Here is a 144,179-nt window from a genome sequence, read left to right as displayed (position 1 = left end):
GGACCATTGCCCCCAACCCAACTAAATGCCAAGTACACAACATTGCTCCTGATTTTTTTTTTGTTTGATTTGGGTTTTTTTTTTCACCTCTTCCTTCTTCTCGATATTATTGCAATCACAAAATGAAAAATAATCAAAGTCTGGAAACCATTCAGGAATTCGCTGGCTGAGGGGAAAAAAAAAAAAAAAAAAAAAAAGAGATTTGGATTTCCGCCCTTTTCAGTGTCTCTCTCTCTCTCTCTCTCTCTCTCACTTCTCTCCCCCAGCAGTAAGAGTAAAATTATAAATCATCTCCCCGCAGACAAAATTTCATGCTTGATGGGTGAACAACTCCAGCATCTGGTGGGGTCCTGTGATGAGGTACGATCCAAGTTTCTCCCTCTCCCAGCTTCCCCTGGGCTGGTCCAGAGCATTGCCAGCATCCTGCCAAATGTTACACGCGTGCAGCTGAAATGATAAGACAAAAAAAAAAAAAAGAGGGGAAAAAAAAAAAGAAGAAAGATTAATATTTAGCAGGGGCCCTTTTTGCTCTCAACTTGTTCAGCAGGTCTGATGGCAGCGCATGTGAAATCTCCGTGATGGATTCATGCCACAACACAAGGTGTGTGCACACCTGAAGGAGATTCTCCTTGGTGAGGGAAAATGGGACCCTGGAGTGTGTCCAAACATACCTTGTATCTCTTAACAACAAGGTGGGAGCCAGTGGTTGGCCCCCTGGGCTGAAACGCATGATGTCAGTGATTTTGAAACAACTTTGGAGAGTAAGCATTTTAACTAGCTTTTTTTTCCCTAAGCAATAGTAACAGCATGACTAATTCTGAAGAGTCCAAGCAGCCCAACGAGAATTTAAACATCACTTTAATACATCAGAACTACTGCACAGAACACTATCTTAACATGTCAAATGAAACTTTATTATGATATACTGTTAGAATATTTTACAGTAGATGACTAATGTTTTCACTGTTAGTTACACCCTAGTACTAACAGTAAAGGTCACATGCACACATCAGTGAATACAACGATTTGTGTGAATTATTTTGTAGTCTGAGTTTTTTAAAATAACAATTACTCAATTGCTTGTACTAAATTTATCTAAATTTGAGTATATAAGCAAATAAGAAAATATAAATGTTTAAATAAAGCCTAGGAAATATTGTACTTTTAACTCCACTGCCATAATTATATATATATAACTAACAATATGGAGATTAACAGAAACCTTTAGACCATCAATTAAGGAAATCAGATATACACATAATGGAATTTCATAGTCAAATTTGTCAAGAGAAATTTAAAATACAAAACACATATTTAAAAAACTGGCTCGAATAGGTCTTAACAGATGGTAGGTGTGTTTGAATTCATGATTACAGCGTTTCTAAAATCCTCCATGAAATTGAACCAGTTGTGCTTTTGGCAAATTTTCTAAATTTGCACAGACTGATTGGAGTGTCTTTCAGAGCCAAGTAACAATAGACTTTTGATTTGTAATCCCATATTCTTGGCTTTTCCTTTGTACGTCTTTGTTGAGTTATTTTATTAAAAAGTACCTCTATTAGTTTTTAATGTGTTTTTTTGGACCATGTGTTTTTCAATGCATGTAAAATAACTGCAGGATATTATGCTAATGATTCATTATGGTAATATGGAATTAAAAACATGACATGAACAGAAGGGGGAAACTCCCACAGGCTACGACATGCGAATCCCGTAGCAACAATACCTGAATTTAAAACACCTGAAAATGTGACAAAGAATATTTATGGATGAGAAACGGTTGAGATCCGAGCATTCCAGTTTCACCTTCGTAGTATTCGTCACTCTGGAGAAAACTCCGTATTTAAACACAACAAATGACTCGCTATCAAAAAAGCGACTTTTGCCCACGCTGAGACAAAACAGCAATCCTGACCTCACTTGTTGGAGCAGAGGGTGTGATAGCAGACATCATTAAGCTCTTGTTTTTTTCTTGTCATGCTATTTAAAGGAGCTTGTTAAAGGGCCATCACTCACTGGAGAAAGTGCTGCAATGCAGGAGGAATAATTTGGCTGTGACTATAATTCCCAGACTGCAAGACCAACATTTTGGATAAATTAGCTGCCTAGGCTTCACTGCTTTTTGTATGTTGGTAATGTAGGAACAGATGGCATATTTAAGCAATAAGCCGCAAGAGGCCGTGGTTCACAGTGATTTTAGAACAGCTAAGGGGTGTTGTTAGGCAAGAAGTGGAGCAGGGTGCCGAAAAACCCCCCCATAGCTGTTCTAAACTCACTTTGAACCGCAGCCTCGCATGGTTAATTTCTTTTTTTAAACGGTCGCTACCTGTTAAAGTTTCATAAAATCAACACACAGCAACAAAGAATAATTTATTGATAAGGAATAATCATGCTTCCGCCAAGCCATGTAGTTCTTCAGCGACATGTACTGTAGCAGAATGGTTGCCAAGCGACACGCAGACACAATGGAAAGCATGTTAATCAGTTTAGTCAAGCGTGCTTAAAGATTGTGGATTTTTAATATTTATGTGGATATCATCATTAATTGTGCAATTGTTGAAGTTGTGTGCAGTTATGTTATAGTGCTGGTCTTTGCTGGAATAGGGGTGTTTGATTTTGGACGGGTACGTTTTAAGCAGGTGGTGTCAGATGCAAGAATATTGTGCACATTCATTTCTTTATCTTCTTCCTCTGTCCTATCCATCTCTCTTTCTACTAGTCATCAAAAACGTAGCCAACCCCCCCCCCCCCCGTACATTAAAATTCTGACATTTTGAAACATGAACTCTCCATTTTATAATTTACTTACTTACTTTAAAAGCTTTTTGCCAATGAAAGCTCCACTGACTGAAAAAAGTCTGGATGTATTTCCACTTTATTTTGTAACTTTACCAATCCCACATTAATAAAGATGGCAAAAACTTTGTTCTGTCCTTTAATTTTGCACAGTCACCGTACCATATGCTCGTGGATGAAGAGAGCAAACGCTGACAACAACAAAGTAAACAAGTCCGTCGATGTACCAGCAACTTTTTGGCACAGACATATGCTTGCCTAACAGGGAAAACAGCTTTTCACAGAAGCCGAGGCATATGGCCGGCTCCTGTTTCAACAACAAGACGCCGTGTCACCTTGCTAGCCACCTGTAGCCGGTGACCAGCCGAGAGAGCTGGGATTTAAGGTGATGCGTGCCTACAAGGGTCGACATACGTATTTGCTTCTGTTTTTATTATCCTAGAGGCCATATGCTTATCTTGTTGACCTGTGCGGTGTCCAACGGCATGTCACACACTCTGTCACCACGACCAGGCAAGCGTGAAGAGCAACCGGTGGGGGTCAAGAACATAAAAGCTTTTGAAAAACATGCTCGCCGCCTCTTAAGTTCCATGCCTTTGCTCTGTCTCTCCCCCTGCCTTTTTTTTTTTTCACCCTCTCCTGCTCGCTTCCGTCCCCTCTTTTCATTTCTTTTCTGATGCAGCGCACGTCCCAACGAGCGACAGCGATTTGCATGATGTGATCGGCCTCTGCCTTCCTGCAGCTCTTTAGAAGTGTGTGTGTGCAGGCGGCTGTAATGTCTGTGTTTGAGTGTGTTTGCGAGTGTTAATGTGTGCGGGCTGACTGCCAGCCAGCTTAAGCTGCAAGGGAAGGGTAAAAAAAAAAAAATGCTTTGAGCCTATAGATATCTCACATAGCAATCAGGGAAATGTGCTCAAATACATGACAGGCGGTTCGGTGTGTTGTAGCATTGCTGAGTTAAGTTGGGGGCGTTTGTTGGGATAAAACTAGGCCAGGTAGAGGTTTTTTTTTAGGGTTAGCGCACACACTTTCACACTTGACTCATCAAGTGAGGAGAGAGATCTAATCAGCAGCACGGCTGGCTTCCACTGACAAGTGTTCAAGGACATTTTGCAGATATCAAAAAGCTAAATATTCAAAGGGGGAAACATCCACAGAAGTTTAAATTGGGCAGAAGTATTCCCTTAAATTCAATCACATGTGTTCAGAGCATGTCTACCTCCATGTTTTTTTTTTTATTTTAAAGGAAAGAAGTGAGGTGAAACAGTCTTTCCTGTTACACTCCAGTCATGATATATGTAGACACAAGCCAGGGCTCAATGTGTTTTCTCCATATCTATAAATTATCAGGGCCACAAAAGCGAGCCAAATGACTCCTTCTACACAGTGAATGCAGCATGTTAATTGTGCTTCATGTACACCATTACCGGTGAATGTGACAGAGATCAGTTTGGAGATAGGTAATGAGAGCGAACCCTGAAAATAATCCGTCCAGGTTTTTCTCCAGCGTTAATTAAAGTAAAGAAAACCCAGTGTGTGAGTCAGCGTGTAGAGCAGAAAGCAACATTAAGGGCTAATTTGCATCACTCATTCATATGCGCTTCCCCCCCCCCCCCTCCCATGTTCCTATCTCCCAAGTGTGTGTTTTCTATGAGGGAAATACTATAGATAGACAGTAAGGGAAACCACAGATAAATCAATTCTGAAGCTACAACAAGTTGCACCATGAAGCGCCGAGGAGGGGGATGGAGGAGCGGGGACGACTTTGTTGATTTGTCACTTTCTGCAGCGTAATGAGGGATTCCAGTCACAGGCAGCCGGCTTCTCACTGCCGGTGAAAGCAGGATGCACTCAGACTGAGAGGGGGGGGGGGGGGGGGGTTTAAGAAGAAGACGACGAGGAAGGAGAGAAAGAAAGAGGCGGGGAGGAATAAGCGGGACAGTTTAGCAGGACGGCGGTGGGATGGAGAAGGGATATTTTGGAATGAGAGAGTTTAAAAGGAGGAGGAGGAGGAGAAATTAGATGGATGACAGAGAGGAGGAAAAGGGAGCGCTGGGGGCGGGGAGGAGGGGTTGCCTCGAGGGAAAGGGGGGGGGGGGGGGGGGGGGTGCTGCGAGGTCAAGGCTCCAGTGTGTGGTGTGAGGTGCCCGACTGCACGTGGCCGCAGCACGTTGCAGCACTCTGTGAGGCAGAGTTAACACACTGGAAAAGGAGACTCGGCAGGGAGGAAACAGAAAGACAGGCAGGAAGAGAGAGAGAGAGAGGGGAGGAAGAGTGGAGCTACTGTAAAAAAAAAAAGAGGAGTGCAGGGGGTTCACAGCCAATAGCTGGGGTTAGACCACTGGCATCGATACCCCTCACTTCCTATTGTGACGGCCAGAGTCAAAACCAGACAAAAACAGTCAGGGGGACCACATGGTGTGAGGACATACAACGCTAGCAAGTAATTAAGAAGACATCACATACATACATAGCATTCATTCTGCTAATTGATTCACAGACTTAATTGACTCCCAATGAATTTATAATGACAGCAGCTGTCATATTTTCAGTTTAAATGAACTCGTGGAGCGGCTTTATCTGAAAGTCAGTACGGATGGCATTATTAAAACACTTTATTACATCATACACAAGAGTGTTGTCGCAGCTAAACGTAAAGCTAATCATGTTTGCTGATGCCATGCTCGCCGCGGCTGTTGCACCGAGATAGACCAGGACTACTGACCACTCCTCAGTTTGTTTGTCAGTTTTGTCTCAGCAGCAAATGCTAGTGTGTGTTTGGCACAGCTGAAATGCTTTTTCACTGATTTATACTGTGTTCGTCCCTCTAATTCTTCCATGCTGACCACAGTTGTTATTTGTATCCAAGAAAGCTTTTTTTTTTTTTTCCAGCTACGAGTTGCGGTAGACTCATTTTGTCTCCACTGATTTAATTAGCTTTTTGGGTGATCATGGCAGACAAGGCCCTTTTAAGCAGATTAGACATGACAAAAAAAACTTTAAATGATAAACACACACACACACACACACACACACACACACACACACACACACACACACACACACACACACACACACACACACACACACACACACACACACACACACACACACACACACACATATCTCTACACTTCCGCCTGTGGGGCAGCAGCACAAGCCTCAACAACCCTTCACAGTCGGTTGTGAGCCTCCCTAACCCCCCCTCGGAAAAAATGGACCAAAGGTTGTGTCAAGTGAGATTATTCCTGGCTCAAAAAGGGAAAAGAGAGCAAAAATGTGAATGTCATTTCAAAAGTAGGTTGAGCGAGTCAAAAATAGCTTCAAAGGGCTCAGATTTGAGAACAAAATCCCAAGAGTAAGTCTTCTGAGGTAAGAAAGGGAAAATATAAAATATCAAAATTCTATGAAGTTTTATTTTTTGAACATGTTAAACATACCTGATAGCAGCATCCTATTCATGTACTGTATACTGTAAACAAAAACAGTGACTGGCTATTTCCTAAGAGCATTTTTCTACAAAGACTTTCCACTGCTCTATCTGTATAATGACACTATCAGAATGCAGATTGGAGATTCATCAAAAAGCCTTTCTTCTAATTCAATGTCAAATAAGCATATATTGAAGTGACAGTGATGAAAACAAAATAATAAACCTTTTGGGCAATACAGTATATAAAAAATTAAATGGCAGTGAAATCTATTTTTAATTTATTTATGCCTCCAGGCGGTACAATATGTGTTTAAGAAAGGAATCATTGTGTAACACTAATCTGATGGACTCAAATTTTAGCCATTATTTCTTTATTCTAGTGAGTGTGTACTGTAGCATCCTCAGAAATGACTGAGTACACCTTTATTGCAATATGAAGTCCTCAACACAGGATGTTACAGTATGATGGTGTCCGTGGGTAGCTTATATGTCACATTCCATATCCATCAACTCTCAACATCACGAGGCATTTATCACAGACTGTGCTTCTCCTACCCCTGCTGCTGCATGTTAGGCCAGCACTGTATATATCTATAGCTCAGAGATTACAATAACGTGCCAACCAGCTGCCCTCCTTCTAAAACCTGCCTAACGCCAGAGCAAGGGAAAGGGCAAAGTAGAGTGCTGCTATCCCTGCCCATCCGCTCAACCACCTGTTTGACATTCTGCCCTCTGGATAAGGGCTCCGGTGCCTCAGATGCTCCCCTGAGCAGGGAGAAGAAAGAATGCTGAGGGAACTCTGGATTCTGCTCTACTTTCTACTCATGACATTTGAAAAAAAAGAAAAAGAAAAATGGATTCATACATGAACAAAAAGTGATTAAAAAAAAAACCAAACCCTTAAGTAATATAACAAACTGTTGCATAATGTTTGTCCTCTTACTAGCATTTCTATAATTATACTAGACATAATATTACTGTTTTTCTATCCTTTTGGATAATATACATGACTGTAACCTGTCATCATCAAATTCACCTTGCCAGCATTATGCAGTCTGCAGCAGACATAGTCAAGCAAAATACTTTGAAAATCAAGCGCTCAAGGTCAACTTTACAAAGTTGTTTGCATCATGTTTTCTTCCCTTGGACACAGAAATATTTTGTATCAAACAGGTGGAAGCACAGTAGTCGTTTCAGCTACAGCTTGCATGCTCATTCTCCTGGATTTACTTGGGGTTGGCACAATTTTCAAGGGTCATTTAATAGAAAATCTCCTGCCTCTAAAGAGAAAGTACAGAAATCACAAAGTGTAAGGTATAAAGTAAAGTCTGTGGCTGTGTAAAATACATTTTAATTCACCTGTACAGTACTCCACATTTATCTCAATGTCAGCAGGTGAGGAATGAGCACACCATCCAAAAGCCACAATATTTTTTTGCTGAGAAAAAAAAATGCTAAACTCTGATCAGAGTATCTGAACCAGGAACAGAGAGTTGTGGTTTCATGCTCATTAGAGTTAAAACCTGAACTTGAAGTTCACTGAGCTGGTAATGCACTCTTTTGATCAGACATTTACAGAGTGCATTTGGCTCCGATTACCCTATACGATTTGAAGGAGTCAGCAGTATAGGAGCTATCTGCATTCCCCACCTGTTCCAGTCTGAGTGTCTGTTGGACCACTTTTTCCCACTTGGGTCAGCCTCCTCTTTTGCAGTAGTCTGCACTAACCACGTGTTTAAAGCTTTATATACCTATTTTTTCAATTACTTAATTGGCTGCTGACTGAAATGGGATCATTGTAAGTATATAAATCTGACCCCCAGTGTTTAAAGTTCTTTTTAGACACTGTAATAGGTACATTATCTGTGTTGGTTTGAAGCAGTTCTGTTTACAATGATCTCTTCAGTTTTAGAGCCCAAAGCCTGCTAAACATGTACCGTTACAGGAGTGTGTATCCTGATTTGCTTTTATTAGTGGATTACTTGAAGCCCCCAAGCATACACGCACAGTACACACACCTTCCTACATTGATAGGCACACACATCTAAAAAAACAACAAACAAGAGATTGCTTCCTCCCCTGGATGTTCCTTCTTGAATTAGTTCCCTATTTGCCTGCAGGTACTTAACAGGTTCTTTAACAAAAGACCTTGCAGCTTTTAATGGTTTATAATGGTTTCCGGTGGAAGATCACTGCAGCTTAATGAATGTTAATGGGAATCAAGGGCCCTCTGTGTGTAGTCAGTCCCTTGATTCGCACCTTCAGGAAGTGATGACAACCTGTTATGCTACCGGGTTTCTTTCTGACAGTGTTGCCTCTTGATTACACCAAAGATTTTTTGAAAAGCCTTAGAGAGAAGAGGAGAATCAACTTTGATGAACTGTGTTAGTTAGTTTTTCTTCTTTTGCCTTTTTATTCAGAAAAGGGTCAGTTTGACTTTTTTGTGAAACTTCAGAATGAATACTGTGGAGACAATTAGGCAGCAATTAGTTAGTCTGCTGCTTTTAACACTAGAACCACCATGGGTTTCTATGTACTTCAGACTGACAGTGGTGACATTTACCTGTGTGCCTGGCTAATTAAAAACATATACTCTGTCATTGTATTAGAGCTTTCATCACAAAGGAATGGCTAAAGTCATGAAGTTAGTTTAATCATCAGCTGGGTTTTGGTCCTCATATTTCATCATTAAGTATATTTAAGTACACTAATGGCTTTGCATGGCCATCAGTATGAATCAGTCTAACATGACACTGAAAATGGGTGGTACATATTTTGGTGGTGTGATTTTACAGTTGTTACATAATGAGTATATGAGCCCATGATATTTAAATGACCAAAGTAGCCTAAATACACCAAGCAGACAATAACCAGACATAATAAAAGCAATAAACAACCACAGCACTTATGGTAATTTGATGTTGGAATGCAATCAATAACAGTCAAGCACACAATTTCACCTATTCAATTATTAATTCATGCTTTTAAACAATGTTTGAATAAGACAACATCACCAATAAACTTCAGGTAACCATTCAACCTTTTTATTTATTAATAACATCATAACACAAATAAAAAATACATTTCTCTTTTGATTCCATTCATGAATAAGTAAGACAACGGGCAAATTAAGCTAAATAACCTATAAACTATCAAGTCTAACTAAACAAAAAAGAATGAATAATTTATTAACTAAAAATAAGTTTTACATGTAATAAACATTCATGAAGGGGCTCAATCATCTTCATTTACATGATTATATTACACCTTGACTACATTTTCCACTGACAGCTTTCCTTCAATTTAAGCACTTTTTTGCAGGTCATTCTCCTCTGATCTTTTTATAATTTGATTATGATTTGATGAACTGCCTTGAGATAAATGCATTTACCCAGTGGAGATTATAGGTAAAATGCCTGTGTTTTTAATTTGGATTCATCTTCACTCTTTTTTAAAAAATAGAGGATGCTTCACAACATAAAAATAGGAAAAGTTAAAGACTGGGGGACATGAATATTTTATTAAAACACAGTAACGTACAATTAAAAAGCCATTGTGGTGTTAAGAAAGATCAAAACCTTTGATTAATCAGACTAACTATTGTTAACTATAGCTACGATTGTTGGACCCAGGCACAGTGACTGTACATGATAATTATCATTTAAACCTCTTCAGATCATATCATTAAGCTATTTATATAACAAGGGCCCCTCAGATTGTATTATGTGTGGATGAAAAAGAAGCTGCTAAATAAGACACTAGCTCTTTCTTCTAAGGTGTAATCATCATCCTTTGTGAATATGATCACTCAAATGCTTTGTAACATTTTTTTTTATATAATAATCCACCATGCAGCATGTACAAATTTGTGAAATTTGTTTTTAACTGTTCTCATCCTCCACCATGTTAATTATGAGTGTATCTGTGTAATTACAGTGCTAAGTACAATATGTCAGTTTCTCTTCAAATATAACTTGCATGCAGAGATAGATTATCTATTGTCATCTGCAGTAGGCTATGAGCTCAAACTAAAAAAAAAAGCACAGTACATTCAAAATCCAAACCAGACAAACATTTTAGATTTATTCAGAGGAAGATTAGTTAAAAGATGTCGTCAACCAGGAATTGTGCACTTCTTAAAACTAATTTAATTTGCCCTCATAGAACAAAACTGACACCAGAATTTAATTTAGGCACGTAAAGCAAATCTATTTCCACATCTTTCCATGTCTCCACATCTCTCAGGATCCCTAATTTGTTAGTTGTATTACCTAAGAAAGTACATTCCAGTATTAAATAGTGAACAATTTATGCACAAAAACTTTTTTTGTCATTTTAGCTGTTAAAAATTACTCTTAGCCTCTCATTTCTTCACTCATATCGCTTTCTACCATTAAAAACTATCCTTGTAGAAACCCGCATTTTGTGATGTATTAAAGGTCTCCTCAGTTCTGTCTTTATGAAGGCATAGGAAAGTATTTTACCAAAACCTTCCTCCATCAAAACTACATTTCATATCCTCCAAACTTATGGAGGGATTAAATGTCCTCATTTCTTTTTCTACTCTTGCAGTCATTGAAAGTTGATCTGGATAAAAGTGTCAGCCAAATGCCTAAATGTAATATTAATATCTTCTTTTTCTCCTTTTCAAAAAAAAAAGAAAAAAACACAGATGAGCAGTGCGTGTCTAGTCCATCATCATTATTATTTTAGAAGTATTATCTTATTGGTAAATGAAGTTGGTCAAAATGACAGCCAAGTAAATGATGATTGGACTTTGATTATTCTCATCAATCAAGTGAGTCAATCATTTAATTCAGCGTTACCTCGGCTCTTCTGGGAGATTAATGCAGAAGGATGGGCGAGGGGCATTGGGATTCAGTGCATGGGTCTCACATAGCCTTGCTGGAAGTCGGGGCATGGTTCAGCAGACAAACACATATGTCATGTCATAGGTCTATTTGCTGTGCAGTGGTGGAAAGGCCATAAAAATAACCTTCAAAGAAAGAAATTTTAGAGCTATCATTCTCAAAGTCGAAAAATAGAGAAACATCTTTTTTTTTCTCAGTTCTATCACGAGCTTCGTGAAAAAGATCATTCAGTGTCATTCACAGTGACGACAGCTTTTCATCCTACAAGTGATAAATAACAGAATTCTGAAACTCAAGTTGGCGCATTTAAAAAAGAAAAAAAGGCACCCTGCTGTTGACCAGATTTAGTGCCATCTAGTGGTGAGGTTGCAGATTGAAACTAACTTCATGGCTCTTTATCGTCTCTTCCAAGCGTGGAGAAGAACCTATGATCGCTGTGAAAAAGAGGACTTCTATACAGCCAGCATTTGGTTTGTCTGTTCTGGGCTACTGTAGAAACATGGTGGTGCAACATGGCAGCCTTTGTGGAAGAGGATTTACTCATTGTGTAGATATGAATGTCTCATTTTAAGGCAACGAAAACAACAGTTTTGTGTTCAGGTGATTATACACTGATTAAAAAGCATATGTCAATATTATATTATATTTCTACCAAGTTTCTTCTGCTTAGATGCCACTAAATTCTACACACCGCCTTTAACACATAATCTTAAACACAGTCATATCCTATGAAGTAATTGTGTTTTAGTGTGCAGAAGGAAGAGTTTGGGTTGGATGGTTGGGTGAAAACATAACATAATATCGTAAGGAAAAAAAAAACATCCAATAATAACTGATTTGGTGTGATTTATATTTGTGTCACTGAAACACATTTTTCAAAATTGGCATGCAAGGATAAAAGAAAGCACACCTGCCACACATCTGTGTTCAGTGTTCAACACTGCTTTACCTCAGGTGACAGATTGTATCTAACAGCATGATGCCAATGTTAATCAGAATGAGCTGAGTCATTTTAACAAGGCGGTTATAAAAAAAAAAACTGAAAACACTCTTCAAGTGTAAGTATTTTCAGCATGTGTATATAATTGTTACACTTAAAAACAATTATAACCTTAACTTAAAAAGAACTAAAGAAAGAAGCAAATATCTTCACACAGAGGAATTTCAAAGGCAGCACACCATGACACACGGGCCAAAGGTTTAGCAGTTTGTTATCCTTGGTGGATAATAGAAACGAGACTGTGAACTTGCCACCGGTGCTTGTACCAGATGGCTGAATTCAAAGCCTCACAGCTCTAAGTGTGTGGCGACAGGCTGCCACCGTGGGAGGTTGTGATTTCTGTTTTCTGCTTTAAGAACGTGATGATAATCAACGGGGTCCAGTTTAAAGCCACGGACGTAGAGGAGGAGGCATCCCCGTTGCTATGGCATCATGAAACAAGGTGGGCGAGGAAAAAAAAAAAAAAAAAAGAAGAAAAGAGTGATTTACCTGCTTGTCATTCTGCCTCATTACATCTAAGAAAAGTGCTTACAGATCTGGAAATTCCTCAGTCTGCCACAAAGGAGCCATTTTCAAAATGTAGTCATCCTCACTTTGTGGAGGAGTAGGAACAAACAATTGCCCTATTACCGCCTCTTTAAATGGAGCCCTGTTGCACGACAAGAAACTTGGTGTTGAAATCAATAACAAGATTAAAATCATTGGGGATTTTTTTTTTCTCTTTTTTTGTCACCCACACTTGTGCTTAAGCATGACTCATTGAGTGTACGTGTGTGCATGTGTGTGACTGAATTAACCATGAATCACACTTGTAGAAGCAGACTTTCTGTTCTTTCACACAGTAGGTTGTCAGTTTGACCATTTCTTTCATTTCCATGGACCATTATGGGCATGTGTATGAGGCGGACTAGTAGTTAACAATACAATCAATAAAGTTTATCTAGAACTATGAAAAGTAATCCATAATTCATGGCCAGTTATGTCTCAGTCTCATGCAACCTTCATTACAGTATTTCAAATATACTGTGTGTACTGAAGTGGCACAATGAAAGCAACACATCAGTAGTGAATGCAGTCCTCCATCAGTGTTTACAAAGGATGTGTTCATGTCCAATACTCAGTGTAGGTCACCTGTGATTTTAGAAGCACAACACATTATGATTAAAGTTATGTGTGAAAATGGAGTTGTGTCTATGTATGATGAAGAGATGGAAGAAAAAAACATGTCTGAAATGCCTCTTATAGTTAATCCTACACTGTAAGGTTTGCATTTATAGCTCATTTTCAGACAGGAATAACTTCATTAAAGTTTATAGTCATCAGCAACAGTACCTCATAAAGTTACCCTGCCCCTGTAAGAAACCCAAGCACATCCTTTGTGTAAGTTTCTGTTCCAAACTTCTAAAACCATCAATCAATTCAAAAGCATGATTAAAAGCAATTTAATGCAAATTAGAAAAATTAATTGACTATCACGTTGATAAAACAATATTAAGTACGCTTTTTGGGCTGTTAAAGTGGACTGAAGGTCACCAGGAACACCAAACAGAACAAAAGGGTTTAGATGTTAGCAGTTCAGTTAGCTGTAAGTACTCATTGCTTTCAGTGTACAGCAGATGTAGTACAGCAGTTCAAGGATAAATTAAAAAAAAACATAGTGTGTGAGCAGAATCCATTATTTAAAGTATTTCTAAGTATAGTATAGGTATATGAAGTTGTTGAAGCTGTTATTCTGTGTTTTTTTTATAATGCTACAGTACACTCAAACCACAGTTATAATTAGCAGTGGTTACTGAATCAGTACGCATTTGTGAAGATGAGATAATGATGGAGTGAAAGACCCCTGTAGAACATAGGCAGGTTTAGAGGGTTTTTTCTATTTTTAAACTAGCCTGGCAGGAAACTGTAACATGGGAAGATCAAAAGGGCAAGTCATGGTGCAGTTGTGTTAAATCGGTAAATGGAAGTGTTCTACCCCACACACATGAATGTATTCTGATCACAAAGAGATGATCGCACATTTCAATATATGCACTTAACAGCACAAGCAACAGGCAATAATCTCTTTTCTCTATTTGTTAACAATGTCACATCCACTCAGTTTGCTAATAGCAAAATGATGAGGGGTCAATGACCTCTAGGAAAAATCTAGTTTCCCTAAATTGCTGAGTTTCTTTTTTCTCCATCTTTAAAACCATCTCTGAGCTAAACTAAATGATTAAAAACCTGCAGCATGCAGACTTGAATGACAAAAACCACTAAAGACAGTCTTTTTTCCCCCTCTTATTTGCCTTCAGCGGGAATCCTTAAAAGGATTATTTTATCTAAGAGTTGGTGTCTTACTTCATGTCTTGTTTTTTTTTTTAAATGATGCCATGATCTTGATCTTTATTTTAGTGGCGAATAAATTGGGAATGTGGATTAGCAATGGAATCAGTTAGCTGGGGGCTAAAATAGATTAATTCAAATTAGTGAATACGCATTCCCAAGATGGGCCTCATCCATTCAAATTCTTAGTGGGCACATATACCAAAAACATTTTTGAAGGTTTCATTTGGGGCCCAGAGAGCCAACTGACTTCCTGCTGAGTCAGTGCACATATGAATAACAAAAGAACACTTCATTAAATATGCACTGTGAAACTTTTCAGTTTTCATCTGCCCAGATGCTTGAAGTCTGATCGTAATTGGGCTCTAAATACAATTCTTTTTTGTCATCATTTTTATTATTATTCACTATTGATTCGTCTGTTGAGTATTTTCTTTATTTATCTAATAAGTATTTGGTCTAAAAACAGTAAATGGTAGTAACAGTAAATGTTTCCCAAAGCCCACGATGTTATAAAATGTCTTGTTATGTCCTGACTAATAACCCGAAGATAATTATTCTGCCATCAATATATCAAAAATTATTTACATATAAGAATTGGAAATCACTTTTTTTACTTAAAAAAATATTTTAATTGCAGACAAGGGGGTGTCATATGACCTGCAATTCCAACTGTGACCACTATGCTAAAATTGTCCCAGTACCAGCCTGATCTCTCAGAAATACGTGATGCGGGCACGACTTCTCAATGTCACGGATTCCCCGGTTCAACAACGTCACGTAGTGGGCGGGGGATAATATTTCTAATCTATAAATCCCATTGACTTAACATTGGTGTTGTTTCCATGATTGGGACACGTAAATTTGACACATTACGTGTCCCCACCACGGAATTCAGTGTTAACAGGTCATGCCCATGTCACATATTTCTGTGAGATCAGGTTGCCCAGTACCTAAGCACCAAATCAGTTCATTATTGTCAATGCAGAAGAAAGACTCAATTTGACAATTATAGAGCACAACCTGGAGGTTTTTTTGTATGATTTCTATCAGGATTTATTAAAATAAATAAACGCTCAATTGATAGCACTGATTACAGTAGTGTATTTATGATGTCTGGGCGTTCTAGTTTGACTGATTATGATTGACAGGAAGTGCATTTTGTGACAGACACTGAATCAATAATCTTCAGAAGGAGAAGGTTCATCAGAAGAAGGAGAAAATTACATTAGCCGACAATGGATACATAAATGACTTTGACGCGTCTCAGTCTCCAGTGGTCATGCTCAATACGTCTTCAAACACTCGCAGGGATTATTTTAATATAACATTAAGAACATGAGCTTCCAACTTTGGAGATGTTAAACTCTAATAGGAAATAATAGATCACACCTAAGTAGTTCAAACACTGGAAATCACAGTCAAACAAACTTTACCCCCCTGGTCTTATCCATCCACTCACAACCATTGAGTCAATTTTCCATCACTGCACTGTCTTGCCACAAAGAGCACTGCCAATCGATCCAGTCCAGGCCTTTTTTTTTTCCCTGCAGTGATCCAATATGTTTTCTGTAATAATACCAGGTATGCTTGCATCCTAAGTGGGCTGATATTGTTTCGACCGTTAGGCCATCTTCAATTATTCACCGGTAGATATTGCTTATGCATGTCTTCAGAGATCGGAAAGACTGCTGCATTACTCAGCATTTAGAAATAGGTTAGAATTAAAATATATGAAGATGACTTAATGTACTCTCTCTCTTTTTTTTTCGCAATTAAACTGTCATAGCACCCTCCTTTATAATATAGATTCATTTTTAAATTATAGTCTGGAAACGAGTGGAATGACTCTACATCCAGATGCTGAATAAAACACAGCGGTTAGATGCAGAGTCTCACTGTCACATCACATTACGGTATCAGCATGTTAAACGGGGGCTGAACGAAACGGTTAAGGGTTAAGGTTATGAAGAATAAACCATTGGAACAATTCAATGCAAATGTGTTTTAGCTCTGAGAATGGGGAGCTGTCACAGTTAGTCACCGTCATAATTTGGTGGAAATCAGTCATATTTTATTTCTTACTCACCCAGAAGTGTCTGAATATACATAGCACATTCATAGGCTTTACTTATAAGTGTAATTAAGACAGGGAGTTCTATATTTTGAAAAGTTGATTTTCTTTCATTCATGCCCTTCATCTGCTTTTTGCAATCAGCTGCTATGTGAATGCACTCCATTGCTTTTATATGCAACGATTGCATTTGACTGTTATTTTGTCCACCGTGCAATGCCTCTGATGTTCTCCTTTGAGTATTCACTTGACAACATTTTTTAAATTCAGCTTCCGCCAAGGGCAAACTTTTAATTAGACGCAAGCCCATCGCCGCCGCCATCAGCGACGACAACAAACACGGCCTTCTTTTATACCCCCCCCCACCCCCCACCATCCCCTCTACACACCCCACCCCATCCCAACGACCCTTTTTTCATCCTTATCAGAAATCTCCCCTCAATCATTCTATCCACAGAGCCCATCCACTTTCCCCTCCAACACCGCCTCTTCAGTCAAGCATGATCTTTCCTTTATGGCAGAGAGAGCAGGAGAGCAACGGAGAGGGGCGGAGGGATGGAAAGAGAGTGACAGAGGTGGGGGGGGGGGGGGGGGGAAGAGAGAGAGAGAGATCCAAGCAGCCCAAGCAGCTTTTCATTTCCGCTGCTTGGCTATGCAGCTTTGCCCCGCTTCCACGGTTCTGGCAAACTCTGCTCCTTCCCCTTGAGAGGCCCATCCAGTCCACAATCTAAGGCCTTGTAATGCAGTCCCTGGCCCACAATGATAGATCGCACTACATGTGGGATGGTATTGTCTGCCTCTGTGATAAACCAGTTGAGTCGGAGAGTGTATGTGCAAGCGAGCGTGTGCACCTGTCTGCGGGCACGATTGCAGGCCGGTGTCATTACATTAGCATGCCAGCATGTGTGTTTTTTAGCATGCCGGACAGAATGCTAGTGTGTGTCTCTCTTTGTCCTCCGCCCACCTACTGAAGCCTGAAGCCGGGGCTCTTTTTTTTTGTATTGTGTTGTATGCTTCTCTCAGAGGGCTTGATGATACTAAGAGAGGTGAGTCACTCCACGTGGAGGCCTGGACCTGCATCACTAAACATAAAGAAAAGAAAAAAAAAGTTGAATGTTTCCTTAAGAGGACCATGAATCACGACAAATCCACAGTATACAATCCTTTATTCCTCCTGCTCATTTGCCTGCATGCATACATTACATGCATGACAAATCGAGACCAAGCAAGAAAAAAAAACATCAATTTTCTGGATTTTATATATTTACTTGTTGTTGTTCTGACCTCTTTTAACCTTATGTACCTTGTCCATCTGCCACTTAACAGATGCACCCTGTGTGGCCTCGGAATCATGCGTCTCTATGGAAATTTGGTATTTGTCACATGCTTTTGGCTTGAAAAGCTATACAAATTTTTAATGCACCTTTTTAAAGAGGTGTCATGCAAAAAATATAAAACAGTTTCAGTCATTAAGAATTTAGTTAGAAAGCAGTTGTAGCTGATTTAAACATGCATGTAATAATCACAATGCAATTCAGCTTTTGAACCAACAGGGGCAGTATCACACAGTTTACATAATTATCCTTTATGGCATTAGATTTATAATGATGATCCAGAATGTTTCTCTACAAGTCCAAATCTTCTAAAACAGATGTGAAAACTGCAAAACTGCAGGGTTGAAATATGTTTCCAAGTGAAAACATGTACATGCACTGTCTATGAGTTAATTACTATAATATGGTATCATCTGTTAAATCAGGGGTAACAGACTGGTATTAACATATGTGCATTATTCCCCTGAGGATTTTTTCTTCTTCTCTTTTTCTATTTAAGGATGTCTTGCCCTGGTGTTCATATATTTCAGTTTCTTTCTCGAACACCCACAGAACATTTCTTTATCTGACAAGGTTAACTTTGGTTTTTGACTTTTTGGAAGCTGAGAAAAGATACACTGATGTGAAAGCATGAGCTGCTGTCTTTATGCACCTACACAACACACACACTGTAACAGTCTGGCAGAGGGAAATGAATGCCTCCTTTATTAGTACAGTGTGTGTCTGTGAATGTGTGCTAATGTGCAGATGTGTGGCGGGTTCCTGCATGATGGCTGGATGAGTCTTTATAGGCGCTCGCTCTAATACAAATCTGATTTGTGTGGCTCGGGCCTGTGCATTTGTATTTGTGGTGTCGGGTGTGTATGTGTGTGATGCGCGTTTACGACAGCTTCCTTCCTGCCTCCTCTGGGTGCCTGAGAGTCTGGTTGGTCTGAAGGAATCCTGACAGCCTATATTGCGTTGAGGAGCCAGAAACAGATGTTAATTAGCTTTAATTTGCCTTTTGTTGTTTCACTGCCAAGGAAGCACCAAACACACTTCTCTGTATTTTACGACCCTTGCTGTAATGTTGCATTGTAATCTAGAGCTCCTCTTTTTTCTTACAAATTTCCCCCCAAAATAAACTTTGAAAGGGGGGGGGGGTAGTAGTAGTCTTACAGATTGTTAGCTAATTCCCATGAACCATAATTTCTTGCATTATACATCATTTGGTGAAACAAAAATGACATCATACAATATCAGTTTGCGGATTTTGCAGTCAGTTTTTTCGAAAGTTGAAATTTATTGTTGAAGCAAGTAAAATAGTTATGGCCTAAATACAAGTTGAGAAACTCTTTCAGACCAGTCATGGTGGGAAAGTTAGTCCAAGGAGAGCAGATTATCCTTGAAGCGTTTTCTCTTTATAAAAGTTTAAACATGAAATACTTGCATTGAAGCACAAAGTAAATCCCTTCATTGGTATAATTTGTTTATCAGACATCAAATCACAAACTCCCCTGTCAGCCTCTTGGAGCAGTAACAATATTTTTTTTTTGCCGATTCATTAATATTTTTTCAGTCTCTTTTTGAACTCCTCATCATAACATTCAGTAATAGCAGTTATTCATGGCTTATTGATGGATGATTCTGTCCTTGGTATGTTTCTTCTCTGAGATGCTTTTAACTTGTTTTCATTCACTTGAAATCTATTTGTTTTGTGGCAGTAAAAGATGTTAGACAAGCAATCAGAAGCTCTCACCAGGTTTAACTGGGCTTCTAAACACTTTAAAGCAGGGGGGTGCACTGGGAAAGAAATGGATTTATCCACTGGGACCTGCTGGGGGTGGTAGCCGTGGTGATGGTAGGATGTTAGATTGTGATTGGTAACGCCACATGCATGCATCAGCACACTTACACTCGCACACTGAATGACAGGCACACAGAGAGGGCCCGCTAAACAGACAGACAGGGCCAGTTAAAGCAGATTTTTTTGAGAGTCACACCGGGCCAAAAAAATGGATGGAAATCGATGCAGCTGTCCAGCGGGATTTGTCCCAGTATTCCCGATTGTCGGCACACCACTGCTTTAAGTGATGAGTAACTCTGACAGACACACTGGAAAATGAACTTGAAGAAATTCGATAGCAGAGCAACACTGAGGTCTAACGTCTTATTTTTTAGGCCAATACAGGAACAGCCCAGCTTCAGCTAAGTTTTTGATACATTGAAAGTTGTAAAGATTTAAATGTGTCAAATACTTGCACGTCAATGGCTATATTTCAACATGTACCAAGTTTCAGTTTATTTATCTCTACCTCAATTAATTGATATCACCAGCATTAGTCTTTAATGTACAATTACAACCTGAGGAACGTGAATTACTGCAGTTATTGAGCTATGGCTGTGTGATGTCCATGTCTCATGTTACTCCTGTCTTTTAATCCTTTCTATTAATCATCAACTTCAAAGACAGATTTGGTGTATTAGTATGCCCAACAAGGGCATGCACTGCATTACGGTTAGGCGGGCATCTCTTAACTGGATGAAAGAACTTTACAAGGGCACAGAACAGTCAAACAACGCTTGCGATTACCGTGAACGTTTACAAGGACCCCATTGTGTGTTTTTCGGTATTTGCAAGCAACCTCAGTACCCATTAGCAATTAGCCACGAATGAGTCTGCATATCTGAATCATCTCCCGATCGATATTTAAAGTAGACCACATACATGCTGCTCATTTCCCAGCGTCGCACATGCAATTACACGACTAACCAGGCTTTACTTTTAAGCTGTGTCCGTGATATTTAAAGCATTCCTGTACTAATTTGTCGGAAGGTTACCGTAGTGACCTTGTTGCTAATTCAATCTCAGATGACTATCATATTTCAATCAACGTGTATTGGTAGACAAGGATAATGAGCAATGGTAACTGGATTAGTGTTGATACACTGATGTGGGAGATTGGACATGTGGCAGGCCAGCAGATGCATTCATATTGTTTATGAGAGTGGAATATGCAGCAACATGATCTATGACACGCTTCCTCTGAGCAACACAGCTGAAGGTCCTCCTCACACATTTAACATATTTGTTGTTATCTACTCTGACTGCCAAGATGATTGTTTCTTTGTTTTTACAGCATACAAATTAAGTCATAGTCAATTTCAATTGTATTTTACATTATTCTATTGTACATATAAAAGGCTCCTTATAAAGAATCACTGGAAGGATTATGTTAATTTGTTACAGCTGTGTGTGTCGCCTGTGCTTTGTGTCTATTGCTCCACCCAGGTCATCTACACCTAATCAGTCTACAATGAGGTGCACCTGGCCCAGGAAGAGGAAAAGGTTAAATCAGGCGGGGAGTTCCTGTCCTCTGAAAAGAAGCCAATGCGGAAGTAACTTAGAGCTGCATTCTATCAAAAGGCCACCAGGGGGCGATCGTTTTGTGTTCAAAAAGACTTCCGGCTCTATACAAGTCAATGGAGAATTCACCAACTTCTCACTTGATTTCTAACCTCAGTAAACGTTTTCAAAATGTGTTCATGGTCTCAATCACTAGTTAAAAGCCTTCTTCAATGCAGTATGATGTTCATTTGTGAAATTTTGGCCTCCCTGATTTTATATTTGACGATAAAGCAGGCTACGTGGCTACGTTGTGATTGACAGGTTGATTGACCAATGTCCTTGAGATCCAGCCCTCGCAACCAATCGCAGCCTCAACGCTCCGCCGTTGGTCCCGGCCATACGTCCGTTCATGACTCCGCCTCATGCCCATATAAGTAGAATCTGTGTTCATTTTTTCCCAGAATGCACCTGAAATTTTCAAGATGGCGCTTCCTAGATTCGATACTATTGGCTTCCGAGCAGCAGTCCACAAACCAATGGGTGACGTCACGGATGTTACATCCATTTCTTATATACAGTCTATGGGTTAAATGCTCCAGGGTTCCTGTGGCAGAATAGAGGTACCTTGTTTGTGTAGTGGTGGGCTTGCATCTCAGCTTGGGATTGTAGGTCATTTAGTGTGTAAAGCCTTCTTTTCTCCAATATACATCAATAACAGTAGTATTTTCAAACTCTTAAAAAAACAAAACAAGAAGTCTATTGCAATTTTTCCCACTATTATTACCATTATAAGTGATAATATTATCAGTAGAAGTACTTTGGAGATTAATTTGTACACTATTGGGCTCTGTTTTTCTTGCCTGGTATTTTTGGCTCCCTTCACTTTTGTTGTTGCCTTCTAAATAAAAAAAAATAATGAACCACGAAAGCGAAGGGACAAAAAAAATTATATAAATACAAACGACTGCATGTCTCAAAAGACGCTGCGAGGCAAGAATTAACGAGATCTATATCTCACGTTGTGGTCAGAAACAAAATGCCCGCTTTTAAAGGAGTGAGAGAGATATATAAAGTGTGAGAATGGAAAAAGGAACAAAATCTGAAAGGGGGGGGGGGGGGGGGGGGGACACAACAAAAGCAAATCAGGAGCTTCTTGTGTAATAACTTTCCTTTCCCGAGATGTCACAGTAATTAACTGCCATCAACATCAAAGCTGAAGGAGGGAAGGGAGGGAAAAAAAATGTCCTGTCACGTCAAACTAGCTGTATAATTTAGCCACACTGTTACTGAGGAGTTCAGAGAGATGAACATCTTTTGAACATATCAGAATATCATAATTACTTACATACTATGTTTTTACTCTGTTCTTCATATCAGAGGAACATGTTACTTTAGATACACCCCTTCCTTTAAATGAAAACCTACACAGCACTAATACGGCTGCTTTTACAGTATAGGTGTGCATGCAAGTATTCCATGTGGTGTCTGATGAGCAGGGTGCATGTTTGTGACTGAAAGTAGGAGCTTGTCCTTGCACATTGCAGAATTTTTAAAGGCAGCAATCTAGCATGCATGAGTTACAATACAACATGCAATGTACATTAGCGCTTCACGACTAAATTATGGACACATTAAAAACAAGAGAATCATGAACTTTTTTTTTGTTTTCTCTACTTCCCTATTCGTGCCATTCTCCACGAAGCAGGTCACACACAAACGTATTGCTCCCTTGATCCTTCTGTGGAAGTCTGGGATGGAGAGAGCGGGTCTCACAGATACAGCCATGCTAATAACGATGCGGTTAAGTGCTAAGGAAAAGCAGGGCTCAGAGTGCTTTGTACACTTAGAAGGCCCTCTCCATGGCTAGCTGCTCTTTGAAGGCTTATGGGCTAAAGTGGAAGTGAAGGGCTGGTGATGCCAAGGCAATCATCTCTCTGAGTTGTAGTTCTGCATTGAAGGAAGGGGAGGCAGGAACGACAGGAGGTCACTGACTGGCACACTGCTTCACAGCACACACATACTGACTTGTGAATATACTAGAGAATGAGATATCAGTCAAACAAACATATTCTCTGGAGGTGCTGAAAGCCTGTTCATATGGAGCCTTTTATTCCAGATCAGTCTAAATGATCATTGTGTTCTGATATTCAGGTGAAATGTTGTTAAATACCTTTCCTGAGTGCAAATAATAAAATCACTATGCTCCAAATGAATGGCCTTCTAGCTATTATAAATGGTGGACTCACATACACTGAGCAAATTCCTGAAAACAAATCATTTCAATTCAAAATCCACTTTTTCAACAACGTCTCACGCAAGATTTGAAACATAAAGCAAACACAGCAAAGAAAAAAAAAATGACTTGGGCCTAGTAGTGTTTTGAGCTCCTGATGCAAGGCAGGTGTAATGTTTACCAAGAACATCATCCTAGTAGTGCTGCACGGCAATCCATCCAATTGTTGTCAAGATGTTTCACGAAGAGGCATTAATGGCAACCTGCTGATGCCGCTTGAGGAAAAGTCAAGGGACCGCCAACGACAGTAGGATACATCAACATCGCCATCCCTACAGTCATGCCGCTAGCAGAGCTAAATACTATCCTAGTATGCTCATCATCCATGCAGTCATTTTTGGTGGATTCATTGTAGCTCTCCCAGTGGTGCAGTTTTGAGTTCATTTTTGTTCCAGTTGTGCTTCCTTTTTTTCAGGACAATTTCTTCAACAATTAAGAAGCTATTGGTCCTATGTGTGGAGAGCTATTTTTACCCAGTACCTTATTTTTGCTTGCCATTAAGAATATTTTAACAAATATTAGTCCAATTTCTTCTGTGGAATTACACACACGTACCACACAACTCAAGGGAACTCATAGTGGTATTTATCATAGAAATGTATGACATTTATATATAATAAACTAGTGTTATACACTTAATGCAATATGCATGATGTCAATGTAACTGCTTTCTTTTAACCTTGGATGCAAGAAGGACTTTCCTTTTCCCCCTCCCCTGGGAGAATTCCCTCCATATCTGTGAAATGGTGGGTAGGTGGTGTAACTTTAACATGTTTTCCCATTTACTATCTGAAATGTCAATATGAATCCTGGATATTGTCAATTAACGGTCTTCCCAGTTAATGCTGATGTCATCTGTTTCCGGTCCTTCTTCAGCCTCTTGTCTAGGGTCGATACAGCATTTGACTGACAGTTGAATAGTTGTGGTAAGTGCTGACTTTGACTTGACTTGACTTCCACTGGGAGGCTCCTGGTGCTCCCCCTCCCCCACCTTGCGTGATGCATTTGCGGATGAAGACTGTGGAGTTCAGAAAGTTCAGGAAAAGGGTATTTAGTGAACCGTGAGTTGAGACTCCAAGGTCAACAATGAAGTTTTATGCTCCAGAGGTTATTCCTCAGTCATGCAATACATCAGTTGGAACTGTTATGCAGTCTGATTTACTTGGAGTGGGATATAAAAACAGGTAAAACATAGCTCATGCAACCACAGCCTCTGTTTATGCCCCCCTTTACAACTCTGAGCTCTGAATGTGAATGTCGCAACGCTCTGATGTTTTACACAATTTTCTTCAGTGATCTAATGGATCAAAGCCATTCATAGGCTCTGGTAATGTGTCACCTACGTCAACCTCGAAAGCTGAACCTGGATTGACTCTTACATTAGATCTGATTCAGGCTTGACATTACTTCCATGATTTCAGACTTTCGAGAGCTGACTACAGGCTCGTTGACTCTTATATTCAAAAATGTCAGTGATGTGGCAGAAACAGAGTAGAACACAATGGCTGCGAGAATAAGGAAATAGTGATGAAAATTGGCTTCAGGCTGTGCTTTAGGAAAAGTTAATTTGTTACAGATCAAATGTCTGCCATAGAGCTACAGTGAGTAGTTTTTTAATGTATTTTTATTTTAATTTGCAGTTGTGGTTATGGGTAAATGAGGTGCAATAATAAATAGTATTACTGCCACAAAGGAGGGGGGGGGTCAGTTTAGTTTGAGATTGTGTTTGGGTGTAAGATGTTTTAATAGTTTATGATTGGGAAATATGTCTGCATTGGGGGAGGCAGCTGTTTCGCCAGTGCTCTATGTTGTTTAATTGATGTCTGTTTGGGGTCCTGATCCTTATTATTGATTCCGACTGAGAGTGTGTGTGGGGGGGGGTTTGTTGTTTTCTCTCAGATTTTGAGAAAGTTGTAGATGATGGCCCCAGGGTAACTGTCCAGCTGGATTTGTGGGTTTATGTTGGAGTCTCCCAAAAACAGGAGTGGTCTCCTTAATTCATATATAAATACCAACTGTCATCCATGTCTATTGGTGGGGTGAAGGGTTGATCCAGTTGTGGACCAGCTGTGTGTGCTTCTACTGTTGTGATTATGGTAAGGATAGGTTTAGGTTTTAGGTTTAATGTTAGGCTTAAAGTTGGGTATAGTAGGGTTAGGTTTATAAGTAGGCTTGAGGTTAGGTTCAGTACTAGAATTAGAGTAAAGTTAGGGTTAGGGATTGGGATTGGGACAAGGTTAGGTTTAGGGTAAAGTTAGGTCTGGGTTTAGGGATTAGGATTAGGGATAAAAAAAACCCATTTCTTTTCATATTCAACCCAAATGTTCTATTAAAAACAAAATCATTGCAGGTCAAATTAACCTCCAGCATCTCAACAGCTCCTCATCTGGCCTCTTCGGGTCTTGGCACTTTTCGAAAGTCTTCCTAACACTATCAGTGCCAGCTTCAATGGGGATATTGGTGTACAAATTGTCCACATCCATAGAAAAGAAATACATCTGGACATAAGCAGGGTGTTTAATCGATAGTGGATTAAAAAAATAGTCCATGTATTCGGCTGTAAAGTAGGTCTCGCTCCCACAATCCGAGATGATTGGTCTCCCTGGGTTAGGATCATCTATACAGTAGGCTTATCATATTCAGACAGAAGAGATGTTGGTGTGTTTCTAGGTGAAATAATAGGTGCTTTAAAATAATGCTTTTATGTGCATGCATTAACACATGTTTAGCAATATTAAGGAAAGATTGTATAGTAACATCATTATATCACAGATGTTATGAGACTATTTGTACAATGAGAGAACACAAAGAGAGAAACACACATTTTCAGTGCCATGTTTTCAGTGTGAGATTAGATATTTACGTTTTATAAAAATGTGTGAAACCTTGGGTACATACACTTCAATGGATTCCTGTGCAGTAATACACTTCTTGTGTCTAGTCTGCTGGAAATTAAAAGAAGTAGTTTGCAAAGACCTTGTGCGGTCAGGCAGAATCAAAAAGTCTTCATCCCAAATGAAATCCGACCACGTGTTTCATATCTACTCCCTCCACCAGAATGCATTTTGTCTGTTGCTGTGGTTTCTTTGATGCTGAAAGAATGTGGTCATATGTAGCCCAGACCACCTCCGCAAGTGGTCTCAGCGATTTGATCTCAATGAATCCTTTTTTTTTTAATACCAGGTGTGAACAAAGCAAATGGTAATGTAATTGTGTGTTTAAAAGAGTTTCAGAGTGTATGTGTAAATATATAAATAACATGCCCACCACCACCACATGCTTATTATTAAATGCTTGTGAAAAAGTCTGCATTTTTATCCTCCTGTCATACCACTAAAAACCTCTCTCTTGAGGAGGCTTAACTATCCTTAACAAAGGAACAGCGCCATGAAGCTCATCAGTTGTGAAACAGCCACGGGGGGAGGGGGGGGTTGGTAAAAATGTGTTTTTAACTTCTGCTTAAATCAAGTGCCGAGGCTCCAAAAGTCAGTCGAGAGAAGCCGTAAAGCTCCAACACTAAGAACTCCTTGAATACACCAAATACTGACAGCGTTTTGCGTCTCTGTCAGAGATCCAGACTGATATTACGTGCTTGAAGATTTGATTGAAAGCGTATGCAAATGCTGTTCCTTATTTGCATCATTCTCTTTCGCAGCCATGATGCAGACATTGTTAATCAGTTCAAGCTGATGTATACGAGCTCACAAAGCAAGCAGGGCTGTGAGGCATTTTGGATCGATTTGCAGAGTGGTAAATGTAAATCCTCAGATTTCCGTTGTTTGTTTTACGGTGGCAGGTTTTCAGATGTAATTTTTAAAATCTTGCATGACTCGGAAATAAACAGATGAAACCCTAAAGTTTAAATCTCACAGGATGATTGATAGTCATGCTGAATTATATCATATGGTGAGGAGGAACCAGGCACTGATCTCAGACCAATACTCCCACTCACAATATGCTTCACAAATGTTCAGTAGGCCTGGGCCTCTTAAAATAGCCATACTCTGTGCATGAATGGACATGGTTTGCAAAGCACAGCCACAGAAAACATAAATATACTACAATTGAAACGTAAATATTACAAGGATCATTTTGTCATTTCACAAATATAAAAACAGCAGCAAACACACATATATACTATTTTTTTTTCTATGTCTTGAACTGATTTACTGTTTAAACAAAGTCCTAAAATTGACTTTTTGAGAAAGAAATATCTTGGTCAGTGCTAATAAATACACTGAGTTCACTGGACTTCATAATCCTTCCCACATGAACGCTTTTAATATGAAGCAGCAGCAGTAGGAAACATTGAGTTTGCATTTGTTGTAAATGAATGCTCCTCTCATATGACATTAGGGGAGTGAACTGTAAACAGTGAGGCTAATATCAATGAAATAACAACTGAATTACATACATGCATCATTTCAAGACTGCTCTCCCGAGAAAAACGAAGGCAGCAAATGCCCCAAAATGATATTGGCGTCAATGAGTGGGTCACAGGAGATTACAGTTAGTCTCCTGTTTTCAGCCGACAGTCAACATAGGTGTCCTTCTTTACCGTTAAGTAATAGTATAAGTACAGAAGTGGAGCAACCATGGGGGCAGAAGGGGCCACTGCCCCAGGGCCCATGCACAGCACACAACCCAACCAGGCAGCACTGTGGGAATAGTAGAGCTTAACTCTTAACTTTTTCACTTCATTCTCTTTTTCAGTTCTTATCACGATGGATTTAATCCCCCTACCCACCACAATGTGGGTTGTAATGGCAGAGTGATTCTGTCTGTATTTCTGCTCATTGACTCTGCAGGAAGTGATTACTGGAGAAGCAGCAATTCAAAGTTTATGACTAACTTCACTGAAAAGCGTAGTCAGAATATAGAGATACATCTTGTCTTTTTATGTTTGTGATGAATGAAACCTTTAGGAAGTTTGTTCCTGACATTTATTCAGCTGTTTCTCCACTGTGGTACTAGATAAAAGTTAAAATACAATGTTGTTTTTACCTGTGAATTGTTGCTTTGTACCTCCACCTGAGCAGTCATATTGTTTCAGTTTGAGAATCTATTTTCTGACTTCAAAAGAAATGGCCAAACTGTTCACGGTACTCACCTTCAAGTGCTTTGAGCGCCCTGACACTGAAGAGAAAAATGCCGGAGCTCATACATTTCTACTCTGAAGTAATCTCCAAGCCAGAATAAGTTGTGGATGAGTTCCACTCTTTTTGTGCAGTGTATTTTGAGTTAGCCATGTATCTTAACTCCGGCGCAGTCCTATCATTCCTCATTGCCAATGACATGAATCAAGCATATTCTCCACAGAATTTACACAACCCCTTCCCATCAGCAGCACCGGAGGCTCACTAAGAGCTATTTGCATTCGTGCATGGATGAGTCCAGACTATCCAACCTCACTTTGCTGTGTGGTGAGCGGGATATAAACATTGACAAAGACAAAGTGATTGGCAGGTTTGTCACCATGAAGGAGAGGAGGATACTGCGATATGCATAAAGTTCATTAACCTGTCCAGATGGTTGTGTTTTATGGAGGATAATGTAACTTAAAATTTTGGGTATGAAAAAATCAGAATATTAGATGAATCTATTATTTAACCCCATGCTTACCAAATCTCAGCACCTGTGTCATCTACTTTGGCCCTGTATAGTGTTATAGACCACTGTATCTATTTTATGTTTGAATAGGCATTGTAGTGTTGTAGACCGCCATGTGTATTTTGTGTTAAGGATATTCCTGGTTAAGAAAAACATGGTGCTAAGACAGTGCACCTGGCCTACCGCTGTTTATCTGTCTATCGGCAGTGGTGCTGAACCGTTTGTCAATCGATGCACATAGAGTATTAAGGGGTCCTTTGGGTTTGGCATAGGAAGGCGTGTCATTCAATAGACCGAGACAGCTTGCAGTATGCCACCTCTAAGCTAATTTGCTTGTGTTTCTGTATTTCCAGGTGAACAAAAGTGGTAAAAAAATAGATATGTAGCTGTAAAAGTAGCCACACAGATGTAAGAGTCTGTAATTCAAATGGGCGATTTATATCAGATTGCTTCCTTACAGTGGCTCGGACAATATTTCAATCCACAGAATTTTTTTTAACAAAGCTTTTTTTTTAAAATTTTATTAAAAGTAAACTCCAAATTACCTCCATTAAAAACCACAATAACTTGTAATTATTCATCCTAACCACACATAGCATGTTTTCTCTTTCCTGGTTGTGCTATACAGGTTCATTTGCAGGTCAGACATACGCCTGCAGCCAACAAAACTTACAACAGACACTCGCTCACAGCATGTGCTCATCACAACTCCTCAGTTACAAAACGGTATGCCCTCTCAGCAATTCCTCCTCAAAAATGAAGCTGTGTTCTATCAGAGTGAGCTGATCTGGGGAATACATATTCAGAGAAATTGCATATTCCACAGGCAATGCCTTCTTGATTTCCTTTGGGTCTTGAAAAAAAACAAGAGTAAGATGGAACCAAGGGAGATGGGAGGGGGGGTTATGGGTAAAATTAAATTATGCCTAATTACCAGAGCAATCGATACCAAATTGAGTTGATATGCATCTTTCATGACTTAACTAGATATCAGATAGTGCTGCTAGGCAATGCATTGTAACATGAGTTGATGGGTTAAGGTGATATGGAGACACTTTTGATGGCAGGAGTAAAGGCAGTGACTCCTGAATTATCTAGTCTGTCAGGGTTGCGGTTGTTTTAGGTTGGCAGCGTTCCCAAATCTGGAATTGAGGAGACACATGGGGAAGGTTGTTGTTATTGTCAGGGGTACCGTACCTTGTTGAAACTGTCACAAAGCCAAAATAAATCAAAGTACAAGTGGGGACGTCACTCTGAATGTCATTTTTAATTGAAAAATAAATAAGAAGTGGCATTGCCCACGGCTACAATTGAAGCATATCATTGACGTAGTATCATCTACAGTAATGTTGTCGAAATTATTATTCATCAAATCGTCCGGGAAAAGTCCCTGAATGGTTTTGGGTGATGCGTACTGCCAATTTCACGCCGCCACAATCAGTCCCTCAAGTGAATCCTGTCCTGCCCTTAAAAGGAGACAGTAAAGTTATCTAACCTTAATGCTTACATAGTGATAACTGATGATGGACAGCTAAAGTGATACCGCAGGTCACAGTGGTGTTTCAGCTGAGCAGTATGCTTTGGTAATTAGAGAGAGCGCAGGTTGCAGGTTTGATGTCTCTAATGACCAAAGACCCCCCTGTCCCCCCCACCCCACAAACTGACACGCTGCTTGTGGATGACCCTGCGCCCAGTGCCTGTGGGTGCGCTGCCATGTTTGCACGTCCCCAACTGATGGAGCGAGGGTAATAAAGTTTTGTAATTGCTGTAACTGCAGTAAGCCATGCACTGATATGTTTGAGATAACTCAGCTTACGGTTGTATCAAGGGTGTTGTTCAATTTTCGAGCACTTAGACATTTACCAGAGAGGCATTTTAAAATTTCAAAAGCGAATTACATCGAGTGCTTTTTGACGCACACAAACCTAAAGAAGCATAATAAACACGATTAGAACAGTCTGTCCATGCCTGCAGTGATGTAATATAGTGTTGGCATCTATTTCCTTATCCTTTCTCTGAATTGAATTCTTCTCTTGCTTCCTCTTGTCTGTCTGCTCCTTTTTCTTAAATGAGCAAATTATTTTACATCTTTGGAAGCTAATATTATCCCACGCTACATCATAACTGCAGTAACAAAAATCAATATACCGTGGGGAAACTTAATGTATTTTGAATGGCTGGGTTGAGGGGGTTGTGGGGGGTGGGGGGGAGCAGTTATATGCACTAGTAAAATATAGACAATCACAAATTAAGTTCTTCTCTTCTTCAACACACATTAAAAAAAGGAAGCTGCGAGGATAAGTGGTTTATTATTTTTATGAAGTGATTGTTAAGTCTTCTCAGGTTCACCCTATTTATTTGGGATTGTTTCAATATTCAATTGAGTAAGTAGCTGGCAGATGTATCTTGTGTTTACAGTGAACAAACTCGGGCGAATGCACTGTTCTCTGTTGGAAATGAAGCATTTGAAATTCAGTTCTGCATAAAGAAACAATGGATACTTTAACTGTAGCTGGTAGAAATGTTGTATGAGTCAAGTGTCATAGCTAAAAAGTACACCAGTACACTGCGGCCTCATCTTTTATCGTCCCATTATGTATAATAGTAGCAAATGTTAATACCACATTCATCTACTTTTGCTCATATTCCGGGAAAAGAAAACCCATGTGTGCTAACACTGTGTTTTCTGGCTCTACACCAGCTGTCCTCTGACCCAGAACCAGCACTGACCAATTAGTTGTACTCCAACTACCCTACATCACAGAGATTGGCAGGAACTCTCCACCAAACACACCATGCGTGGACAGGTAGTTCAATTTGTACCCCTGCCTGTACCTTAATTCACCCAAAGCCGGATTATAACGCTGGCTCAAGTGAAATAGCTAGGCTGCCCTGACCACTAAATCAAACGTAACCCACACTTGTGCCCAGTGCAAATGCATCATAGTTCATAGTGGAGGAGAGATGGTGAAATTGTGATCTATGTAAAAATTGGTATTTATTATAACTTGGAAAAAAAAGTGTTCATGGCTAATCTTAAAATATTCAGGGTATGCTGTAGCTATAGAGAGAGTTTGACATTGAGAGGATGCTGGCTGAATTCCATCCAGCAAATATGTTGGAGCTCTGTGGTAATGCATTATGGCAACACATTCACTCCCAGGTGTAAATTTGTTTGAGTGTGTGTGTGTGTGTGTGTGTGTGTATACAGATATGGCATTTTCACTTTTTACTGCTTGTTTGCTGAACCACTGCAGCATCTTGGCTCCAATCCCTGGAGCAGAATCAAAATATTGCTCAGCTGTTAGAAGTTACAAAGGAAAGTTGTATAACTAGTTTGCTCAGACAGTTTTTGTTACAATCTGCTAGAACTGTCTGCAGTGGTAATGCATGGTAGATGCAACGGGGGGTGGATACACTGAGAGGGCCACGGACTACCCTGGCAAATGCTTTGGCAATGCATTTTAGTGCACACTGTGTTGTCAGATCACATTTAGCAGAAAGTCTGTTGCTTTATGAGAAAGCACAGCCAGCATATTGCAGTAATGCTCTCCTAACGGGATGTATATTAGCAATTATTAACTTTTTGGTCTAGTTGTTAGAAAGGATTTTATATATATCTTAATTTGAAATAGTGCCACATAAATCTATGTTGTTTTACTAAAAAAAAAAAGCTTAACTGTGAGTGAGAGATCTGTTAATTATAGGTTCTAGCTTCAGACATTCACTTCAGTATTTAGGGTGGCACAGATACCACCTTAAATATTGACATGAATAAATGATTAACTGTAATTAAATTCTACTTTAAATTATTAACATTATGCCATGCTAGTCTGGGATGAGAAGCAAGCTTGGATGCATGATGGGAACATTAACAAGACTCCCTCACACACACACACACACACACACACACACACACACACACACTCACACTCACACTCACACACAGACACTTACAATTTCTCAGCTTCTCCATTGGAGCTGGTCGATGGCCAAAGGTTGCAGGTGTACTCTGTAGCTCCCAGACTGCAAATATATCCAACCCTCCCACCTTGCTGTGAATAAAATATGCAGCTATTTAAAGACAAATAATAATAGTTCTGTCACCCTGTGCAGTGTTAGAAAATATTAATATTGTATGCACAATTAAAAGCCTTTGCTAATTACACTAAGCTCTTTATGTTTGAATGTTAAAATTGAGATTCTTTTTTCGGCCATTTCTCAGCACTCACCTGCTGTTACAGGAGTTGATCTAGAGGGGGGGATGAGGGAGTAGCATGGAGCTCCTTAAACTGTAAGTGTAAAGTAAATATATTTTGGGTTCATAAGATATCCAAAGAACTGAAATGAGGAAGAAATAGAGAGCTATAGCATCTGGAAGTTAAGTCCGGTCAGAGGTTCTTCATGGGAAGTTTAACCAGCAAAAGCAATTTAACTCAAAGAAAGTAAGTAATGAATGTAATCACAGCATGCAAACTTTATTTAATAATGAGAGCATGTCTGTAATTATAACATTAGCCAAAGGACATAAAACTTGATCTCAGAGCCTTTCTCATTGTGAGCATCAATTTTAGATCAGATATGAAGAGCTGCAGGTACTGTACACAGTTGCAATGTTAAACAAACACTCACTGTGTATGTCTGAATCCATCATGTTTAAGGAGTGGGTTGTTGGGACTGTAGCCTAATGACTGCACATCAGTACTAAGGGATCTATAATTTTTGTTTGATGAGCAAATGCATAACTGTCATTATAACATAGCAAGTTACAGCACAGTGTCCACACACAAACAACCTGCTGCCTCCTTGACTGTCACACTGAATATATTAGTCATAAGGGAATCAGTTAGTCTAAATATCACTGTGTAATGTAATGCATGGCTTTTAACCAAAAAGATCATTTCATATCTTGACGTCTGTAGGTCAGATTAGTTGGACAGGTGTGCAGTGCAATGAAAAAGAAGGGAACATTTAATGATGTTTCCAGCTTTCCAACTTTTTCATCAAGAATATTCAGTGTTGATTGTAGATATGGTTTAAAAACTGTGGTTGAACATGACGTAAGAGTGAGTGCAAAGCCACTTATCGTATTAAATATAAAATAGAGTATTTGTGTGGATCTTTAACCCATGTACCTGCTGTTGTATTGAATTTGAGGATCCCCCACATACCACAGCCTTCCATACCACCCTGCCAAAACCTCTTGTCACCCCCTTTTCCAACCCATGTAAAACATTCTAGATCTGCCACTGTGTTGTTTTCTATCAAATCCTGTAATCTGTAATTTTTTGCTTTTGTTCCTTTTGTTTAATTTTCACCAGGTGCTGTAGAGTGTAAATTACAAAGTCACAAACAGCAATAATTATCCATGGAGCTGCAAACACACACACAACACACTTAAAATCTGTAGTGGCATCTAGCCGTGAGGTTGCAATCGACTGAATACCCCTCCCCCTCCACTATTGAGCACGTAGGAGAACATACAATAGCAGCCAAACTTGTAAAAAAAAAAAAAGAAAAGTGAAAGGCCCTCTTTAGAACCAGGCGGGGAGTTCCTGTCCTCTGAAAAGAAGCCAATGCGGAAGTAACTTAGAGCTGCATTCTATCAAAAGGCCACCAGGGGGCGATCGTTTTGTGTTCAAAAAGACTTCCGGCTCTATACAAGTCAATGGAGAATTCACCAACTTCTCACTTGATTTCTAACCTCAGTAAACGTTTTCAAAATGTATTTATGGTCTCAATCGCTAGTTAAAAGCCTTCTTCAATGCAGTATGATGTTCATTTGTGAAATTTTGGCCTCCCTGATTTTATATTTGACGATAAAGCAGGCTACGTGGCTACGTTGTGATTGACAGGTTGATTGACCAATGTCCTTGAGATCCAGCCCTCGCAACCAATCGCAGCCTCCCCGCTCCGCCGTTGGTCCCGCCCATACGTCCGTTCATGACTCCGCCTCATGCCCATATAAGTAGAATCCGTGTTCATTTTTTCCCAGAATGCACCTGAAATTTTCAAGATGGCGCTGCCTAGATTCGATACTATTGGCTTCCGAGCAGCAGTCCACAAACCAATGTGTGACGTCACGGATGTTACGTCCATTTCTTATATACAGTCTATGTTTAGAACCAGTGTTTGGTTTGTTCACTCTGGGCTACTGTAGAAACATGGTAGTACAACATGGCGGGCTCCGTATAAAAGACCCCACTCCCTTTATGGATATAAAGGGTTCATTCTAAAGTAATGAAAACACAATGATTCTTTGTTCCATGTAATTATACACTAATTAAAACATAGTTATGAATATTATATTAAATTCTTGCCAAATTGCTTCCCCTAGATGCAACTCAATTCTACACACTGCACCTTTAAGTCTTCCACAAGGTACTTTTGTCTCTGTCCAAATGCTTAATCTTGCAGGTGGGCACGAGCACAGATAACAAACAGGCAACTTATCAAAACAAGGCTTTGCCCCAGCGGTTAGTGTTTTCTGCACAGGCTTTTTCTTTGAGGCGTTTAAAAGCCAGTGGGTATTATTTTTAATGATTGTTTATTGAGACTAATCTGCCACCATAATCAAAGGGACCTTTGCAATCTGTGTGTCTGGCACTTTTTTTTTCTGTTTATGCTGCTGGCTGTTTATGTCGTGACTGAGATAATGGGACACAATCAACCAGATAAAGCAAAGACTACATCCATAGATACTAAATGATTCACAGCGGTGAGAAAAGGTGTGACAGAGCAGGTTTTTCACTTGGATAGATTTGAAAAGAAATCACAAAATTGTAAGTTACTTTTGCTTTGAACAAAACAAGAGAATCGGGAGGAGATCTATCATTTATTTGTGAGCCTTAGGGTGACTCAAATACATTGCTGCAGTGTAGTAAGACACATTGTGAAGCTTTTGTAAAGCAATTGGTATGCAATGAAGGTCCTGCAGTGTCATTGTGCATGTTGTTTGTTTTTTATTCATCTAATCTTCAATAAAACGTCAAAAATACACAATATCTTTGGAATCTGCCACTGGGACAAACTGCAGAAGCTCAATAAATTCAATAGATGCCACCATAATCGAAAACTATGTCATTATGTGTCACCCTGTTTTAAATGCTGTGGTGTCGATATTCAGGGTCCATAATGTTGACAAAACCATTTTAGATTGGGATGAAAAGTTTCTGTGTGGAAGCTCCTTGGCTGTCCTTGGTCAAGTCAGCCTGTGATGAATCATGCATCGGATCAAAGTGGAACTGCCATCCTCGTGGGGGCACAACATTGTCTGCCGGCGTCCTTATTCCACCTGCTGCCCTGCGTCAGAGTCCACAGGTTGGCTTCCCTCAAAGGATGTCACCACTGCTGCTGTCCCCCTGCAAGACCAAACCCTACACAAGTGGGTTTTATTTAGTCCTCTCCCAACGACAAGTCCCTTCCTCACTCCACTGCCTCTGCAGCTGGTACTTGTTGGCGCCCATCTGTTAAGGGTATTGTTTATGTGGTTGGTGATCCAGAACTCATTACCATCCCACCTTCCCCTATACACTATTGTTCTTCCTGCTAATATGGATGCTCTGATGCAATCTGTCTTGACGTGCAGTATGGTTTTTGAGCTGAAAACTGACAGAGAGGAGGATGAAAGAAGAGAAAGTTCCAGATGTTGAGATTTGTTAGAGGATGGGACAATTAAAAACTCTGACAGAGAAGTTGGGAGTTTCATTTCAAAGTTTTTCTAAGTCCTTGCAAAAAAATATGTGCCAGTTACATGGATTCATAGATTTAACTCTGTGATGTTCCAGTTGATGTCACCTCTATTAAAATAGTCACCATCTTCAACTTCCAACTGCACTGAGAACATAGAGAATGTAACTTTATATTCAAGAAACAAGGCCCTTATCTCAATTGAAGACAGAGACCAAAAAAAAAAAAGAAAAAAAAGTTGGTAGCTTCCAACTCCTCACTAGTTTTAGACGACAGATGTACTTCACAGCACATGAATGCCACTGCCACTCCACTGCATTATCTGGATTCTGTAAATCTTACATCCAACATTGTTTTACACGAGAACATCTTCAGGCCATGTGTAACCACCCATAGACAAATTCTACGATGCTCTTTGATTTAGAGGAGTGCTCTTCAGCAGATTCCAGCATACCGTATCTCTCTTCATATTTATTCATGTGAACATTGTCAGAGTACAGCCTGGGCTCTCAGCTCTGCCTGCTCCTATCTGTGCCCAGGGTTGGCATAGAGCATTCATGTTGGCAGCTCCATCTGCTTCAAAAATAACCCCAACAAAAACACTTCTATATATATATAATAATAATAACTTCATATGTCTGTTTTCAAGGAAAAAACTAATCAGAAAAGTCAGTGAAATGATGCAGGAAGTGGGCTGTGGCACCTTTCTGGTCTGGATGACATAACATATATATATATATATATATATATATATATATATATATATATATATATATATATATATATATGTTATGTAATATCTCATAGAATACACTTTTTTGTAACAATTTCAATCTTAAAGTGTATTATTGTGTTCTGATTCAAGTATGGCAAGATAATAAAGTGATACTTCATATGTCCTCATGTAATAGCATCATAAACATATTTCAGGTGTCATAGGACCACAGAGGTAACTTTTTATTTGGAGGTCAATAGAATGAGTGAGAATGGTGCTCTTTGAAATTACAACTGGGGTTATTTCACTTTGTTGTTTATCATTCCAAATCTAAGTAATCAATGAAGTCATATTTATAACATAACTTATAACTTCACTGAGGGTTGAGCTTGAAGATTCACTCAGAAGAATGCTTCTTCTAGTGTTTGTGTTTTTGGGTATGACACTTTCGGGGACACAAACCACACTCAAGACCAGTTGGGACCAAAATGGAATGTAAATTCTATGTATGCCAATCTACATTCCCACCGTGGCTTAAGCTTATTGATGACCAACCACAGTATGTGTTTGTTGACACACAAGCCAACTGCATATGGATGCAGGAACTCTAGTTTGCTTAATTAGTGCTGATGACAGTAATCAACCCTAACTGATGGGCTTATCGGAAAGTAAACTGCGCTTAATTGATTAGCCATCTATGCTGCATTTGATACAGCATACCAGTTCATTCATTGGCAAGGTGCCATTCTTACTCAAGGGGTGTGTTTTGTTGTCATTACAGAGCACAATAAGTGTTCTTTTCGTGGGCTCAGCTCTTTTTCCCCCTTCATCAAACATACTTAAGACTGTTCAGAAATCAACCAATTATTTGGCCATCAAGTTGTTGTCTAGAGGCCTATGTCCCAGGTGTATATGTACAGTATATACTGTTGTGACCACTCCACAAAACGCTCTCGTAGCAAACTGTCTCAGTAAATACCCAGTGTATATCTTAACGGTTAATATTTAAAATTCTGCAACAGCAAGTCACCCAAGCCTTGATAGATGTGTCTGCCTGCTAGGTTGATGAATAATGCAAATGAAACTAATTCCTCCCGACCTAGTGCCAAGCCTAATACACATTTATATGCTTCACTAGTGAAAGATGTGTAAGATTCCTATTATGGGAGGGAAGCAATCTGTATTTTAATAATGGGCCTGATAGACCTCGGCCTTCCTTTCTTTGAGAGTCTGGCTGCACCTTATGTGACTTCATGTAGAATTTAATGGTAACCATTGCTTCCAGTAAAGACTACTAGGGGTTCGCATTCATTTAAGTTAGACCTTTTGGATATTTGTATTGTGTCCTTTTTTATCATGCAGACACATCCACATTACAATGAAATATCTATTAGGCTCATATATTACAGTATAATGTAGTCAGATGATTCTTTAGCTTGAGTGATACTGTATATACCCTGGATGTCATAATAGCAATGGCAATGGATCAACTCCTGCTAGCTGGTAGAAAAGCCAAGTTAAAATTTAGCCACTCCTTAATAAATGAAGCCAATTTCTGATTAGTAATACATTGCAATCGCTCTTGTTCTGTATTATTCGGTACTATGTAAAACTTAAAAAATATCTTTACATCCTACTTACTCCAAGCAACAGATCTTTTTACTGCCTGTGCTCATGTGTATGACAAATTGAAAGTCTTATTCAGCCAAAATTTGACGCAGATGTTTCTACTCCTCCTAGATTAAAAAGAGCCCAACCATAAATATCTATTAGATTTTTACATTTACAAGAGATGTGAAGAGATAAATCTTCATCGGGCACGGATGTCCCACCTTCGCAGAGGAAGGGGGGGCATATAATGAAAGTCATGTTAACTTTAGATTGGCACAGAGCGGCTGCCTAATATGCAGAACACTTGCTCCTAATCCCCACCCAGTGCTCAATCCGAGACCCACCAATTTACCTTAACAATTAAAGATTATGCTTTCAAGCGAATTTGCCTAGTGGCTTCTGTAAGTAGGTAGAAGAATAGGTTTATGATCTGGAAAAGGTTCACTTTTTCTCTCCATTGCCTGCTGTGTGATTAGTACTTGTGAAATAATCCTGTGAATTTAAGAGTTCCTCAGGTTTAAGCATTTACCATGACAACAAGTGCCAACAATATCACTAATGCTAGCCGCAAGAATGTATTCTCCGAGTTTTCAAAGAGAAGGAAGAGGAGTGGAGAAATATCCATTTATTCTACCGTAGCCCAGGACTATTACTTGAGCACTCATACACAGCTGCTTGAACAATGAACACCTGGAATCAGTGCCTCTTAATCTTACAATGATACCTTTTGTAACCAAGTTCAAAGCCCCCAGTTACAGGCAAACTGCACCATTTCTCCACTTGTAAGTGAAGCTGCTATGCCGTCTTGTTGAACATGTGTAGTTTTGGTTCAGTTGTATAATGGGCTGTAGAGTGTATGAAGGTTTTTTTTTTTTTTTTTTTGTGAAGAACTTAGACCTCTGATCTCATGTAAAATTCATGGACTATGAATAAAAGTGTCTGTTATTAAAACACTTCACTTGAAAGGCTCTGTGTGTTAGAATTACAATGATAGCTATTTAAAGTCACAATAGCTTGTGCCGCTATACAACATATTTCATGGTTATAGATAATGTACCAGAGTCTTCGGGAGGAATAATGAAGAAAATAATGGTATTATATTAGTTACATCTCAGTTCGGCAGAGAGTAATGGCCAGTTTTTAGCTTTGAGTATGACTTTGCAAACTGGCAAACTTGAATGCCAAAAAAGGGATTGCCTAAATTTAATTGAACCAGTCTAATTTTTGATTTGATTCACTGGTCCACTCACCATTTAACCATTGATATTTCTGCTTATGGAGTAGCACTTTCACCAAGACAGATTGTGTTTAAGTCCAAGCTTGTAATCTATTGGGTATACAGACTAAAAATCGGTTTATACTGGTGCGGTCCCGCTGACATGACTAGGGAGTACAAAGCAGTATGCAAAGTTAATCAATGTCAGCCTAGGCGCTACCTGTCAAGAATGGTTTAAGTCCACTCACCAAGCTATCCGCTAATAGTGTATGACAATCTCAATGAGTTTTCCAACTTAAGATTCCAAACCAAATATCAGCACCTCCCCGCTTGCTAATTCGAAAAGCCTGAAATCAATTTAGAACACAGAGTCGATGCCTTTAGACGCTCCCAGCATCTCTCCCCACTCGTTCAGATGGGGCCTCTTGGTGGAGAAAGCGTAATTCAACTACCACTCTATAAATTCTATTACATGGTGCTGGGTATGGCTGTGAAAGTGCTGTGTCTAATGAAGAGTTCGTAGTACCTGACAGCCTGCTTGGAGTTTCTTCGGCAGCACACCAATCAGAGCGGAGAGTGGTCTTCTGTGGTGAAAAAGCAAGAGACAGGGTGCATGAGTGTGTTAGAGACAGATATAGACAAAGTGTATGTGTTTGGACACTCTGCACATGCACTGTGGCTTTTAGTGTCCAATAGCAGCCTTCAATTCCGGGCAAAGTCACATTCATCTACTCTCAGAACAGATGAATATGACATAGCCGTACTAGACTCTGAACTTAAGTACAGCTGCTGCTTCAGTGTACTTTTTAAAGATCACTGCAATAACTTGTTTTATGTAAGAGGTTTGCATTTATTCTGTATGCTTTTAATGTTGAATTGTATTAATGTATTATTAATGTCACATGTCTATGTGTGTTTGACTCCACAAGAGTTTTCTCCTTCAGAGAGGACAGATGACCATATGTTAACAAGGCTAAGCCACGCTAGTCCCTCCGAGGCTGGAATGCAAAAATGCACAGTGACATTGCTAATGGCAGGTATTATGTTAACCAGGTTTAACGTCTGAGTTTAGCATTTTATTATGCTGACATTTCCTAATTAGCACTAACCAAAAATTACATCTTAAGCTGATAGGGAAGGCATAAGTTTAAAAAGGTATTAAAGGTATTAAAGTCCATTTCACTCAGTGTCAGCCTCATGGTGGGGGGATAGAATATCATGGCAATCCACCCAGTGTTAGGGTTAGGGTTAAGGATGTCAGTCAGTTGGCATCTTCAACATCTTGGTTTGTCTTGGCTCAGTATTTGCACAAACAAGACTTTCAACTCTGCATCAAATTTGTGTTGCAGATAATCTAGTGGTGGAAGAAGCATTTAGTGCTCAATTGTTTGAAAATGATTGTGCCCTCCTATCCTGAAACACTCTTTATTTACAGCTCCCCATTTGATTCTCAGAGCATTTTTAAGGGAGAGGAAAAAAAGAGTAACTGTAATGGTGATTTGTGGCTGTAGGTACCTACTCTTCTTCCTCTTATGCATAAAAGACTAGAACAATGCATGGGAAACTGCTGTCCCTAAAAGTAGACATTTCTTTGCCAATTTAGTTCACGGATATGAAGGTCTACTGTGAAAAATTACTCTTTAGTATGTTTAATTTACTGAAAATTCCCATTTCAACTAGACTTTAAACTTACAGATGAAAATTCAGCTATATTTTCATTGTATTTTGTATATTTGCATATTACTACTACTACTACTACCACCCAAAGACTGCAATCAATTTCAATGAATCCCCACAGTAGTTAGGGATGTTAGGGAAAGTGACTAACACTCCCTTGCTTTCCATCAACAACTGCAATTGAGATGCCCTTGGGCAAAGCTCTTAGTCCTCAATTACTCCACTGGAGCTACTCAGTGGTCAACAGTAGAGGACTGTGGTTGTATCAAGCAGCTCTGAGTGTAAGTGAATTTGAATCTTTGTATTACTGACGGAGCAATCTCCATTAGCAACATGTTTTTGCCTCATGGAGGTTAAAAAGTAGTATTTCTCTTTCTCTATTCTAGTGTTTATGCGAGTAGAAAAGAGAATAAGAGGAAAGCTATAATGAAATAACATTGAATCAAAGATCAGAGTACTGGCCTCAATTTATCCCAAGTTGCACTTCTGTTATATTGTAAGTTGTCAAAGGAAAAATACCTGCTGTATTAGGGTGGTAGCCAGCAGTGAAACATGCTGGAGGGTTTCGACCCAACAAAGAGCAGAGTGGAACTGTAATTCAGTTCCAATTTCTTCTTTATAAAAATCAGATTTCACTGGTGGTGCATGTGCATGAAGAGATGGGATAAACTCTAAGCTTGCTAGGTTGCTAAATGGCCCAGCATAAGTGATTTTAAAGGGTGGATTTAAATGCATGGATGATTTTGCACCTTCAAGTTGAAAATATCAAAAGGACAAATCGAGTGTCTGTTGTCCTTTATCTACTTAGTGTTGCTTTCTGTCACATCGCCATTTCATGCTTATTTCAGGTGACAATTGTATCAATCGAAGTAAAATTGAAAAACCTGATAGTTGAGGAGATGAAGCCATCATTTGATTCAATGCCAAAGCATAGCGTGGGGGAAAAAAAGAGATGGTAATTGAGGAGAGGGGTATGGTTGTCTGAAATGATATAAAGTGACACATGGAGGGAACGCGAACAACAAAAAGACTTGAAGAAATCAATATAGTTTATTGTCAGGACATTTTCCGAAACTGTGGACAGCTTAAATTAAAATGGACATTTAAATTCAGCCGGTAATGCCGACAGCGTGCAATGCTCAGTGTTTAAGCCTCTGGTGACTGAGAGCGCATGCAAATATTACATGCTCTCTCCTCTTCAACAAGGAAGAGAGCATGCACATACACAATGCTGCTTTCAACTTGAGGTCATTTTGTGCAGCAGTCTTTTATAGAATATTTTACATTTTGTGCATTTTGTTTAATGTTCATATTCATGTGTAAGACAAAATGAATCAGAAGGATCTCTGGCAGAAATAGCATTTATTTTTGCATCTTATTCAATCTGTTGTCAACTGCTAAAGCAAGAAAAAGACTAAAACTAGGTCTGACTTTTACCAAAATTGTAATGAAACACTGTTGTCATAAAAACAAACAACTAACAATCTCTGTCTAAAATGCATTCTTTCTGCTTTGCTGAATGAGGTGTCTGGAACATCCCTAGTACGTGCACACCCATACACATTCAGGAAAATGAATTAATACACATGCAAAAAAAAAAAAAATGCAAAATTGACAAATGGAGTGTTGCACATATACACAGCCTGATTCAGCTACTTTTGACTGTGCTGATGGTACGCATAACCCATCAGCACATTAGTTTAGATGAGGTCACAGCGGGGTCGTGTCATTAACCTGCCCATGTGTTTCCAGACAAGTTGCTTTCGAAATCTCCATGGGGAATATCAATCATGAGCAGTGTGTCCACCGTAAGTTGTGTGCATGTGCGTGTGGAAGACAGTTAAAGACTGTTTGCTTGGATGGTTGCTAAGGGATCAGTGCTTCTTGACAACAAACCAGCTGAGCATGGGTTTTATGTTTGTGTGACCAGACATTTGTTAGTCTTATTCATATTCACAGAGGTGCAAATATTGCTGAACTAGCACCATATTATTTTAAGTATAAAGATACACTCATACACACACACTCTTTCACACACACACACACACACACACACACACACACACACACACACACACACACACTTATATATTTGTTTTAAGGTGGCAGTGCTGAGATACTTAGTTTTTCTCTGTGGGATATTGATATTTTATATTGGTGAGAGGGGAGGGGCTCTCTTCTGTGACTGTGTGGATCACTACCTCAATTCAACTCTCAGTTTGGCACCTATGAACTGAGAATAAAATAAAGCATAAATTGAGAAGTTACATTAGAAGATATAATATGTATTTAGCCTACTCACAAACAAGGCGTACATTGCTCAGGATCTAATCAGCACGGCTTTGTAAATATTAAACATTTCACAGCTGTCATTTGATGCTCCCGTGCAATGCCTTCTTTTCATAAACCACACAGGCAGATACATAAGGTGATGAAAGCTCATTTGAGTGTGACCAACACATTTTAGGTCATTTTATTACCACAGGCACTGGGCCAAGTAGGGGGGGATGCACCAGTGGCACAGTTGTGAAAGGCTTTGAATTAGGTAGAAAACATTATCAGTAGATGTCACAAAGCATGGTATTGATCAAAGTCAATCAGATCAGAAAGTTTTGTGTAAGAAACAAGAGGTCTGACTTTTTCTTTTTTTTTCTGCCTTTACCAACCATTCTGCTTTAGTGTGAACTCCATTGTTTTGTGCACAACATCAGAACACACCATATCTTGGCAATCCCCTTGAAATAGAAATGATAATAAGAGCAGGATACACTATCATCCCACTGGCCTTTACCATACGCCAGGCAGTGCACAGAATGGCCAAGGCAGTGCAGCAGGTGAAATCTGCTCTGAGGCATGGAGGTATTATGGGGCCAAGTGCAGCATGGAGGAAGTAGCTTTGGGCTAGACACAAGTACACCCACATGACACAGAGCAACAGCTGCCCAGAAGAGAGGGCAAGTGGTAAAAGAGATGGCAGTAGGGGGAGACAGACCAATGAGTAAAGGCAGACTCACAAGTAAAGTAGGGCCAATGGACAAGATGGGAAAACCTTGAACACTGGATGCTTGCCTGGAAGCATCAGTGGGGAATGGAAGGAGGCAGACTTAGCTTCATCAGAGGTGTTTATGATGCATTTTTTAGTCCCGAGAATCTGAACCAGTGGCTTTGGTAAGCAAGGACGCTACATCTGAAGACCCACACAGGTCTTTTAGCAATTGGTACTAGTGCAAGGAAGAATGGAGGACTAACAATAATGCCCTCTCTCCCTCTACCTCAAACCCTAGCTTCTCAAAGATCATCTGTCTAGACCCGGGAGCTCACCTTACAACTAGAGATCATTAACCTATCTCAAGTGGGATCTGATGCCGTGGTTAGTCTCATAAAAGACCCTGTTCATCATAAATCCCCACTGGTGGTAATGATTTACAGTTCCACATAAATAGAACTGAATCATTGACAGAAGAAAACTGGACTCGACTGATCCTCTTGAATTTCTACTGCTGAGTGGGAAGTCCACAATTCTTTAACTTGGGAAGAAAATTGCATTAACAAGTGAGAATGGAAAGTGAAGGGTTAGGATTAGGGTAAGGGTTGTTTAGCAGTTATTTTTATACACTCAAATTTAGCACTACTGCCAACATGTATGATCCGAGGGTGAACACATGAAGAACGTTGCCCAAGCACTGTTTCTAAAGAGTCTCCCAGTATAAATCAACATGCTATTATCCAAAATGTTTCATTCTTCTTCCACCATCATTAAATTATTTGCATTATGTTAATAGCTTTTGTTGTTTGTTTGTGGTAGCCTGCAGTTTATTGATGAATTTTAAAATGTATTTGACCTTTTTCCATCTGCAATACAATACAAATACAATAGAATGAAATAAATAGTGAGTGCTTTGTTTCTTCATCCCCAGTAGCATAACTAAAACACTGTAGTCTATTGCAATTTATTGATGAATTTTAAAATGTATTTGACCTTTTGATCTATAATAAAATAGCCTAAAGCCACTGTAAAATGAATAAACACTGAAATCCAAATTAATAAGAAGTGAATTTTAAATTTTGTTAAGTTTTTACTTATTAAAGAAAATGGATGAAAATGAACAAGAAATTACATTTGGGGAATGCAATCAATTAGAAATTCAGAAAGGTGGATGGCATGTTATGATTATTAAAAAGAATGAAAACTTACATTGTTACCTTGAAATGGGATTATATAAGAATATGGTTGAATATAGGCAGTATACAATGCATTTATGTGATTTCATGGGTCCAAAATATAGCCTTGAACATATGTGTCATATGTTTGCACGAAAATTGCACTACACCTCCAACTTAATACCGTGACTACATTCTAGTGTGCTCCACTGTGATTTTGACGCCAGTGATGTCATGGCAAGCTGTGAAAGGTGGGAAAGAATCCACTTGCGCTCAATGAAATTACCACTTCACCAGCACGAGGTCACTGCGCTTGATCTCCACCAGCATGAAAACAGAGCCTTTAGTCTTTTCAAAGTAACAAGTGCATTAGATGACGCTGGGCTGTTGTGCATTGTGGCATCAATCCCGGGGGGCTGACACTTATTCAAATGAGCGATTGTTGTCAAAGGACAATTTGTACCTGTATGATGCTTCAAGCTTTGGTGCTAATCTAGTCAGAGGACGAGGTCATGATCCCATAAAAATCCTTGAAAGGAGAAAGCAGTGATGTAGCAGTTGTCCTACTCTACGTAGCTTCATTAAATTGACTGACTGACCTTAACACAAAGAAACTGAACTGTATTAATGGAAATATATAATCAATCAAAATGAGCAAGATGTAAATGACAGTAGTGCCCTTGCTCGCATTTAAGCTCTTTTAAAAGAGCCAGCAAGTTAAAGGACATCTGAGGGCTGCAGGCTCATGCCCTGTATTCATTTTTAATTTGGGTCCTAAAACTATGGAAGCCCATAGGGGACTTTATTAAAATTATAATGTAGGCTTGAAAATTAAAATTAAAATCCTCAATAGTATTATAATTTGTTAATTGAGTAAAGATGGAAATGCAATAATCCAATTTGCATTCTTATTTTTGCATAATTGTATGGCAGTTCAATGTCTGTATAAAAATGAAAGTGTTAATGCAAACATTTTATATCTCACTGTACAGTGGACAATATTCAAATTTTAATTCAAATGTGAAAATGATAAATGTAACTATGTTTTCCATTCATGCAAGTAACATTTAGTCAAAATGCAAAAATATTTTAAAATTTTCCACTCTATGAACAACTATGAAAAATGAAAATGCAATATTCCAATTTCCATTTTCATTAGAATTTTATTAAAATAACAAATATATGGAAAATTATAATTCTACTGCAGAATTACATTTTCATTTTCAAGTGTACATTATCATTTTAATAAAGCCCTCTATGGACTTCCATACAAAACTGACTCTGTGTTCTCCTGTTACCCTCTTTTGCATGCCCTTCAGACACAATGTAATGATTCAACACATCTTAAAAAAATAAGTATGAGGCTTGTTATATAACTACATAAAACAAATATTCCCATTTTGTAGCGTAGATAGAAAACAAGCAAATACTAAAGTATATACTTGACTTTGATATCATTCACTCATAACCCATTTCCCAATACACAACACTATTGAGTACTGAAAAGACTCAGCTTTGTTCCCATCCAAAGAAAAAACAAACCTGATCTTTTTGCTCTCATCAAAAATGGATCATTGGCAAATAGAAACAATGTACCTCTCCTGTCCACAGTGGTTTTACTTGACAGAAATGAATGTGTTTGCTGATTTCCCCTAACATCGAAGTCCAATACTTTGTCTTGAAGATGGATGTAGCTTTTACGAATTGTCAAACGTCTTCAGGCACACCGGACTGGCGCTTTTTGTTGTTTTTTTTTTTTTTTTTTGTTTCCTGTTTTTTATATCCCTGATGAAATGAACAAACTAAAAATAAATCAGCATACTCCCAGACATCCGGCTGTCTTTGAATTACTGAGCTTGAAGGGTTGAAGGCAGAAATGAGCGCAATCGCTGTTTTCACAAAGTCGACACATTGAAGACGTTCAGATATGAAACATTGTCATGCACTCTGCAGGAAGCTTCCCCTCTCCATCTCTGATTTAATGCTTTTCTTTTCTGTAACTCAGAATCAGTTCTTTTTGAAAACAGAAGTGCATTTTACGAGCATGCACTTTCAATTGATTGCTGCATAAGAAAGCACAAGCGATGATATTGTTTTAAGGAGGTTAGTTGATAAAAAATGCATCATTAAATTATGTTAGCAATGATTTATTAGTGTTCAAAAATGCTCTTGTTCATAAATTTTGCACTATCCACTTAGTGCCACAAAGACCTTTTGTAGTGCATACTATATGGGTGGAGCCTCAGACATGTATGTCATGGTTTGACATTAATAGACACTATGCACAGTTCATTCATTCATTTACTGAGTGAAGAAGAGTAGAGCTGATTCACTGGATTGCATTTTTCCATGTGTTTTATTAGTCTGCACAAAAAAAGGTGGAGGAAGGTGGCAGGTAAGCTAATGCTGCAATCATTTACCGATCGTCCCAGTCCACCTTGGTGTAAGTGCACTGCCTAATTTCTATTGCCCGTCTGAGGCCATTATGGCTGCTAACCCAATAACGTAATTGACTCTGCACACTGGGCTTCAGGGAGTGCAGCTAGCCGCTAGCAATTTCCTTGGAGGTGGAGATGGTGGTGGGGGTTGGGGGGGAGGGGGTGGCTGCTTATGGTTGTGTGTGTGTGTGTTTGTGTGTGTGTATGCAGCTGACTGGATGATATACCAACACTGTCAAATCCAATTGAACCAGGCCCCCTTGAACATTTGGTCCTCATAGCATAGCTGTTTTGCAGAGCCTCATAATGTAGCTGACGGCATTTTTGGCAGGTTGTTGTTACATTCTTTCAGAGGTTGTTTTCATTTGCCTCAAATTCATCGCGCTCGTCTGAGTTTTTGCATATTGGCTTTTTGTGGACTGACTCACTTGTGCTGTTTCTCATTACAACTGAGGATAATGACCTCGGAATTGTAGGCTTTTAGCAAGCTTTCTGCAGTAGTGTGCATGTCTCCAAATGCCTCTTTTATTTCCATGTCTTTGCTTCTTTAGCCTGATAGAAATTGGACATGAAAAGTGTGGGATGATAAAAAAAAAAAAAAAAGAAAAGTCAAGCAAGCCATGCATTTAATAAGTGCAGCTAAAAAACAACAAATGATGAGACATACCATGGGGCATCACTATCCCTCGGGAGCAAATGTCACTTAATTGGAAAGTATTGATTTTCTAACAGCCATTTGCTACTCATCAGCCACCAATCAGAGGACAGTTCCTGTGTCCTGGTGAGGATTCCTCTTCATAGATCTTGATTAGCTGTTTCCAATTAATTGCTGTGACAACAGGGAAACAGTTTTTTTCTGTGTGGGTGGATTGATTGACTGGGGCAAATCAGTAAGATGTAGTCAATATGACGCATTTGATCCCTGTTGTGTGCTTTTTTTTTTTTTTTTTTTTTTTTTTTGTTAAGTCCCACCATTTCCTTGCAACAGCATTATGATTATAAATACATACAATACATAAAAAAGCCCCCACAAAATAACTTCCAACATGTCCTTTAGATAGCTGTGTGATTCTGGATGTTGGTTAGGTCAAACAGACATGCTGCATTCCCTCCTTCAGTTGGCACATGATTAGTCACTATCACATATTTACATCATGAAAATAACTAATCATAACCATAACTATGCAGCCCAAAAGCAGAACATCAAGCATGCTTTATTTATATCTCATTTCATGCTAGCAAGAGAAAATAAATGATTATTTCTTATTTGATTATCTTTTTTAAAGTTTACTTTTGTAGTTAGTATCTCTAAGATGCACAAAAGACAATGATATGATAAAACACTAGGGCATATAAACAAGAAAAAGCCTATTTTAGTAGAAATAAAGGGTAGAATAAAGACTAAAAGAAAGGAAGGATAAATATATGAAAAGGGCTTTCATTTTAATGATTTTAGAGAAGATATTCAAGAGTCTTTGAATTAGATTAACACATCTAAAATACAAATGTTATAAGATGTATTGAAAATAGTTTAAGAAATAACTATTTGAAAGAAATCAAACAAGGGGATCAACAGGTGTAAATTATAGACTCAGCATACCTGATACCTGATACACCTGATAATAATTCATTTTAAAAATCCACTTTATAAGTAAATGAGAACCTCTTTTATTGTTTTCACCTGTGCTGGTTGGATTGGAGATCTACTTAACAGCTATATAAGGAGGGCTTAATGCAGCACACTGATTTCGATCCAACCAGTATCAGTTTACATTGCCACCATGCTGGGACACTGGCTCTTTTCTTCTGAGTGTCTCTCTTTAAAGTGACATTGTCTCAGCCAAACTAAATCAACAAATTTGAGTGGCAGTTAGCTCTTCTCATTTTTCTGTTGTCTTTACATGTTTACGCATGTCGGGGGGAAAAAAATGTGGCTTGTCAAGTAAACAGCGAAAGTCTGGGTTTGCTTCCTTGTGATCTTTATACTGTCAAACAGAATATCTCTGAGTGAAAGCCTGGTGTTCTTGGGAATCAATCTGCAGTACACAAAAAAATCAAGATGAAAATCCACCAGCTTATTTAGCTTTTAAAATTAAGCATTTATATGAGATGGACTGAATCCTTGAGTTGACCTATATTAGATCATAAAGTTTGCAAGCTTTCCACCTGATGCCACTTATTTCATCAAGTATGCTTTGTTAATGCTTTTCATCCAGACTTGTTTGTGTTTGTCTTGCACAGGCTGGAGCCACTTGTGTACCATCAGGGCTATGGTCGCTTGAAACAAACAGCACACATTACTCCCGGCAACCACTTAAGTTAGCCACTTTCACAAAACATGAACCCATTCGACAGTAAAAGACCAGATATTTGACAGAGCGTCCAAAACTGATGAAATCGTCTCGCTGCAGTACAGTATGTTGGATAAGAGACATTTCAGCTCTGTTTATTGTTATATTGCTTTTTGGACTGTTTATGCAGTCAAGTAGGGTTATATGAGTGTAGATGTGGGAGGGTTATGTTATAGAACTGTGTGTGCAAGGTCAGAAAACATGAACATGAGGTGATGATACCTTGTTGTTGCAGTGATTGAGTTGCCACCAACACATTAATCTCGGATGAGTGTATTCCCCAAGTGTTCATATATCAGGTATACTATTATAATCTTTTGGGGAATTAAGAAATTTGCTCCTGACCCTCACTCGTGGTCCTGCTTTTTTTTTTGGCAGGCTGCCCAGGTGTGACTATATGAAGCAGTGTATGTGTATGATCCCTAAATATTGGATGTTTCAGGGAAAATGGGACATTATTCACACATGGAGGCCTTTGACTGACCTCTGGAAAAAAAAAAAAAGAAAAAAAGAAAGTTGGACAGCTGTCAGCTATAATCATCAGCTATCAAATCTGCCTCAACCCACTGAGGTGAAAGGTGAGCAATGCCTCTCAGCCTGGCAGCCGCAGTCGCACATTTAGCTTGACATACACAGACCACTTTTACACCCTGAACCTGTCCGGCCCCTGTAGTGTGATATTGTGATCCATTAGACCACCTGGGGGACAAACGACTCTTGCGGTGGAAAAAAAAAATGGGTCCAAAAGAAAAATTCTCTGAACCAGAAATGACGAAAGGTTTGGCAACCCTGTCACATAAAACATAACTAGATTTCAAAACTGAAGTGATATTTTAAAATAGAGAAACTGAGAGAACAAGGAGCCAGCTCACTTGGCAGGTGATGGATGGTGACCAGACTCCATTGAAGAAGTCTCCAGCATGATACTAAGATGAGCTGGAAAAAAAAAAGACTACTGAGGAAAATATTCTCAATATCCTTTTTTCTCCCCTCAATTTTGAATCATTTTTATAGTAGTTGTGAAGCAATTTCGATGCGTAGGAGTAGGATTTCAATGTCGGTGACATCAGTGAAGTAACTGAGGGTAATCTGCAAGCCAAAAAAAAAACCCCAGCTGCAGTCAAAAGGCAGCAGCGCTCTCTTGTGATGCCTCACGTGTGTAATAGCACACCGATACAGTCAGCTGTGAAATAACCTGTGGTACAAATGTCTTCCCACTTTCAATTTGGTGAGATGTCATGACTGCAGGGAATTAAAAGCCTTTCCCATTAGCCATGTGAAAAATCACCTTTTTTTTTTTTTTTTTCGAGAAAATTATCCATTCTCTTGTAACACTCCTTCTCCTAACTTTACAGAACTATGCTTTTGATTTGTTTGTTTTGCATGACCAAGTCAAATAAAGGGTGTCTAATTCCTACAAAACTCCAATCCAAATCCACCAAAGTAATTAGAGCTTTAAGAAAAAAAGAACAAAGTGGTATTTATACAGTATGGTGAAGGCCTTCCTTTTTGTTGCTAAGCACCAAGACTGTAGCACAGTTAGCATTTTCAAATCTTTTGGTGTCACCACTATTAAACTATTCAAATGATGACAGACTGCCAAAATAGAATGGCATCTATTGTAAAGCTCTGTCATTTTTCCAGGGTTTCAGCCGTTGAAGCGGAATTCCGGAGCGGCATATCGAGCTTTACAGTGAAAACAATGGCCACTGTTGTTGGCTTGTCTTTGAACTGACGGCAGCTGCCCTTGAAGTGAAGTGCCTTAAGCCTCACGCCGACTTGGTGTTGGCATCCAATGTAACGTTGATTGGATCCCCGCTGCGTCTGTCGTCTAATAAATCAAGCACACTCCCGCTCCTGCTCCTGCTCCTGCTCCTGCTCGCCCCGTCTTGCTCTCACCCTGGTCCCTATAGCCAGCATCCTGAAATAAAACTCGGGGGTGAGAGCAGTGAAATAAAAAAGTGGTCTTGAGGTTAATCTCAAAAACAAAGTCTTCATTGTCTCCCTTTCTCTCTCTCTCTCTCTCTCTCTCTCTGGCTGAAAAGCATTTCAGATGGCTGGCACGCAGGCAACTCTATAAACTTTAACCTGCATTTTAAATGAGTGGTGGAAAGGACATCTCTCTCTTTCTGTCTTTCTGTCTTTCTCTCGAGACCAATCGGTGGTCGCTTTGGTGGCTGATGGAGCGATGGAGGAAAAGAAGGATGGATGGAAAGGGGGGGAAGGGGAGGGAGGGGCGATGGAGGGGGGCAAGCGTTTTGCAGAGAGTGATTGTGAGAGGACAGCGGTGGCAGAAGATGTCCTCTACACAGTGATTAATTCCAGACCCAATGTGATTTATGGCCCCACCACGGCTGTTTTGTAGGTCACTTTGGTGCCACATCACTCAAGCTGTGCAAACAACAAGTCTGATATCAGTGTTGGTTAACCGTAAAGGAGGACACACATGCGCACCCACGTTGAAAATGTTTTTGCTTTGAATTTTGTATTTGCCTCTCATGCCATCAAATCAGAAATTGAAAAATATGAGGGATGGGATGGGATGTACTGGCAATAACGTAATGGAGGCCTAGAGGCTATGATGCAGAGGGGGGGAAGTAAATTAAACAATACTTACATCAGCATAGACTTGCTCCTCAAAGGTTTCAATGTCAATACAGTCTCCTATAAAACACTCTATGTGTAAATATACATTATAACGTGCTTTGAAAGAAAACAATTGCTGCTTGTATAATGTTCACAAGCAGTCTTTTTTTCCCCAGTCATTGAAGTGTGACAGCTTTACATCACTGATATACTCATATATGGGCAACCACATGGTTCTGTACACACATGTAGAAAATGTACACTCACACTCATTCTCACTAGAAATCAAAAATGGTGACCTATTGATTTTTTTTTTTTTGCTTTTCTCATGCATGTACAGATAGGGCTTGTGGGCACATACACTCCACAAGATCATAAATTCTGTGGTGGACAAATTTACCAGCTAAGTATCCCTGGGAATTACATAAGAGCTCTACTTTTTTAAGATTTACATTCAGTGCCAACACTCAGTTTGAATACAAGCAGTATAGTGCCCTCTAGTTTACACAGTCATCAAAAACCTGCACCTTTTTCAACTAACATTAAAGAGAAAAAAAAGTGCTTTTGTTGCCTTACCATACATCAACTTTTATTTCTCATTAGTACTATCTTTCTAACCAAACCACAGTTTCCTATTTTTTTAAAAGGTTCCTGAACATGATTCAGTATTTTGTAGAAATGTTGTAACTTTTCTTCTAGTTCCTAGTTTCTAGTTGTTTGTACTGTACTTTTTACTCACATATATCAGATTGCAGTTTTTCCTCAGTTGTTAAGCAGAGGATTTTCTATTGTTCCATCATTACGACAATTAATAATAGTCAAAGTTTTTCCACTTACCTCACCGTAAAAACTCTCAAAACCAAAAAAAACCTGATTAAATCACACCCTTTCACCATAATGGCAACAGCAGCCAAAAAGAGCTAAATTATCAAGTCAATCCTTACTGTCCTTTACCCTGACACCTGCTGGTCGTCTGCTGTAAATGTTTGGAGCAACTGCAAAAATCTGATGAATCAGCAAATAATTGAGAAATGAAGCCCAGGTTAACGACGATTACAATAACAATATAATAACCTTTTGACACTAACCGATACAAAAGCAGTCTGGCACCACTTGGAGCGATTTGCACACAAGAATGCAATTGGCCCAGAGGCATCAGTTGACAGTATGAATTTTTCATTCAGTATTTAAACTGTTACATCAAGTGTGTATTACCCATGACTCATCCAAATTTAACTTCAGCAAGATGGAAAGAAAATTGTGCCTTCCGTGCGTATGATTTTTGGAACAACTTAATTGAGTGAAATTAAAGCTACCATTAGAAACTCAATTTAAGGGGTTGCTAAGCAACATCAATCCCAAAAACCATTTCTTCAATTACTCTGCTGACGTTAATCCTTTTCTTCATTGTAGCGCTGGGATTATTGATGCAAAATTTCAACCGAGAACAGATTCAGAAAGTAATAAAGTCATCTGAAGAAATAACTGCCCCAATTTCTTTTCACCATCTTTTTTTTGGGGGGGGATGAGTAAGTGCACTTATTTCCTAAAAACGCAGAAGCAATCAGTGTCAAAACAGTGTTTGGAGATCTGTGGCATCTGGACTGAATGTTCTGTTTCCTTGATCAAAAGTTATTATTTTCTATTCTGATACAGTGCTGCTAGTTATCCTTTATCCTTTATCCTTTTTAATATATAGGGAGGAAGAAAGAGTGGAACACACACAAGCAGAGATGTTGCAGAAATCTTGCTCCCACCAAAGTGAAGTGTACTCTTTAGTCACTTTTGACAAAGCCACCAGTGCACTGAAATCAATACCATACTGGGTTGATCTTTTGCTTTGAGTTCGACCTTCTCCCCGCAAGTCCCTTCCAGCAGTGAGGCCAACAAGATGTTCAAATAAAGCATGGGGAGAACTTTTCATGTCCAGACCTTAAAGAACACTGAGAGGGAAAAACAATCAATCTGCAGTCTTTTTGCTCTTTTCATTGAGCCAGCAGATGTGCAAGGTTATTTATTTTGGCAATATCTGAAAGTGCTGAATGTTGTCGAGCTATAAGCTTACCAAGGTTATCAACTCTTGGCTAAGATGAGGAAGAAAAGGCGTCTAAAAAGTGACAGGGATTGCTGCTAGTCACGGTACACTCAGCTTTACTCTTTAATGCATCGAACTTTATTTCCAATGAAGCTAAATGATCATTCAGAGCATTTAGCCATCTTCCATGAAAAAACTGACACTGATCAACATGTAATCTAACTAATGAATGCACAGTATGACAGGAATGACAGAAAGTACACCTAAACAGCCATGCTGCACAAATTGATGGTATTTTCCATAATCCCTTGTTTGATGTCATAGAGACGCTTCATTCCCTCCAATCTGTTAGAGGGAAAGAAGCTACTGTTGGATTTATGTATATACATTTGTAATGAGTGAACTGTTGCAGCTGGGTCTAGAAGTAATCACAACTTTTTCAGACATGGATGACAATGGATTTCCTTTGAAAGAAAAACTTGAGCATAGCATTAGCCTAGCCTTGCTGCTTCCTCTCCAAGCAGCTTACAAAGCAGAGCTCCCAGAACTACTGCAAATGGCAACATCAAAAAAATAAGTTTGCTTTTTTGACTAAAGTGGACTTGACTGAAGTAAATTTCATTAAGTCAAAGGAAATAAAAATAGGGGGAAAAATAACCCATAGGACGAGAGGACAATTTTCCGAGACCACCTGGGTCTGCCAGCCCTGACAATCTCACAGAAAGCTATTAAAATGTTTTGGCATCTAAAAATAAAGAGACAGCTCTTTCCACATAGAGATTTTAGTTGTGCTAGCCTTGTGGCTCTAGGGAAGGGATTGTTTGTTGCTCTATTGGTCCACCACTTTTGTCTAGACTGAAATATCTCATCAACTATTGGATGGCTTTTAATAAAATCCCCTCAGGATAAACAGTGATTGCTTTGGTGTTGGAGTCACTATACATCTGCTTTATCCTATACTTAGTTTTACAGGTATTTGGTCATAAATCAGTTACATTCCCATTAGCCTCAGTTGTACTTAGCGTGCATGCTAAACTAAGATGATGGTTAAGGTACAAACATTTTTTTTGTTTTGTTTAATACACTGTTAAATAATTAAATATGACTTTGCAGTTTCATCACAAAAACTGTGGTGAGATACAGTTTTCAAGGTTAATGAATTCTAAATCTCAAAGTAATGCATGTTCAAAGTACTCTACACATAAGAGACCAATGGTTCTAAAACTTTGTTTTACATCAAGCACCCCTAAACTGACAAATTAGATCTTATCATAGTGACCCCCTTATGATGAAAATATGAAGATTTTGGGTTGTTCTAAAACAGAAAGTGGATGAAGCCCATGACTAAAATAGTCAGATATTCTGACATTGTGTTACTTATGGATGGGAATAATAATTTCCCCTTTCTTACCTAGGACCTTCTGGAACCCCCATAAGGACCCTACAGGTCCCCAGACTCCACTTTTAGAACCATGGCTATAATTGATTCAATCCCTATTGCTTTGTTTTGACACATCTCCATATAAAGCCCCCCCCCCTTAACTTCTGTTATTTCTCTTGACTATTGAAGTCCTTTGAGAGCGTCACAGGTGCGAGATGTATTCAGTTTTTTTGCTCAACTTTTGTGGTCGTTAGAGTAAGACTCTCTTCTTCAGTGAGGTGCCTCTCCCTCTGTGTTCCATGTATTCCTCATCCTCCACTAACAATGTCTTCCATCCTCCTATGAGCCCTTGTGGGCAGTGGAATCCCAGTACTGAATATCTTACAAATTCCACGGCCATATCCTCCTTATTAGGGGAAGTGAAAAACGAAACAATTTGTTTTTTCAATGACTGAGGGACAGACTAAGCACACCCCCTACAGGCTATTTAGTGAAGGTGCTTTTACCGATATATGAATACTGAATATTCTGTCCATTTTTAACCAATTTGAGACTAAAACTGTTGGTAAAGTGAACCTTACAACCTATACAGTACATTCATTTATATCTTGTTAGCATATTAGCCATTCCTAAGTTGCTGATCCTTTAACATCAATATGCTAGCATTGTCATTGCAATAATGTTAACATGCTGATATACATGTTAACAAAGTACAGCCCCCAGTATGGCAGTAAATGTCAATACAACAAATATAAACACATGGACTTATCTTTCTGGCAGTAAGAATGATCAATTCATCCAAGGCTGGAGATTGCACTGAAGAAGAAACATAGTGTGTGTGTGTGTGTGCATGCACGTACATATACTGTATGTGTGTGCCTGCGGTATATAATTAGGTTGTTCTGTATGTTATATGCTATTAAGTAAATGGGGTCATTTAGGTCAGAAGGAATAACGCGTACCCTGCAGCCACTGTAATGGAGTTCCCTTCCCTCAATGCATTTCTCAAACCCATTAATAATCTACACTCATAACCACTCTGGATACAAGACTGATTTATTTTGTGATTCAGAGACACGATGCATTCAGTAGAAAGACAGCAGTGAAGAAAAGCATTCAGGTCTGAGACATGAAAAGCTTGAATATCTTCCTTAGCTCCCCTATTTTCCCTTTTAGCTGACTAGCAGATGTTTGTTTGCCCAAGTGGGAGACCCGTGCTGGAATGCAGTTGGCTTCATTAACACTGTCCGCAAACCTCCATTTGATTGCATAATGTATACTGAGTGGAAATAAGGTCAGGCATGCATCGTGCTGATTCTTCCAGTTCAAGTATTCAAAAGCAGAATCATAAAAAAAACAATTTATCACTGTGCTTAGAGTCAGCCCATGTCATTTGGATTGTAAATGTAATGTGCACTATTTAAATAATGGGATTCAGGCATACATATGAACCTTTCAAACAGCTGATATCGGTTTGATTCAATGCTATATTGTTACAATACACGTAACTCCAGGATAAACCATGGTAACCAAACACACTTCAGCTATAGAATTAAAGAATTCCAGCTAGCTTCAGCAATATGATGACTTCACTGACATCCTAGGATCAAGTGTCTTTTTTGAGTGAATTCTGTAGAAATACCTGCCTTGACTTTTTAGTGATACAGTCAGACTGAGACTGAGAAATTCTCCAAGTTCAGTGATCATTATCTCAGTCCACAATTCAATGACAGAGTGAGAGTGTGACTTGAAAGTTTCCCTTTCTTCTCTCTTTTTTATCATCAAAGATGGGTGGACAGCTTAGAGAATTGAGACTAACTCTGATTTAACTCTAGTTTTAGTGGTAATGGGAGACTTTTCCTCCTCTCTTGAGACATAGGCCCCTCTAATCCTAGTTTAAATCAATAGTTTTCAGAGATTACCTTGTGCACTAATTGTCACTGTTTTGAAAGAGTAAATATTGGGGAGTCACCTCAATTACACAGACAGTAAATTTAACATTTATTAGCAGTTGCATGTGTCTTATATTAGAAATAATGGACATCTTGGGACTCTTTAAGACATAGTGCTGTTTACTTGCCGAGAAGAGGCACATCACAAAACTGAAGAGGAAGAAAATAAAATTCAGAGGCCAATATCTCTAAACTTTAATGGAACATAAAATTGCAACTGGCAAGATGGCTTGATACCATTCAGAGTGAGTGAGCAAATATCTTTGCTAATAATTTTGGTAAACTAAGGTTTTAACTCCTACATGGCCATCATTAGACAGTGTATTAAAGCTTAAATGATCAATATTGATATGAGTACAATATGAGGCCCTGTTAAAAGTACCTAGGTATAAGGTTATTCAACAGGTGCAGTATTTGGATAAACCATTTATGAATACAGAACTAGGAAAAACTGCATTATGCAATTAGGTGGAATAAGCTCCAGAACATTTTAGATTAAACGTTTTACATAATGACTGCTCCTAATTGTCTGTTTTATCAGTGTGTAATTCTTATATTACTCTTTTCTCTGTTCTTTTTCTTTATTTTGTTGTGTTTTCTAAGTCATTTGTCTTGTGTCTGTGGCGTATTCATGTATATTATTGTTGATTTTACATTTTTTACACTTTGTGTCACGGCTTGTCTTGGTTTTATATTTGCACCGAGCCATTGTGAATGAGAGCAAAGCAAATTTGTTTGTATTCCCTGCATAAATAAACATTTCTATCTAAAGTGTCACTTATTTTTCATTTCACAGTTTGTACATTCCAGGATTTATTACCCATTTTTCAAAGAAATTCAGAAGCAAATGCAACAAAGTGTATATATATAGTTTAGCTTTCATTTAAATACTAATTCAGAAAGTTGGAAAGTGAAAAAGATAACCACTTTGTATTTTCATGATGGATGTCTTTCCATTGCAGCATGTAGAATAGATATTCTCATACAGCCTATTGCAGATAATTTATCCTCAAAATAACAATAAGCATTTTGTTGAAACTAACTTTCAATACATCCTTCATACCAATATATACTGACCAACCAATATATACTGACAAACCTGTCTGATGGGCTCCATTCTCTGACTCATCATGAGTCAGTAGAGGTTGGAGTCATGATGCTGCTATGGATACTGTCCTGACTGTGGCCAATTGTGTAAATGCTTTATGCTTCCCAAGGACTCTGTACACTGTAGAGTGTTCCCTTTAAAAAAAAAAAAAATCTCATTCCATTTAGAAAATGTACAATATTGCAGGGACCAAATTGACTATTCATCAAGCACAGAGGCATCAAACTGACTGAGTTGTGCATCATTGAATGAATAGTCCTGGTGCCTCCCCACGGATGTGACTTCAACCACAGAATCAGTGCAAAATTCCAAGTCAGACTCAATAAAATATGAAACATGTGCATGTGTTCTGCACACTGATCCAAACTGTACACCCTCTCCCTCTTCCTCACTTGAGGACTGACTCTAATGAGCCATGGTACTATTATTTGTACATCCCTTGTCCTTGTACTGAAAAGATTTTACAATTAAACTAAATAAGTTAAATTGTAATTCAATTTTAAGCTTCTATTGATTATGTGGCTGTAAAGGCCAGATAGTGAAATCTTTACCCTTATTTGTGTGCTGTGCCTCTGGGACATGGACATTTCAAGTCAACTGCCAAAATGTGAATGTAACTTAGAATGATTGTAATACAGTATTAGTGTATTATTATTGGGATTAGTGGGTTAGGATTAGGGTTAGGGTTTTTACAGCACATGTTGAATTAAAAATCTGGTTGTAGAGTGTTGGCATACAAAAACATTTTATGATTAATATTTTTGTTTAGCTTTACCCAAACAATTGTGTGCATTACAACATGGGTAAGGGAATTAACAAAGTTCATTACATCATACATGTTATGACGTAATGTCATGAAACTTTTCCAACATACAGACAGACCTTTTTGCATTATGTTTGTGATGGAGTTGTACATTTTTATTCATTTTGTTGTATATTTTAATGATAAATAATTGCCCAGAAGGGGAGACAGTGTGAGGTCAGCAACTCCATCAAAAAGTAACAGATGCTCAAGTAAGCCTCGTTGCTCTTCCCTTTAGGCGAACCATATAATTGGAGCTGCATTACAAGCCTGCCTTCACACTGCATACAAAACTAACTCATACACATAAAAAAAAAAAAAAACTAAACTAAACCCCAAAAGTTCCAGTGGCAGATATCAGTCCGGCTCTAGCGGCTCACATGGGGTCTTTATAATGAGTATTAGCTGTTTGAAAGCTTAAAGGACGGCACATCCTTTAAGAAATGAAATCAATCATGTTGAAACTGACACCACATTCTGAGGTTTCAAACCAAAGAACTATCTGTTTGACTGTATTTTAAGCCAATTATCATGAGTTTTTTTGTTGGAATATGATATGTCTGTTGCCTTTAGACTTCCAGTACTAACCCAGCATGTGGTAAATGAGCCCCTCTGGAGATTCACATAATTAAAAAATGACAGACTAGAAGACTTTTGGTAATTGAATCTTTTAACTTATAAAGGTTACTGGATCCGTTTGGGATCATCAGTAATCCTGTAGGTCTTTTATTTAGGGTTGAAGTGGCAGTGGGGTAAAATTCAATCAGGCGAAGCTATAACCAGTCTGGAAGATACATAGACTGTGTGACCTATTTCAGGTGAGGTACAGAGATATGGAGAGCCAAAATGGAGGTAGCGAAAGGGGATTGTGTAACTCCCTAACACAGGACGATTACGTGAACTTTGTCTTGGGGACTTGAGACCGAGAGGCAACAGGCGGAGTGAGTTATGAGCCTGCCATCTAAAATCCGACCTGCCTCCTCGTTTGCAGTCACCTAATTAAATCACAAAGGCACACTTTGGGTTTCGAACTCCAGGATAAGTGCAATATTTGTCATATAACTGGTGCACACATTGAAAGGCAGTGTCCTAAGCTAAGCTAAGCTAACGGGAAAATATCTAAAAGGTGAGGAAACTTTTGAGATAGATAGGGAAGAATACAAAACTACTTATCTTTTAATATTACAAATATCTCAAGTGTTCTGCTTTCAGATGCCTTTCAGTATGAATCATAACCCTGTGTTTCTCTCTCCTCTTCTGTTCCAGTATCTCTGCTCGCGTCAAAAGAAGATCTGAAGGAGACAACTGTGCCTGGAATGATTTCTCTTTCCCCCTTTGGCAAAGATCATCACACCTTAACAACATCAGGGGTAAGAAGACAAGAGGAGAGGTTTAAAAAAAAAAAAAAAAAAGTGTGAAATGAAATTTTGGCTTCCAACAGCTTTTAGAAAGTTATTGCCTCCCAGAGAATTTGATGCCCTGAGTGTTTACAACAGGCTGTTATCATTTAATAACGGTCACAAGTTCGAAGCCGACAGGATTTGCTGAGAATATTATTACCAGCATTTTGTGTTGATCCTGCTCTTGTCTTCTTTTTACTGTTGCTTGCTGCTTGGTATCTTTCCTCTGCCACTTTGGAAAAAACAAGAGTGGCAGTGCAGCATATTTTTATGTCAAAGGACAGAGGATAAATTGAACAAATAGCCATGACAGCATAGGTAAGCTAACTTATTAGGAGAAACATGTCCAGTTTTGAGCCTTTCACAGCAGCCCTTGAGATTAAATAATGGCAAGGACTGTTAAATTTTGTCAGAATAAAGAATAAAAAAAGGGTACCTGACAATCCCATTGTGAGGCTTTCACCCCATGTAAGGTCAGAATTGGCACTCGGGCCCAAAAGGAAGGCAGTCAACCCATGGGTGCACCAAAGTCTGCTGCTAAATCCAAAAAGGAGCCTTTCAGCCCCTTTGGAAGTAACTGGATTCACCCCTGTCACAGCTAATCCTATCCCCTGAGCTGACAGTATCATTAAAGAGCCAAAATAACAAGTGGACATGGCCAAAAGTGAAATACAGTGCAGCAGCTGTGATTTGAGAGCCTTAATAGTGTACAGTGGTGGGTGGTTAAAACAGAACATTGATGCACAACACCAAAGTTTCGAAAACCCTGCCAAGAATAAATAAATAAATAAAAGGCAGCATCCAGCAAATGCCAGGTGAGGAATGTATCTTTAAAAGTGAGCATTTGACCTGGATTAACTTAAATATGTCAAGGTTTCTGGTATGCAATTTCAGTTTGAAATTCAGAGGAAATTACAGCTGGCTGAATGGAAGGTGAATACTTTCTATCTCCAACCTCAAAGTGAGGGATTGAGGTTATAACCTGCACCTCCACTGCAGTTGATGGATGTGGCAGGAAAGGATCTTTATGTGAACAAAGCTGTTTGATTTCAGTCTTTTCCTTCCAGCCTCCTGGACACAACAATAGCCATTATATTTATAAGACAAATAACATAGATTATATATATTTTAGAAATTGTTGAGAGATTCCATGAGATGAAAATGCTAAATATTAAAAAAAATTACAACAAATCTATCATTTTTGGAAGTGTCTGACCCAAACAGTGAAGTGGAGGCCCTTCAGTCCTAAGTCAATCCTGTCTTCTCTTTGGACCTGTTCTTGATAGCGGCAGCAGACAGTGATGGATTGAGGCTATGACCCAGTGATGGACTCTCATTGCTGCTGTCCGGTGGGTCTCTCACTGAAGCCAAGCTTTTTGATTTCAGTCTTGGTCAAGATCAAGTCACCCTGCGTTGGCCTCGTGGGTGGCAGGGAATTCAAATAAAATCAGGGCAAAGCAGGTTATTGAATTCTGAATGCCGAAAGAAAGACTTGACTTCCTTCGTGACAGCTCAATTTTGCCTGTGTTTAAAATGTTCCAAGAAAAAGTATTGAAAAATTGAATCTCTGTTCTTGATCATGTGGGGGTTTTTTTAACTGATTTAGACAGGTCTGCTGTAAATACATCTCAGTATATTCTTCCTTTTAATTCTTCTCTACCCTGAAGCACTGTTACCCCTGGTTACTAACTGGTTACTACTGGGGAGGTAAAAATTGGGTCTCCAAATATCATTTAATTGAAATAAAAGGTCACCAATTTCCTAGAGGAGTTTGGCATGCTAGTTTTTAGTAAATGTTCTGCCAAAATACAAACAGAGATCCAAAAATCTGTATTTATCTTTCACTGTCACATGCAACCCCTCCCCAGGCCCCCTCAATAACAACCAGTTTACATTCCAAGATCAGAAAGCACTTTTAATTCTGTGTTGGATGACCCCACCTCCTTTTTATTGATCATAATTTGTGGTTGTTTTGTTATTCAGTCCGCAGTTGACTTTGTTTTTATTTATTTTCTTCAGTTATGGAATGAGATATCCTATAATTGAGAGTGCAGTGACACACACACATATTAACAGATAAATAGGCATGCACCATACCCCCCCCCCTCCCTATTAATTTACAATTCACCAAGTACTGCACTCACATTTCATCTACAGACAAACTGTTTGGTCTCCAAAAGGCTTTTGGAGAGATTACATATCTTTCCTTTCATAAAGATGCCATTAGTGTCTGGGGAGTAATGGGAGCCACTAATTTGATAGTCTGACCTTAAGCTATTCATCAGCTCAGAGGGAAGGGAAGAATAGATGATGCGGGAGATCACATTATAATTTGGCTACAGGATCCAATAGTCTAATGACAGCATTAACTCAAACAGCTGCAAAGAAAATGTTTAGAGATGCAGGGAACAAAAGGCTGACATAGAGAAGTAGAGTGAAGCAGGCAAATCAGTCTGATAGTCCAACATCTCAGCAGGGTGCAAATATAATGTTCATGCAATTCTATAAACAGAGAGATGTCCTTGTCATTGTTTTTTGCTTGGCCCTCAAGCATCTCTTAAAAGTCACAGTAAAGAATGATAATTGTTTCTCCAGAGGATGGGCTAAGGGTAGCAAAGCTGACTTGTTCTTTTTATTTGTAATGCTGCCATATAAGCCAAGGTTGTTCTCTTTTTTTAAATTAAAAATAACACAAGTGAAGAGTTGGAGATTAAGAGGGGGTGTGGGGTGTGTGTGTGGGGGGGGTAATATTAACACTTAGACAAATTGTTAACACAGGTGTTTCCACAGAGAGGTCAGCCTGATCAAGTGGTTACAAATCTGGACACGCATCCAAGCAAATAAATGAATAATTGAGGGCAGTTATCCAATTCCATCCTTGTTTAGGTCCCTTGGACATTTTTTTGCAGCATTAAAACTGAAACAGGGCCAACATGCAAATGAGATGAGAGCCTGGCAATGGGTGGTAGATGTGAGACAGGGTGTGAAACAAAGGGAAGTAAAGCTTGTGTTTTTGAGAGGACCTTTTGATTTTTGAGAGCAGTCTTAAAAGGAGTTTGTGGCATATATTAGGAAAACTTACATCATTTCTCTTTTCTTTTCTTCAAACCTTACCGTACCGTAGCCCTTTGTCTTCTATTTCAGACAGGCTGCCACATATTTACAGTTGGTTTAACCTTTCATCCTAGTGTCCATACTCAGATCTTTGCATAATGCGTGCTTAGCCAGCTAAACCAAGATGAGCCCACTAATATGAGCTCCGTAAAAGAGGGCAATCACTGCATCCACTTAAGTTCAGCACTTCCAGACACAGTTCTGTGCAGAGCTTACCCAGATGAGAAGACCGCTCATGGATGACTTTGACAACAGAGGCCTGGTGGTGCCTCCAATGCTCTGGTCCTCCCACCTTGCATGCCTCCTTCCACTGTGCACACTATATGTCAGGTTCATGGCTGCTCTGACTGCGTACATTCACTATAACTTGATTTATAAAGCGCAATTATCATTATTAGCGTAGCAAAAAAAAGCTCATTCATGAATGTCTATTAACATCAATAATACAATACAGTACAGGATACACATCCTATAATAAATGGACTAGTATGTAAAGACTTCATTACATTCCTTCACAGTGACAATCCATGACCACACATTCAATTAATAACATTGGAGGAATTCTCAGTGGGGCCACCTTGCCTTGCCAGATTTTTCAAAAAATGTCAATATAATATCTATAAAGTGTCTCAAACGCAAAACTATCACATGTAACTGATTTGATGTAATTCCAGAAAATGATGCCAGTTGTGATATATCTCCCAGCGGTGCGGTTGATCCAATCCACAAATCCACAGTTGATTTCCCCTTTGCTGGCGTCCAATTACAGCAACAGATTATGTGTCCTTCTGCAATGTGCAGAGCACTCTCAGAGGGCTCTGAGACACTCGTAAGGCCGTCTATCATTATGGATAGCCACCATCGAGGCCACCTGCCCACTACCATTCCCGCGTGATGAATCTGCACCCATTCAAAGCTCCATTTGAACACCTTCAGCCATCCCTCACGTTCTCTTGACCCCGTCGGGTCAGGACCCCCGTTTGGTCAGTGCGATCTTCCGCTCTTCGTTCATCTGATCCTGGGAGACCTGCAGCAGCGGGGCAAAGGGGACTGATAGATGCGGTGCACGGAGGGAGTAATGTATTGTGGTCCTTGCAGGCAACAGAGATGAGGTTTAAATGATCTAGTATGCGGGGGTTTGTAATCTCGCTGATCAAATTTGCTGGGGATCTTCCCCCCACTGCCATCTATATATGGAGAAGTAATGGAGTCTACCACAAGTGAACACAAGAGCTGTACTCCATCAAGGGCCCTCCGACTTACTGTTGTATATCTCAGACTGACACAAAGAAAAGAATGGAGAACTTGCTCCCATTGCAGGCAACAACTTCTTCCCATTTGTTTATGAAATACCGAAAATCACAGCTAATGAATATCAACAATGAATTTATTTATTTATTTCTGGTAGAGCCATTGGAACAGTTACCCATTAATCTAAATACAATCACAGGAAACACGATTGAGTAATTTAATATATCTGAAAAATACACATTTGTACAGTTTTTATTGATCAGTACTAAAATCCTGACTATGGCCCTGCATGAGCTTCTACAAAAAATCCACTATCTGTTTCTATACCTTTCTGAAAGTCTCTGTAGCAAACTGTATTGAATTATCACTTGCATTATATTGAACACTAACATAGTTTGGTGAGAGACATTGTGTAACTTCCTCAACATTTTCTTGTAGCTGTCCTCCTTTTACTTTCATTCCCAGTCGATTCATGAAAGACATTTGAAGATGAAGATTGATCTTTTTTCTCACATTAAATACACTGCTGTTGGTTGGAAAGTTATGCAATACCATTATCTTGTCTCACTTCACTTCAGCTCCATGTTTATTACAAATGGTGCATTAGAAAAGTGATTGTTTTTAAGGAGTGGTGGCAAGGCTCCTGACCTTTTTGTTGTTCCATGTGACATTTGTAAGTCCATTCTTCACCCTTTCCTCGGCATTTAGGGAAGCTGATTTTTTTTTTTAAGTACATCCAAACAGTGTATGCATATTGTCAAACATTTACCCTGCTGTTTGCCGCCAATTATTCTAATTACATACTTTGCAACTGTGCAATTCTCTGGAGAGGCTGTTATAGTGACAAGTGAAGAGCCATATTCACAGACGTTGCTTCCATTCTATCCTTAGCATTCTCTAAAGCCCTTGGAGGAGGGTGCTTGCTTTGTATAGTAAACAAGACTTCAGCGGATTATGCTATAAAGCTATTCTGTGGTTAGAGGTCCTCAGACATGGGGCACGTTCACCAAATCCTGAAACATTGCTGCTGACATTTTATAAGCCTAATAGCAAACAATTTGGAAATCAGTTAATGTGATGTACATTATGTGGATGCCTACCAACTGGCAGCTAAACAAAGTGTACTGTCTGTTTGTTTCCTGTGGAGATGTTGAGTGGTATGGTAATGCAATTGGAAAATCAGCTTCCCTGTTATGTATTAGGCTCTCTAAAGCTACAAGTCCTTCCAAATCAAATGAGAAATAATTGTTGGTCCGTGCACTGCAGAATGTCACACACAAGCATTTTCTGATCTGACATCCCTCTCAGCAGGGAGTTATTTGTCTGTACCTTCCCAAACTGTTACAAATCATTGAGGTATGACAGGAAGGGAAAAACAATGCATTGTGTCAAAAACAGCACTCTATTTAAAGCAGCCATAATCTATCATTTTTGTGTTAATGCGTCAAATGACAATGTGGAATGTCAGAAGCTTTGCTTTGAGCTGATTGTTTAGCTGTCTGGCCTGCAACTTTACTCTTATATGGTTCACTCCCACCACTCTAATACCCCTTTTCCACCGAGCTGGAGCCAGTGCTGGTTCGGAGCTAGTGCTAGAGCCAGTGCTCAGTTGGTGCTAATCCAAGCACCAACTGAGCAACTGAACCTGTTGCTTTTCCACCGGCAAGGAGCCACGCCATTACGTCACTATATAACATAGTCAGCACGCCTTTGAAGCACTTCCATGATTCACCAGTGAGAGGCAGCAACATGGATGCAAGGCATCTAGCCTGCCGGAAACAATGAAGAAGAAGAAGAAAGCTCTGGCAAAAAAATGATAAAAATAGTACTTTTAATCAACAAATCTTTAACCCTGTAAATGCCACGCTAGTCAGCTAATAAACGTTAGCCCCGCTAGCCGGCTAATAATCGTTAGCCCCGCCCCCAGCCCTCTGATGTAATCGGTTCTTGCTTTAGACCAGCAAAGAGTTGGTGCTTGCTCTGGCTCCCGTTCTGAGGCTCGGGGCTGGAGCTTTGGCGGTGGAAAAGAAAAGAACCGGTGCTTAGTCAGGCTCTGGCTCCGAACCAGCACCAGCTCCAACTCAGTGGAAAAGGGGTATAATTGTGTTGTTTATGGCCACAGCAGGTAACTGTTTTCACCCCCCCCCCAAAAAAAATCATTGAGCTACTACCTGCTGCTTGGATTTACATTCATCCTAAAGTTCACCCTTTCAACTTAAAAGATACAACTTGTTTCTGCTTATCTAATAAATCACCTTTATGTAGGTTTAAGTTAAGGAGACCTTTAATCATCCTGGTTAGGATAACAACCATGTGGTTAAGGTGAAGAGACAGGCATGGTTAAAAGGAACCAACACAAACATCAGCTGCTTAGACATTTGTGGCCAATTGCAAAGCATTTTTGTGTTGTTTGAAGCTAACTACAGCTTCTACAGGGTATTTTTCCAAAACTGAAAGCTAAAAATCATTAACACAAAGCTAGGAACTGGGTTGAGAGTATTTGATGTCTTTTGAAGGGTTTCAGGCTTTTTTGTACAAAGAGGATTACAAAAAAAAAAAATCTTATCAATAATCTTTTTGCTGTTCATTTGTCAGCATTTTAATCCAGATTTCACATCAGGCGATACATATGAAGAGAATTACTCTGCTAAAACAATGGCTCACTGTCTGTGTACAGTCCTTTTCAGTGCAGGCGGATTGTTGTGGAAGCAGAAAGTGTCAGTTTAGTCAAGTATTTCCTAAATCCTTAGTTGAGGGTGTTTTTGAATAATAAACAAGACTGGAGCGGATTATACTTTAGATTCTTTCACTATTGGAGGTCAAAAGAGCGAGGCCACGTTTGACAAATCCCCGAGCTTTGCCGCTGACATTTGATTAAGCCAAATGGAAAACAATATGGACATCACCAACTCTGACGTCTCTAGTTGAACTCTGGGGATCTTGTTTATCATCCATCTGTCTTTTCTCATTTTTTAATCACAATCGGATTGGACTGAACTGTATTCCTCGGATGCAATGTGATGCAAAGTTTTAGTCATGATGTCATACCGTTGGTGAATTCATCCCTTTTTGTGTAGGCAGAGAGAACGAGAGAAGGATGAGGAGGAGGATGGGGGACAATGTGTTAGTAAGGAAGGCTACAGTACAGATAGAAGCAGGAGAAGAGAGGAAATGTATAAAAAAGCAGGGAAAAAAAGAGATAAGACAACGTGACCAGAGAAATAACATGACTATACAAACACAGTGTGCTTCCAACTCTCCTGCTGAGAAAGGGTTCAAATACATGAAATACACATACAGTAGGCTTCCTCACAGTCAAATAGCTCAGCATAATGCCTAAATAGCACCACTCCTCTTCCCCTCCAAACACTTCTGAGCTCTGTCACACTCATCCTGTGACCCTAAAAGCCAGTCCCAGGCTTTGAAGCGCTGCAAATGGTGCAATCCAGTCGTAATGACACTATTCAATAGTCCATTGAACATTTTCTGTTGAACTTATTGCCACTGTCCGCAGCTCTCTTTAGGATTTCTTTGCCAGTGTGGTTTTTATGTGTTGTGTTTTATGTTTCCATGGGGCTGATTCTAGCATAAAAAATGGCTTTATCTGGCACAGCTGTCTACTGGGATTGGAAGCCAACAGCCAGAGCAAATCTAGCATAAATCAATAAGTAGCTTTCCATTATTCTTTTGGTTTTAAAACAAAAAATGGTGTGATTTAGTTGCTAAATTAATCAAGATGATAACTTGTTCCATGGCTGAGAAAATACATCTGCATTCATTCAAATTAATTTTAATGCAGCATTCAGCTAAATTCAAATCAGTTCTCCTCACCAAGGGACTGTAGGTAGACAGACTCTAAATACGCATATATGAGTTTATGATCCATATTGTACAGCGTCTTCAAAAAGAGCCTATGAATTTTAATCACATGTTTTGTTAAAATAACCTTGTTTTTACATATGGTAATCCACAAGGCAAGCACCGTAGGAAAGATCAATAGCACGATAAAGGCAATTGCTTGTGGCAGTGCTGTGTGTGCGTGTGCGTGTGTGTATGTGTGTGTGTGTGGTGGCTCCAACCAAACCATGTCCTTCACCTTAGCTCTGCATATCAGCTGAAAAACCAACACAATTTCCCATCTTTTATGAGGTTGCCGCAAACAATTTGAGACCTCCTCAACCTGTGCAGTCTATTTTATGACTTACCCTTGCTGAATAAAATCACTATATGCATGCTGGGAATTTACTCAAACTCACTCTAAGCAAATATCAAACATATTCCAGTATGCATTTGTTCCCTCTTAGACAATGCATTACTGTCAAGCTGCAAAATAGGACACAACTTTGAGCTTTTCTGTTTAGTCCAGCGAGATTTTGATTTTTCTTTACAGAATCTGAAAGCACACCATCCTTCCTCTTCTTCCTTCCCAAAAAAAGGAACACTGTCAACACAGTCCTTGTACTTTTTAGTTTCTCACTCCTGACAATCAGCACCAAGGTTTATGATCTGTTCTTATTTTTCTTTTTCTGCTGCTTTTCCCAAAAGCCCTCAAACATGATAAATAAATGATCAAATGTGAACCACACTCACTGTTGACATACAGTAAATCACCTCTTGCATTATTGAGTTTGATGTTGGGACTAAAGCTTTAATCAACAAGGGTAGTTTTATCCATAGATAAATACAGAGCATGATGGTAAAACCCTAGGGGAAAGATAAAGAAGTAAAACTTTATTGCATATCCATAAAATCAGCAGAAGCTTCATGGTTAAATAAGCACATTTCGGACTGGAATATCTCTAGACCAGCTGGGTGGAGGGATGGAAAAGCTCTCTCCCAGTATGGCTTGAGTAAGAACCACCCGCTGAGAGGTGCAGCTCAGTAGCCTCAAATCCAGTCAAGTCAAACATATGCAAAAATCACTTTGAAAAGAATCTCTGTCACAAAGACAAAGAGATAAAACAAATAAAAACCAAGAAGAAAACAGAATGCACACTTTTGGGTTTTGAAGCTGGTTCTTTTGTGTCTGGGTTCATCTGGACTGCTTCAATCCTGTTCACATAAGCGTGTGTGTGTGTGTGTGTGTGTGTGTGTGTGTTGTGTTACTTTTCTCCAGAGGTATAAACAAGAATATTTTAATAGCTCCCCCTTGTACTTGCTTGTTTGACTATTTAGTTGTTAGGAGTTGACTTGGTGAGATTTTTCAGTTCATTAGCCAGTTCTTCCCAACATTGGATCTAATGGTTAGCACGCATAATTGCTTATATTTGCAAGACGTGGGATTGTTGTCTCCCTCAAAATACGGGCAAACACAAAGCCTTCTGTTTACAGTTCTTCCAAGTAGTTACACACTACCAAATGTATTTGTTCATCTTACAGATTGTGAGGGATTTATATAAGCTTTTAACAGTGTGGAAGAAATCAACTTTTTTTTTCTTTTCAATTCCCAAATTGCTTATTGTGAAAAGCACCACATTGCATTACACTGGGACATAGCAACAACTATTCAGCATATACTTGGTTGTTTGTTTCTAAGGCTTTGTGTGAAGTGGTTGCTCCTCTCCCATTTCACTGGTCCTAACTTCAACATTATCATGCTTTTATGGGTTAAATCCTCATTATTTTTGGCTGTACTACAACAGTGGGGCCAACTCTGCACACACCTCTTTCTATCCCCCACTGAATGACTGACTAACTGAGTGATGAAGCTATAGCACTGGTCGAGTGAAGGCTAACTCCTAAATTCCACCGGCTCCGTCCTCCGCCGTCCGTCAATACCCAGACCTCCCTGGGGATTTCCACCAGGTCCGTCAGTGGCGTGCAACGGCTGCGCCACGGTTTAGCTCCGTCCTCTGCCCGGCGTCAACTCACACTGGGAGCATTACAGCAGCAGAGCGGAGCATGCTCTGGGAGAGAAATCTGCCTTTTAAAATGAAGTTGCACTGTTAATACAGTAATTACGGCAGCCCAATCAAATCCGAAAGAGTGCCTTTAGTCAACAGTAATTACTGTAGTAGCAGCACAACTAAACGGCCCGATTTTATTGCTCAAATTTAGTTGATTTAGTAATTTTCTTTGATTTTTGTGCTTATCCCATCTGTCAGTAGGCCACGTAGCTAGATGGTGTCTTTATCTGTCTGTTTTATTCATGTTTGTTGCTGAAATACGATCGGGAGGCTGCACGGGTTGTTTTATTTTGAAAGACGGAAGTTTTATTATGCCGATTCTGTGTCTGACTTCCTGTCTGGTGCAATCTGCTCTGTTGGGCAGAACCTCACACACAAAAAGGTGGTTTTTAACCACAGACTCTCAATTTGGCCCCAAGTATCCCAGAGTGCATTTGGCACCACACGACAGCAAGCATCAATGGCGGGGATTAAGAATCATCCACATTTTTTATTTTTTTGTACATTTAGGCAGATGTCAGGACAATCTCTAAGTTTGTGTCTAATGGTAAAATACAAAGCTATAGCATTTCCAACATTTAGGGTGAGATGAGTCATCTAGCCATTAAGTAAAATGTTCTGTATCCTTTCCTCTGTGGTGATTTCTATTGCATTTTCCCATGCATGTATATCATAGTGTCATCTGCATACATTATATGATAGTTTATTGATTATCCACACACATACACACTGCTCTCAGCCATTTAGTTATGACTTTTTTTGTAGTTATGGTAAGATTGTAATAACTGTAGCAATGTATTGAGTGGTTTTTGATTGTTTACTGTGTCAGAAACCTTACGCACCCCTCCTTCATCTATGTTTGCTTTAATGACTTCAAGAAAGTAGCAGCATGCTGTTTTGGTTGACTTTTTTTTTCTGAAATCAAATTCTATAGGGTGTAAAAGGGTCTCAGAATCAAGGTGTGCAATCAGTTGTTCTGCTACAGCCTTTCCAGTGACCTTTGAGAAGGCTGGGAGTGCTGATGGGGATATAATTGCTTACCTCCTGTTTGTCTCCGGATTTTGTGTAGAGGGGTTATTATAGCTGGTTTCAGGGCACTGGGAAAAGTGCTCTCATTAATACACTTGTTTATTATTTGAGTCATAGGGGAAGTTATACTTTCTTGTGCTATCAAGACTGTATGTGTCATTTTCTTTACTGGCTTTGAGAGGATTTTCTTAATCTTTGCCTGATTTGTAGGTCAGACTTAGATCTGTCATAAACTGTAACTTGGGGGAGGTGAGTATTTTAACATTTGTTGCAACAGCTATCATTTTGAATAGTACCATTTTATTTGAGCTGTATGCTACTACACTTGGATTTTTCCCTTTCAGTTAATGTGTCAATGATTTCCCATAGTATTTAACTGTTCCCCTTTGCTTCTCTAATGGCTTCAAGGAGGAAATTTGCTTAAGCCTTTCTAAATTGCATTGTCACTATATTTCTCAAATCTTTGTAAATTAACCGTTCAGTATTCTGTCCAGAGCATCTGTTTTTTCTCATTAGGTCCCATAGGTTACTATTAAAACATGGCAAATTCTGTTTTGCATCAGGGTTTTTCTTTTGGTATCTTTTAATAAAATCTATTGAAAAGCTGACATTAAACCTTCATGCACCTGCTCACAGGGTTTATCAGCAATAGTGTCATTCCATGTATTTTATTTCATTCATTTAATGGCTCTAGATCTTTCTTCGGAGTGAAAGAATATTGTATATACCAAAGATCCCTTTTGGTTTTGTTTTTTCATAGCACATTCTAACAATTTACAATCCAGAAATAACTGGGTTGTTGGTAGTCTGTGGCACATTTGTCATAATAGTGAGACCAGCATGTATCAGTTTAAAGCCAATATTATGTAGATTTTAAAACCAAGGTTATCAGCTAGTTGTTACCTTGTAATCCTGCAGGGAGAGTGTGGTGAAGGGTTGGAGGACAGCTGAATTACAACAGACAGTCTCCTGTAATATCCTGTGGAAATGAACACACATATTGGCACAACAGAATTCTCTCCACATTGTCATGACCGTGAGAGTAAACAGAAACAGGGCCAAGATTGTAAGATATGACAATGCCTTGGTTCTGACATTTTCAAAGTACACCATGATGCCAATTTCCTCATAAATGCAGTTAGGAAGTCTGCTGCCCCCCCCCTAGTTTGTCTTAGGAGAGGGGAAGCAGCAGTGCCTGCCAATTGCTACAAACACCTGCCACCATCTTGTTTCCATCAATGTTTCACAACACACACAACCACAATTAGGTCCTCTTAACGGTGGGGGACTGGGCATTGTTAGGATGTGTGAAGATCGGTAAATTTGATCTGTTGGAAGTTACATTTGGTTAAACTGGGTACACTTAGGAACTGCGCTTACTGTAGATTGTACAGGATCATCCCTATGTTCCCCGGGTCCTATGTTCCCCGCTTTGTATGTGACCGGGGAACATAGGGATGATCCTGTCTACAGTTAGCCAGTTAGCTGTGTTAGCCGCCGAGTTAACAGCCGAGTTAGCAGATGAGTTACCCGCCAAGCTAACAACCGAGTTAGCCGCCGAATTAGCAGCCGAGCTAGCCGCCAAGTTAACAGCGGAGTTAGCCGCTGAGCTAGCAACGGAGTTAGCCGCGATCGGGGAACATAGGACCCGGGGAACAGGCACGTTCCCAGATTGTACTAGCAGCTTGGTGTTAGGCTAGATGCTAGGCTAGGCTAGGCTACAGTTTTGATTTATTGGGTTGATTTGACTTAAGCTGTTTTTTTTGTTGAAATCCCCAGAGTTAATTTTTGTCTCTGTTTCTTTAATATTTTAGTTATATCACCTTTTTTTGTGCACATACTCCAGCCTGCCAAACTACTTTTTTTTTAACATGCCTTTAAACATTTCCAGTGCCAAATACAAGAGAAGTGAGTCACTCATGGTGAAGTTACTGCTGATTCAAAACCCAGTTGACTGTCCTGACAGATCATCTTGCTATGTGAGTCCAAAGCAGGAGGTGTTGCTAATGACTCCATGACAGTTGGAGCCTGGGAAGTTTTGTCTTTTTTTTTCTCCCCAAATGTGTTCTTTTTTTGTCAGTCCAGTCTTTAAGTTTGGATACTCAGAGCTAGAGAAATCACTATGAACAAAAACTTTCTGTCACACGGACTCCTTACTGCAATTGCTCCACTCTTGATAGGTTGCTACACAAATATAATTGAAGAGATAAATCACATGAAATGTATGGAATGGCAATGTGCCGGCACCAGTTCACAGAAGTATGCAATAATAATTAAGTGAAAGTCATCCATTTTCCCTGCTCACAGCATCATTTTTTTAAGTTATCTCTAAGTCAACCATTTCTTCTACAAAATACATTCATATGAATTTTCCTTTTGCTTGTTTTGTTGAGGCTCACGGTGTAAAACAGAAAGCCTCTTAAAAACTCTGGGTGTGGAGTTTGAAATATGTGGACATTTTACAGGAAGACTCAAACTACATACAGAGTTGCAATATGTGGCGTGTGGGATTCTAGACCTTGATCCATATTAGAGACCAAGAGTCAGGGACTATCAAACTCTGCTCAATGAATTTAGAGTATTTTCACTCCAACTCTATGGAATAGCAAAAGTTAGTGACTCTACCCTTGTAACGTTTTAATATTGAACATATTGTTGATATTATTGATATTGCACATTTTCTATTGCTTATTCCTACAATATTTGCACATGGAAACTAGATTAAGGTATGGTTAAGACTATGTTGTAGTGTCATGCTACTTTTCTGCATTGGAAATGAAGTTTGATCAAATAAGATCTAAAATCTAACTCATAGGTTTGAGCTTAGAAGACCATGAGATGCAGTTGGACTCTAGAAAGTTGACCTTTTGAATTTTAGATTGTTGTTATGTATGCTGTCTCCAAAGGTCAAGATTAATCTTTCATGCACAACAAAATTGAGGTATGTTGAAACTATACCTCACAGAACAGCAAAGAAAAAAAAATCTAACTTTGACAAAAATAAATGTTGACATGCTCACTTGCTCCCCCATGCAAAAAGGCTGAATTATAGCCATTGGATTAGCAGTGCCATCAGTTCAGGAATGAAGGGGGTCAGATAGACATGAAGGCCTTATCTGTCCTCAACTGGTGTGAAAACTACATGGGCATTATTGCAATGTAAGGCCAAACAGAAGGTAGTTAACATAAGGAAACACTCATGTAAAATGGATAAATACTGTGATACCCCTGAAACATGTCCACACATTTTTAGCTCTCCCCCACATGCTGTTATATGACTGAACAAAATGTCAGAACGGTCCACCTGGAGAGCGTTGGGCAGATGTAGAGGAATCTCTGCTGGAGCTCAAATCTCTTGACAGCATGAGAGTTCAGGAGGGTTTGCACAAAATGCCAAAAGGGAACCTGAACAGAAGCCCAAAACCAAGGTATTGTCTTCTAGGCGGTGGAAGAGAAGTGCACGGTCAAAGGTCTGAAGATAGCTGAGCATGTTTTTAATGTTTTTTTTTGGGGGGGGGGGGCATCTTTGATTACCAGACAGAGAAGGTCGAGAAACAAAAGAGGAAAGGTATGACTTGCTGTTGTTGGACTCTTACCTACACAGCATGTTGGCATGGTAATTTCCAAAAATACACACGTGATACAGTACATGGCCTATTGGGATATTTTCCAGTGTAACAAAGATGCTGTATCTATTGAGGAGAGATGCAGAAGATATACCATATGAAAGCAAACAATGACCTATTTGGATTGTGCCTCTTAAAGATTTGAATGGTGATATTAGAAATGGTAAAGTCCATTGGGAAGACAATGGCAGCAAAGAATATTCACCACAAGGCATTTCCTACCTTTAATGTCATATGATCAAATGCATTTTATATAAGTAACTCTTCCCTTCTCTCCACATTTCTCCAGCAGTGGGTATTTGCTTTCAACATAATAAAGCATATCTTCTGCATAATTTCACATTGTTTGCATTGCAATGTTTTTTTTCCCCCCCCGTTTTCATTTGTGTGGTTTGTTTTTGGTTGTAAATATATTTTTACCCCCATACAACATTGTTTGCAGCTCATTTAATTGCCTTTTTAAAATGACAGATAAAAAACAATGTGGCACATTGCAGCATTCCAGTTCATGAGACTGCATCTCTGGTAATGAAAACATGGATCCCCAGTTCTCATCTGCTTTACATGTTCATAAGCAACCTGCCCTCATAAGCCTATTCCTATTCTTGTTGTGGTGGAATTAACCACTCTTGTGTTGGTGTGCTGGCAGGCATAGATGTGTTTTTCTTCCAATTATGTTCCTTGTACAGTGGAGGAAAGTCTGTGGGGGCTCAGGTCAAGTTCTGTAGGTTTCTAGCCCTTAAGACAGCTCACAGAGATGAGTTTGAGATCCATAACAAGCCCTTAACTCCTGCGGTCGACACAGTTTCGACCTTTCCATCCAAGTGCACTTCTGTTATGGGACGTCGTCGGTGCAGAAGGTGGGGGTTTATTCCTATTTATTTTTTTCCCCAGCGCTGCATTTATGTTGACAGTTAATTTAAGCGGATCAAGGTGTCCAGTTGCCTTGTCTAAAGCAAAGGCTTAGTATGACAAATAGCAGGGCAGTAAACTCCAAAGTCTATCTCTTCAGCTGCACTGCCCACTCTCTGTCTGCGAAGATTAACCTTTCCAGCTCTGGTGACACGGTTTTCGATTATTTCCATAGTCGGCCTCGGAGCAGCGTGAGCGGGGAGAGCGCAGCCTGGATTCACAGGATCCTGACAAACATCCCCAATTCAATTAGAAAAAAAAAAGAAGTGAGAAACCAAAAGACTGAATAGCTGAGAGAAACCGAGAGGGAGAGAAAAGCAAGCGAAAGCCAGAGAGAGCGAGAGAAGATAACCGCCGTCATGCCCAGCAGCAGTTCAGTTGATCAATTAAGGCTGCTATATTTGACAGCTGAAAGTCGTCTCCTCTTATACAAGACAAAAGCGACTTGATCTGACATTTCTAAAGCACAATGTAATGTAACCATGACACGTTCAGGTATACACTTTGAAGCATTTATAGAACGGTTATCGTCTTTGCTAATTTGCGTCACAGAGGTTAGAAAACAAATGTAAGAAAGAAAGTCAGACAGGTTGTTGGGGCCTTGTTCACACGTCTGTTATTTGGCCTTGGTGTGGCATCATTCTTTCTTTTATTTCTTCTGTAGGCTCTCTTTGTAAATTCACTAATGGAACATATTATGAACACTTACTGTTCTGCAGCTTCAATTCATCACAGGTCTGCTACTACTTGAAATAAAGGCACTTTTGTCTCAGCCTTATATGAAAGATGTATTGTATTAACAACTTATAAATGGACATATATGTTCCAATACTACTATACACTACATTTATTTGCTTAGAGTTAAAAAAAACAAAGGAAAAAAATCCAAGAAGAAGTCTGCACTCTCATTGAGACAACCTTGAAACTTAACAATCATCCACAAAATCAACCTGCACACCTAATCACCAGCTCTCAGCCTTGGCCTTGATTTTTATGGGAAACAAAAGTGCTTGCTCGTTCTGCGGCCTTCTCCTTTCCAAAGTGTTTTAAACATGGTGTCGGCATAATCAGTTTGCAGTCCACTCCAGCAGGAGGTAATTAGGAAGAATGTAATGCTTCAGCTTTGATGGTTCCTTGCTGAGCTTGGATAGGACATTCAGCAGTTTTATGGAACAAAACAGGAAAACTAAACTAAACTCTTCTCTCTACAGTTTCACTCATAATGCTTGACATGGAAAGTAGAATACTGAACAATCCATACTATAGTGATTGTGTTAAAGTAACAATGTGTGATGCTGTTTACATTGAAGATGTTCATAATAAGTAATGCATGACTCATATAGAAAGTATTCTTATGCAGTTTTTAGATGTACTCGGTTTGTCAGCCATAATATAAAAGTCCTTCCACAGTTCAGGCCCATTAGAAGTCATTCCCATCATTTCCTTGTGTGTCATGTGCTACTTAGTTTGCCTTTGGCTACATATGTTATTTCTAATCATAATGAAAGGGCTATGTTGTGTTGAACATAATGCGACAACTATCAAAGTACATATGTTGGCCATAGCCAAAGCCCCCCCTCCAGTGTATTTTGGCATTTTTATTTCATATTTTCATTTCATATTTTTTCTGAGTCATTTCCTGACAATGCTGATTAGCAACACTGTTTGCCAAATGTATTGGACAAATGCCTATTTTGACAACCAATGACATATGAATATAGTAGAACGCTGCAGTCATACATCACCCTCATAAAATGCCTTTGTTTTTCTGAGCGTCACATAGACTACTGATACAGTATCAGGCGCCTGTGTTTCAAACTAAATACTTGCTGCAGACATGCTGTAGCAATGGATTAATGCTTAAAATATACATAATTTATTTAATTAAACACTCTCCAACCAAAATCAGGACAGAAAATACTGTTTAATTGAAGCTCAGTAAATCAGTCTGCACTGATCTATAAATGAATATGGGAGATTGTTACAGTGTCTGCCGTCCACTGTAAGAGAAGCTTGTTCTTTAGTTCATTAAATCTCTGCAGCATCTGAAGGCAGCAGGACTGATATGATGATTTTTTTTTAAATCATTATTATAGTAACTCATTGATGGAAAAGTTCTGTATATGGTATATTAATATTAATACTGTGTGACACATAGTTGCTGATCCATAATTGGGGGAAAAAATGTTGTCTGATTCTATTAAAGGTCTGTTTCCATAAAAAGGAGAACTGATTTGATTGTTGTTTAATGTAAGTCTAACTAATAAAATACCTGCTAATCAACTATATGAGATGCTATGTGATGTAGGAAAGTATTAAAAAGCATAACATAACATATTTTTAGTGCTTTCTCGACAATGCTAGTACCTGTGAGCAGGCTGTGTTTAGTTTGATGACCTCGTATTACTTATGTAATTACATGATTGCGGCATATTTCAAGTCAGACACAAGGAAAATCCGCCACCACATGCTGCGCTTTCATGTGTCTGTGATTTTGTGCTGCTAATATGCAAAGTTGCCTCGGGTAGCATTAACATTGTGATGCAGATATAGCATCAAGTCCTTGGGGGTGTTTGTCTTTCACCTCTTTGTAAAAAGCTCAGTGTGCTCCTTCAAATTTACCAATCAGCTGTCTAATCCTCCACTGAAATAGTCACACTTCAAAGAGTCTAGGCTCCTAGGCGGCCCATCCTCAAACTGTGCTGTATGCTGTCAAAGAGGCACTCTGCACTGCACCAGCTACTTCCCATTCTGGCCTTTTAGAACTTGTAGTCCACCTTCAAAACAGTGAACAAGCAGACACTTCTTGCTGCCCTATAGCTGACCTCTGAACTTCTTGCTCTCTCTTCAGATATTCCCCTGAGTTTCTTCTGCAGCTCCCTCTGCAATAGTAGATGTCTTTGTTCTGTCATATATTCCACATATTATATTGTCTTCACAGTAATAGCTAAAGTCTCTTTTTTTTCATCATGCTTCCTCCACAGTCACACAGGTCTTCATCTCTGCTTGACTAGTTGACATATGAAGTTGGATGTCTGCCCACTGCTTTAAGCTTATCGCCAATGACAACGGCATTGTGAATCCTGCCCACACCGCTAAGCATCCCTGTGTGATCTCTCGAAGCAGATTGTCATATGAGGCACTCATGTCGACCACAAAAACCTTCCCGCAGACTTGTGCTCTTAAAACACTGGTGAAATATTTGCTCACCAGGGACACAGCTCTCCTTGTCTGATCTCTAATCATCTCCTGTCTGAAACTCCAACCCAGGAGGGGCTCTCAAGTCAAAACTACTTTTTTCCAGCTACTGTAATTTCTGCAGCTACCTGTGGTCTTCAAAGCCTTCACATTTCCCAATGTCAAAAACGCCTTACAAACAGCTTTGCCCTCTTGTGCAACATTCAGGCTGGTGTGGGCCTTGGGGACGCCTACAGACCACTCTTCCCCTTTCCCTTATTATACCAAGTGCTTCTTAGGTTTGCGTATTATGTGAAAACCTGGACATTGTCCCATGAAGCCTTGGCTTTCTACCCTCATGACTCGCAAATAATGAAAGTTGGAGCAGACCCTTTTGGAAAAACAGTCACTCCCCATTCTGCTTGCATAAGCTTGAAACTAATCTATTTAAGAAACACTCAACATTTCATGTATTTCTTCTAGGATGGTGCCAAACTAATTGAAGACCACTGCAGTGCCTCTCCATTTATTTTAATTATTCTGCTATTTTCCAGTTGTTCCTTATTTTCTATTTAGCCCTCAAGCACGCTTAGGAGAACTGCTGCATCTATTTCTATTTTTAAGTGCATTTGCATCACATTTCTGCAGCTCAGCTGGAATACATTGTGACTGAGATACACCTGGGACGTGCTCTGGAGCAGAACCCTGGCGCCATCAGCCACCTGCCGCACAAAGAATCCACTGACTGAGCTACTGGGTTAACAGAGGGATGGTAGGGGGGGTAGGTAAGAGATAAAGGCGATATAGACCTTGGAAAAAAAAAAAGAAAGTCCTGACTTCCATCTGTTGCCATAAAGAAAGTGGAATCACTGACAAACAAGATGGATGAGTTCCCCACACTGGATACTAAAGGGTGCTTTCCATGTGAGTCAACTGAGGAAAACAAAAGGCTGAGAAGAAGGGAATCGGCCTTGCCATTTTTATTCTTTCTTGATGGTACAATTCAAGGGATCCTATATATTGTGAGGCTGGAGAGCTGATATCACCTACTTTTATCTACCGTGGCTGTTGCTGTTAGCATTGCATTACATCACTCACTGATATCCTATGGGATTACAAATACAATATCCCTGTACTCTCATTGAAATATCCTTTGATTTCCACCATGGCTCATATTCCTCTATTCTTATTATATTTTCCTATGCTATGTACAGCACTGGACTAGCTGTATGCCAATGGAAAGGGTACATAAAACTCCACTGATTCCTCTCTCGACAGGTCAGACAGCAACCTTTTCCATCTGTTTCCAGGTATGTGCCAACTGTCAAGCAGCTGCACATTAACCTCAATAGAGTGTGTTTTGAGTAGCCTGTAGAGGCTTCACATGACTGGCTCTACCTTGACATTACTGATTACAGTATTTCAACAGTTCCCAATAGGAAGCAATGGGATTCCTTGGACATAAACAAGAAAATAGTGCCATCTTCAAAATCACTGATCAATGTCAAGTTTCCCCCCATGCTGGAACTACCCAACACCCTTATCTACCCCTCTGCTATTATAGACTACTACATCATCAGATTGTGCTCTCATGCCTACAGGCTGAGAGGAATAGTGACAATAATCATTTATCTTTTGATACCATTAGTTTCATGTATCCAACAACAACTGCTTCAGCTTTTAACTCTGGGAAACATCTAGAAATGGCTTAACCCAATCACCCCTTTTTGAGAAATGTGATAGCATGGGCAAGGTATGTAATTATGTATTATATAAGTCAGGTGTTGGAGTGAAAAAGAAAAGATTTTTGTTTGATTTAAATGATGAAAGAGGCATATGTCACCGATAACGTACTGTAGCTGCTTTTTTACAGGTGTTAGGGTTAACCATATGCTGTAAAAGTGAACAATACTAATGGAGTTATGTATGGAGGTATGTTTCTGGCTGTTTAAAACTGTGAAATTTTGATGTAGTAACAGCTAAGTGTATTATGTAATTAATGAACATACATTTTAGCCTTTTCATAAATACACTCAGTCTTCATGTGCAGGGAATTAAAATAGACTGCAATGATAATGGAAAAAAGTCATTAAAACAGTCTGCTCCAAGAAGTCCATCATATCCCTGCCCCTAAAAAGTAGAGAAGCCTGTTGCTCTGACCCGTGTAGTGATGGAAGTTTTCTAGAGACTTATATTACTTATCTTGTATCCATCACTGTTGAATCCACTGCAGTTTGCCTACAAAACCAACAGGTCAGTGGAAGACACTGTTAACATGGACCAGCACTTTATCCTACGGCAGCTTGACAGCAAGAGAACCACTGCCAGGATACTGTTTGTGGAATTCAGCTTTGCGTTTAATGTTGTCATCCCAGAGCTGCTACAAACCAAGCTCTCCCAGCTGACTGTGCCCAATCCCATCTGTTGGTGGATCACCAGCTTTCCCAACTGGTAAGACACAACAACTCAAGCTTGAAAAGCAAATGTTGGACACACTCAACCCCAGCAGTGGTCTGCCACAGGGGTGTGTGTTATTTTTTTCCTGTGTGCTATTCTCATTTTACATCAGTGGCTGCACCTCCAAATACCTCTCTGTGAAGCTCCTAAAGTTTGCTGACAGCACAACTGTTCAACTGTTCAAATTGCCTTATTCATGATGGTGACGAGTGTGCGTGCTGACATGAGGTGGAACAGCTGGCTGTCTGGTTCATCCAAAACAACCTGGGGCTAAATGCTGCAAAATTTGTAAAGATGAGAGTAGACTTCAAGAGAAAGCCACCTCTCTCTTGTGCTTCCCATCAGCATCAGCAGTTCTACTAGTTTGTCCTCACGATAAAAAAAAAATCACATTATAGTTTGAAAATTCAGCTGCCAAAAGTGACCTATAGTTAAGTTTGAGTGACAGGTGCCATCTAGCAGCCATGGTAATTATGACTGACAGAAGTGATAAAAGTGATTTGTAATGATTTTAGAAAGCACTGATAGAGGTGACATATTAGAAAAGGCTCCTATGGATTGTTCTGGAGTGCAAGGGGGCAATCGATCAAGGTGTTTAATTATGAGGATGTGTTGGGTTCTACAGTACAATCAGCACTGTAGACAAAATCACAGCATTCCAATCTTGCAATCAATGTGTCCATCTGAGACCTCCACACAGTGTGACAGAAACCAGATGGCATCATCATCATCCAGTCAGCGAAGAGAATCATTGGCTACAACTTGCCCTTCCTCCAGGACCTGTGGAGAACCAGAATCTGGGAAGTGCTTATAGAACTGTCAACACCAGGACTAACAGATGCATGAACAGCTTCTTCCTCAAAGCTGTGTCTCTACTGAAATAAGATCTGCCCCCCCTTCCAGAAACCTGTTATTCCCATACCCTTGTAAGAAAGCAAGATACATTGTCAGCAACTCCACACGTATGTATTTTATGTGCATACGGTATCAGACAATAATTGAATTAGACTCAAGTCATTTTCACAACATCTGTCCATAAGCAGTGGCAGTCTTCAAACACAAACTGTCCTAAACAGTAGTGAGTTAACTCTGTTTAAGTTTTAATTGCTAATTAATAACTCCCCATGGGTAGACAATGTAAATACTCTTTCCAACAGAAGTTCATTTCAGCAAATACGGAAAATCTATGGGGTCTCATTAAGTAGAGATGACATGCTCTTCTGTCTTCATTTATACACACACACATGCACACACACACACACACACAAGAAAAGAAAAGAAAAAATACCAGCTCTGAAACTGGAATTTCAAAAAGACTACATTGTTTATTCAACCAAGGATTTGTCCTCCTAGCTACAGGGATATCATAAGATTAATAAAAGAGAAAAAGTTTTTCTATCTGGCCCACAGTTGTGTTCATTAAGTAAAGCAATCGCCTAATCTAGGGATTTAACTATAAGTCAGAACTGATCAACACTCAAATCTTATACATGCTGCCATATTTGTATTGCTTGGTATTGCAATGAGGGATCAAACATTAGAGTATCAGATGTAATCCTAACTTGAGACAAGCTGTACAAACTATGGGATTAAAATCTATATGGTTGTCATATAAATAAAATAAACTAACAACCTCCCCTTATGTTTCACAATGTAATTAAACTGAAATGAACTTGGTCCATCATGGGAAAATGCATGACCTTCAGGCTTATGATAACCAATTTTTTTCGACCTGTTTTTTTTAATTATATGACTATATGGGATTGTGACCTTATGCCCTTATGCAGTCACAGTTATTGCTGTATGTTAATAATAAATTGAAGCAGCCTTTTCCTTTACTAAATAAGTAGGCCGGTCAAAACCACACCAGATTAAAAACCCACAGACATTTCAAAGCTGAACAGAATCTTAATGCTGCCATTTGTGTTATTTGGACCATTTGTGGTTAGCACACTGCATATAAATTCTGCAACCACTATGACAACCTTTACATCACTAATTCCCATTTTCATTCTGCTCACAATCAACATTTACATTGACAGTAGCAGTCGTCAGTGAGTAATGGCATGCTATGGCTCAATATTAATTTAGAGCTCTTTGGTATATCTTCCTCTGTTCACCCTGGGCCCTGGAAGAGAAGCAACACTGGAACCTATTAACATGAGAATGATTAATGTTGCCAGATGATCCCTGCACTGTAAATCATTCTTAAAAAGTTGATGCACAGGACTGCTGTGTAATTACATGATCACAAATGACCCTGACAAAATAATCATGGGAGTGCATCAGAGAGGGTCTTTAATGTTGACGTATTATGTTGCGCTACGTGTGCTGATCTGATCTCCTGAATGATGTCTGAGATTTGGATATTTATTGCCATGTTTCCTAGAGAGCAATGAGCCCTGTTTCTGTTGATATATAAACACAAAAGTGAATAATGGAATAAACAAAATCAATAATCATGATGCCAAAAACAAGAAAATATGGTTCAAATTGAAATGTACCAATGATTCAATGAAATACAAAATATGGGCTTGCTGTGGACTTTTGTTAAATGAGAATGTCTTAAAATAAGAATGTTAACCACATTCTTTTGCTCAGCTAATTATTTTCCCGCTAACTGTGGTCATATTAGTTACCTGTCATAAATACAGCACCTCATACATTTTACATCTACTGATTTATGTAATGGCCATGTATACCATTTATAAAAAGGAATTAACTGTTCCTTGCCACTGCAGCCTAGAGACCAAAGACCTCTATATGATTTCAAGACACTTTTCTTTTTCACAGTATTACTGTTTTTTGAATGCATTCACACCACAGACCCAGACTCAATTTCCCATCGGTACACAGCTGTACAATCTGTTTCAATTCATCGGCTGAATTTTCCGAAGGACGTGGCTCACATAGGTGGGCACTTTGTAAGTCCTGAAGGCCAGGCCGAACCACTGGGGAATGACACTGTCTAGCCTAGCAGACTAAAACTAATGATGCATTCCGGCGCTCATAAACACATCATTTCAAATATGTAAAAGTTTATGGTTAAATGGCGACACATGTGTGAGTGCCACTGGGAAACCAGAGCATCATGCCTGACTTCACTGTATATACGTTGTGCATTGTTATTCACTTAGCACATAATGGACTGGTAACTATACCCATGACTTCTTTTCCCTTGAATCCCCCGTGATTAACAGCATATACTGGCAGCTAACAAGAAACTGTTCAGTTTATTGCTTCTATTATTTACACTTCATAGTTGCTTTTTTCATTGTTCTGATTCAAGCAGTATAAAAACCAATGATCAATGACCACCTGACTGCATATACCTGCTAAATAAAATACATTTACGTGATATTTCCCCATTTTACAAGTTGAGGAGGCTTGCCTGATCACTTCATTAATTAACTGGCCAGTGCTCAATGGATTATGGGATACTGAGGGCTGCAAATAATTCACTGCACACGTCTTCCAATTTTTCCTTTTTTAAAAAGGAGGCTACATTTCTTGGATCATATGAATTGGGACAGACTTCTCGAGAGTTATGATGTATTTGGGCTAGAAATGGAGACCTTGGAGGATCCAGTCCCTGAATTGGGACACAGTAAGAGTCACTGGTGTCCTGAACTACAAATGGATTAGTTTTTAGAAGTGTAACGGTTTGTGTAGAAGGAAAAGTGAGAAGTGTGGGAAGAGCACACATCTTTGGATTGTACCACTGATGACTTAGGAAACTCACATCTGCAAACTTGCATTAGGTTTAACTAGAGTTCATTTTCATTTTCATCACGGCTTTTGTCACACACACACGTATGTATACCACAACAGGAAGAGTGACCAACAAACTAAGCTTATTGACTGACTAACAGACTGACAGACAGACATAGTGACAGAAAAACTCAAAGAAATGGAGACAGAAAAATCAAAGTGATTTACTGACAGAAAGCCAGACAAACTAAAATGACTGACAGGCTGTGAAACGGCCAAACAGACTTCTGCTAGACTCCAAAAGGTATTTAATAGAATTGAACTGATAGGATACAGGTTCTTCGGGATATGTGTGGATGCATGGAAACGCTGATAACCAGCTGGTCAGCTTCCACTTAATCAGGGCCTCAAAAGTTCAAAGGGAAAGTGAATAAAGGAAGTGCTCTGCCTATTCTCATTCAACTCTAAATTGAGCTGTTTATCAGAGGAAAGTGTTGAATCTCTTGGCAGAGTGACGGAAAAAGAGAGAACGTAAAAGACTGAAAGAGAAGCTGAACAAATAAGTGCCATTGTCATATGTCAGGCGTGTCTGGGTCCATTTCCCCTTTTGGAGCTGCAGCAGAGCAACTGACTTACCCACTGTACCAAAAACTGAAATATCTGACAGGGACATCAGGCTACTTAAAGCTTTTATTACACAGTTACTTCAGTATTTTTATTACAGTGCTGAAACTGGCCTTTGCAGTGTAGCTGCACTTACTTTGAGTGCTGATTAAACACTTTCTTATCTTGTCCAGGTGTAAAATCAAATGAAAGTGAGGATGGCTGCATCTTTGGTGGCACACATAAATGAACTGTTTGCGATGAGGTGAATAACTTACTTTATGACACGTAGTGATAAAAGTAAATTAAGAAAGTTTTTAAAAAAAGTGTGAGCAAGGTGATCTTGATAAAATTCAACTATTAAAAGATCAAATTATAAATAACCAATTTGATCTATTCTGACCCCTGACAGCAGCTTTACCATGACAACAGTGCAAACCCAGGTATATCCTATGATTTTCCCCCACAACTCCAAAATATGATTTGAACTATTTTTATTTTGCCTACTTGTTTTGCAGCATTCAAAATGGATTCAATGATTTGTGACCTCATGCATTATTCCAGTGCATCAGCATCTTTGTGAAGAACACATCTTGTGACTCTTATGTAAACAATAAGGTTATCTGCTGAGTCAAGGTCATTTGTAGCAGGATGATGCTGACCATGTTTGGCATCCCAATGTCTTTTTGGGACAAAATATTTCATTCAGTTAGGCTATGTATCATTTTGACCCCCATATGAAAATGCTTAAAATACAAATACAGCCATCACATAAGCTCTCCCTCTGTGCTCGCTTCATAATTCTGGGACTCAGGGCAAACCAGAGGACATCAAAGTGTCTTTATGGACCTATTCCTTTTAAAGCATAACATACCCACAGGGTCTCCACATCAGACACTTGTGTGATGTCTTTTCTACCAACAAACATGTGGTGCAACGTGCAAGGTTACTTTTCCAGTTCAGGTACATTCACTAAATCGACATACCTGCTAAATAATCCACCTTCAAACTTGGACGCATTCCAAGTTTTTAATGGTTCTTTCCTAATCTTTACTCGCCTCAGTAGTTGTTTTATGAGGTGTTGACTATCAAAAGCTAATGCTAGATAACAACAGCTACTGGTAATTAATTAGCATGCTAATTTGACATAAGCCCTCTTGTGGTTCCCTTATAATGCAGTGGATTCTTTATCTCAGGGAACCAAGGAAAGTTTCCCCTACTATCCAAAATAGCTAAAGGCTGAATGTCATTTAAATACATTTAAACAAAGGTTTAATCTTCACAATACTGACCCTCTCTTCCCCAGCTGTCATTAAAGCTCCTCCAATCAGTGAAACAGCTGGTCAATTTGGTCACTGAAGGTATTCGTTGGTGCAGTTTTACCACTGAGGCAGCCATGTGGAGTCTACTGTTTTATCATATCATGAATCTCTGAAGGACTTTGGGAGAAAGAAAGTCTGAAATGAACTGTGAACCCATTGAATCTCTGGTCTTAGAACTAACAGAAAGCTCACATTCTAACAAAACAAGCTGAGAGTTAGATAACAGCAATGAAGAGAGAAGATAAGCTCTGTCAACAAATAAGAGGACCATCACAATAACAAGTGCAGTGGGACATTATATGACTTGGATACTTTATCTCTATGGAAGAAAGGAGACTGGACGTCGAATTGTGTGAGTCAGATCCACTCTCTGTCTGTCTCTGTATCTCTTTGCTGGAGCTGCCTTGTTTCCCTGATGGCTAAATGTCTCTCCCTGGCTTTCTGTCTGAATTTAACTTTTTTTTTTGCTTGTGTTCTCGTTGATGGTTTGTTGGTCTTATTCTTTTCTGTCCCCTTGTTTGCCTGGAGATTGGAGCTGTTTTATTATTGCTGCTGTCTACATAGTCTGCAGGAACAGAGCCAGCTGAGGCTTTGAATAATTTGGAATTGCTCCAGTTTTGATTTATTGGTTGTTCTGTCACCTGTTGTGTGATTTGTGAATGAGGCTGTGCATGAGCCTGTGGCTGTTTGTGGAAATGTTGTTACTGTAGGCCTTTTAGGTTAACTTTTGCGTGCCAAGAATATCAACAAAGTTGTAAGTCATGCAGTTGCAGCATGCATGGGTATTTTCAATAGTGGCATACTCATACTACTCTGCATAAGAAATGGAAGTCATGGGAAGTCAGTGCATTCATGTCATGGGAAGTCATTGCATTTATGACATGTGAAGTGCTATTTTTTTGTCATAAAGTACACCTAAGAGACCTTTCTTCACAGCAGACACTGATTCATCATCACGGGAAAAAGCACAAGTGGAACTAATGACATTAACGATGGTTCAGCTCCACTCGAGTGTCAAAGAAAGTCATCACGAGTGTTATTGATTGCACCTGTGCTTTTCCTGCTTTGACATGTCAACATTACTGTGAAAAATGGGATGCAGTTTGTCGTAATAGACCACAATGATGCACTTAAATGATGAAATTATTACACCATATTATTTCTTTATATGACTTTTGAACCACTTCATTTCTAGAATTAGTGTTAATTTAACTTATCTGTTTCTGGACGCTGTGGTTTAAACAGGGCTGAACCGGATTTAGACAAAAACACTTTCTACACCTCTCCAAGGCAAAAGGAAATATATTGTCAGAACATTACTTATCAATTCATTTTCAAACTTGTGTTCCCACCTTTTCCGTCCTTTTACATCACAACTGTTGATGCTAATATTTCTGAACCCAGGCCTTTGAGACTTCCAGCACACTGTTCACCTCAAATAAATGTTCTTTCTTGATGGTAGCTCATCCCCCTGCCATTGCCTTTTGACTCTTGCTGAGGGGTTTTAGCCAATAACTGACTGACATTGGAGGTGTCTAGTCAATTTAAGCTTTTGGGAATGTTGCATCTAACTGTTTGAGTCATGAGCGCTTTGATAAGTCCTTGAACGACCTGTGAACACTGGCTCATTTAGTGAATAGATGGCAGTCGCCGAGGGGTGGATTTGCTTTTGTTTTTCATAAACCTAATGAGTGTAACGTTCTTGACAGTCTATTTCAAGTCCCCTCGGATGAATGTCTTCATAATGTTTTATTCTAAATGTACTGTATGTCTTGATTAACATTAAACCAATTCTCTGCCAGTAAATGATTATTTGCAGAATATTCAACATTTGCCTGTGTTGGTAAACACAAATGAGGAACTAAAGCTCATTGCTGTGGAGGCAAAAACAATACAAATCTGATGAAATGAATCCGAATGAGTTAAATTTGGATAAGACAAGCTCATTTCCATAATTAGCCAATTGTGTTTGGAGAGTGACTCATTTAAATCTGCTCACTGTTGAAATATGCATGTCTTGAGTCATTTAAAACAAGGACATCTCTAATACAGCGCAAGTACATGCTGTGGTTCCCATAAAAGTAATGAAAAATGTCTTTGTTGATGTTCATACACAGCTTTGATTTGTGGATTCAGCTAAAGCCTGGAGAGTACCTATGATAAAGTGTGTGTCATACATGTTAATGTTCTAATTATTGAACTCTTGCTTTCATTAGTACACTGAAGTCTCAAACATTGATTTTAAAAAAAGAGGCGTCTTTATTATAATTGGAGCGTACCTTCTTTTTACTCTTTGTAATATTGCTGTAGGTTGTTGTACTGCATATGATTTATTCAGAATGTCTTTCTGTGCTTTTCAAATGGAATCCTTTGAAACCAGCACCATGCCTACAAACATACTTTAATAGCTATGCAATGCATTTTATGGACATAAGGGGTGGTGACTGGGGTATGAATGACACCTGTACCTGCAGAGGAAAGGTTCAAACAGCCCTGTCTCACAGTGTTGCAGCAATGTCTTGGCTGATATGCATATACTGTGTGGCTTCTTTGTGTATGGGTGCATGATCAGGTAGCTACTAGTATTTCAACTTTACTCCTCTTTTTCATACCCCTCCATAAAAGACAGGGGTTATATGGAATGACAGGAAGGCAAGTAACTTAGGTTCCATGAGTTTATCCTCAAGGTGTTGCTCAGCCGGGTGTTAAAACTATGTGGAAAATGCTGCCCCTGCATTCATTTCATTGAAATCTCTGCACTGGCATAGCAGGGCAGCCTCAGGGTTGTCCACAAAAATAGCTGAATCTGGCTCAACTTTTGCTGCATCACAATTCAACCTCCCATTCTGGATAGGTAACCTCATAATATGAAAGGGGTAATTCTATTGTTTGCCTTGCAACTGTATAATATTATCCAGTAGACAGCCCTCCTCCCTAGACTTCATACTATTTTAAGGCAGCACACCTGATGTGTATTTCTTGCTATTTTTAGGGTATGCACACAATAAATCCCATTAACAAGAGGTGGGTATACATCATACTGCTCTCTCTCTCTCATTTATCTTGTTGTTCTCAAATGTAGGCTACACATAAACATGGAAAGTCTATTTTTAATTGCAATCCGATTTAGCAGGGATTGGTCAAAAGCGTCATCTTAAGTAGCCTCATTTTTCATTCTTAAGCATATCCACTCAACTGAACATCAAAGTATTGCATCTTTTGAATGCGCTGAATAATGTGGAAGTTATCAGTTATCAACAAGCATCAGCAATAATTACTTTTGACTATAATTCCAATTAACTCCCTGGGTGATTTCATGTTTAAATATTTTAAATCCTGCCTTATCTACCTGCCTGTTTTTTTTTTTTGAGAAAACTGTTGTTCATAGGAAGATGAGGAAGATGAAACATCTCTTTTTTTTCTTATGTGTCATCACCGTACCTCCAACATATGGTAAAGTCATTAACCAAGATGTGAATTACCTATTAACTCTGCAGGTATCTGTCAGGTTATTGCAAATAAATGTAATTTACAGGGGACTGAGCAACCAACAGCTGTCAGCATTGCTGGAGTCTGCCTTAGGGTGCATCATTCTAAGTATATCTGCAGCAGTTTATTCAGACTGTGTTTCTCTTCCTTTTGGTTTGGTTCACTTGGTTAAACAAAGCCATTCAAATTTGGGCGCACACCAAACAGCCCCACTGAGACCGCCTAAGTCTTGGTTCTTTTTTTGAAGCAAACCAGGCTGCAGTTCATTAAGAGAGACCCAAAATTTAAAACAACTATAGGAACCAGCTCCAAAATGGAAGAAAAGGAAGAAACAGTGTTGAAGACGGATTAGTTGTTGACATCTAATTACCTGCAGTTACTCATGCTTGGAAATCCTGGTGTTACAAAAACAGTCACAAGAACAAAGTCGAGCTACAGTGTTTCATCCATTTTTCATCTTTAACTATTTATCCGTATGATCTCAATCAATATGATCCCCATCAGAGGGGGAGAATCTGACAAAGAGCTTAGACAACTTTTATTCCTCCTCACTGCCAAACTCACCTTGTAGTGAGGTTAATTTAGTCCTGTGCACTGACACTGCAGAGCGCCTGTATTTATTACAGAACACACGTTTGCAATGGCAGAATAGTTTGAGACCAAATTAACCCAATGCTTTTAAATTCAATACACATGTGGACCTCTAACTAGAAGTAACACATACTACTTTTTCTACTTTTACTAAGCCGTATCCTTCCTAGTGCCTTCCCAAATTTCCTATCATCACTACTACATTGCATTATGGCAGAAGTAGAAAAAAATAGAAAAGGGAGTACTACAGCAATTTAGTATTGCACTGTCACAAAATTTGAAGGGTGTTTTAAATTCCCCATAATATAACTCAGTAACTTCTTTTGCAATACTAAACTTGCCCCAACTGTGTGACATAGTAAGGTGTGATGTCACACATTGGTTTGCACTGAAACTTGTTTGAAGCCCACAGTTGCTGCTGAAGTTTGGCTCCATCTTTTTCTGTGTGGAGTCAAGACCTTCCAAATAAGGAGTGTGGAGTGTTGCCTTTCACACTCTGGAATCACACCCTGCTACCTTGGCCCCGAAGCACATTGCCTTCAGCCTCAAGCTGTGGTAGTTGCGGCTGGAGTCCAACCTGATAAAAATCTGATGATGATAATATCGAGGTCAGTTTCTCAGAGTTAGGAAAGCTCCCTTCAGAGCCATGGAAGACATTATACAACTGGTTATACAGTGCTCCTCATACATTTAAAACACACTCCATATGTAAAATGTATAGAAGCCACATTTTAAATCACTCCTCAAAACACACCTGTTTAAAGTTGCTATTAATTCTTTATTCTGATGTTTTATTTAGTTATTCCTTCTTTTATTACATTTTTGCATGTTTGTTTTTATTCATTATTATTACATTTATATATAAGATTGTCATTTCATAATAAAAGGGCCTTCAGACATCAGGGGGGGGGGTATTTCAATCAACTCTGAGTATGTTCACCTTGAGTTTGGCGCGTGCAAAGCCATCATCAATGGAGCCCCGATACCTCGATTCACTATGGCAACTGCTGATAAAACAAGCTCGCGTTACGTCACCTCACTGGAACTGGAGCTCCCCCTGCAGGCCTGTGGCGAATGTGATCATATATTTCACAAAAAGTAACACCGCTGCAGACGCTAAGGAGAGAGAAGCGGCATGGGAGAAAATTGCTGCCTGAGTCAATGCTTAAGTTTTAATGCAAAATGAAATTCAAAACATAATTCAGAAAAGTAAGGCACATTTTGCTAGGCTATGCTTTGATTTTATTCATAGTTGACGTAGGCTATTAAACAAAGTCAATATTCATACAGTGGCTATTTCAACATCTAGTAATTTAAACCCCCAACAGAAAGCTGTTTAACACATATGTCCTCTCATCTAATATCCTGCTTAGTACAGTACATTAACATTTTACACTATTTTACTTATTACACATATTGGAGTCATTGATTTAAGACCAGATCAGATTGTGAAGAAACAGACCATCCATGTCTGGTAGCTTGCTTCAGGTAGGAGGAGACAGGTAGAAACTCAGAGTATCTAAAAGAATGTTCACAGAGTCTGTTACCATGGTGACTAACTCAGAGTTTCAGTTATCGCTCTTCTGGAATGGATAACACAGAGTTTCCTCATCTCAGGGTTAACATAGTCTGAGTTTTCCATATAACCCGCCTTCTGGAATACGCCCCAGATGTGTTAAACTGGGTTCATGCTTTATAAACACTGCACACAAGTCTTGTTTAGTGTGTACCTCCTTTTATTGTAAGGAATCATTCATATCGAGGACACTAAATTATCTTGGGATCAGATGAACTGAACCATGCAGGCTAGGTGGAAATGCACGCTGCCAGGTCTGTGTTGATCTATAATATAGAATCAGGTCACACAGTTGTTTAAAAGTTTCGCTTCAGAGAAAACCTATACCCTTAGAAGAAATCAAACTCTGGACCTGTTACATTATTAAATTAACAGTTTTTTATATTAATAAAATATAAAATGTCAGCAGTGAGTTTTGTGTTATTGAGGGAAAAAAAAGAAGAAATCTAATCTCCTCAAGGTTACACTGATATTTGCTTAGGTTCATGTTCATTATGTAACACATCTAAACTTTAAGTCCTAGAACTATGATCCCAGCATTCAAAGCTATCTCATTCAATTCCACATGGAAAATAGCTCAAAACCAAAATGACGCTCTTACCTAGACTTTTTTTTTTTTTTTTCATATTTTCCAGCCAGTCGAGTTTCATTACAGTCACGGCTAAAACAGACTTGACAATTTTAACTTTGTATATTTTTGACTCCCAGCCTGCAAAGTCATTTCGTTTGATGAAAGCTATGTAGAAAAGTGCCCAAACCCAATGTCTCACTGCCCTTTTTCCACTTTTCTAAAATATTCAAGTAGCAATAGAGATCAAGGACAGCCTTAGATTTCAAAGCTATCTATTTAGGATAGCTTGTAGGGAAAGACATCCTACCTTGGTATCTTACTGCACAAAATCTTTCCTTTTTTTATTTTATAGTGTTTGACTGCTGAGTTTTAAATTCATTTCCTCACACACACACTCCTCCACAACCTCTTAAAGTCACTTACTATGCAATATAATGTAAACAATGTTGACTCTAAATTATTTCCGTATCACTGTGTGCTTGTAACAAGTACGATAGTAAGAACATCAAAGCTTACATTCGGCTCCAATAAAACACAAGACAATTATAGTACAGCATTTCTTTGTTCTTGGGCACAGTGTTATGATATGGAACTTAATCATAATATGTCTGAAAATGCTGATTTGGTATTACTTCTTTTAATCTACTATCTTCTAATAGTTCTAAAAATATGAAAGAGAGCTAATGTTTGCTCAGATATCAAAGTGACAAGTAATTTGGGGTGCACCCAGTCACCTAGAGAGCGTGGACATGTGGAGGCGACCCAGGAAGCGTCTCCAATCTGGCGGTGCCGGATCACGGCAGATGGAGCGCGCCATCAGCCAAGTGGCCTCTGTTGTCCGCCGCCATTCACAAATAGCGCGGTGCAAATGCAACTTCATGAGCTGATTAGGAAACAAGACACAGGCAAAGATGAATCACCCCCCCCCACCACCACCACCCGCTGCGGAGCATTAAAAGGACGCGTCTGATTTTTCCCTCCTTTCAAATGACAGAGGGATAGTCAGCCCTTCTGGTGCATTTTTTTCGCTCCTTGTAGACATGAGGAACGGCCACAAAAGATCAAGGTATGGAGAGTCAGACGGTCCACAGGGAGGAGATTTATGCATGGAATTGAATATTGGCTTGGACTGTTATCATAGACCTGACCACAGAGGGTGGTCTATATAGAACAATCAAGTCATTATTAGGTTCCAGAGTGCAATGTTTCACATGATATGGCTCCAGTAATGTTATAGCTAAATAATATCATACATCACACCATGTCATGTCTGGCTAAAACATGACACAGCATTAAAATCTAACATTATTTTACACTATTTAGATACATATGTGGCTTGGTCTTTTACTGCCAATTACTTTTTTGTGCTACAGGAATATGCAATCACCCCCCCCCTCCCATGTTCACAAAGCCAAGCCCATAAAGAAATGAGTCCTGACACCACCCCCATGCAACACCTTTGGGATGTACTCGAGCGCCAACTACGAGCCAGGCCTTATCACCCGACATCAGTGCCTGACTTCTGTGATGTTCCTTTGGCTGAATGGGAGCAAATCCCCACAGCCATGTTCTATTGGCTATGAAAGAAGGACACCCCCTCCCAGAAGAATGGATGGCGTTATGGCAGCAGATTAAAGCATGTCGGTTTTTGGAATGACGAGTTAAACACAATACAAGAATTTAATAGCTGGGAGTAAAATGACTTGATGTGTATCCCCTTTTCAAAAAGAGAACTCTGCATTTTAGGATTTGTGATATGTACAATTACCGGTTTGCTCAGCATCCTTTTTAAACAATCTAGCAACCGACAGCTGGACAGTGAAAGTCTAAGTGCTCTATAGTACAGCAGCAGCCAGCAGAAAAAGTGGGAGGGTTATCATACCCCACATAGGCTCCATGCGTAATACACCACTGGTTAACAGGGTTCAGTTCATCATTACTCTATGGTATTTCTCAGATGAACTGAATCACTGTGCTTGAGTCTGATCAAACTGCAGCATAGAAAGCACAGAGAGTGAGGGCTGATGCTGTCAATGAGCACGGGGCAGCATCAAACCCATAAGTACAGCCAGTCATGGATATCACTTTACCCCATTTTACATCTTTGGTGATCAACAGTCTGTGCCAATCCAGTGGGGTAATTGGCCGTACATCTTCACCAGTGAAAAGGTTAATTAGTACGCTATTATGTGGGTGATTGAAAGCTACGATAAATAATATACTGTAATGGCTTTTACTCAAGATTTGTTTTGCTGCAGTATGCTTCAACTAGTATTTAGCTTGTTTGTATTAATGACAGGGTATTTTACTTTATCTGTAGATGATTGCAAAATGAAATGTATCCCTCCCAGATAATAAAATTCCTCATTGCAGAGAAGCATATTACATAAAAGATCTGCATAGCCAAAACATGATTTTTTACTGTTCTGTATCCATCCAACAATGGATTTTCAGTTTAAATTGAAACATAGCACAGCTCAGCAATTGCACATCTATTCATTATGTCACATTCTATAAAAGGACAAGGAGCACTGAGGGCCAGGAATGAAACAAAGGTATATTTAGGATTTTCTATGCTGGATTATTAGGCTTTTACACATGCAGAATATCAATCCAGGCAGAGGAAGAGTTTGCCAGTGTTGAACAAATGAGTATGATTCATCTGCCTTACTGCAACAACAACAACAACAACAACAATACATACAAAAAAAAGGAGGTGTGTCATGTTAAGGAGCAAAATTTAAGAGGATTATTAAAATTACTCAGATGAGTCCATTACTAGGCTCTCAAAACCAGAAAGCACTCATTCCCCCTGTGATTGCACACGCAAGGCTAGACTTTCTAGTTAAATCACATCTTGCTGCCTCTTTTTTTTTTTTTTTTTTTGCTTTTTGTGCTTTTTGCATGATATGCAGAAACACAAAAATAGACACTGCCTCCCATATTCACTACCATGTGTAGGATTTTAGAGGATGAAATAACAGCACCACCTCTCTACCACTCTGTCACTACACCTGCCAGAGCAGAAAACACACACACACACACACACACACAGCACTTTAGTATCCAGGTTGTGTGCAGCTCCCATTGTGTCATAATGTACATAAAGGGACACATGCCTCCATTGAGCTCACTATTCATTCATGTGTGCAGTATGCAGAGTACTGTATAGACCAATGCTGTATCTAGTTGTTAAGTGTTAAGATCATTGAAAAGAAATGTTCATTGGTACAATGCTGTTACACTACATGCAATCACTCACACACACACACGTGCAGCTGCTATGTGGACTATATGTGAAACAAGCTGTGCAGTATTCTCTTTATAACACTTTATGGAAACTCTTAGCTTATAAAAATAATAATAAAAAGACTGCAATATTTAAAATATTGCTGTTTTTATTATTATTATTATTATTATTTATTATTAAGTCCTGTGCTGAGTCAAACCACCAAAATGCAACAATGAAACCCAACTGCCAATATTCACCCTTTTTTTAACCATTGTACCCTGATTTGAATAAGACTCTTTACTGTATTGCATTTTGCAACTTTGCAACTTTAAATTGTTCATATTAATAGCTACAGTATGCACCATTAAGAGTTTCAGTTGGATTTACTCACTTGTATGGGAATGCTAAAGGCAACAATTTAATACTGTGGTACAGTATATTAACTTTTTCACATTGTGATTACATGATTATGTTATTGTCTTACATGATTAATGATTCCAGCCAAATTGTAATTAGATTAAACTGAGTTGTTAAAGTTTTGTATTATGTGTGAGGAGCATTAGTATATAAAAGCTGGAGTTACTGTATATCAATCAGCGCCAGAAATATTGCTGATTGCCAATCGGTGACCTATGCCCCAAACCCAAGCAAAGTTTGCCCAATTTTATAGTTCAAAAGTTTACAAAATCCAAGATTGTATGATAATCTTTGGATTTCCTGTTAATATTCCAAGTTAAGCTATTATGGGAAAAACATTCTTTCTAAAGCAAGGCCTAGTCTCCTAAGTATCTTATTACTCAGTCCATATCTCTTTCATTGTATTATGAATAGAGATGAGATTGGATATTATGCAGAAAAGAAACTGACATTATAGAAGACTCAGTGCTGGCTTTTCAAAAGATTTTTTTCATGCCGTCCATCTGGAGAAATCTGGACTCACCAATGTTAGATCTTTTGGCTCTTTGGTGTCCTTTAGGCCGGCGGGGAACACAGAGCAGCAGGGTGGGTAAACATGCAGCAACCTGATGTAGCATGGTATAATCTGGTCATTGTTGTCACTTTTTTTTTTCCAAACAGTGACCTCTTGCTGCCATTTGAAAGCACAAACAGGCAAAATTGCAGCTATAAAGAATGTTATTCCTCGCCGCATGTTGTGCCAGCTAACAAACACAATCAATTGTTTTGGTTTAGTCAGGGCCAGTTTGATTAATCACTGTGACAGACTCTATGCGATGAACCCATTCCTTCAGTATTGATATCCCGAATACGTGGGTATCCTGCAGAAGCAGCCCTCCATTCTATTGTTGGTCCCAACCCACAGTTTAGAAAAGCAGGCAGTAAACTATACATAATTGTTTGAATCTCAATTATGTAGGCAATTTGTAATCTCTGCCAGAAGGGGACTGCTTAATCACAGCAGTGGGGTGAGATATCACTGTCAACAGACATTTGTCTACTACGTTGGTAATCTATAGCCTCGTTCCCAATCATGATCACATTATAACCCACATATACAACAAGTGGAGACAAGGGGGGATACAAATATTTTTCATGCTACTCATACGTTTCCCTGATTAAAATTTCCATAACATCCTGAGGGGAAATCACAGCTATGTATTATTCATATCAGACAACCCTTAAGCATTTAATAGAATCATATGTGAAAACACACATACACAGGTGTGGTTTTAAAACTGCATGCATGTGAGTGAAAAACACATTGTGCTGAAACAATTGTATCCCCATCAAGTAGAGATAGGCTGGACAAATAAACAGACCTGGAGTTTGATGCACACTCGCCCACCACAACCTGTGCACTGATACTCCGCAGCCCCTGGCAGAGCTGTCATGATCATTTAAGGCTGTATTGACTACAGGTCATGATGCAAAATAGCATGAAAACAGCGGCTGTGTTTAGTGCGCTGTGCTGCCCTGACCTGGCCCTTAAGGGCACCCTAAGGGGGATGTGTTAATGGGGCCCCTCACCGCTACCAACAACAGCCTTTTATAATTTATCCACCCTAGGAAAGATAGTCATACAAAAAGCCCTATGAGACTGTAATACACTGAAAACCAAAGTGTTAGATGATAATGAGATGGGGGGATGATATTATTTGACAAGAGGACATATCATGGTATACACTCAGTCTCCAGCTTATTATGAACCCCTACAGTACATGTAGTCTATGTCAACAGCCCTACAATAAATCCTACCTTCAGCTTTTGTTTGAGAGTGCTGTTGATTCAATATAACAGTAATTTTAGAGGCTGTAGTTTGTGTTTCTATTCAATTGAACTGTAAGAGGTGTTGATATGAATGGGAGCCAAATCTGCAAATGATCCGCCTCGCTTAATTTTCAATTTGGTTGAGGGGGCAGCTCAAAAGCTTTGGTTCAATGATATTATAGACTATCACAGGAGTTTTCATACAGGCACTTCCATCTCTGCTCATCACATATATACTGTTTGTTTGTTTTTATATTGAATCTCAGAATTAATTCAGGGAACTTGTTTTATTCATGACATGTAGAGTTGACAAGTACTGGTTCTTTTGCCTTCAGATATGAGATAAGAGAATAATGTTGAAAGTGGGATAGCGCGCACATCACACCTACTGTATGTTCTGCAGATATACTTGAGCTTCGGGCTATACTGAGATAAAACTGTATAAAACAGCCTATATGTTTGACAGCTTAGCAAGCTAGAGTTTCATAAGTACAATGGAGAAAACTAGAAAACTCCATTAGGAATACACCTTCAGATTTGAAAGGTACTTCTCTACCATGTGCATGAGGTCTCGGAGAGGCTGAAAGACTGCGATTTTTGGACCCAAGCTTAATCAACTGCCAGTATCTATGTTTAAAAAAAAGAAATAAGATTAGATCAAATTCTGTTTAGTGAGTGATCTGGCATTTTATCAAAGCCATTTTGATATTTAAAAGCCTAAAATGTTGCTCATTGTTCTCAGTGGCTGTGGTAATAGACTTGAGAGGCGTGTAATTAACACCTCTGGGTTTTCAAGGGGGGTCGATAACTTTTAACAGAGCTGATGGCCCGGATTTGGAAAGAATGTGGTTGGTAGTTGTCAGTTTAAGTCCTTTTTTTTAATTTAGAGCTGGGATGGGATTTAAAAGGATGTTTTCTCTGTTCTATTGTAGTTATACAGCCACAGTCAAATGACACCACTCAGGATAGTATGCACAGTAAGAGCAGAGATGAAACGTGGTGACTTTGAGACAGAGGCCAAGTGAGGCCAATGGGAGTTTGAACAAACTATTCAACTGAGTCTTCTTTTTTGGCATTTACACATAATTAGAAACTACAAAAGTGGAATGATTTTCTTTTTCTCACATCCCACTTCTAAAAAATAAAAAAAATAAAAACCCCAGCTCTTCCCTATTTACAATCTGTATTAATTCAGTTTAGCTGCCACATTTAATTTATTTTTTCCTAATAATAATTCAACTACTCTATTCAAGAGGGAAAATGATTGTCTTCCATCCAAAAAACCTCAATTTGCCAACAAGCTGTAAGCAGAGTGACATTGTTTCAAAAGGGAGCTCTTATGGATGGCGGCTCAGTTATCTGTTGGGTATACAACGCCTCCACAGTGTCCCTATGGCAACAGGGCATTTTCAGTGGGTATATACATAAAGAAAAGTGAGAAAGAAAATTGTAACTGTAAAGAAGATAACCTCTGAGAGGAGCAGGAAAGTGAAGAGGGATGCATTTACTTGAATAAATACACTATTTCACTCATGTTGCTCTCTGTAAACCTGTACTTGTTGTTTATCCCTGCTGTGGGCTTTTTGTGAAACCACAATCATAGATCGGTGGGGAATATTTCTCTCTCAGCGGATTGTCACAATTTGCATTCAACACAAACACATACTATAGGAGAACAAGGGGAAAGTCTCTAACCACCGCATCCTATTCAATTTCACGTCTCATGTCAAGTCCACATATAATTACCGCAAACTTATCTTGTGATCGCCTCGTCATGCGTGCCTTCAAAGTGCAGTCAAAATGCATATATGCTTTTGATCCAATATCTATGTCCCTTTATCATGTTGCAGTGGGATTATTGGGATCACTGTCTGTCGGAAGCAATCTAAGGCCCCCAGATAGAAGCATGACCAGCCAAACTCTGTTTTTCTGCTTGGTTAATCCGACAGCACCTTCTGAGGAGATCCAATTAAATCTCTCCTTCAAAGAATATGTGACTGCTGGAGCATAGATGAGATGAGAAGGATGGGAGGGAGGAAGGGGAGGGTGGAGGGGGAGGGGAGGACGGGGTCTCCGATCTTCTGTTTTAATCATTCCAGATCAGTGTCACACTATTTAAGCAGCCCCTACACACCAGAAGAATGTGTTTGGAAGAACAGTGGAGATTAAAAAGCTTGTGTGTGTGTGTGTGTGTGTGTGTGTGTGTGTGTGTGTGTGTGTGTGTGTGTGTGTATATATGTGTGTGTGTGTATATATGTGTGCGTGTGTGCCTTCAAGCGCTGTTGTAGGGGCTTGTGTGTTTGTGTGGAATGGATGCATGCGAGTTACAGGGCTGAACTGATAAACACATCATATATCTGTTGATTAAAGGTGATAAGATGAAAAACATCTTAGATCAGGTTCATCAGTGCTTATAATTGTAGGGCTGAGCAGAAATTTCATGGTGACATACTGCATTTACACCACAAATTGCTCTTATAACCTTACAGTTGATGATGATGACATGATGTGCAAAATCCATAATGATACTTAGAGTTATGACTTATGAGTTTGAATTGCACTTACGATCATGAAATAGAACTTTTTGATATATAATAATTTGTGTGTGTTTCTATGTAGGGGGGAAATAGAGAAAAACTGTTCCGTTGAATTGAAAAATATTATCCCAGGCAAGATGGCCGCACATTATGTTAGTGTAAATATATCAATATCAGAGCTGAGCGTCACGGCTCCTTTTGAATTCTTTCCAGAGGCCCGTGTTTAGTGAGATATCCTGTAGTAATACAATGTCATCAAGTCTGTGAATAATGGATTTCTGTGAGATCCCAAGAGAAGAAAGCCTGCTAGGATGCATGGCGGAGAGGATGCCCCCCCCCCACCCCCCGCCCCCCATGTTAACACAAATGATTGCATGCACTTTCTCTCTCTCTCTGAAAAACTAAAGTGAAGCATGAGGAAATAAACTGAAACTGTTTATTTCACCAAAGCAACATGTCCCCCTACTTCATGGCATCCTCGAGTCAGCTTGTACTGTAGTCAACAGTGCATGCCGGAGGCGGCCTCTGCCAGAATGAGTGGCCGGTAATTATAATACGCATGACAGGTATTTTTCTGCTAATTAATTTTGGGATAAGCAGGCAATGGTGCATGTTTTCCACTTTATTAAGCAGCGGTGGTAAAGTGTTGTCAGTTTAAAGTGTGCCCTACTTTTGTAAGCCTGCCTGGATGGATGAAGGGATGGATGGATGGATGATGAAGAGAAGCCATGGGGGGATATGAGGTGGGTACAAGGTGATGAAGGGTGGGTAAAAAAATGTGTAGATGAGAGAGATAAAGATGGATAGATGGATGATTGCACATATTAAGTGTATCGTGAGGACCTCGTGTCAAGTTGAATGTGTCAAAGCTGAGATTCTACTACAAAGTATCAAGCCTCTAAAGCGCCAGAGGTGCTGACTCTCCTATAATGGTGTTTAGACACTCTCTGTCCTCGCCCTCATCCACACGTTGGGTGAAAAAAAAAAAAAAAAAAAAGCCTCTTAGGGCTCAAAACCTCTTTAATAGAAACTCCCATTTTTTTTCTTGCTTTCTTTTTTTTCCACTAGTGTACACTGAACACTTCGCCACAGCTAAAGAGATCCTGAACACAAATGTAATGGTTTCCCATCACAGCGTGACAGCTGCTGCAAACTACACAGTGTGACATCCTGCAGAGTGGATAGTCCACAATGAAAGTGATCCCTTACCAAATCTCCAAATAACCTCTAATTGTCAGAGTGAAGTGTGTGCAATAATTGTCCCAGCTGTCTATGGCATGCTCAGAGCCCTATAATGTCTGCTTTTTATTAATGAAAGGCACACTTACAGCGCTATTTCAAATGTCACTAAGTCGAGATTGCAAATGATAAAAGGCTGAAGAGCTTTCTGGTTTTTTTTTTACCAAAGGCTGAGCACCCTGGTATTAGATACAAGCTACAAACGGGTGACAAATCAAAGGAAAAACCTATCTTTTTGAGTAAGGTGTTGGGCCACCATGTCTCAACAGCTTCAATGTGCCTTGGCATTGATTCAACAGTCTCTGAACTCTACTGGATGAATACCATTCTTCTAAAGATATTCACTCATTTGGTATTTTGATGATGGTGGTGGAGAGCGCTGTCTGTCATGTAAAACCAAAATCTGCCATCGGTGTTCATATGGGTTGAGATGTGATACCTGTGAAGACCGTAACATATGATTCACATCATTTTCATCCTCACTAAACCATTGAGTGACCTCTTGTGCTCTATGGATGGGGGCATTGTCATCAAGGGTAGAAGTGCTTTATTACGGGATAAAGGTGATCACCCAGAGCAGCTTTGTATTGATTTTCATTGACTCTTTCCTCTAAGACAGGGGTGTCAAACATGCGACCCGTGGGCCAGAACCGGCCCATCGAGGGGTGCAATCCGGCCCACTTTCCTTCCTGTGTTCTTTTCCTTCCTTCCATCTGTCCTTTGTAGCTTCCTTTTTTCCTTTCTTCGTTCCTTCCTTCCACCTGCCCTTCCTCCCTTTCTTCCTTCTGTCTGTCTGTCGGTCCTTTCTTCCTTCTGTCCTTCCTTCTGTTTGTCCTTCCTCCCTTTCTTTCTTCTGTCCTTCCTTCCTTTCTTCCCTCCTTCCTTTTGTCTGTCTTTCCGTTCTTCCCTCCTTATTTCCTTCCCTTCCTTCTTTTCTTCGTGTCTTTCCCTCCCTCCATCTTTTCAATGATCCGGCCCACATTAGATCATATTGGTCTGTATGTGGCCCTTGAATGAAAATGAGTTTGACGCCTCTGCTCTAAGAGGACAAGTGGACCCAAACCATGCCAGCAAAATGCCCCCCATAGCATAACACCAAGACACCAGATCTCTCATTGCGGGGGTCAAACATTCAGACCTTTCCTTTAATTTGTCACCTGTCTGTATTGCATTGTACGGCCTTGCTGTTTCACCTTCTCATAATCAGGTTGAACATTTGTCTGATCATGACTGTGCTTCTTACCTTATTTGATATAGTAACATTAACTTAGTGAGTCTAATGCTATAAAACATGATAGAAAAATGGCCAAAATTAAATTCCAGGTTGTCATAAACTTGAATTATCATTTTAATATATGAGTGAAGAAATAACTACCATAGACAGTTGGCTTATTAATAAAATAGTACAATGTGAAAAAGCCCTTTTTTAAGTATCAGGTTAAATGTACCTGATGTTATCATACTGTGTGATAAAAGAGTTTAATGTGTTTATTTATTGCCTTTCTGAGTTTCGGTGTCCATTACACTCTATTTTGTCCATTAACCACTTTAAATAACAGTGGCACTCCTGCTTTTAATTCACATAATGGATAAAAAAAAAAAAAGACGGTTATACAGCAGTTCATTTGTTCATTTTTTATTGTCCAGTGCTGCAATCTAAAATTCACCTGATGGGAAACAGAACCGAGTGATGAGCCGTGGGACATTTATATCATCGCGCTAATGTGAAACTCAAGTTGTCATTTTTTATGAATTGCCATGTCGTTTTGCACAACGGTTTATGTAAATGAAAGTCAGATCTCAATGACCGCATGCATCACAGGTACGCAACATTAACGGCTAATGATCTGCCGGGGACAAATGGACCACAGAACACACACATGAAGCATGCTCGGCTTTTGACTGCGCTTGAATAATCTCGCCGAGTGGAAATTTGAAGGCCTGAGTGCACAAAGAGGAAGCCTAAAAGAGGGAGGAAAAAGAACCAGACAAACTGAAGAATTCCTTATATAATTTGGCCAGGCAGATGTTACCGTATTTGTGTTTAACAGTCGTGACTATGACATACTGTACAGAAACTACTGTCTCAGTTACTCTTCCAAACTTCCACCCCAGAAATCATTTTCATCTGTAAACATAAACAAACACAGTTTTGTCGCTGCATGAAAGGACACTTTTTGTTCCAAGACAACACAGTGATGCAATTTTTTTTTTCACCCCATCTTTCTCTCTCTCTCCCCTTCCCCACCCCAGCAATCCCTCTCTCTGCAATGCTCTCCCTCTCTCTCCGGCTGCTAAAATGACGGCACATTTGCATGACGAAAAAAAGAAACATGGGTCGTCTTTGATATGCTTCTCCTCTCCATGCCTTCCCCGCTTAGTTCTTCTCGCATGCACCGCTCACTAGGGACAGATAATTGTTGGGAATCTTGCTCACTCTTCCTTCTCGTTCCTCTGCTTGGCAGTAATGATGGTAAGCCTTTTGAGGTGCAACAAGGCTAGGGAACCAATTATGGATGCTGGCTTCAGGAGTCGAAGGCAGAAAAGACCACACTGCTGCACTTTGTTAGGTAATAACAGAAATTAGCCATTGACAGCGGGGTTTATTTAGTTTGAGATCTTGCCCTGGATGATTTTTCTTTTTGTGCACAAATTTGCCCGATGTCGATGGAACCAACTAATACGAATTGTTTAATTACAAAGGCGGCAAATGGAGAACATGGTAGAAAATGAGGGGATTTCTGTCGTTACAGGCGATAGAGTATGAGGCCTCTCTCCATTTTTAAGCTAGATAATCCTCTGAATCAAGTCTAACATGTAGCCTGGTCCTGCTTCTCAAAGGAAGAGAATCAATTACCAATGCAAAACTATAATCAGGGGTTCCAAAAATCTTTTGGTACAAATGGGTTAGCATGTGTTGCACGAATAATGGTGCACTCCTTTTGCACTTTCTGCATTCCTCCTCACTCCTCTGCTCGCTCTGACCCCCCTCGCCCGCCCCCCTCACCACCACCCCTCCCGCCCCCCCTTGATTCAATCACTTTCTCTCTCCCCACACTCTCGAGAATGAATGCCTCAGCTGCAAATTTCCATCAGACTTGTGAAATGAGTGCCAAAAACAAAGACTGCAGCTGTGTTTTTAACCAAGAGAAGCCTTTTGTCTTAGGGACGACTTGTGGTGCCGCCACCTTCCCCTCCTGCGCCCCCCCACCCTCCCCTCCACCCTCCCTCCCTCCTCCGTTGTCTCATCCGTGTTAGCAGCGGGACCCCTTTTTGCTGAAAGATTCGTCTCCTCGTGAGACACGGAGCCTGAATGTTCCATGCCGTCGCTTACATTTTCACCAAGGCTTATTATACCCGCAATAAGGCCTGTGGCTGCACACACAGGAAATATTGATTATCCTAGAAGGCAGCAGCAGGGACATGAGAGTGTGTAGCGGGGGGGTAGACAAAAAAAAAAAAAAAGTTCAAGTTCTCTGGAAATATCACAACTGAGAGCAGTGTTGTTTTTTTTAATGCGGAGTCAGGGTGCTGGTGGTGTGTGCTTTGGAGTTAACATGCAAACAGCCCTTGATGTTTAAACCCTATGCCTGCAATAATCACCCAAAAAAAGCACTGTTTTACTACATCAATCTTCAAATATGTCTCACTTAAACTCTATGTGATCCTCTGCCAGCAGGTGGGACACAAGGTCAGGATGGCTGTGATTTCTCTGAGATAAAAAAACAGGCTAATATGTCGCCTATGGGATCATAATTATCCACAAAATCTTGGGCAAATGTGCCAAGAATATGTTTTTACCTTCAGATGTGGCCGCGACTCGGCGAGCTGAAGCTTTCCCCCTTTGGGATGCTGATAAAATAAATGCCCCTGCAAGCAATAAACACTGACAAATGCAGGTAGCTAAAATTGCACACGGGGGGAATTTATACTGACAAAATATTTCAAAAAGCTCTCAGAAACTCATCATAGTCTCACAGAGAAAAAGAAAAAGGAGAAGTGAGTAAGCTTGACTTATTACTACTGATTATATAGCAGGGAGATGTGCAGTTTGACAATGCTCTACCTAGACAATATGTGCTGTTTTTAAATTATTATAACAGCATATTCAGAGCAAACTCCATTCCACAAGGTGATTATAATGACAAGTAATGTTATTTTTAGAATGACAATTGTTCCTGAGCAATTTTTTTTAAAACCCCAGATACACTTTGTTTAAGCAGTTTCAAGGTACGTTAGACAGCAGGACGATCTTCAGGGGCATTTTCCACTCCAAGGGGAGCTCTTAATTTACTGAGCAGTTCTTTTATAATGTGGAAATAATTTGATGAGAAATATGGCCTCTAATGCAACAATAAGAAGCCAATATTTACTCACAAACACATGATCTTGCAGAGTTTCATCTACGCCGGTATCAATCACACTTAGAAGTCCCATCTCTCCTTCTCTAATCAACATACTGCAGTATGTGCGGCCTTGCTGTGGGGAAGGTGGTGGAGGGGACGGCGAGGCTTGGAGGAGAGGCGGAAAAGAAGAGAAAGATCTTCAAAGGGTCTGCTTTACAAGTCTGATGTATTCTCACTAGCTGTGTTAAAATCCTTTGTGTCTCATTAGGCTGCGATTTTGGGACGGTGCCTTTGTGCACTGGACAAATTCTGTTTGAAATGCAAGGGAGGGGGAGAGAGACCCTCTGCTGTCGGCAATTAGGCTTTGTTAGCAAAAAGAAGAGGGTCACTTGTCTCAGCCAGTAAATTGCTGATTTCATTGTGTCTTATTAAGAGAGGTGAATATTTATGGCATTGATTTAAGATGAACACAAGTGCTTATTTGTGTCTACAAACCAAAGAAGTGTATTACTCTCAAGTGCTAACATGAGTGTTGTCAAAAGCTAACTTGATTTTTCTTATTGATGGATTTGAATTGACTGGTCTGCGAAAATGCAATTACAACAGCAAAAAACAATAAGGATAACCACGGTGACAAGTACTGCAATAAATGTCATAACAATAACATCCACCAGCAATGACAATAACAGCACTACTGTTTTTTTTTTTTTGCTTGCTTGCTGATATTCCAATTGTAATAATGACAGCTGCATTAATAGCTGTCTCCACCAATGACAGCACAAGTAATGGCAACAATAATTATAACCATCACCAATGGCAACAACAAACAACATCATTAGTGTCGTCAAGCCAGTTTCAGTCCTCATTTCATAGCTTATTTGGTACATTGATTGGGTTATGATTGACAGGAGGCGGGGTTTAACATTATTGCAAAGTTATCTTCTAGCTGATATACAGTATTTATGTTGTTGGTGACAATTGTACGAATGAAACATATAATAACAGATGGTATTTAATAATATATGTTTGCTTACAACTAATATTTGGAAGTGAGGCACCCCTTCCTGTGATCTCTCAGCTCTCGCAATCTTCCAAAGTGCATGCATTAATACACAATACGAATTGAGCTGTTGAGTTGTTATCTATGCTGTTTGGAAGTTCGACATTTCAAAAATTCAACACAAATGATGTCATGTCGCCAGAGGAATGTACTCTCTTAATCTTACACAATTAAATTCTAGACTCTGATATAAGTGACCAACATATGGATGCATTATTCTGGCTTGAGAGTTACCCAGCTCTTCATATTGGAAAGTAAATGTTTTCATGAGCCGAGGACCTTAGTGAGAGATTAAAATTTTGATTGCAAAATATCTCATGAATATGGGATCCTCCGAGGCCTTGTATCATGTTTCAAGAACAGTGATTATGAGCAACATTGCAAGTAAATTCTGATGCCAGAGTGGGTTGGTTTTCTTCAGCTTTTTGCAGAGGTTGTGCAGGTTTTTGGGTGATGATATAATTCTTATTCGCTTTTTTTTTTTTTTTTAAATGAACTCTCTCCAGCACATCTTGCAAAGTCAGTACTGCACACATCTTTGCAGAGAGTACTCTCAAATCCCTAAGATGCACGGTAGATTAAAATAAAAAAAAAAGTGCTATGTGAAGATGTGTGTAGCAATAAGTAAGTCCAGGAGACAAGCTGTTACAAAAATCCTCTAAACGCCAGACAAATCATGCAACATGGACAAATATTTGAAGTAATACATGCTTTATTCAGCCAGCAAGGGAGGGGGATCTGAAATATTGATGAACACGGAAAGGAAGCACAAAATGAAATTTACATGAGGTTATGAATCAAAGATCCGTAGAGGTTTTGTGCACGGAGCCAGGCTGACCCCCACCCTCACCCAGAAAACACACACATGCACCAACTATGGAGGGGAGGCGTGCACACACTTTCACCGATGCAAACCACAGCTGTACTGTAAACAGACCTGTGACTGCAAGCAGACGTGACGGGATGCGTGATCGACTGAGAGACGCTGACGACGAGGAATACTAATGATGAGCGGGATTCCGGGATGAAATAAATCACACCGGAAGATGTTGTGCGACCCGCTCGACTTATGCAAAACGCTTACACATCTTTGCTGGGGGGCGTTTTCGGTGAGAGTTTATTAAACTTACACGCGGTGCTCACAGCCGTCCCACTGTTCAGGAACATTTTTCTCAGCTGTCAGTTTACTGACGGATGTAAATTAGGCAGAAAATGCTGGAGCCGTGTCTCTCAAAGCCATGCCACACACAGGACTGTTTTCTTTTAAAAAAAACACTGATTTTATGCTCAGTGACAAAGAGTGGATGAAAACTACTGCAATGCTAAGTTTATACGAGCATCACTGCATTGCAAATTGCAACAAGCAAAGCATTCTTTTTGACAGCAATTTCTTACAGTAGTTGTTTTTTCTTTCAGCTGTTGTTGGGAACCTCCAATAAACCAGCAGCAGATGAGAGCAGGGTTCTTGTAGGTAATAATTAACAAGGGAGTTAGCAATACTGCTCCTAGCCCATTAAGGCTTTGTATATAAGGAGGAGGACCTTAAAGTCAATTCCAAATGTTACAGGAAGCCAGTGTGGAGCAGCTAGAACTGAACTAATGTGTTCTCTCCTCTTGGTTCTGGTTAATAGCAGAGCTGCAAGTCTCTAGAAAACTGAACTTTTCACCATTGTCATACCTAAACCACATCTGTAGAAACACCAACCAACCATTCAAGATGACTGATGAGGATATCATGGTCAATCATATCAAATGCTGCACTTATGTGTATAAGGATAGAATTGAGACTATATTTTCATCAGAGTTTAGTGTGAGATTGCTCATTATTTTCCAAAGAGCAGTTTCAGTGCTGTGGTATGATTTGAAGACTGACGTAAATTCCTCCAGGATATTGTTTTCTTTATGAAAAGACATTACTTCCATTGAAAATATCTTTTCAGGTATCTTACTAATGAATGGAAGGTTGGATATCAGCCAATCTCGGTTGGTCGATGCATTACCATCGAGATTGGGTTTCTTTAGTGAGGTTTTTTGAAAATGGATGTTTTGAAGGCACCTGGAAGGACGCCTGTTTATAACATTCAGAAATTGGAACACTGCCAAACACCTGCATAAGGAATGTTGTAGTTACAGGGTCAATACGTGAGATGGAGGAGTTGTATTCAGTGACAGCCTTGAAAATCTCAATTAGTTTAATACAAGTAAAAAATAAATCATTTTTACAGTAATTGCTGAAACCATGGTTGATGCTGGCTCTAATTAAAGTTATTTTGCTATTAAAGAATAACTCATTTTGGTGGTGGGGGCAGTGTTAAGTAACTGGAGAATCATTTTCTTGATTTCCATGCACTCTCTGTAATCTATATATACATATTGCTTTGTTTGTCAGCAGTCATGGTGTCGCTTGCATATATTGCCGTGACCTGTGAGCCTAGTTTTCCTACATTTTCTTTCAGCTACCCGACAAATTGTCACGATCTCATTAACACTGTTGTTGTTTAACCGTGAGGAGATTCTGTCAGTTGATCCTCTTTTTTTAACCTTTAGTAAAACAGCAGTATTTAAAGCAGCATGTAATTTAAATACTATAACTGTACAGCTCAAATGACCTCACCATATATGAGAACTGTGCCATCGAGGAATCTCTCTTGAAGCAAAAATCCCATTTTAGTCTTTAAGATTTGAATACTGTAACATTATCAATCTTTAACCCTTTCCTTATTATAGTGTTACTTGTTATTAAGTCTAAGGTGTTACCATGCTGAGGAGTGGATTTATTTCCATGTTGGATGAGTTCAAAGCTATCGAGTACATTTACAAACCCCATAGCTATGGAGTCATTCTCTTTTATTAATATCAATATCCAGGTCTCCACTCAACATTTATCTATCATATCTAGTGATAGCAAGTTAGATCAACTCAGAGTTCTAGCAGGAGTAGTGATGAATATCCTGGTGGCCAATATAATGTAATGATAAGTACTGATAATTCTGCTTTGAGTTCAAGAGCACAATATTGAGATGATGTAAATTCTCCCAGGCCAATGTCATTACACACAAACTGTGTAGACAAAATGACTACAAGCCATTCTCCTTTCCTGTTTTATACACTGCAATTTACAATATAGAGTGAAAATTATTTTTCATTTATCAGATCATTAACCAAGATGGATTTGTCAGCCAATGATCTGGCATTTAAAAAAAGAGCTAATTTCAGCTGTTGGGATTCTATGACAGGAAAGGAGGCTGGTTCTGGCTGAAAATGGACTAATATAAGATTACTGAAATAATTTGTGCTTGCTATGATGTGTTTGACCATGCCACCAGTTGTCTAGGATCTTCGGTATGTTTAAGGAGGTCTGAAGTGGACACCTGAATGGTGATTGTCGTTTTAATAGTTCATCACTTTTACCAAGCTTCAGCCTGGCAGTCATCACTCATTTGGTGAGTGTGGTGGAAAAGGTGGGGAGGGGGGGTGGGGTCGTTGCATCCCTGATTGGACCCCTGAATGCCTTAGGTGATGTAAAGCAGAGGTTGAGGAGGGGAAAGGTACTGACTGTTTGCCTGTGTATACTGTCCTCTATACACTTTTATAGTGGGGGGCAGTGGGGAGGGGGGGAGCGATGCAGGCTGTCTGTTTGTTTGCACTGTCCTCACCGCTTATCCACACATTCTTGTTTGGGTTTAGCATCCCAAGAGCATGATGCACAGTAGGTTGGCGCGAAATAGTCTGGATCCAGCAATGTTTGGATGAACACCATCTGGTTTAAAGCGGTCTGCGCAGTTCCAAAAAAATATTGAAATTGTCGATAAACTTTATCCCACGGGTGATGCACGCTGATGTCAGCCATGCCATCAGGCCAATGAATCTGCTAAAAGATTAAATTCCTTTTCCCAAAAGTCGGTATCGGTCCAAAAATGTGTACATGTGTCACTGAGTTTTTTTTTCCGAAGCAGGGAAAAGTAATTTTTTCAGGTTCTCAGAGCCAGTTTTCTTTCACAGAATGGATTCAGTGTGGCTAATAATGTTAATTTAGCTTGGGTGTGTAGAGTAGAGAGGATTGCTGGCAACATCTCTGTTAGCTTCTTAACAGATGTGTCATCCACAGAGAGTCTTAGCAATTCGTACATGCTTGGTTTATCCAAATAGTATCTGCCTCAGGTGTGAAGTTAGTCATGTTTCTTCTGACCATCAGCTTAGCATTGGTATTGGTTGGTATTTGGTGGGTTTTGAGTAGCCTTAATACCAGAATTGTAAGTATTAGTAAAAATGCTTTGCTCATTGCAGAACCAACCCAAACTCATTAGGGTAACTATTCATATTGGGGCAGTGACATGCAGTCCACTACAGAGGAGTATGGAGGTGTGTCCTTGACAAAATGTAAGGGGCCTAGGTTTGTCAGCTACTGTTCTCACCACCATTCATGTCAGGTTCAGACAACCTAAAACACTTAAAATATCAGACAAAGGAAGACAAGACAACAGGATTAGAGTTTCTACTTGCAAGGAGAACGGACAGGGATCTGCTCAGTTTTAATCTCCAACCCGTTCTGAGCAAACCTTGCCGAACCCTTTCTTTTTTATTGGTTTCAAGATTTCCCTAATTTACATAGTCATTACTGCTCTAAAGGGTGGGTGGTCTACAAATCGGTCACAAATCGGTCACAGGTGGACACACACTTCAAAGATGTCCTGAGCAGGGTCACAGGTTGGTCACAGATCGGTCACACACACTTCAAGGACTTCCTGAGCAGGGTCACAGGTCCTGAAAAACAACTTTAAAACAGCATGCTTGTAGACTATAAAGATCAATGATTATAGAAAGGGGTAAATATGAGATAACTTATATTCAATAATTCCAACAATTCAACTACCGTGCAGTTAGAAATCCCCAGACTTCATTAGGCAGAGGTTTCCAATAGACTAGAGGAGTGCAATGACAGTTCAGGTGGTGGAGTGAGTTCTCTTGTTTCATTCCTTGTTGGATTTGCCTCTGCAGCTGATGACATTAGATCAAGTCCTACAGACTCAGCCCAAGATAGTATATAGTTCTATATAATAGACTATAGAGAAGGTGGTGATACTGGCTGAAGACTCACCCATTGCTATTCAGTCCAGGTCATCTCAAACATCGCCACACAGACCTTGACATTTGTCTGGTTGGCTTCCCTCTGGTTGTGGTGACTGGTCTGGAAGTGAACCTGGATTCTGGCATTGACGGATGGCTGGCATCCAGGGGAGGTCCAGGTCTTTCTGAGAGAGAAAATTGGGTACATTGATTAGTCCTATCCCACTCGCCCTCCCTTTTCCCTTTATTTTTGTGATTTAGGCTGTTTTTCTTGTTTTTGTTGTCTGTCTCTATATTCTGCCTCATTTTTCCACAGATTTTTTTTTTCCAATCCACCTTTGCTTTATATTTCCCTTTTATCACATTCACGTTCTTCAAGTTGTTTTTGATTTCTCAATTTGGTTCAGTTTGGCTCCAACCAAAACTGCCATGTTAAAGTCCATGTTAACACTCATTATTTTTGCACATCGTGAAGATTTAGGAAATGTTTTACTTTGATCTTTCTACATTTTATTGTGCGTGACCCAAACAATCTCACCATTTGATTTCAGTTTGGGTTCTAAATCACTTCATCAGACATTTGATATTATTTATTCATTCCATTTTCAGTGGATCATCATCCCTACTGGCATGCCTTTCTCTTTCAGACATCTTTTGTGGTCTTCAGTACTATACACTCCCATTTAATTTCAGATGCTGTGTCATTCAAACCCTTGTCTATAATCTTCACAGGCAGTCTTTTCCCTCCTCGGAATAAATGTATGAACCTTCCTCAGGGGAGGTAGACTTTCTGGGTCTTAGGCAACTTGTAGTCCTTTCACCAGCTGCGTGCATATTCAACCTGTTTTGGAAATAGACAAAAGAAAGAATGAAATTGGCATCCCAGATGAGTCCCCAAGTTGTCATAGAAATTTACATTTTGCTCTTGATTTCAATGAGAAAAAAGAAACAATTTCTCAATACAGTATTATCACACTTTCTTTAATGCTCAGAGCACTCACGCTTGATAGAGAAATACAAGCTGCTGCAGAGGAGTGAGTCCCGAAAAGTGGGGTGAATACACTTTATCCTATACATACCAACCTCTAGGAGTTATTGTGACATCATTATATCCATACAGAAATGGCTGGATGCGCTTGACCCTCATCAACAATGTATTTAACATACAAAGAGTGCAGATTGGTTTCCCTAGGTACAAACAACCATCATAGAAAAATCTCAACTTACTTCTTCTCAAAACTTTATTAATCATGTAATTAATGTCATCTGGAAAGTATTATTTTAAGAAAGTTAGTTAATTGCTTTGAATAGTGAATAAAACAACGCAGCTTTTTTTAGTACAATCTTTCCACAAAGCCTTAATAATGAATGACAGTGCCCCTACACTCCCTGATAGTGTGTGATACTTTAAATTAGGACCCATGGCAAACATGAACTGGATAAATAGTTCCATCTGTTAAAACTGCACGGGCAGAATTGGATACTTTTGACTGGGATTCCCCAGGACGCCAATATTTGTATTTTTAATAAGCACCAATTAAACCAGAACAGAAAACAATGACATGAAGTCTTTAGGAACATACTGATTGACAAAGCAATAAAAAAATTGGAAGTGCCTGTGAGAGTATACAATCTGCGGATATCCCAGTTGGTAGGATTAAGGTTGGGCATGGACAGATGTTCATTGTTTATCCTTTTCACACAGGAACATACTGTTGCACAAAAATGGTTTCAATGACTGTCACTAAGCATTTTTAACCTTTCCGAAGTTCACACAATAATTTATACATATTCATACAATAATTTCCCTCACACTGCATAAACTAAATCTTTTTCTCAGCTTTGATTTATCTGTGATGTGCTAAGTTCATTAGCGGCAATCACTGAGGCTTGTCAGAACCGCACTAAAGTGATTTTGTTAATGACTCTGGAGATGGATCATCCTGATATATGTAGGCGTCTCGCAAGGAAAACAGAATAATGTGGCTGCACTTGAAACTCGGGCTTCCATAGGCTCATCGAATGCTCGCTCAGAATAGTCAATACCTTCTCATTAGCAAGGGAAACATTAGAAAAAAAAAAGTTGTCAAAAGTACAGCGCCTCACTCGCCTTCTCGTTCGTAAGGGTTGAATCGCTACAATGCAAAGAGATGCACCTAATAACATCACAACGACACAGAGGGAAGATGGAGAAAATTCTTAGAATATCTTCAAAGCAGTTTTCAGCGTGCATAGGTATAAGAATAGGAGTACATAGGTATTAGAATAGGAGTACTGGGGCAGTAAATATATAGTTGTTTTCTATCTTTTTTTTTCTTTTTTTTTAGTTCTGATCTCATTCAGTGATTAATTTTGTGTTTTTCATTCCTCTAAAATCTGTCATTGTAATTACAGAAAGCTTGGAGAAGTGTTTGACACATTTTCTATAATTCAAAATCTAATTTGTTCTTTTTAACATCTATACATGTTAAAAATAGTCTACATTAATTGTTTATGAGGCCCATTTAAAGTGACATGGCATGGAATAGTTCTGTCTAAATAAATAATACATTCTGAATGTATCCCATACTGTATGCCATGTTGCATGACTTCTATACTGCGTGTTATGACCCATGTGGAATTAACAGACCATGCATCGTGCTGTTGTCATTGATTCCAAATGACACAAATAATAAGCACCTTACATTGATGTGTGCTCAAATATTACCATGTTAGCCATAAAGGCCTAAACAGAAACACAACGCCCCCAAGGGTACTTGTGTAGAGCCTCTAGCCTTTCCCAGATCCTCATCTCTCTGTCACACACACGTACCGCTGGCTCCCACGGGATCGGCTACTCCAGCGTCACCACTGGGCCTCTGCATTGATCTCCACTCTTCATATAATGGGGGCAGCAAAACTGACACAATGCAAGCAGCTCTCCCCTAAGAAGCTTAGTTCTGCTGCAGCCACAGTTGATGCAATTAATGTATTATTTAGCAGAATCAGTGATTAGAACATGCACAATTCCACTTTTAGTGTGGCACAATATGGGATGCTGTCATTTCCCCTGACTATTGGTGTGAAGGCAGATTACATGGGGAATGGAGTAATTCGGAAAACACACACTGCAGCACACTCTAAATGTGTTTCTGTGTTATAATTCCCCATGGAAGGAAAAACAAAACAAAACACCAAGCCAGGACAAAATGACATAAATCCAGAAATGCATGCAATTTTTTTTTTTTTTTTAATTGAGCATTTATGACTGTGATGAAAGCCTGTGTGTTGTGATTGCAAGTCATGCAATATGTGGTGTGTTTAAGAAGAAAGGGCAGGATATCGATTTTACCACTGCAGAGTTTATCAACTGTTTAATTTTCACTACAGGCCTGTGAAAGGCTTGTTACGGTATTGATCCGAGCTTGGCAATCATGGAAGCTCTTATGACAATCTAGTACTTAGAAACACATTATAAAGTTATTGTGACAAGGTGTAAAATGCTCATCCGAGTGGGTACAAGACACTTGCAAACACAACCATCAATAGTTGTGGCACACTCGTAGTCACAGTACTGGACTCTCTCTCAACTCCCCATGTTCTATAGTAACTGTTGACCCTTGCCCCTTATGAAGTGGACTTGAAGGTATACTATACAGGATTTGTTGGTTGGTCTTTGAAAACACACAGCATTCAAAGGTGAAAGAGACACACAGAGAGAGAGAGAGAGAGAGAGAGAGATAAAGAGACAGCAGTGATGGTCGAGGGACCTAGAGAATGAATGAGAAAGCCGTGAATCAGATAAATAAAACATTATTTCCGTGCGTGTATGAGTGAAGCTCGGCCCCGCACTCTGTCAAGTAGACACACAGACCTGCATCTCTTTATACATCTATGACACAGAGAAAGAAAGAATAGAGTAGAGCAGAGGAGAAGGAGACAGTGATGTAACCTGGTAGTGCCAACACAGCCTAAAACAACAAAATAATGAGAGAATATAGGCAGAGGGCTGGATCTCTGCTAATAAATACATAAACACACCGCCACACACTCCTAGTGAGTCAAAAAGTAATGATTTGAAAGGAGTCTGTACTTTTCTTTTAATGGAAAATCCTATATAGTACACCTTTAAGGGAAAGGTTAAGTAAAAGTTAAAGTTGAGTGGAAGTTCGATGCATTTATGAGACTGTTCGAGGCTCATATAGTTGTCAGAAAATGTATATTGCATCCATATTGGAAGATAATAACCAAGGTTCCAGCAAGTTTACCCACTTGCTATAAAGACAATGGACTGATATGAAAGAAAAGCACTGACAGCTGCATATTTATTTTCATCTGTATACTTCTAGAAAGCAGGCGTCATTAAATGCGAGGAAACGTCTGTGACACACACTCACCTGTCTCCAAGAGAGAGCACCTGTCAGAGATGGAACACACTCTTGTTGGCTGAGATGTCTGAACGGTGACAGTCTAATTCAATTGCGGTTGAGCCCAAAGGCAACACGGTAGCCTGGAATGTAATTTGTAATCAGCCTCACAACACCGACTCAATAGCGCATGATTAGAGCCCTTCACTTAAATGTGTTCAACTCCATGTTAAATTCGCCAATCAGAATGACACATTAGCCTATATTTTTTCTTACCCCCCTTTTCACACCGCCCTGAACACATCAAATCAGGTGAGGTTTGTGAATAGGGTTTTTAGCTCTGCTTTGGTATTATGCAGCGATACATTATTAAGGCTTCAGTGCTCCGCAGGCTAAGAGTTATAACCTGATCCTTTTGAGCGATATCCGATACTTTGTCTGGACAAACAAGTCTTCCACATACAGAGTGGCATGTAGATACCCTTGCCAGAGGGATGTTGACATAGCCTGAAAGTGTACTGAAAAGCCTCTTGCCGCTGTGTTTGCATTGATGGCGGATGTAATGAGGAGATTCAGTACGGAGATTTAGCACAGGCTTCAGTGTAAGTTTACCTTTCACTTTTGCGGTGCTCTCACCTGAAGATTATTGCCCCCCTTTTCTTCCCTTGTAGACTTTATTGAACTGCTGAGTGATGTAAGGTGGTGGGTTTTAATAAGGATGAGAGCATTTTAAAGTTGCATTAAAATGTAGCTCAGAAATACATCACATGGCACACAGTTAAAGTTTACTTTCTGACTGCTTCTCCAAAAAGAGAACTAATGAAAGTTTCAAGGATCAACACGAAGGTAAAACAAAAAAAAACAAAAAAAAAAGTGTCTTGACTTCTCCTGCCCCGAAGCCTTCTCTCTTTATATGCTAACACATGCACAGCCTCGGGGCCCGAATTACATTGGAGAAGCATTTCTGTGGAATAATTAACGAGTCACATAACATTACAGTACCTGACACACTTCAGCCTGCACACAATTAGTGAAAATACAGAAATCAAGGTTTTGATCATCATTTTTAGAGCATAATTACAGATTTTCACTTCTTTTTTTCTCATTATGTGGTGAATTATTTGCAACCATCTCATTTGGACAAACACCAGAGTGACAGTGATGAACACTATCAAAGCTACTCCTCTTTCTCTCCCATATACCTGGAAAAGTGCTGTGCATGTTTAGTAAATCATACAGTACACTTTAAATAACATTTCATTATATTAAAAATGAGGCAACATAGGCACAAGCTGTAATACATGATAGTAACACAACATGCTAGAGCACAGCAGTCAGAAATAATGATTGTCAGAGCAAGCGAAAGAAAGACTTGTCACTGTAAACGAAGCTCAAAGAAATACTGATACGTCTCAGACTGTATGGTGAAAGCTGAAACCTGTTTTTTTTTTCTCTTAAAACATAGTCTGTGTTTTACATCAAAAAGTTATAGTTTTTACTTTTTTGATTCTGGTGATCCAACAAGGATATTTTGCCATCATCCTTACATTGTACTCACAGGATTGTATTCGACTAACTGACTGCATCCACAGAGACACTAACACATTTTGGAGAAGAAGAAAAAAATAAAACACAATGTCAAAAACTTATGTGAATGTGATATCCGAATCACTGTAAAGAAAACTTGCAATTTAGAGCTCACTTAGTCACCCCATTGGAGTGTGGTGATCTTATTTTCAATCTGATAATGATATTATTTTCATTTTCCATTAGTGCCCAAGGTAAGCCTAATCCCTAAAAAGTAACTGACTGAAGCTTATAAGCATGTTGCATTTATAATTTACACCATTTATGCAAGACAGAACTATATTATTAATTGAAATGATCCATCATTCATCCTGGATTTGAGGTGATGTTCAGACTCAGAGCTTTACCAGTTAATATGATGTATAAAAAAAAATGATTACACTACTTTCAGGAAGAGATCACACAAGATTCCTCAGACACCTCATATTTATAGATGGAAGCTATTTGACCATAAAGTACAATGTTTGCTGTTGTCTTCTGTAGATAAATATCTTCATCACGAACAGAATGGTAGACTTCCTGTTTGGCTGGACAGCAACAATGGTGCCAGCATTACATTACATATGTGGTTATCCAAGAGTGAGTGGTCAGCTGTCTGAGTGTTGGAGTTTCAGAGACAGAGGTTCGACTTATCGTATTAATCACACAGGACAGGTGTGACCTTAGTGCCCCATGTGAGACCCCCCCTCGACATCATCTGTGTTTTATGGGGTAAACAAAGTCTGTATTTTAATCAAATTTCCTGACATTACCCCCCTTAGATACGCATGACAACATGACAGGAAACACGAACAACAAACTTTCACAGCCTTATTTCTAAATGACCTAAATACACAACTGTGATAGAAACCGAGGACAGCGCGACGCAGAGCGGCTGTGTTTCCGGTGTCACATGCAAAGCAGTCGGGTACACTACTGTTTAAAGAGACACACACCTGCGTCTCTGCCGTCTCTGCCGTCTCCTCCTCTACCAGTGTGATCGTCTCTGCAGCTGCTGAACAACAGTATTAAAATATAAGTCACGGAGGTAGAACATGAAACTCACGTAGCCTGTTACATCAGCTTAGTTGTACTGTAGGTGTACTTGTTGTAACTGCAGTAGGCTAACACTGTCAAAACTATCATTTATCATTTCCACCGCAGCCTCCTAATGTACATATAATATACTACCACTGACACCCATACACAGTCCAGCCATATACTCCGTTTTGACCTAGTATATGATTTGTGTTGTGTTGTTTATTCACAGCGTCATCTGCTTGGGCTATTCAGTGCACATATGGGCTGTCTAGTCAAGGCTAGGAGAAGCCAGACATTTGACTTTTTACATCAGTGGGGAGTGATACCCAGCTGACTGGCTAAAGCCTGCAATAAGCTCAGACTCACACTGTGAAAATAGATCTTATGATTAAATTTAAATTGAGATGTCCACGACCTGAAACAGACACTCTTAAGTAAGCTATATCACTGAACGGTCACTTAATGATTGTATTTTTAAGTTGAGACAAAAATACTAATATGATCACAACTTTCCATATTGGTTTGATTTATTGACAATATTCTTATATTCATAGTAGTGAGAATAAAGAGTGGTAATAAAAAGACATTTAGATACCCACCTCCTATTAGGGAATAATATGTCGCAGTCATTGTTTAACCTTTACTTTAAAGGCAGGATGTGTCTCCTACTTAATTAAAGGAGGTAGCATATTCAATTCAATGTCACCAGCATACAGAAAGGAATCATTACCCATCTTGGGTTTCCCACATGATCCCCCATCCACTCCACTCCTCATATACTAACAATGGGCTTTTTTCAGTGAAGTAGGAGACAACTTGTAACATGCAGTTAAAGATTTAAAAATTAAACATATTTTCATAGATAATTAATTTGTCAGTGAGGAATAAGAAGGTTTTTTTTTAGTATTAAAAACATGTCCGATGCAAATTATTATTCCAAGCAGAGGATTTTCATATGTCTTCAAACATGTCTGGAGGGGGATCTACAAGGTCAGGTGATATGAATATTGACTTCTCCACCATCTTAACATTGTAAAAATAGCTGGAAGTACTTCTGTAATCCTTTTTTTCTTTTTGATTGAGTATCAATAATACTTAATTAGAAGAAAAAACTGACTCAAAAATGTCAGAATTATGGAAAATACTCTGTAAGCCAAATCAATGGTCCAAAACCCAAAGAGATCCAACCATATAAAATACTAAAAACCAAAGCAAATCCTCAAAGAGAATGTTTTTTTCTTGATGAATTACTTATGTGACTTTCTAATTGCTTTATCTTGGTGGACTGGTCTGTTAATTGACTAATCACTTAAATTGCTTAAATTAGGGATTAATAATGTAAACCTGAATCCAATCATCCAATGCATTCTGAAGTATAGCAGGAGTGGTGAAGTTAGTCCCTCAAGAACTCTTTCTTCTAAAATATATGACTTGATGGTATCTTTTTCCCTCCAGTCTTGAGTTTTAAGGCTTGAAGGTGCCTTAGCAACAACACTGCAATTATCTCTCCCATATTTCCTGTGAACCTTTGTGTGCACCAGTGTAGCAGCTGAGCCTGAGCACCAACAGTTCGGACTGAAATTACTGTAAAGCAACTGCAGCACTCCCTTCCCTCTAAGGCCTTGCAGAGAGTGAGTGAATGCCAGCAGGGGACTGCACCAAGGCCTGATGTGGATGGGTTCAAAACTTGTAACACATAAATTCAGGGACAGAATTTTAAAATATCACCTTGTTCACTTTCACTTTTAATGCTCTCTTTTGATATTATTTAGAGTACAACACCAATACTTTGGTTGAAAACATCTGTTTGAGCAAGCATGCTATCAAGGTTTACAAAATAAAAAAGCTATAACCTAAGATTTCCTATGAGTGTTTGGCCAAAGGATTAAAAATCAGACTTATTCTGCTGAAGATATTATCGATTTAGATTCAAAATTCAAGAGAAACATTATATTGAAGGTTACTGCTTCCCAGTGAGATCACCTCCAGTTTCTGCACTGAGTGAGTCATTATACCGCAAAGTTGGTACTTAATTTAACATGACTGGAAAGCTTGACCTGTTGCCCTAATACAACATATCAGAAAGCATTAATTAACAAACATATATCACAGTATTGGTGATGTATGAAACATTTTTCACCAACCGTTCATTATAGAAAGCTCTGCTGCTGAAGTCAGTCAACAAGCCTCGGAAATGTTTAATCATTAAATCAGGCCTCACAGTCAATTCACACATTTTCAGTTGACTCATTTTGAATGCGAGTGTAGTGAGGCATGAACTTTATCTTCAAGTAAACATGCAGATAGCATGTTTCAGGCAACGCTTGGAGAGCATGACGGCATGTTCAAGGCTGGAAACATCAAACATGGAGTATACTGTATATTATCCTATACACAGCTGTGGTCACTGTGTCTGTTAACACATGATTTACAATGATTCCTTATCCAGGACGTACATTGCGGGGGGTACTGGGTCTTTTGTAATGATTCTGCTGCAATTTTCTCTTCCACATTGACAAGCCAATGGAGCGTTTGCTTCTTATCTCCCCAAGTGCTTGCTAGAGTTTTTTTGAAAGATGTTCCCTTTCCTCCATCTAGTTCTTCCTCAGCCATGAAGATAACAACCCTCCATGCCCCCCCCCAATCTGCTCAACACCAGCTGACACATAATCACAACCCAGACAGAAGTGAGTATCTCTAAGAGCAGATTCTCATGCTTATAATAGGAGGGCATAGTGCACACAAGGGGTTGATGTGTGTTTTCTTTTGAACGCGTCCTGGGCATCTGCCACCGCTCCCGGTGTCGTAATGTCTTTTCAAAGCGAGGGCTTCTTCAACATTCACAGTGTACCCAAACTCTCAGATTGAGGTAAAGGGGAATACACGCTGGCACTGTTGGAGATGATGTTGTTTTATGAAAAGCCTTGCAACAGCATCAAAAGCTGGGCAAACGGCTGGAGTAAGATTACCAGACAATTACCTGACATAATAAACGGTCAGGATCTGTTGGGAAGGGATCAGATGCTGCTAAATGGGAAGCATTTGGTTGACATTTTCCTTTCACTCACTCGATGTGCAGAGATGCAATGCATGGGGGGGGGCAGACACTGTTCAAGGTAACACAATAACACTCACTGCGCTCACAACTGCATTTCCCTGCTTTGCTATGCATGTATTCTCTTTCAGACACCCATGCCGGCACAGCGGCTTGTCTTCGCCAAATCTCTTATTCTGTTTGTGAAGTGACAGTGTAGCTTACAGCAACACTTAACCACTTGGAGAAAACATCAATACAGCATCATTCTTGCTCCCACATCAGGTTCCCTATACTTTCCTCCCTGCGAGTGCATCAAGATGTAAAGGTCAAGCAAAGAGCAGTGAGAATTACCATGTTGCCCATGGCCCCTGAGCCAGATGACCTCATAGGTCAACAAAACCTAAGTGAACAAAATACTTATGTCAAAGCGCACCAAGGGGGACAACAGTTGGAGATTAAGTCCACCAGCTTGAGTCTGTGGTTGACGAGCAGATGTGAGATCTTTCGCCTTTAACAGGATAAACTCAAGAGCTTTCCCCATATGAGTTTCCCATAATCAGTGGTAGCCAACTGGCAGCCGCTTTATAAGATAATGTCCATTTTAGATGAAAAGGCATATGGATGTGTCATTGCAGTGTTTATTCGTGCTCAGTGTGGCACTTCAGACCCATGTCCAGTGACTCCAACATATGTCCATGCTGGGGGTCATGTCACTCTTAGGTCGTGGAGGTCCGATCCACCAGCAGTGTTTCCAGCACATAATGGACGAGGGTAGTCACAACTTGAATTCTCATATATGTGATTTTTGTCCTTCAGTAGATTAAAAAGATAATAATGATAATGTTAAAAGTAAATTTGACTGAGTCTCGTTGAGCAAACCCAAAACTTGGTTAACTAATTTGGTGAAATTGAAATTCACAGTGATGATGATGCCCTGCAGCAAGATTTTAAAGATCTGTTTAAGCTTGTCAGACCAGGTTGAGTGGAAAATCTACTTTAATATTAGCACAAAAGATAAAGATAAAGAGCTATACCTTTTTAAATAAAAGAAGTTTGACCTTGAATGGTTGCTAAAATTGGACTCTTAGATAGATTAATGGAATTTAAGTGATTGCACTGCACATTATGTCAAGCATCTGCTTTCAAAAAGATCATATGCTGTAGAAAGCTGGGACAATACATTTGTGTCTGGCTTTGTCATGACTGAGTGAAATGACAATGCATCCCACAACAGAGACTGTGTTAAAGCAGTGTTTCGGAGAGTGCTGCTAACTAAATTAGTCATGGGTGAGATGGCGGGGCACTTTGAAATGATTCTTAAAAAGAATTCTTTAATCTCCACTCTAAGTTGAGTTGCTCACTGCGCAGACAATTAAAAGAGAATGAAATCACATATCCATGGGTGACACACTGCCACCTCAAGGCATTAATTTTGCACGGAGGGAAAATCCGTCAGTTAAAAACCACGTTGATCTTTTAAAAAGTGACCCATGGCATTTAAAAATGGGCGTTCAGCTGAACTCCGTCTCACCCGCAGATAAGGGATGCAGAGTGAGTGAGAGACTCGGACAGTTACATCACAAGCTCGCAAAGTCTTGCTTCTTCAAGCACGACAACAATTGTGGAGCGCTGCTGAACTAAGTTTTATAGTGTTTTAATATGCAGTGACAACAAAGCATCTATCTATCAAATAAAATCAGATTTACACTTGGGAATAAATTAATACCCCCTCGCTCTGAGCCTCCAGTCTACATACAAAATCAAAACCTCAAACGTGTAATTGTTACACAAGAAGAAGATAGATTTGTCAGATCCTTCTTAATCCACTGCTTCTCTTCTGTATCATTACAGTGGTAGTGTGTACCAAGAGTTTCTGCATGGGTTGCCTCCAGGGTTTGAGAGGGCACCGCATCCAGAGGCACAGGCTTGCGCTGTGACAAGAAAAGAAGCAGAGATATTGATTCAGCTCTGTAAGCCACCCACCAGAAGCCGCTCTAGCTTTTGTTTGGACTGCTTTATTTTATTAGCCTCCCTGTATATAGGGACAAATATTATGTTATTACTGAGCCGAGGTTTTGATTAATTCATCATCTGTTTAACCCATCTACATTGAAATATTGTTTACAAGTTGTCATTTTATACATGCAATTAAGTTAGTAGGCCTATATTCAATTCTGCTTTGCTTTGAATCAGCGCACAAGTACACACAATTGCTTTAATATTAAAAATCTCTTAAGCCATTCTTCTAGTGAGAGTTCAGTCATGCTATGATAGTTATTCCTCGTTTAATGATCTCCTCGATGACTTCCCCTTCTTGGTAAATGAGTATGTTTGGAAGCAGCAAGTGGCCTTCAGGTTTAAAATGTAATATTCTTCTTTGTGGATCACTAGAGAGGTGGTGTAATGAAAGCAACAGGCAGCCTTTCTGACTGCGCCTTCCAACCTATACATCACAGCACAAGACAAGATGCGGATACTTTGTTACTAAAAGTGCTCGGATCATAAAATGTCAACTGTCACTTAGGCTGTAGTGGCTCACAATGACATTTATCAACCATCTCGTTGCTGATCTAGGACCTGTTTGCTAGATCCCAAACCGCACTGAAGATTGATGGATGTGCAAGAGTCATGAATATGTGCCATAAATACGTTTAGAAACCAACTGTTCAAATCATCTCAACGCTTTCGATTGCAGATTTATAGATGGTTAAATAATGCATCTGCACACAATGTTTCTCAGTCAGACACGTGATGATTAGTGATCATTCATCTTGCCTGAAAGCTTCAAATATGGTCCAGTGGAGTCATGTGTGGTTGCGTCAACTGACTATTAAGCAAAGCAAAACTAAAAAAAGTGACTGTACCCAGCAGCAGCCGATATTAAAGACCCAGTAACATGGAGCTGTGGAGGACTATTGGCATCCACCCATATATCCCTCATGCATTGTAAGCATGTGGCAACTACCACGGCTTGAGACTGAAGCCGATGCGGAAGTACCTCAAAGTGCCACTGACGGCCGCTCGATGCTGGCTCCAGCTGACTCCAATTGATTATGTCGAGATATACTCAGTCAATAATTCATGGTCAAGTCATTATGGTCTCAATTACTAAATTTGGGCCCTCTAATAAGCATGCTGGTACTCCTTTTGAAAATTATAGCTCCATTAATAAGATTTGTAGAGTTATAATAGCTTTGATGTTTGGCGTGTAGGTGTTGAGTGACAGCTGTGATCGACAGTTTGTTCACCTGATGATCTCCCCACCTTCTTGTCATTGTGTTCCCAATAAAGGGCGTGTTTCTGGAACTTGGCGAGGAAGCTCCTTGGTCCAAACATTAAAGATGATTCTGACCATATGCAGTAACTCTGGGATTTAAACTGGTCCCAATGCAAACCAAGGGAAGATCGCTACACCCACCTTCATATAGACAGAACACTATGGTGAAATGAATAAATTAGGTCTCAACCACACTCTTGGAAATGTAAAATAATTCCATCTGTTATCTAAACACACACCTGTAAGCCCATGACATCGCTTTGCTAGCTACTACAAACCATGAGATATCAGTCAAGTGCAGCTTTTATTTGATGAGAGGGGTTATATTGGATATATTTATTGTGACAACCTTCTCTGGACAGACCCCGTGCCCCACGAGTTGGGTCGTCAGGGAGATTTAACTCACCTGGACTGACAGGCTTCTATGTAAGCTGGTGGCAGTCATTCACTCGCCCTCTCTCCTCTGGCTTCCACCATGTTTGTTTGTTTTTTTTGTTGTCTTTAGTTTCACTTATCTTTTAGTTTTGTACAATGAATATATTTTTTGTGACAACTCACGTGGAGTCTCCTCTCCTCGTGTGGTCTTTGGGCTGCAGAACTGCCCTTGTCATAGAATTTAACTCCAAAATTGGATGAGGCCTAAAGAATAGCTCTAACTTAAACTGCTTCCAACTCTAGTGCAGTATTGTTATATTAAAGAAAGCTGCAGACAGAGCAGGAAGTAGGGCAATTATGCAACAGTACAGAGGGGTTTTATCTCTTCACTGGTGGTGAGGCTAGTGGTAGTTCCATCACATGAGAAGCTGATCTTTGATACCGGCAGAGAGCTGACCATGATAAGGTCAAAAGGTTAAGCAGCTATATGTCACCAGTTATTTATGTCTCTTTGACTTTGAGATGCTCTTCAAACTTTTATTGCAGTCTATAATAGGTCTCATCACACCAAGCACCACATACAGTACAGTAAAGACACCAGACATTAATGAGAGCTGCTGCAAGTGGGTTAAAGTTACTTATTTTGGGAACAGAGACACTTTTGCAGGGATTTCATATTTCTTCGGTCATGTACATATGCCCATATAGTTACCGCAGCAACATTGGATTACTGAAATCTGACACAATCAACGTTTTATGTTGATGCAAACAAAATAATAATTTGGGATGTGTGAGACTAGAATCACTCTTTTTCTGTGCTGAATTAATTTAGTTTTGTTTCATTTTAGTGACAAGCTTCTAGTTAAGGAGACATATTTCAAATGTTCTTTGAACCTGGTGAACATTTTTTGAAGGTTGAAATGTAAGTAATGCACAGCAATAAATGCTCTTCAGCTTTAATTTCTTTTATTTTTAGACCTGAAGGATACTTTGTAGCAGCTCTCTTTACCCTGAAAGCTAGTGTCTGAACATTTAGTGCAAGGACTGACACAAAGTAGCAGGATGCTTTAACTTAAATGCTACCACTTTAAACTATTCAGGGATAATTGTAAATACAGCCAGAACTGAGCCAGTGAAACACATTAGGGACTGTGTCTTTTAACACAACACTTTCAAAAGTGGCACTTTTTAGAGAATGAATTGAGAGGTGGGGGTATCAATGTAAAATGGTATAGATGCATTTGACTTCCACTCTAAGGCTGAGTGCCAGTTTACTGTGTACCATTTAAGGCTCTGGGACCTGTTCACTCCCCACATGATTTCTCAGAGCTATACAGGGCTACATTTTTTTTTTAAAAGAGGAAAAAAAGTGTTTATTCTGCTGGGCAGCGGTAAACATCCCTTGGGCCCATCAGTCACTGCTAGCTCTTTGAGTGCTGTCCAAGATGGCCTCCACACACCCCCGACCCCCCTTCCACCCACCTCCCCTGCAGTGTGAGCTGGGAAAACCTGCATGCCCCATGTGATGTTCCAAACGTTCCCTGCCAAGAGTAGTCGGTGTGAATCCAGCACTAAACTCTCCCTTATTTTCAGAATTTGTCATTCCGCTGGGAGCCACGCTGGAGGGGAATACCTGCTGTCACAATAGGGGGAGGCCAGGCTGTGACCATCCTGAATTCAAAGCAATACCCTGTATTGACCAAATTCAAGGCTGAATGGTTACAGAACAAAAAAGTCGGCATGTTGACTTCAAGTCAATCTGTTACTCAGTCATTGGTGCAAACTGCAGTTCATGACTTCACCCATTGACTCATTCAGAATTCCATCTATTCACCCTTTTTACCCTCTGTCAATATTTCATTCATCTTGCCCGCCTGAGATACATCGATGCATTTATTCTTCCATATTCTTTCAAATAGTAAATGGCGGAGGAAGTGACTATGTCAATGGATGAGATTTGCTCACTCTAATTCTGTCAAATGTAAATCTGTTTCAACTATTATTCCAGGAGTGTAAGAAGTATTAAATCTATGAATATATATACAATCTGACTTTCAATTGCGTGATATAAGACAGGCCTCTATTCACAGTCAGATCATTAGAGCCATGGCAGCTACAGGTACCACAATGAGAGGAAATGAAACCACCCGCCCAATAATTTGACCCATGTCTTGATAAAAGAAACAGCTTTCACAGCTTGTCTGTTATGCATTGTTCAAACATGTCAAATCTTATTTGTCTATAAGTCACCTCGCCCAGTATGATAAACACAGGGGAAAACATGGTCTTTCCAAAGATCCAGTGGGGTGCCCACACATTTCACACTATTTCATCACAGTATCCATTCATATTAACTTCATGTTCAAAAGATGACACCCTCCACTGTTCTTCTGTTGAAAGGGATACAATAGATAACACGTTCTTCTTCTTATAGGACAGTTTGTGTTATTACAAGATATTGCATGATATCTCATTTCCACTCAAATATCTCAATTTCACTGGATTTTAGTTTGTACTTTCCCTCCCTTATTGCAGCCCGTGAAAAAGGCATTAAGTAAATTGGTGATTTTATTTAATTAATTCAATTATTAATTAGTTATTAGGATAATTCTTTTTTCTTACAACGTGTCCAGAGCCTCCCTGACTTTCTTCCAAAGTGCCCAATCTTCTCCTTTCTAGTTTCTCTTTTAAAGCAAAGCAAGGCAATAACCACATTGTCTCTAATCACAAAGCCTTGTCCAAGCATAGTCACTGCTTCAGTGGTTTTACAAAGTAAAAAATAAATACATTTCACACCAACTCTTTGCCCATTAAAATCTGCTATGGTGGCTTAAAGAGAAAAGTTATTTTTGCAATCGTAGGGAGAAAAGCTGTAAATATACGCTTTATCTACAAATATGATCATTGCTGATCTAGTGCTTGTCAGTAGCACATTTTTGCAAATGACCCATGCAAAACAATTTTTCTTAATTGATTATTTTAAGGTCTGCTTGCAAATGTATGGTTGAGATATGGTTAGGTTAAGGGACCTAACCATAGGGTCCTTACTTCAAGTAGAAGGATTGAATATGTGGTTAAAAAGATACCAACAATACATATGGTACAATCACAGCTGAACCAGGAAGTTTGAGAAATAATTTTACTTTTGTATTCAGCCCACTCAAGCTCTACTGTCTGTTCATCAAATTAATTGTGGTTTTGACTGTACATTCATGAATGGATGATCAGTGAAATAATCCAAAGGAAATCAGTGAAATAATCAAAGGAAAAAGGCCAAAGTAAAGCCTGATTATAAAATTGCTGCTTGTCAAAATTTCAACCTTCGCGTTTGATGAGGAGAACATCTGCTCCAATCTACAACAGCTAAGAAGACAAAAGTGACAAAACACCAAAATCTCAAAACAATGACAAAACATGCAAAAAGTGAACAGAACAGACCGTTAACCTTGATTGCTTGTTTTGTACGACAGCCAGGTGAAAAAAAAAAAAAACATCCTCAAATACTAGAGCTCGTTGAAGGAGGTGCTAATCAAAGTGGTAGCGAAAGAACACCGAAAGTATGTTCTTCTTCCTCTGGCAAACATAGCATTTGGCAGTATTTCAAGGTGGGATTTCAGAATTTATGACAAAAGCGCTCTGAACAAGACAAGCATGCTGAGATTCCTTCAGCTATTCAAGTGCAGATTTAATGGCGCGTATACATACACACTTGAATACAGAACGAAGTGCAGAAGCCAAACTCTATTTGCAGAGGTGGGGAGGACTTGAAAGACAAGCTCATTATGCAGTTCGGGACATACTGTATCATCGATTAACATTCATCATGCTCAATCTACCTCAAACACTGCGTTGGATAACCTGTGCTGCAAATGCAAATGAAAAGCAGTTGCCCCCCCCCCCTCCTTCCACTGCCACAGTCATGTTTGTAGACAGAGGTTAATGGGAGTGGAGCGTTATGTCACTGTGTTGCCATGTATTAAGAAGACCTGCAGCTACAAAGTTCAGGACAAGTGATGTTTACTAAGCGATACCTTAATGACATGTTAAAATGACTGTGTTGCCGCTCGGGTTGAAGTGTGTCGCTCCCCAGTGGAAAGCCAAATATGTATGCAGCAGGAGTCAAGTGCTGGTGATGAGGAATTTGCAATTAATACATTAATCATGCTAGATGTTTGCTGGCTGCTGGTGTTTACCGCAATATGATGTTTTGTTGATTTCTTTTTCTAAGGCTGCACCCAAGACCATAGAGTGCAGTAAGAGGAAATACTTAAAACATACCCATGTTGGACAAAGCCAATTAAAAAGATATGTAAACCATGCACCGCCTGTAGCTACTGTAGATGTATGGAGAAAAACACAGTATAGATATTTCAATAATTTATTTGAGGAGGCAAAAGGAACCTGCTTGTAGCTACAGAATCAATAGGAATCCAGAGGGGAAAAAAAAAATCAGCACCGCACCCCCTTCACTAATAACACATGCACATATACAGGGAAAGGTCTAAGTAAGGAAAGATCCAGCTATTACAATATTAACACTATAATTAATAATTATGCAGTCTAGACTCCAACAAGTAGTGGATAATGTAGGTGGCAAATATAAATAAAAACACACACATATGGGAACAGTAATTGAATGTACCAGCACCTTCAGGTTTTAATTTGTCCAATTAGTGCTGTCAAAAGATGGCCAAGTGGCAATTAACCCACAAAAAACCCTTGCCCCCCTCCCCTCCCCTCCCCCTCTCCCCCCTCAGTTTTCAGTTCTTATATTTACTGAACAGGCTTCTGGCATATACCCATTACATGTCTTATAGTGTGTGCGTGGTGTTATTTGCAGGATATATTAAGGTGCATTCATTTGCATGTGAGTAGTATATTATGCATGGTCGAACATCTGTTCTCATTTGCAGAATGTTAAAACTGTTAACGCTAAAATTGGTGTTATCAATAATTACTATCAAAATTAAAGTAAAAGTTTTCTATGAAGGCACCCCAATTTAATCAAATTAACAATTATGTGGTGGAAATCAACTTAAGAAATGAAAACTGCACCACACCAGATGGATTGGAAGGTAATGCCAATGCAAATGCAGGAAAACATCTCCCACTCATTAGCTGAATTTGTAATATATAGAGAAGAGATGACACATAAGTAACAGCTTGGATATAATCAAAATGTGATAATGCTACTCCACCTTCTTTGTGTGATGGTAGCAGATGTACTTCTGGAGTGTGGTTGCTGCCCCTCTGTAATATTAAGATTTTTTTTTTTTTTTTTTTTTAAAGACACTTCTCGTGAGCCATAGCTGACAGATTGATTCTTCAGGTGAGACATTTAAATGAAATAACATATAAAGCCAACACACATGAACTTTGACAGCCATATCCACACTAGAGGGGCAATTTAGTCCTTGCAATCACATACTGTAGAACAACGGCAGTACAGTCCACAGAGCTCGGGGACAGGAATAGAACCAGTGAGTTCCTCGTTGGGAGGAAACTTGCCATCCAATTTGCAAAGTCGACTTTTTTCATTGTGTCAGCTCTGTGAAAATAAACAAGTATCAGTAGCAGTGACCAAAAGTAGTAAATGCTGGGTCAAAATGTTGGTATTGGCAAAATAAGGAGTGGAGTGATTATGATAAAGCTTGCATGCAATTTTTTTTGTGAGGTCAGGTGTCATAATTTGGCTACTTCATTCACTACATGTGTACAATAAGTTACGTTAAGTGCAAAAAAAAAAAGTTACATATTTCCTGTGAGATTATCTGACCTTTTGGTTTTGCTGTATGGCGTTGGTCAGCGGGGTGTGGGCGTGGCAAAATAGCTCTGTAGTGCCCCCTTGACAAATGAATAAAATTGAGCCCCTCGCCACAGATTGACATAGACAAATGAAACTCGGTACACATGTTCATCATGTCAAGACGCACCAAAAAGTCTCTTGGACCCATACCCTAACACCAACAGGAAGTCGGCCATTTTGAATCAAATTGTCGATTTTGCTGCTGATTTTGTAATCATATTTGAACGAACTAGTCCTAGATATTTCATCCCATCCACTTCAAATTCACACAGAATCATCTTGAGACATTGAAGATGAAAAATTATCAAAATCTTTTTTATGACTTATTCCTGTTGGGCATGGCTGTGCGGACAATTTCTGTGCTTCACCATAAAGTAGGAAGTCCTTTTAACTCCTACAGATATTGTCCCATCTACACTAAATTCATCATGCATGTAGAGGGTCCCGCCCTGAACACATCTATGCATCAATACTGCTTCATATACACAGCGCCACCTACTGGACACAGGAAGTCAGCCTCATATGACAAACATTATCCGATTTATATGAAATTTACAGGATGTGTTCTCCACATCATACACTGCAACATGACATTTAATTGGTGGGTGATCTCTAGCGCCACATAGTGGACACAGACAGTGTGACATGCCCGCTGTGTCTGCCCTGCAACTGCGGCATGCACCAACACACACGTATGGGGCAGTGCATGGGTGGCGAGGGCCCGTTCACCTCTGCTTGCAGCTTTAATTTTGAAATGTTTTTCCAAAAATAGACAAAGGAATAAAACTAACCATTTCCCTAAAAGCAGTGTTGAAAGATAATATGCTTTTTTTTTCTTTTTTCTTTTTTTTTTTTTAAGATGAATGTGATCTGGCTTAGGCTCATTTTCTTTGATTATGCAGTATATCTTGAACAGACTTCAAAACATGGGAAGTTTGCCACGCACAAGTTTGCTGAAAGGTCACATAAGGCTGACATACTGTACTGTGGAAAATGTTGAACAGAATACAGAACTGCTGATGCAGAGAATAGCACTGTTTGCTGTGATGCCACCCAGCACTTTTTCACTGTTTAACAACTTAAACTGTTTGGGTTGATGCACACAAAGGGAGAAGGCAGTTAAAGTCATTTCAGTTGATCAAGTGAATCGACATAATGGCTGTTATTGTTAACAAAATGAGGCTTGCTGTAAAGTTGATTCTTTTCTTTGCAAATCACCAGTTTCAGCGGGCACTCCAAAAGCCAAAGCAGAAAAAATAAGGAAAGAAAAAACCATAAATATGAGTTTGGTTGGTGGAGCTTCATTTCAGGCATAGAGCAGTTTTTAACTCGTATAATACTTAAATCAATATATTGTACACATTTCCTGTGGGACAGCTTTTCAGACTCTCAAATCTTTTGTTGCCTTAATCCCAGAATAAGCATACCAATTGTGCATAGTCACAAATTAAATTACCTTTGATCACTATGAATCATCATGCCTGTTGTAAATGAGCTCTAACAATCTATCTCTTTGCTTTTGTACATGGTCCTTTTATGACTTAAATCACACAAAAAACTCAATCAAAATCAATTTACTTGTCACAGAGGGTAATATAGCCTGTGAAAACAGCATTGACACATCATCAAGTTGCATTATGGGAAGTGTGAGGTACTAAAAGACAGGACAGCACAACTTTCTGATGCATTGATATTCACTATTCTTTTTAATCCCATCTCATGAGTTCCCATATTAATGGAGGTGCAATACTAAATCACTGGGGCTCCCCTTTAATTTCTTAGTCATATGTCTCCATGCACTTGTTTCAGACAGGATACTTAAACTACTTCTGGCAATTGCTTTACATTTTGAGCGGAGTTTGCAGTAGAGAAAACTGAGTTGGAATTTTATTATAGGCCAACAGGGTAACATATATCCAGGTATGCACACACATTCTTGGTATATTGGCAAAAAAAACCCAAAATTCTCCTCTCACCATGGTTCCAATGCAAAGTCAGGTAAGCTAGGTTAAATGCCCCCTATAGACCACCTTGACTGATTTAAAACCCAAAGGCCACCTTGACTGGCACCCTCGGGCTTATAATTGCCATCACTACACTGACAGCTAGAAAATCACACAAGAGAGGGATTATCTTGTGGCAAAGGTTCTTTTGTGCAGCAGAAGCAAACGGTTGATTGCATTAAGGTGCCCATGGAGCCCACCCCTGTAGAGGAATTAAATAAAAAAGCTGTGGGAGCTGTAAATTGTGTTTTTAAGGTGGTTTCAATAAGAGACTGTTGTAAATCAGTGGTGACAAAGTTAGAGATCAATACAGATTGGATGGATGTAGATTAAAGGATCAATACAGAGTGTAACAGTATGTACACTATGTTAGCTGTTTTTCAAGGCAACCATGGATACCGTATACTTAAAATAACTTTTTTTCACATCACTAGACAACATAAAGTAACAACCATAAATAAAATGAAAGAAAGGGCTCATTGATTTTGAAACTTATGTGGCTGATTATATGGTTTCAATAAGTGATTTTTTTTTATTTCTGTAATGGTGCCCCGTTTCTATTCTGTTGATTAAAGCCCATCTACCCATCAAGTAGGCTCATTATATTCTACAGGTCGAATAATGGCTCTATCATGTGATTGCATCATTGAAGATTGTTAGTCTTTCATCTCAAGATTGAAAATGGGCTTTATTGTTACACTGAATAGGCCATGCACACTTTAAAGAGTAGAACAGACACATTTATAATGAGAAACTTACATTGAATGGGAGATTACATTAAATGTCCTTTTAGTTTTGTGTAGGTTTGTTCTCTGCAATTTATTATCTCCTCGGAAACTAATTGAATCTCCAATGGATGCTTCTTATGTGATCCCTACAAACTCAAGCTTCACATATCATGCTGAACCACTGTTAATGTTCACATTGGTACACTGATGGGTTAACCTGTCTTAACATATATGTCTTTATGTGCTTTTTAAAAGAATCCGCAGAATCAACAGACTGTAAGGGTGAAGTAGATCAACCACATATGCAGGAGCCTGAGCTGGAATCTATATGCAACAGGGAGCCAGTGAAGTGATTTAAGTATCGGGGTAATATAAGACCGTCTATTTGACCTAGTGAGCACTCATACCGCATACTAAGTGAAGAGAAAAGTATATTAGAGTAGTTGGTGTGACAGAAGATAAAGGCATATATAGTTCAGCAGTTGAAATTCTAGATCTCAGTAAGTAATGAAAACAAGCTGCAACAAGGGGTTTTGGACAACAAGGATTGAATATTATATTTTACTGACAAAGTTTTGTAAAGTAGTTCCCATTCTCACATAGCCCTACTTCATCCTGACCCAATGAATTGTCAGTTGGAAAGAAAATATGTGATCCATTCAATGAACATTTTACTTTATCAGCGTTATTTATTCTAAAATGCTGGCTGTCTTTGATCATAGTGCACACAGCGGGCCAACAAATTAGGCACTCAGGTCTTTTTTATTGAAGCCTTTTACTTATCATGAAGTGTTTAATGCTCTTTGTTCAATCCATATTTAGACCCCGACAGAGTACTGAGACATCTGCATGGATAGTCTTGAATAATGTTCTTTGTGCATTATATAACAATCAGGACTTACTTGCCTTTTTATGTATTTGTCTAAGGCTGATGATACTGTGAATCATCAAATTCTTTTGAAATGCCTGGAATATGTTAAAGTTGATGAAAAGTCTTGGAATAAATTTGCAAATAGTTAGCATTTTTATAAATTAATTAGCTGATATGTCAAGCTACAATTCATCTGTACGCAGATAATGGTATTCTCTATCCAGCAGTGTCCTGTGTTGGCCAGTTGGTCCAAAACTTGCATTGTAAGTTCTGTGTTGTACAGTAAATTAAGCTGTCTACTGTCTACCCTTAATGGGACTGCAATTGAAAGAGTAGCCTTTCATAAATATCTTGGTTTCTGGCTTGATGACAAGCTGTTCTGTAAAAAAAAAGCAAAAAAAGCAAACCATATTAATGAACTGACCAAGCCCTTGAAAGCAAAACTGGCATTATTTTATAGAAATAAGGCATATATTATCCAGAATTACAGAAAGCAAATTGCTCAGTCAACCTTTTTATCTGTTATGGACTATGGTGATGTAATTTATATGCACTTTCCTGCCTCTACTCTTAAACCTCTCATTGCAGTCTATCATTCCACCCTTATGTTCATAACTTGGGATGGTTTTAGAAAGCACTGTTGTACTCTAGATGGGAAAGTTGGGTGGCAGTGGTTTGGCAGTGAGAAGATAAAGGTGCAGCATTGTACTTGTTCAGAGCATTAATAGGATCACTTCCTGGCTATACATGTCTTTTCAACACATGTCTTTTCCACTATAGATTATTGTCACACTGCATTGGGTCCCAAGGCTATTTGGTCTTTGGAATATCACCATGTTAGTATGTTGGTAGAGATTGGGAAACTGGCTTTTAAATACTTTTCTCCACACAAGTGGAACAATCTGCAGAAGCTTTTCAAATTAGAAGTGCTAATCCCTTTTAATCAATTTAAATCTCTCTTGACTGACATAGAGCATGTGTTTTCTTTTAATTGATGTGTTGTCTTTGGCCTGCTGATGTATACTTATGTAACTTTGGTGTGCTTTTGAACTGTAATCAGGGCATCTTTGTAAAAGAGATTTTGCTCTCAATGACTCTCCCTGTTCAAGTAAAGGTTCTGGTGGTGGTTATATCACATACACAACTCATTTCAATGTATTTATTTAAATATGAGTGACACTAAAAAAGTTCAGAATCAGTTTAATGATGATTTAACTGCTTCATGGATCGAAGGTACATTGACATCCACACTATCATAAGACTGATATTACTCTCCCTCTTATCTGAACACACCACCTCACAATCCACTACTACTTCTTCTTCTCATGTTATTCCAAAACTCCTTGCAACTGAACAAGCAATTTGAAGTTTAAAGAGGGCTGTAATGAAAGCTTTTAAAATGATCTTAGTTGAGGCATGCTGCTGTACAGGCTCTACTGGTGTTCATATGCCTGGGGCAACTTAACCTATGACAATTTTTGCTTCTAGGTGGTACAGAATTTATATTTTAGTGCTTGTATCTTGGACCACATCCAAAACACCAAAGGGCTTTCTGCTGAACAGACGCCTAAAGGTAAAGAACCTGTTGAGGTCCAGTTTATTTTCCTCACTCCAAATGGACAATGCAGCCATTTTACCAGAATATCTGCTACCCTTATTAGGAATTCTGGTCTTTGCAGCAATTAGGGGTGGGTCAAAACAATCAATTTGCATAATAATCAGGATTATTGACCTCCACAATTTTGAATCACTTTATAAATCTTCAAACTTTGGGGGCAAAGAAAGTCATTTGGCCTACAGTCTGTTTCATTTCAAACACTGTGCACCTGTATAGCTTTATGGCTACCATGGCTTCCTCCAGTACTAACAAATCAGCAGAGAGGGTGCTCGTTGCTGGAAATATGTTCATAATATAGCAACTAATCACTGCCCTTAATCAAAAAACACGTATTTTCCTCTTCCTCAGACAGTGACCTTCATCAAGACCGCTTTGCATCACTGACAGTTATGTTTCATATTGCATTTCAGTGAGCTAAGGCCTAAAATGACTGGTTTAGTAGTAGTAGTAGTACACAATGCACTGGAGAAAGAGTAGACATATAGTGCATCCCTTTTTAAATTATTCAATTGAGTATTGGCTTTGAATCTATAATTTTGACACCATGAATTGGAATTGAATGAAATATTCTCACCCCTAGTGACAACAGGTTTGATCAAATAGTCCAATGTGCCAGCCATGAGGAAACAGGAACATACCATCAGTGAGAATAGTCAGTGAGCTTTCAACTTGATGGAAAATTGAGAGATTTGAAAGAAAGATTTCAGCAAAGTCACTTCAGTCTTGATTTGTAGGAAGGTGCAGTTAGAAATCCTTAGCTGTCTACGTTCTGTAGATTTGAGTTGGACAGAGATATAATCACTGGAACCTGACATAGACCAGCTTTAATATTTTAAGAGTAAATAAACACAATGGCAAATTATATTTCATAATTAAGCTCCCTGCTTGGTTACTGTGTCTATTGGACAATGATGGCTGTTACTGAAAAAAGTAGAAACTTTTTGCAACTTTAAAAAAGCATGAATAACGAATGAAAGATACACATGCATGAGTATGTTGTGTGTTTTTATTTTAATGATAGAAATTACATTCATGGAAAAAAAATGTTGCAAATTGGAATGCATTAACAAGCTAGAAATGGCATTTCCAGCAATTTGCACTGACCTTTCCATTGTGTTCCTTTTGGAAATATGTTGAATTACGCTGTGCAGAGATTAGGAACAGGGTTAGTCTGGATTCCTTTCTGTTATTTTACATCACCCACAACACAGTACAAAATGAAATGACAATAACACTGAGGCATTATTTTCTGGCAAATTATACTTTAAATTACAAATCATTCTCTGCTCCTGTTGAGTGACACCAGTCATCTCTTTATGTTTCTATCTGTTTTAGACCATAAATTACCTGAAGTTCCTCCGGTCTCCCAAAGATTGCCTCCTTGTCTACTTTAGTTTTGAAGAATGGATAAATGCATTGTCCACCTCAAGGAGTACCAAGATAACTTTCCCTTTACACAACATGAGGTGATATAGATGTGTGCCATGTTTACGGTGCACAATATTTGCAATTGTGATTAAAGGAGTAGCACTAAAACTGTCCAAGGCAGTTACAAAAGCTGCTCAAGCTATTTTTTATGTGAATGATGATGCATACCTAGAGATATAGTATTTAACATAAGCTGCTCATGATATTGGTTTGGTCTGATCTTTAAGTGGAATGCTAAAGATTGGTGTTATTCTATATTTTTCTCATTGCTGATGAATCCTGAGTGGTACCATCCATCTCTGAGTACTTTCCGACTTCCCTGCTGTGATGTGGCACTCAGCCCCATGCTCATTGGTTTCTAATAAATATCTGTCTAATGTACATCTTTACAAAAATATAGATTTTTACAGTCCCTGTAGCCTAATTCTACATCAACAGGATAGTTGTGTGCAAAAATCTTCAATCAGTATGGTATGATGCAATTAAATAGGAAAATGCTGTTTTCACTCTGGCCAGTGTCGCTTCAATGGAATACTTTGATTTCACCAGAATCAGTGCTTACCTCCAAACAGGGAATATGCATGCAAATTTCAAGCATTCATTTTTGCAGGGACCCACATGAATGCTTGATATCTAAGAATATATCTATCATACGCATTTCAGATCATTTTGAAATGAAAAACACTAATGACATTTATAGACTGCTGAATGATGGGATAACTCAGGTATGGATGAATGTGTCTATTCAGTGAGCAGGGATAAAAGATGGCAGCAGAGGAGCTGTGGGTAATTTTCCTCTGTGCATGGAAAATCATATAATGATCAGGCATATAATCACCATTATAATGGTAAGTGAGGCTTTTCTATAGAGATGGACATCACATCAGTTGACCACGCTACCTCTTTGTGTAATTGGAACTTCTTCTGCTCCTGATATCTGATCATTGGGGATTCTTAGCCTGTGCACAGATCCAGCAATCTGGGTTACACTCATATTAGTTGGTGATAATACACCATGGGAGATGATAAATGGATCACAAAGATTCAAATAGGTAGTTTGGGATACATGTGAGGAAGGAAGACAGGTTTCTTTAAATAATGCCTGGGAGAGAAATGGGTAGTGTACAGTAGTATATTAGCTGGCAATGTGTTCTTAAATAAACATGACTAATAGAGTTCTCCATGTAAACAGCATGAATTAGTTTTCATCCATAGTCTTTTGAGAGTATGATTTTAGACTGCAGTATGTTGAGTAAATTGTGTACCTCCTGAGAAGTTAAACATGAATTTATGATGTTTACAAGGCTACAATATTCATTCCCCAATTTCAGCACAGTGTTGCTATAGTCATTCCACAAGGTCTGTCCATTAGGTTATTATCCAGCGCATCCATCAGCATGTCATTCTCCTGGTTACTAAAAGCTCAAATCTGTCATTATTTGTGCATAACCTTGTATGTGATAAGTTAAAAAATAATACGGTCTGAACACTGATATAAAACATTTTCTCTAACCTCTCTTTACTTAACCTTTTTCTATATTAACATACTGTGGTTCAATGAGTTTTCTCCTCTCAATTTAAAATGCAGTTTGAGACTGCAAGCCAGACAGTTATTTACATTACCAAATGAAACAATCTGGCAAGCATGCACAGTGTTCAAGCATCTCAGCAGTGATGCATTAACTGTCTCCAACACTGCTGCAATATATTTCACCTGAAAGTACTTATCTCATTTTAAATTTGTATAAGTTAATTAGGGGAAAAAATGTAGTTCAGACATTGGCGGTCAATGCGAAGTGTAGCATGAAACAAAAAAACACTGATTCAGCTTTCATGAAATATACTCTGCATAATGTGACTTAGACTAAAATCTGGAGACTGTAGCTGGTGGTTATGACAAATGAGGGAATAAATGCTTGAAAAAAAAATTAATTAGGCAAATAACTCAAATCTACAGTATCTGGTGAGGAGATATTTTCCCCTCTAACCTGGACATTTGAGCTGATAAGATGGGTTTATTTCTTCTTAGATCTACCTCAGAGCTTTATGAAAATCAATAACCAGACTGATGTGCTGCAGGGCTTTCCAGTAGTGCATGCAATGTTCAACTGGATGAGAAGAGTAGCCAGCTGAGGACCCTTGGCGGCCAGGCCCTGCTGCTTCACAGGCCCAAGCCCTTCAACAACGTGAGCCAAAGTTGTCTATCACACACAGTATTTTTGAGATTTAGAATATTGATGTCTCTAGATACTAATAGGACCAATAGTATAGGATTTTATTAATTGGATTTACATTTCATGGCAACAGAGTCTCTTTTTAGCCTTTAGTCAACTTCCTCATCTACTTCCTCATTATTGCCATTATCATCGCACTCATTTCTGATGTTATCACTTGATTGAATGGGTGTTCTCAGTTGTTATCTCAACCTCATATGGGATATGGGTTGCATACCAACCCTCTGGAATAAGACTGTGGCACCTACCTGGAGGTAATATGCTGCTACGTTATATCACGGTACAAAATAATGGGGTTTTATGATGTGACAATGCTGTGATTAAAGTCTGGTTAGGTTTAAAAAAAGAATACTTGAAACATGGTTAAATGTGGGTCATGAATGCAGTAAAATGTGGTGATTAGTGGTTTCAAGCTGTCATCTCTTGCTTGCAACTTGCCAGCTGCCAACATCATCTGAACTAAGTCATTTCACTCTCTGTAACTCAAGGTGATTTTTGCTTTAAACACCATTTTTTGGTCTGTTGTTTTTTTTTATTTGTAATCCTCCCTCCGTGTGATCTGTCAGGTGAAAAAAGAAATACATGGGATTTGAGATGCTTCAATGCACAATATGTAAT

This window comes from Scomber japonicus, chromosome 24 (assembly GCF_027409825.1).
Source record: "Scomber japonicus isolate fScoJap1 chromosome 24, fScoJap1.pri, whole genome shotgun sequence".
In the NCBI taxonomy this organism is placed as follows: Eukaryota; Metazoa; Chordata; class Actinopteri; order Scombriformes; family Scombridae; genus Scomber; species Scomber japonicus.
The sequence above is the reverse complement of the archived record's forward strand: the minus strand, read 5'-3'. Positions refer to the sequence as shown.